Genomic DNA, 144,179 nt, shown 5'->3' with positions numbered 1-144,179 from the left:
AGTGTATGATTTCAGGCACTGCTCCAAGGCTATGGCAGCTTAGTCTGACCCTGAACTTCTGAAATACTTCCAGCTGTCTGGTGTACATATGGCATAGTCATCAGCTGGCTTGAACCTTTGGCTGTCAGGGAATATTAGGCCAGCACTCAACACCACAACCCAGACTGTCAGGTATCCAGAATATGAATCTTCAGTAGAAGAATCCCTTGATTATCTTTCATTCACATGAAAATCTGTTAGATAACAAGTGCAGGCATCTTGTTTCTCACAGACAGTGAATGAAAATGGAAAATAATACTCTTATTTGACATACTGAAAGGCACAATGGAGCTGTAAGTTCCGTATGTTCTTTAAGCAGTTCATTTGTTTAATGGCTTAGAAGGAACTGCAAAAAGAACAGATGACACAAAGGATGCTGACCTTGCACGTCTTTTTGAAAGAGGTCAGAGGCTGAACAAAGTTGTGCTTTTCTTGCCTACTTTCACTCAGAACAAATGTGAATGCAACAAGCAGCTGCAGCCATATTCAGATTACACATCAGTGCTACAAGTGCCAGCCAAAATTATGTACAGCAGCAAAACAAGTGTCTTCCAGATTCACAGGAAACTGCTGGCCAGGCGAATACAAATTTCCCAGCGCAGTCTGAAACTAAATGAACTGTCATTAGGGAAGATAATATCGATATAGCAAGTAGTCATGCACAAAAATTTCCCTCATGATCCCATTTATTCGTATCCCTTTAAATTGTTATAATATTTGGAGATTTTAAGTTTTAATATTAACATTGACACATAAACAAGTAACATGTAGCTCAAGCATTCAGAAATGGGGAAATTAAGGACAGATACAAAGGACTATTCAAATATCTATCATCCTTTCTAACCAGAATTTCAAGAATGATGCAAAAAAGGATGAATGTTGGGTAGGTACTGGACCCACTTTTATCCTGAGCTAAAAGTCTTTGCTGTATTGTGCTTATGTTGTTTTACACATTTACTGCTTAAATGGACTTATTTTCCCTACATGACCATGAAATGAAGAGAGAAAATCAGTCCTGTGCTGAGATACTTTTCTCACAACTGAAAACAACATAAAAATCTGCATTTTACTGGCACTGAGAGATTGGAGTTAACAGTTCAGTTGTTTCCTAGTTGTTTCTCTTTTCAGCTTCAAATATCATTTATCTTCAATATGCAAGTTTATTTGTGAACGACATCTTTTGTTTCCTCTCCTGTAAAAACAATTTTACACTTAAGTGCACTTTAAGAAAATATTTAGACAACTAATAGAGTTGATAATGTTGATAACTTAAAAAAAGCTGCAGTCCTTGATCAAACTGCTGAAAACAGTTTCACTGGGGTGGGATCAAACTAGTGTGGATTCAAGCAAACTGATTCCCCATTGGCCTGTTTCTCCTACAACACTGCCAAGTCCCTTGTTGCCAGAACAGAGCTGCAACTCCTTTGTAACTTTCTGACCCCAACATAGCAGATACAAGGAACCAGACCATCAGTTACAACTTGTAGCAGCTCAAATCAGACATGGAAATAATAATTAGTGTGATAAACATTTAATACTAACATGTCTGGAATTCCAACTATAGGAAAGATCTAGGGATCAGAGAATTTTTCCTTCTTTGCTGAAATGCCTCTTGGAGATATTAAAAAAGGAAGTGTAAAAGGACACAAAACTTCAGGAGAGAGGTGGACATGATACACCTTGACTTCAGGTATTTTCTCACACAGTGTCCTCATTTGAAAATTGAGAATGAGTGTAATGGACAAGACGACTGTTAAACAGGCTTAAAATTGTCTGGACTAACATGCTCAGAAGGTCATGATCAACATCTAGTTGGAACATGGCAATAACTGAATTGAAGATTCTTACTGGTGCCCATGTGGTTCATTTTCTTCAGTGGCCTGGATGGTGACAGAGCCCACCTTCAGCAAATCTATAGAGGAAAGTGACCTAGGGGTGTGGTTATGACTATCAGGTTTTGCCAAATCCAGTAGCCCAGGAAAGAAATGCTGCTGCAGCTCCACGCCTCCAGGACTAACCAGTAGAAATGATGAGTGTGTATTGGCCACAGGCACAGGTAAATAACACATATATACATACACACACATCCAGTCGCACAGATCAACACAGACAGATGCACTAAGCGCACACACAAACACAGAGAGCAGCAATGGCCTTGTTCTGTTCCCCTCTCTGGCTGAGGAGGATTTGGCAAAGAGACTGGGGGGACACTGTGATCACTGACTACACTGCTTGAAGAGGGAATGACAAAGTCAAGGGAAAAAAAAACATTTCACCATAGTGCCAGGCAATATAACAAATCCCAATAGCTGCATTTGGCAGCTTGGGGGCTTCACCAGGAGGGCAATGCAGCACCAGAACAGGTTGCCCAGGGAGAGGTGGAGTATGCACGGTCAGAGGTTTTCAGGCTGTGGCTTGGCAAAACCCAGGTTGAGACAAGCTAATGTTGTCCCACTTGAGAGGACAAGGTTGAGGAGCAATGAGCCAAGCACTGCTCTGCAGCCTTCAGGACACGGGCTCACCAGCCCACTTGCTCCCAGTCCCACAGTGTCCCAGTGGGGTGAGTGGGGCAGGCTGTGGGAGACAGCCAGGTTCAGCCAAGAGTCCAGGCAGATCTGTAGTGGTGAGGCAGAAATAAGGTCAAGCCAGGAAGGCAGTTTGTACATCAGATTCCAGATAAGCAGGGGCATGTCTGGAGACCAGCACTCCTACAGCACAACTCAGGCAGGGGATGAAGGCCCCAGGCTCAGCTTGACATGGGGCTCGAGGCAGGGTAAGGGAAGGCCCCAGGTGGAGCTGGTCAGGGCCAAGAGGCTAGGCAGTACCCTCAGAGGTCTGGTGTGATGCTGAACTGGAACCCTCCAGAGGTCTCCTCCAAACAGTATTTCTATGGTCTTCAGAGGGTACGCAGTTTATTAGGGGTAACAGCTGCATAACCTCAGTCACCTTTCTCCTAATCTGTATTACTGGAGTCATGGAGCAAGCCAAAGAACCAGATTTCTCTTACCTTTTTTTCCCTCCCCAAGGGTAAGCTGGGAAGAACAGAGAACCTGTCTAATCTGATTCTCATAAAGTAAATCTGATTATGAAAATGGACACTGCTTGCTAACGCAATCAGCATTTCAAAATATGTATGATTTTAATGAACAAACCTGACAAAACGTTCCTAACTACCCTTTTAAGCATATATTCATCTTCAACTTTTTATATTCCCACAGAGTCTGCAATGTATTTTCTGTGCTGAAATATGTATTTTCTGTTGTATACCCTCTTGGCTTTTTCTGTGAAACGAAAACACTTGGTCATCCAGTAGGGAGAAAAGAAAGACATATCCATTTAAATTTTTTTACATACACAAGTAGCAACTAGAAAAAAGAAGGACCAGGTAAACCATGTGAGGAAGCACACTTTGGTTTCAGCATTAATACGGTATACTCAAAGGAAAAATAAATACCTCTGAGTGATCAGCTACTCAAAATTATTCTGAAAGAGAAGGGAATCAAAACAAATTTGAGATGTGAAAGCCAGATCTGTAGTGGCATGTGAAAAAACTTGCATAATGAGGGGCAGAAAGGGAGACATGATGAGAGGCAGGCAAGTTCAGCAGAATGTGAAAAGGGAGGTGTATACAAGCTGTGCCAACAAAACCTACCGTACTGTAGAAAGGAACACATTCCGTGAAAAACAAAAAACCAATAAGATGCAAAAGAGACAAAAATATTTCCTAAGGAGATACAGTATGAAAGGTGATATGTAAAAACAAACGTGTGTAAAAGTGAAAAGTAAAACCTTTGAAAGTCATAGGTGAGTAGAAAAAGGCATGATGAAATGGATGACGATATGAGCAAGGATCACATCTGGTGCATATGAAGCTGCTCAAAAAGACAAGTACTCGGAAGTGGAAAAATGCAACATAGGCAATGCATACAGACTTGTAAAATGGAAATGTGTAATGGCATTTTAAAAACAAATGGGGAACAAGATGTGAATAATGGAGCTGCATAATGAAATGCAGAGCAGATATAAACATTAAAAGAGGAGACGCAAAAATCTAAAATGGGCAATGTTATACACCAAAAGAAGCAGTGTATAAGTTAAAAAATCAAACCAGATGATTTATTCAGGAAAACTTCTAAGAAAAAATTAAGCTTGGTGAGAGACAAAAAGGAAAATTCATTCCGAAAGGGGAAATTCATAAGGAAATGCAAAACCAAAAATGCATAAAATAGATAAAGAAGAAAAGCATGAGAGTATTCATAATCGGAAATGTGTCATAAGCTAAAAAATCTGAAACATGTCATTAGAAATAAATCAAGCTGCCTAATCACATGCATTAGGGAAAGTGCAGAAATAGCTCTGAAAAAGAAAACCCAGAAAAAGATACACAATCTGAAAAGGAAATGTGTGAGGATTTGCAGGTATGAAAAAGCATGCTAAGAGGCACCACCACCCCCAAGTTTCAAAAAATACAAAACCACAAGGTCATTATGCATTCTGTAAATGAAAACCTAGTATGAGATATAAAAATTAAATTTGCAATACAATACTATTCAAATGAGTAATGAGATATCAAAAGAACACGTTTATTGAGGTGCAAAAGAAAGACAGTTTACTTGGGTGTATTAAAAATTTCAGACTTGAAAAATCAGTATGAATCTAGTAGGAATATCTGAAATTTATCATAAGATGTAAGAAGTTAACTGAAAAATGTGAGAAAAGGAAAACACATGGAGATATCTGAGAGCTCATGCTCAGAATGCTATGCATAGACCATAATGGACAACAAAAAGGAAATTGACTAATAAGCAATGATACATGAAATTCCTAATTAGATCTAAAAGTACATAATGAGACACTGAAGCAAAACCAAGCAGTGAAATAAAAATGAAGATGCACAGCAAAAACTGAATCTGGAAACTGGAAATGAGATGTAAAAAAGCATTCATATTGAGATACAGAGTCAAAAAAGTGGGTAATGAGATGTGAAAAAGAAAACTCATAACAGGATTGACATCAGAAATGCACAGTAAGTTGAAAAATTATAATAAGCCATGTAATAAAAAATCTGAAAGAGTAATGATAGGCAAAACCAGAAATGCACTTTTATATGAGAAAGGAAAAATCAAATATGGTGCAAAATTCAGTAGTGAATCATGTGATGCAATAGGGAAAATGCAGAATGAATTTGGGAAGATTAAATGCATGATGAAATGCAGAAAGAAAAATTCATAACAAGTTGTGAAAAATCAGTGTTTGACGGGAAGAAAACTCCCCGGTGAACAGTGTAATGTGAACACTGAAATCCACAGTGAGGGTCTGGAAAATGACTAGTGAGATGTGATATCAGAAATAAAATGATTTGTGATAACGATCATTCATAATGACAAGCAAAAACAAGAATTTAAATGCTAATGTAGCATGGTGTGAGAAATGCCAAAGGAGATACAATAGCGGAGATGCATAATGGAATATGGAAACAGAAACATATAATGAAGTGTGAAAAAGAAAACATGTACCAAGACAAGAAATGTTCATAATAGAACAGGCATAGCAAACCATTTTGACTTAGAAGGACTGAAGCACATAATGCAGTGTGAAAATGGAACACTACAGATGTTGAACTGTCAAAACTGAAACATGCATGTAGGGGAATAGACAGGGATCGGCAACCGGAAGATCACGGGATGTGACGGAAAGACAGACTCCTCCCCATAGGAGTGGCAGGAACAGGAAGCGCAAGAGCTATATAAGCGTGTGACGCAGCTAAATAAATGGACATTTTGTATCCATCATATTGATGTCTGTGCATCACTGTCCCCAGGGTGGGTAGAGCCCTGTGTCCCGGAGATATGCGGCCCAAGTTCTCCCATAGAAGCGTACACCTACACATGCAAGAGGTTTAGAGCAGGAATTTTACTCAAATATTTGAACAACGGGGTTGATTACCGAGTCACTGGCTGCTGTGGGCTTATTTTACCTTTTTTTTTCTTTTAGGTTTGCCCCACTTGCCTCAAGTCAGATGCAGGAAGGATCTGACCCTCCATTCACACATGAGTTCATGACATCCAGTGATACGGTATCTTAATGTGCCAGTTTCGTTTTGTGTGGCATCATCTCTCATCACGTCATAGCAATAGGCTCTGCTGGCAGATTATATAGGAGAAACTGCCTTTGGGAATTCTCCCTCAGGCATGTCAGGGCCATCAAGCAGCTTATTAATTGCTGAACAGTTTCAGCCTTAAGGCGTTTGTGCCCAGGCCCACCAGCAGAAATGTGGATGACTGCATTAGGTAGAGGTCTATAAAGAATCAGACCACGCAGTGATTTTGAGCATCTTAATAGTGTATATAAACAATGGGGTTAAGTGCTTAAAGAGGAAGGCAAATAATTGCACTACACTTTTACTGCCTCATGCATTAGTCATGCCAGGCAATGTATATATGGCTAAATTCCCCAAGCAGCAGCAGCATATTTGGCCTTGAAGTACACTTGCAAGCCTTGTGAGGGTGTTCTGTTGAAATGCTGGGTCTGCTGGCCCTGACTGTGTCTTCTGGGGTGTCTCCAGACATTGGGTTGTGACACTGAATTTCACCTGTGAGTATTTAATGCTAAAGCAGGCCTGTTCTCCATTACATACCCCAAAGGCAATATGACATTGGTATCAACTCATGCCCCCAGTATATTTCCATCCCACAGGTAGCTCATTTTTGCAAAGACTGTAGCACAGGTAGGTTGCAGGTACTGCTCGTACAGGAGGCTCGTCACCCCTACAGAGGGTGCCAACAAAGAGGGGAACCTCTGAATCACAGAGGGGAACAAGATTTGGCTCATGCAAGATGCATGCAGGGAGGCTACACAGCCATAGGCAGGTTGGGAGCATGCTTCGCCTCAACAATGATGAGCAGAAGGCTCTCTGGGATAAACGTGGGGATGTAGAAGCAGTAGCCCCAGCTGTCCCATACAAGGCCATCCTACACCTAAGCCAGGTACTTCAAAGGGTGGTCTGGGAACACATGCCAGCAATGCTGTGTAGCACAGGTTAAGTCACCCCTGTCTGGGTGGCCTCCTCAGGAGGGGTCACTACTCTGAACATGTGCTGCCTTTCTTCTGTTGCCTGTCGTCCCTGCCATGTGCCATGAAAAAGCCACTGCTCAGAAAAGACCTAGTATTGAGGCTGCCAAAGTCCTTGCCATTTGGAGTAGCTTTCTGGAGCAAGGGTCTCAAACTCTCCCAGAGAGCTGCCTAAAGTAGAAGAGGGCAGTGCTGGCACTGACCTCTCTTTGCGACATCTCCCTGTCTGTTGAAAAAAATATCATGACATGCTGGGTCATCAGTTCTGACTGTACAAGGGATCAGCTTCATGTGCTGGTGGTGCTAGAGCACAGTCCCAGCTGCTGGGCAGAGAAAACTGCAAAGCCCTTGCATGGTATCTCTAGGGTATTTCCTTATTTTAGTATCTGGCACTAACAAGTGCTCCATCATCTTTGTAACTGCCCACTAAGATGTAGGGAGCATTTAGATCTTCCACCGATCTCATCTTTTTCAGAGCCCCTCAACATAATTTTCTTCCTCAAGTCATATGTTATAGGTCTCTGATCATCTTTAAGTGCTGTCATATACAGCTAGCTTCTTTATCTTATGCTAAATGCTATGCCTAGGGTTACTGAAAGTGTTGCAAATTAATGACATGTCTTTCTTCCTTGCAGTCACCTGAGGTAAGAGGAGTAGAGTACAACTGAGGTAGTTGTTTATTGTAACCATGACAATCACACATCAGAGAAAAGCCTTTGCAGTCCTGCCTTGGACCATCTTCCAAAGGCAGCTTTGCCGCTGCCCCAGCCTGAAAACTGGAAAAGAGGTTTCTTGAGTTCTACAAGTGGTGGCTGAGGAAACACAGCTGCTGGGGACAAGCGTGTCTGAGCACCATGATCATACACAGCGTTTCCCACTAGAGAAGCTTTGTGCTGTAAGGTCAGGACAACATTCAGCCTTGGCTTGGAGGCTAACATGGCAGAGGAATGCAAAGTAGCCTTCTCAGTGGAGCTTTGCAATGGTTAACATCAAATGTTTTGGCACAAGTATTTCAGAAGTTTCTTTGGAGGCGAATGGCTAAAGAGGGGATTTTAATAGGTAGAGGCTCGTATCTCCTCACTCCTGATTCTTCTCCTTTTTTTAGTGCCCCCACAAGTTCAATCCAGCCCCCGATTTCTTGAAAGGATCGACACCAGGTTTGAAATGTCCAAGCCCTTTTATGTTAGACCAATCCCCCCAAAAATGAGAAACTTCTCATAGAAATCTGACTGTCATCTAAGCTTCAGGGAAAACTCCAGCTGACTGCAAGAAAACCCGTATTTCACCAATAACCCTGGATCTGGCAAGAGGCAAAACCCTCAATGGCATAAAGCTTATTATTATTAGACTGATTCAAAAGTAAAAGTAATACTGTGATTAGTGTATATTGCGTGCATTAAGGCTGTAATGAATAAGAATACAATCAGTTGCCAGAAGCAGCTGGTAACTTGTCTGATGCTGTGGAGACAATTCAGATTACTCACTGAACAGCAAAACACTTTAAAAAATGGGTAATGTTTTGGATGAGAAATAACACAAAAATACAGACTGTGATAGTAAAGATAATAAAGCTAACAGCTGAATAGCATAGAGATACTGAATACACATATAGACTCCATTATCTTTCCACAGCAGTCTTCCCTTCTATATATCCTGCAGCCTCCATTTATACTGTCTAGTAAAAGACTATTAAAACCATGCTCAGTCAGCTACAGAAAATACTCACAGATTATTTTAAATAAATAAGCACTCAGCAGAACTCAACTTTAATGGTCCAAGCAGATTTTTGTCAGAGCTAAAAAGCAACACGAGACTGTATATCTTTGACACAGGATTTACCATACAGTTGGTTAGTGAGTGTTCCACTTCATGAAAATGTTGAATAACTTCTCTTTTTTGAGAAAATCAACATGTCATTACAAAATAATCTCCTTGTTTTAGTTAAATGTAAGGATCTTTATGCATTCTCTGGGCACATATTCTTTCTCCTACCAATAAAACAGGCCCAAATCTTGGAAAAATCATGTGCACCCCTCACCTAAATCTTCAAAATTTTAAGCGGCTGTTATCATAAACTGTGTTCGTAACTCCTCTCTAGCTTACCATTTTGCTCTCCTTCTTTATGATGCTTTTGTGGTTCTGCTCTAGGACATTGCTTGAGTGATTGCAGCACTACCGACAATTGAGCCTGAACAGAAAGTTGCACCAAGGTTAGAAAATGCTTCAAAGAAAACCGGAGTCTTTGGCTGGGCATTCCTGACTAAAACACATGGAATAAGCTCTTGCCTTCTTCTGTATTTTGAGTTGTCACGTTACCATGAATCAAGGAGGTGGATGAGAGGAGGCAGGTATTAAACATCTCATCCTCTGATACATAACCTAACAGTGCTCCAAGTGAGTTTACACTGGCTGGCAAAGACCACTTTGACTCTGATTTAAAATGAGTACAAGGGGTTCTCTAGAGGCCATACTGAAGAGCGCAAGTAAAACTTAGAGTTCCTGTAGAAGTCATGACTCCCACATTGCACACGGAATGCTTCCACTAACACTTCATTGGAAGTGGGGGGCAGGCTGAATTTTAAATTTTTCATGCTCATAAATAAGTAACAAATTGGGTATTTAGCATATAGTTAAGGTTGACATTTTTTTGATATAAATCTTGTCTTCCGTTAACTACAATTTTGTGAATATTAAGCTGTTCGGGCTTGAATTCTCTCACTTATGTGCTTGCTGCCATTGACAGTTGTCTTTTTAATTTTTAGCTTCTGTAGTACAGCCATTTCCGAGACAGATGTGCCAAAACACAATTTCCCCCAGTCTGAAAATAATAATAATTTTAAAAAAAGCCAGAAGAAAAATCCCTTCTTATAAATGTTTCTTTTGAAAGCTTTAGCACTTCTGCAGATGAAGGAGTTGCTACATACGTAACAAGAAGGCTGTTTTGGTCTCGAGGCTGCCCAATTACATTCAAATCACAATCCTTTGGAAATGAGAAATCGGAAGTTCACATACATTCAAGGGCTACAAAACTGTCTAAAGATGTGGCCTTCGCTGAGTGTGGTCTACCCCTTCGTTATTTTACATATCAAGCAAACAGCTACTGCTCAATGAGGCACAGAGCAGAGCCATATGTATCTCACTTCAGTGCTGGGCTGAAAGGACTCTGCCTGCTGATCCTCCTCCCGACTGACAAAAGAGAAAGTCCCTCTTTGAGTTTCCCAGAGCGTCCTCTGATGGCAACGAGCAGGAGAAGAGGCAGACTTTTCCTCTGCTGGACCTTCTTGCAATGGGAATGGGAGTCCTAGAAACAGAGGCAGGAACAGCTTCTCAGCACCTCTCCGCAAGCATATGGGAATACCACCAGCAAAACATATGTCTCCTTTTTTGTAACGGCAAGTTCATATACAAGCATCATTTTAACAAAGGGATAGAGGACTGTGCTGTGGCCCCCAGCCAGCTGATGACTCATGCTTTAAGGAGGACTGAATTCTTTTTAAACATTTCCCACTAAATTCTAAGGCAAGAAGTCTAATTACACTTTATGCTTTAGTGCATTTAGAAGAACAGCATGATTTGGAAATGGCTCTTTTCATAAAATGGCTTTGTAGAACACATTTGAAAGTGACTGCTTTCCTGAATGCAAATGTATGAATTCCTCTAATTATATAACTGGGGGAAAAGAGGCTTTTTTTAGACTGCAAATGTCTGAAGAAACTATGAAAGGACAGGACAGCTTCTTCCAGTACTCCTTTTTAGTGTGTTTTCTAGTCTAGTTCTAAATAAAAAGTAACCAGTAAGATTGCCAGCCCTCACTTTCTGTTATTTAGTAATTAGATGTGCTTTTTGAAAAAAAAGGAATCACAATTTTAAGTTTTAGCTTGTCAATCCTAACCATGCAACATCATCACACTGAAGTTGGGAGCCCCTAAACACCATTACATGGGGTTCAGAGAATTAGAAGGAATGTCTCCAGGACTTCCTATTACAAACCTTAACTTGCCTTTATCCTGACAGGTAAATAACATCCCTGTAGTAAGTACAGCATCTGATTGCATGAAAAAGCAGTAATAGAATGTGTATTTTTCATTTCTTTTAATGTAATTTCACAGCAGGAAACTGGAAAAACAAGCATCATGGCTGCATCTGAGCTCCTTTAAAATACTGTTTAGAGAATAAACAACTTCTACCCTCAGTGCTTATAGGTGAGAGCATCATCAGGACTGCATCTAGAGACTCTGCTTGGTTTTTTGGGGTGGGTATGGGTGAGGGGTCCACTGCAACTTCTATTTAAAACTCTCAAAGGAACAATCTGTTGCAGTCAGCCCCCACCCATCTCACTGATCCTTCTGTTGACAGTATCAGGCAGAAAAAGATGGTCTGCATGACTTTCCTAACTACAGGAGAAGGTACAGTCTATAGGTGTTAAGAACTTGGTCTAAATGTTTATCATACGGGTACCTGCGTATCAGAAAGAGGTATCTATTCTCATGATTTACACTAGTGAGGAAGCCCTGATCTCTGGGCCAGTTCCAGGGATGGCTGTGGTGGGAAGTTTGGGTACAGATGGGATCTGAACAGCCAATAAAGAAGCTGTCAGTCCTGCTCCTGCATCCTTATCTTCCAGCTGCCTCTTTTCCTGCTATCACACTGTTTGCTGTCATCTGTGCACTTGAACTCCCATTTAAACTGCCAGTCATCAAGATTTTCACAGCTGGAGAACTGGTCTCTTCAGGTTCCCAGGTTAACCCTCTCCAATCTTGCCACCTGATTATTTTGTAGCCAATAGGACAGAAGGCAGAATAGTGAGAGGTTTGCTCTGCAACTCAGTGGAGCTGTGCTTTCATGGTAGATGTGCTGGGCTTTGTTGCAAGGGCTTCTCAGCATATAAGAAGTCTTCCCGTAGAGCAATTGGCTTGGATAAAGGCAAGTCATGTCTACACCACTGTGTATAGATTCAGGTAAATTATTTTTTGCTCCATACTTGGTTTTCTTCCCCCAGCCTCTGTTTAGTTTACTCTGGATTGGATGCAGAGGATGACCTTTTATGCAGACAGTGAGGATAAAGAGGGGACCAGCTCTCCAGGCCATGCCGAGCAGCTGGACTGACAGCCAGTGGTACTGGGAGCACCCAGAGGAGCTGTGGCACAGGCTGTGGGCACTGGCAGGAGCTGCTGGATCCAGCAGCCCAACAGAGACAAGGCAGCCACAGCTCCAGGCCCCCACATCCAACAGCAGCGGGGATGAGCATGTGACGTGGTTCAGCCCCAGTCAGCCAACTAAACACCACGCAGCCGCTCGCTTGCTCACTCCCCCCTTGTGGGATGGGGGAGAGAATCGGAAGAACAAAACTTGTGGGTTGAGATAAGAACAGTTTAATAATTAAAATAAAATAATAATGATGATAATAATGATTATGATAATAATAACAATAATGATAATATAATAAAAAGGAAAAGGGAAAAAGGGAAGAAAACCAGAAACACAAGCGATATAGCCGCTCACCACCCACTGACCGACGCTGCCTGTCCCCAAGCCACGATTGCTGCCTCTCTGCCCTGGCCAGCAACTTCCAGTTAACATACTGGGCATGACGTTACATGATATGGAATATCCCTTTGGCCAGTTTGAATCCGCTCTCTCAGCTGCGCCCCCTCCCCTCCCGGCTTCTTGTGCACCCGGCAGAGCATGGGATGCTGGAAAAGTCCCTGACTGGTACAAACACTATCCAGCATCAACTGAAACATCGGTGTGCTATCAACATTATTTTCATACTAAGTCCAAAGCACAGCACCATGCCAGCTGCAGTGAAGAAAATTAACACTATCGCAGCTAAAACCATGACAGCACGTGTCCCCAGAAGGCACATGCACAGCCCTGTGCTGACCAGCACTGGAGTCACAGTCAGGTTCAGAGCAAAGCCAGGGTCAGATCCAGCCTGGAGACATGCCCAGCAGCAGGACTTACACTGGGACAGACCCCTCTGCACCCCAGGGATGCACTGCTGCTGCTCACCCAAGGCAGACTCTAGCATGTGGCTGGAGGGTCCCAGCTCCTTCACAGTGTCTCCTGGACTGAGGGACAGTCCCCACCACCCCTGGGAGCATGGCCAGATTCCCGCGGGGGGGATGGGGGGGGGGCGGGATGAGGGGGGGATTGCAGAGGCATGCTGTGGGCACTAGTAGCAGTATTGACATGTGCACTGCCTGCATCATTTAAAGGGTTCAGTTCAGTCCAGGAGCAGATACAGAGACACGAAAGTTAGGAGAAGGCTGAAAGCATCAAATCCTTCATAGAATGGTGAGGCTGAAATTTGTACATTTTGTCCCTGCCAAAGGCCCCTAGTTTTTCCTATACCAATCAAAACCCTGCTACCTGACTCCACAAAGGCTGAAGTTCTTTCCATAAGTTGAGCAAATTGATTTGCGGATGTTTACTTCCCATTGTAACTGGATTTCTCAAATTCTACAGGACCATTCGCAGAGAACCCAGCAGTCTTTGTTTCCCTCAGGTCTCTATCTGCTTCATGGCTGTCACAGTTTAGGTCCCATTTGTGGTGGGTCACCTGCTTTAAAGAGACCCTGAATATGTGTTTTTAAGTGTACATTTTATTCAAATGAAACAATTCCACCCACAAGAGCCAATTTACCTCTCATTTTTGACAACAAGCTAGATTGTTCTCTATTCACTTACTTGAGTTGTACTGGGATTTTCCCTTACAGTCGTCTAAAGGTTTGGTGAATAATTCTAGCACATAAGACACATTTGCAAAAGTGTCAGTCCCTTCTACATACAGGAAGTATGCCTCATGGTGATGGGGGTCACCCCCAGACTGGAAAGCAGAGTGGACTCCTGTGACAGCCCTGAGAGGAACTGGGGCAGGGGATCTCTTTCTTTGATTGCTATTGGTCTGTATATCGGGTGTAGGTGTCAAGATTTTGGCAGCAGTGAGGCTGCAGGGGCATATTCTGTGAGATGATCATCGTTCCCCCCTGTGCTGCTCAGGGTGGGGGTAGAGGAGTTGGGAGTCAAGGAGTGACATTGAGCCTGGGAAAGGGGAGAGGACAAGTGGTTTAATGTTATTTCCCCACCCTGCTGAGTGAGGGAAGTGAGTGAGCAGCTGGGTGGCAGTTTGGCTCTTGGCTTGGTCAGCCCACCACAGGTTGTCAATCAGTTGTCTGACATGTTGCATCTGTGTTCCTTTGTGTTCATGGAGAGGGACCTTTTACGGGCTGATTACTCTCCTGTGATAAGCCTGGGAGTGGTCTGGCAGGGTATTATTTGGGTTCCCACCACCAACATTGTTCCCCTGTGTAGCTTTGTGTATGTGAAGACAAACTTTTTACAACAAAACCTTGCACTACCTATCTTGATATTCCCTAAAAGGCAAGTCTTCTACATGCTGTGCTTCCGTTCCTACAAGAACAAAACTCTTAAACTCAGGTTCCATAAGATATTCTCTGGTATTTTTCTGTGTCTGTTCTTAACATTCACTTCTCTGCAGATAGAACCAGCAACAGACTTCTCTTCTGTTGATTCACTACCCATTCTTGGACTCCAGTTAATCCCTTAGCAGACACCACAGAATGGTAGTCAATTTCAAATATTCCTAATCTTATTTTCCTAAGGTATAACCAAGATATTCTCCTTCCCAGCCAAACCTTTAGCACTGGATATTTCACTAAGATATTAGCACTATCTTCCTATCTTTTTTAGAAATTTTTATCATTGCAGACCAAATCTTTCTGGTCAAATAGTAATATATACATCTGTTCAGCTTCTTCATGCTTTCAAGATGCATAGCGGCAGGAATCTTATATAGTGATCTGCCTCTTGGACATGGAGATGAGGGCACAGGCATGCAAATTTTGTATGTTAACTGTTTCCTGTAGTTTCCGGTGTCTGGGAATTCATAAGGGCAAAGGAGGGCTGAAAAGCAAGAAACCATTATGGATACATGTGTATCACATTGCAGCAGACAAACTATGCTACACTAACCCCCGTGACTGGTTCTGCACAGACCAATAATCCTTACTGCTCAAAAGTCCCTCCAAGAATGCCATACAATTCCGCAGTAGGTGGAAAACTGTTCCCTGTTCTTGATCCCACATTCTGAAACAGGTGTGTATGCATATCTGTTATGTTTTATGTATATATAGATATTAATTTTTATATATGAATGGTGTATTGTGTAATCTTACATGACAATAGAAGTGCTCCAACTCTACGTAAACATTTTTAATATTAGCAGTTGTTGGCACAAAATATTTAGGACCCTATCCTGTCTTTCTTATTTGTCTATAATGGTTATTCTTGTCATCTGAAAGTTGGTGGCATATTAGACTAGAAAAGTAAGAAGGTACCAGCTAGCCACTTCCTCTGTTGTTACCACAAAATCTGGATTTTCTCACCCTTCTCATCTACCCTATGAGGGAGGTAAAACCTCCCTCTTTCCTGCGCACCAGATTTTTTCTGTTCCCATTAAAATATGAAATATTGTTGGCTAAGATGTATAAAATACACACACGTATACAGATACATGTTGCTTCATCTCACAATAATAATGTTAATAAACTTATGATTCAAATCTCATCTTAAAGGTTAAGAAATACCACTACTAGATTTCAACTGCCAATTAGAAAGTCTCCCATTCTTCTTCTCATGCTTAAGTATAATTACCTCACTTTCAGCAAAACTAAGAGATCCAGTTCTTCAAAGCAGAAAATAGAGGCCAATGGGGTGGTCTGTCAGTATAATAATTTCACATGAAATCAGTGATCAAAATTAGTGATAATCATAAAAAGATGTTTTCTGGTTTTCACAAGATAGAGGTTTGGTGCTCAGAAGTGATACAATAAAAACACCTGAAGGAGTGTTATCTATGGTTCAGTGAAAGACATTTATATGCCTGTACAAGTGGAGAAAGCACTGGCCTTGGTATAAAACAATACGCATAAGCATGCATTTTTCAATATATCTGCTGCTGTCTGTTCCTAAAACACATCTGAAAACTGAAAATGGAAAGGAATATTTTTTCCCTGTCTCACTTTTTGTTTCTTCAATAACACTGTTGAAGATGTGAATTATTTCTAGAACAGTATAATGTAGTTATGACATTACCTTTGGGTCCTCAGCATCTCTAAGGAAAAATTATTGCGATTTTGTCCTTGAGTATAATATCAAAGCTCCCTTCCAGTATGTGACTCAAATATGAATAAGATATAACTGATGTTGAAAAGTGGAGTTTTCTTAACCTCACATTACACTATGAAAAAAACCTGGAAACAAGAGAACTTAACTATAATACCTTCCATAATGGACTTTATTTTCAAGTTAACACTGACGTTTTTAACATTACATGCTAGAAAAGAAAATACAAACATATTTTAAAGCACACAGGCGAAGAGTACTTTTTGGAGTGTGGACTTTTCTGGAGCTTTCTTTTCCATTTCTGCCTAGTGGACTGTAAATTGTTTAACCAAGAACATTTTTTTTTAGGATAGCAAGGGAGTCAGAAGTATATTAAATTCACCCAGAGACTGCTGTGACTCTATCAACTTCTACTCAGAATAAATTATGAAAAAAGACCTAGTGGCTTGGTAGGAAAATTTTATTGTTCTACATTGGGACACTTTAACAGTTAAATTCTAATCCCAGCATGCAACTGCTAGATGTGACAACACTATCAAGAAATGTACATTTGTAGTGTGGATAGGTGCACCCAAAGTTGAATCATTCCTTCCAGCCCGAGTAAGAGTAATAAGTAGTGACAGAAATTTCATTCTGGCAGAGGAGATCTTACTTGTTTAAGAGATTATTGCCCTGACTCCGCATCCTGACTTTATCTTGATTTTCCTTCTCCCTCTGAGTTAGCTGAACAGAATACGCTATACTGCAGATGTTTCAGGTCCCAGCCCTGTATCAGCTTAGACTGCTCCTGAATGTGGGTTTGCACTAGGGCATCTGAGCTATAACCTATCACGTCTTCATTACTCGCACTTCCTGCATTAGCTAGGTGAGAATTAGTGTGGATATGCCTCCTCATATTTTCATTTGCTTTATAGATTTCCCCTGCATATTGACCTCAGGAGAAAAACTGTGATAACTGAACACTATGGAAACAGAAGAACTCCATAGATTTATTTCCCATTTTTACGTGCAGCAAATTTCTGAAGCACTGGTGAAATATTTAAAAAGAAGTATTTTAAAACTTGTCATTTAAAAGAAAAATTATCCTCAAACTTCTCATTTGAGTCAGTTAGCTGTTCACTGGAAGAAAAATGTCCATGGCAACAGTCCACAAATTTTATGGTGCAGCATAACTAATAAAAGTATGTAAAAGGATTTTGTATACCTGTATCATCTTAAATAATTAAAATGTTCAGTATTGGTTCACTGCATCTCCAAAAATAAGATTTTGATTCTCTATTACCCTTCTGTCAATTACAACCACATGGAGACGGCGGGTGAGGATGGCAATTCATAAGGATTCACCTCTCAGGGAGGGAACAGCCCTTTGGTGGGAGAGTGCTAGAACAGAAAGGGCACTTAGAGAGAACGTTTCACTGTGATGGCTTCTGCCTTCACTGGTGATATCAGCGTGAGCAGGCTGTAGCTAGATAGATGGCATGCTCATAAGCCATGGAGGGGGAGGTCTGAAACCAGATGTACAGGTTCATATCTGTTTTCAGACCAACAAATAGAATGCTAATCACTAGAACAATCTTTTGGGCAATAATTGAAATAATATTACTATTTTGTGAACTCACGCTGGTTTGCTCACTTGATCTTATCTTGGTGCGCCTAATATCTATTTTAAAATTGTGTGTAGGTCACCATGTAACTCTACCAGTATGTTCCTTAGGCTGATAACAACTTAGGGAAAAACATCAAAAGACAATAAAGGGGTGTTAAAGGCTTTGCTCTCAAAATGATTGCTCCATTAACAGAAGACTTACATTAATATTTCTAAACATAAAATAGAAGTAATTCAGTTCAAAAATAAATTCACAAACAGCTGAACTCCAAATATAGACAGAGGACTGCTGAATATTTCAGAAATAATGTCATATTTATTTAAGAAAAAGCACAGTTGTCACAAAAAATTCTTATGACATACAGATCAGCCAAGCACCATCAATACACAGCTGTACACATGGGCCTGTGTAAACAAAAGAACACTGCTGCTGGGTGTATAGAGGCTAGAATATAACGGTGATGAACTCTCCTTTTCTGAGAGGAATGGAAAAGAATCTCCCAATCCATTTCCGTAAATGAACAGATTTCTTACTAACTTTGGGACAATTCCTGTCCTATATACTCTGTGACACAATGCTCCTTCATATAATTTTAGGGAGTGACCCATTCTCTTAAAAGGTTAATTTTCTCTAGAACGCTCAAAAAATTGCATGGGTTTGATACAAAATCAGCTCTTCTTGTCATAGGATCTTTAATTCTCTAGGTGGGGTCAAACAGCTATAACTGCATTCTTGGAGCAATCATCATGGCCACGAGGCAGCAGGTACTACATGAAGATCTATATGGATAGAAGATACAATAGGCAGCTCTCTTTCAGTTCTCCATGTGTTAATTTCCTATTCTTATTCATTTAAATGAATGAAGATACCACTGAGGAATGGAGAGATAGCAAAAAATTGTTATAGTAAAAAGATTGCCTTAAAGGAAAATGATAAAATCATTTTAGTCACTAAACTAACGATGATATCACAGCAAATAGAGATTCATTTGTGGCAATACTGATGAGAGGGGCAGAAACATCTGAAGGAATTAGCTAGAAAATTCACATCAAAATCTAACGAAAGCCTTGACTGTCAGATATTGGAACTTGGTAACATTAGGTTTTAAAAACATTGTTCACACGAGGATGTCCTTAGTATAGCCAGTAAAAGAAATACGTTCTATAACTGACTGGCCCGGATGCTAATCTTGGTTTCCTTACATGGATATTAAGGTGTACTAATCCATGGTTTCTACACCTCAAGCAAATATATTGTTCACTGGCCTGTCTTAGAGGACTCAGAGCAATAAAGGGAAGAGATCCAAGTGTGAATCCAGAAATAAAGCCTTCAAAGTTTTGAATGAAGGATCAAATTATCTAAAGAAATGCGGCTGCTGCAACTCCATCTTCCCAGATCCATCAGCTGCAAAGCTAGGATTAAAATTTAGCTGGTAAAGGGTACCAATGCCACTTATTCCTAGTAGAATTGCTGGGATCAAAAATTCTGGGAAGTGTTGCATATTTGCAAAGAAATTGTGCAAAGACTTTGGGTTTTACAGTTTCAAGAGACAGTACTAATAGTGGAAAATCACCCACAGCCGTTGCTCTTGATGGCTTTTATTGAAGAAAGAGGAAGCTATTAATGGAAAGAAGCACATAAAAACTGCAGACAGATAATTGATACTCTTTGTGGACTTGAAATGCTTGCTCACTTTATCTGCATACCTGAAGCCAAAATCCTAATCTAAAGTACATTTACACTTCAGTCAAAATATCTTTGACCCGTGTCTAGTCATTTTAATATTAGAAAACTGCTGTGTACACTGAATGTTCCGAGTATCTCTCATAGAGGGAACTAAAGGACCTGAATGCCTTTTGTGCTGTAGCTACTACTGCAGTTTAGGACATCCAAAAACATTTGAGACAAATAATATGCTTTTGTATGGAGTAGTCCCGATTTGCTTTGATTTACTACTGATATTTTACAGTAAGAAACATCTCCACTTCATCCAAGATGGACCTTAATCAGTCTTGTTTCTGCAGTACTACAGTCTCAGCTGGACAAGGAGAAAGCATTGAGTTGTAATTGTTGTGAACAGGAGGTGAAATGTGTCAGTAACGTGTCAACATTATGTTAGTTCACAGCGACACAAGGCCCTACACAGAACACTACCATATATCGTATAAACAAGCACACCCTACAAATCTTAATCAAACAAAAATGACTACTGAACATGTTTGAGCTGGTCCATGATTAAATTTATTCTACTGACTCACATTCTTTAGTTTTAAAAAGCTTTATTCCCTGTTAAAAATTCATTAACTGACATTCAAGTACACCACAGTTTTCTTTCATCGTGGATAAATAAGATATAGAAGAGCAGCAGATTTAGTGGGAAGGGAGAGATTTTTGCATGCTATTTTAGTCATTGAGATTTCTGCCTTTAAAAGTTTGTTTCAATTTTAATTTTACTAGAATTTGACCAGGTCACAAAAAATAAGCAACAATTGCATTCATCTGTGAAAATAAATATGTGCATTTGTCACCACAGTTTTGCTTTTCATCAGTACAAGGTTGCTCTTTTAGAAAGCACACAGACTTCTGCTGCAATAAATTTTCTATCTTCCCAGAGGAAAATATGTGCACAGTTGACGAGAAATACAGGTTTAGAGCACACTATAATCAAGTAAAAGGGAGATAACTCAGCAAAGCGTACTAACTGTTAGTAACGGCCCTTTTCCTCTTGCCCTCCCAGTGGCAAAGGTGAACCTGCTGACAAAAAGTGTGGAATACATTCCAGGGATTTGCTGAAGCAAATGCAAGTTTGGGAGAGAGATGTGGGAGAAAAAAATTAACTGGAAAACAGAAGATAAATCTGGGGAGGGAAGGGGAAATTACCTTTCTTTTTTTTTCCCCACAAAGAACTTGTGTAAATTCTCAAGAGATGTAAGGTATTGTCATTTTGAATCTTTTGATGGCAGCGTATCACATTGAAAAGGCTGGAGAGAGAGAGAAATCTCTTCTTCCCTGTGTGGTAGTTATCCCTACCCAACAAAATAATTTTGGAGAAAATTATTACAGCAGTAGCAACTATAAGACAGGCAGAATGTCTTTATATCTCCTGGTTTCCTTCATGAAGATCACTTTGTATAGAATGGAAGTCTTATAGCTACATGTTAATGCACTGCTCTGATGTTGAAGGAGCTCTATGATGGTCATGCACCTCCTGCTTGTATCTCAAACTCTGTGTGTCGATGTCCAGACGTTTGAGATACACCTTTGGATGCCCTTCCTTTTGAACAGGAAAGTGAAAAGTCCCTCTTGTAACCTTCTCCCATGTGTGCTACCTCCTCCATATGTACCACTTCCTCATTGCCTCTGTGTTGAGGTCCCCGTTCTTGAGCGTAGTTCAAGACCCTCTTATTATATTAGTAAGTCTGTTCACAGGGATATTGTCTTCATTATCAGGTGGATACTATCTTCTCCTAGTAGATCATCGAATGAAGTGCCATGATCAAAGGAACCAAAGCTTTCTGAAGGTACCAGACAGTTCACCCCTGCAACAGTACAGGCTCGGGGACAGCTATCAAGGAATCTCATTTCCAGAAAGGATCTGGTGGTCCTGGTGGACAACTTGAACCTGAATTAGCAGTGTACCCTTAAAACAAAGGCCAGTCACATCCTGGGCTATATTAGCAAGAATGTAACCAGCAGGTCCAGGGAAGTGATCCTTTCCCTCTACTCAGGATTTGTGAGATCACATCTGAAGTGCTGTGTCTAGTTTTTGGCTCCCCATTACCAGAGAGATATGGGCATGCTGGATAAGTCCAATGGAGAGACACAAAGATGGTGAAGAAGCTGGAGCATATGACATACAAAAAGAGTTGAGAGAAGTGGGCCTGTTCAGGCTTAAGAAGAGAAAGTTAAAGAGAGACCTTATTCAACTACTCAACCATAGGATAGAGAAAAGATAGAGCTAGGCCTGAAGAGTTCTACAGTGGTAAGACAAGAGTCAACAGAGCTAAGCTGGATCATGAAAAATTCAGATTAAATATAAGGATTATTTTTTTAAAACCATGAGAGTGGACAATTACAGGAACAGATTTCTCAGTGAGGTTGTGGAATCTCCGTCTTTGGAGGATTTCAAGACCTGACTAGACAAATCTCTGAGCAGCCTGATCAAATTAGGCCTGCTTTAAGCTGGGCATTGGATTAAATGACCTTTGGAGGTCCCTTCCAATCTACATTATTACATGATTCTAAGTTTTGCTGTACCAGATATGTTTTCTTTCACCAAAGCCTTTCCTCTTGATCAGAAGAATTGAGAAGTATACCACCCGAGGCCACACTTCCCTCTCCCTCATCCTTGACACACCTTCTCTGACTGTGGGATTGGTGCCCAGATGGATGAGCAGCAAGAGACCATAGGTTGAAATGACTGGAACTTTTCAAACAGAAGACTAGAAAATGACAAAAATTGAAGGAGACATAGAGATCAGCTTGCTTATACAAGAAATATCTGTACTCCTGCTTAGCTTTGGCAGACTCCACAGTATTTATGAAGGTATCTGTTAATATGCCAGTTGCTGCCTCTTTGTGAACAGTAGTAGAACACACCTGATGCTTTTACTTACAAAAATATCTTCAGCTCTGGGGCGAAACTATCTTGTGGTTTGAGTCAGGGGTATGACAGAGAAGCAAGATATCAAAGGAGGGTGTGGAATTCAGGAGCACCAGACATCATACACTATTTTCACCAAATGTTTACTAAGGTATGGAGTCAAGGATCTGAAATTATCTGCTTTGACCTTGGATACAGTTGGTGCATGACTATGTAAATTAAACTGCAGGCAGCCTAACAGAGATATACAGAGCTTAGTGCATTACCTGGCACAGAGCCAAACAGAGTGGCGCTGCTATGTGTACTACCAGAAAAGAAGCAATTATCTCTCTTTTACCTAGTAACTAAGGCACTCTCACCAGGATTTAGGCCTGTCTCAGCCGGCTCACAGTGACTTTCTAACCACTTGTCTACAGTGTTTTCTGAGATTGTCATGGGAAGACATTTTTTTTTTAAGTGCCCTCTTACATGCTCTGATAATAGATCATTCTCTGTTCCTAAAATCTACATACCCCAGCTCTTGTTCTTTTTGCAAAATAAATATTCTTAACCGTTACCACAACTTCCTGTCCATTCTTTTATTCACTTTTTTGGTACTTTCTTTTTTCATTTACCAGCTGCTTTAGGAGTACTTTGTAATGTTATTACTTTTAATCTTCTCCTTTATGGACATTTTAATTCATATTTTGAACTTAAGATAATTTAATTTATGTGAATATGAGTGAGTTTTCCAGTCTCCTCTTTGACTAATAGCAAAATTGTAACCATACATGATTTACAATTTGGATGCAATTTAGAGAATAGAAGCATAGAATAGTTTGGGTTGGAATAGACCTTTACAAATTTTCTAGTCCAACCCCTCTGCATAAGCAGGAACATCTTTCACTAGACCACATCGCTCAAAGCCCCATCCCACCTGACCTTGAACTCTTCCAATGATGGGGCATCCACAACTTCTCTGGACAACTTGTTCCAACGTATCACCAGTCTTATCATAAATAATTTCTTCCTTACATCCAGTCTAAATATCTTTCAGTTTAAAACCATTAACCCTGTCACTACAGGCCTTGGTAAAAACTCTGTCTCTCAACACCTTTCTTAAAAGCCCCCTTTATGTATTGCATACATATTGCTTACTGGTACTTCGTCTCAGTAACCAAGATTTTCTACAGAAGTTAAATAAATGGTAAGTATTTGTAATGAAATAGATTCATAATAAAATGAATGTGAAATTAAAATGAATTTGAACAAAAATCACAACATTGTCACTGTAGTTCTTCTACTAGTGTGACTGCATTATGAAATCCATGTTAACTGAATGGTCATGAAAGATCATGAAATATAAATACAAATACAAATACAAATACAAATACAAATACAAATAAATATAAATACAAATACAAATACAAATACAAATACAAATATAAATATAAATATAAATATAAATATAAATATAAATATAAATATAAATATAAATATAAATATAAATATAAATATAAATATAAATATAAATATAAATATAAATATAAATATAAATATAAATATAAATATAAATATAAATATAAATATAAACTCTCAGACCGGACCTTTGTAATTCTTCCCAGAATGGATGAAGTATGCTGCCAGGAATTAAAGCACATTTTCACTGTTCCATTACTGACTTAGACAAGCCATTTGAGGCAAGAAGATTAAGTTAAGTAACGTCCCATTTACATATACATAGAGCCTTTTGCCCATGAACTAAACTGTGAAGAGTGGTCACTAAAAAGCAGATAAAGAACAGCAGCAACATTCTCTCATTCTTGACCTTAACTGAGTTTAATATGGCAGCTGGGAGGCAAAAAAATCAGAATCCTATTCTTCATTTGAACAATCAGATTTTTCAGTCAAATGCTGTTTTCATCATTCTGCAATGACTGAGATTGTGTCAGTCAGAAAATGTAAGAAAAGGGAATTAAACCCTTTGCTTGGCTAAGAAGCTCTTTCTGAATATCACATGCCGAAATACACCTAGTGTTAGAAATGCTTTCACCTTGCTGATTGCAAAGTTTTTTAATTCTAATCACAAATGGTCTGAAAAAGTACACACATTGCCTGGATATGTGTTAATGATCTAAATTAAAATCACAGTTATTCATTAATTTACTAGTCTGTTAAATGATCACATTTAAAAGAAAGAACAATGCATATTAAAAATAGCATCAAACTGATAATGACATTAAGAAATCAAAACACAGAATTCAAACTTTTGTTTGGCTCCATTTCTTTATGTTGTCATGCTTTAAAACATTTGCTTACCCAAAAATAGGATTTAAATATTTCATTATCCAATTCATTAGGATACTATCTTGGGATAACAAATGGGATAGCATAAGCATGATTATGAATTATTGGCTAACACAGCATCAAAAGAGCAAAACAGAACATTTAAGTGCAGTATAGTATGCATTCAACTGCAGTATCAATTACAAAGCCTTCAGATTAAGTTTGACTGTGGTGGACTCTGAAAACAAAAAAGGCATTGGACTTCCAGTCATGTGTTTACCTTCCCTCCTGAGCACATCACTTAGGGATCTCATTCTCTGATGTGGTTTGTAATTTGGGAATACTTTACTTTTCCCTTTCTCCAAAACCAACAACTAGTTTTCCTGTGAATCAGCATAGCTACCACAATGCTGCATACAGATGCCACTGACCCCTGTGAAAGTATCTTGTGAGATGCAGAAGGAAGAATACTCATCCCAAACAACAAAGGGAGAGAATAAAAGTCCATCTGAGTACAGCCGCTTCTTTGTAAAGCACCTTCAAGAAATGGGATTAACTCGGATGCGTTCTACCCATACCCATTATAAACTCTAATGCAAGATCCCTAATAGGAAAAGGTGATGAGGGACGTATAGGAGAGACTTAATCGGTTCTGGAGCTGGAGAAGCCTGACCAGCAACCATTACTCCTCATACCCCAGTTAATAAAATTTATCTGTGTTTGAGTTAAACAGATCATCCAGTGTTTCATTTCTTAATGTGTGTAGTAGTGCTGTGTTGGTAGATGTGTCTATGCCACAGCTCCTCTTAGAAGACACTGTGCTGCTGGGAAAATGGGAAGCTTTGAAGGTATAAATCACCTGTTTGAAGTAGCTAAAGGGAAAATCCCCTCTCCAAAACAAAAAGCCAAGTGGCAGTGTGGCTTGCAAACCGAGGTGCTTAAAGCCTGTGTAAGGTAGCAAGAAAGCACTTTAAAATAAACAAGGTGGTTGTGGCAGAGGCAGATGCACAGTGGCAGCTTTGGTGGATGTGCAGCAGTTTTCCAAACACAAGGATGGTGTTAAGTGCATCTTCATGGTGACAGGTATATTATGCAGGCCACTGCATAATAGCCAGGGCTATTTTAGAACCATTTTTAGCAAGGGCACACCACCCCAGAAGTTACAGACTGCCTGGGAAAAGGTGTTTTAAGCCAGTATTCAAAAAAGCTTTTAAAGCTGTATAACATTCATTGCTTTGTTACTATTAATGAAGTAAAGCCTCCACCACAGAGCACTTTAACAGGGCACTCGAAACCAAGATGTGGAGGTATTTTATAGTGCGCAACACTTTTTGCTACATGGATATATTATCAGGGTTTATAAGGCGCTATAAGCATAGCTGCCGAAGAATTATCACAGCCACAGAGCCTGTGGATGTCAAATCTTTAAACTTTGTGGGGGGTTAAATTTAAAAATCTAAATTAAATTTCAGTTAAAGAATCCACACCTTTCATCGGAAGGGGAGACCTTGTAAGGGTGTCTGAAAGAAGAGAGAGATTTCAGAAGGATTGTAAGCATTCATGGATGAAATTTTCAAAGTAGCTAAAGTTGTGAAAAGGGATACCCACGTACCACTCAATAGATCACAGTCACGAAGCAATCTAAGGGACATTTTATGCAGAATAACTTCAAAAAGTGAATCCAAATAAGGGCAGACTCTATGAGATTTATACGGTCATCACTGCAAAAGGGAAAGGAAGGAAAAAGTGTCTGCTAGTGATGTGGCATGGCTCACCCCAGATATTTTAACGGTTGCATAGAAGCCTCCCAAGACCAGGACATATAGTGATTGGGTTGGACCAAGGAGAAAAGCAGGATAGTGGACAGTGATTTATACCTTTTGATTCCTAGCAACGCCAGCATCAGAATTTTCCCACAGTCCAGTCTCAGCCTTCCCCATACAGCTAGTGAGGTCCCCAGAGCTCATGCGAGTAGAAGATGGGGCTGGCAGTACAATATCTGCACAACCAGAAAAACATCAGTGAAAATGCCACCTTTGGAATATCACTGTTGGGCAGTAGGCATGGCACTCTGCCTTGCAGAAAGGTAGTCCATTTTGGTGGAATACGTGAACCATCTTATTAACCTTTTCAGCAAAGTTTCAGCCATCCAGTACCCAGCCATAGACCTGATCTGCAATCCTGTCATGTGGAAAACAAAGCTTGAACCAGCTTAAAATCTTTACACTTTTTCTGAAACTGGGATTTTAGCACATCTTTGGGGGCCTTTGCTAGGGGCTTCTGCAAAAAAGGTTCACTTTGTGCCAGGCATCACCGAAGTGTTTAGCTTGCTCTACCTCTACACACATCTTGTAGAGTTCCAGCTTGTTGGGGACTTTTTGATTGCATTATTGCACTGTGTTCCAACCAGCAGTAATAACAATGAGATCATTTCTGTGATGGGTAGTAAGCTGCACTGTCTGCCAGTATACTGCCTGCGCATTGACACAATCAGGGTTGAAATAAAGACTGACCAGAACAAGAATATCTTATTTTGCTTTAGGAAGATAATTGTAAAGTAGTATCTGCAGCCCTAGAAGTCTCTCAAATTTTTACTAAACCCCTCCACCATGGTAGAAGTAAACTGTTACTGGGACCCAGCCTTGTAAATTAATTAAATAGTCCAGGCTAGCAATGGTCTCCCTTGTTTTCCAAGCATTCCTGCTATGTATGCCACAGGTGTAGGTAGTATACTCTGTAGCCTGCCATATATTCCGTGTATATAGGAGGCATTTCCCATATACTTCAGTTGTAGAAAGGCCAGACAATGTTTGAAAAGGGGTTTGGAAATAAAGTCACATGTTGAAAGTATCACTCAAGACATTGCAAAAAGTATGTTTGAACGCATTTCCAAGGCCATGCTGGCCAAGTTGGAATCACCTGCAAATCAAGGAGGTCTTGTGGCTTCTTTACATTGAAAGAAAAACTTTAAAATAAATTCCCCCTGGCACAGGAAGAGCCTGTGCCTACCTTTTAAAAAGATGAGGACAGGAGGCACCAGAGAGCAGTCTGGCTGGGAAGAAGAAAAAGAACAACCTAGGCCAAATGGTGCAAAAGGAATTGAAAGCCCAGAATAAAAGAGGGCCTGTTCTACCACTAGAAAAGGAGGTATCTTTTAAAAGGGATGAGTTACATTTAAGGCTGCTCAGAATATCATAGCAAATCCAAGCTGGATTTGTTTGAAGTGTCCCCAGTGCAGACCGGCATTGAGAAAAGCCTGTTGGTGAAGGTGCTTCTGCTTTCCACCATGGCAGTCTCCACCTCTGGACTTTTTCATACCCAGGAATGGTCAATATTAGAGAGTTCTGAACAACACTCTGCTGTACCTTTGCTGCAAACCTATGAAAGCTGGTGGGTCCAATCTCAGTGCCAGTGAAGCTGTGAGCCTTGCCAGCCTCTGTTTTCAGTTAGTTATGTTGGAAGACTGATTTACACACCAGAACAACAACTGCTACCCCTCCTGTACACCATCACGTCGCTCCCCAATTACAGCTGTGACACCGGCCACACATTTCTCCATGGGGCTGTTCTGCAATGACATGGATGGGCAGCAGAAAGCAGAAAATGGAAAGCAGTCAAGGCAATGCTCAGCTCTGATGGCCCAGAGTGGGTAGATTGAGCACTTGGGACCATTCTGTTGCGATCTGTTCTTTCAAGAGAAGCTTTTGTAAATCTAAGTGGATGTAAAAATTAGGCTGATGCACAGCAAAGACAGCATTTGTTTGAAGAGCTCCCTGGCAACAGGGGCCTACAAGACACATTACCTACGGCTTGCTGTTTGTGAAGAGAGTGTGGGTGGCACACAGGGTGTATTTGGGACACACTGAGTCTTTACACATGGCCAACGCTAAATACCTGGTTGACTGGGTGGGCATGAAATAATTCAAGATAACAGACAGGCAGCCATGTCAGCAACCAGGAAAATTTGTTTCTGGGACAGCTGCCCGAGCTTGTTATTATTGTGTTGACAGATAACGATGTTTTTAGCAGCAATTATGCTTAGAACCATTTCAACTTTAAACACTAAGATATAGATTTTGCGGCTCTATATGTGGATGATGAACAAACCCTAGTGAAACCACTGCAGCTTGATTTTAGGAATGGCTGTTGTGTGAGAGAATACCTGCAGCTTATACAGAGGATTGGCAGCCATATGAAAGACCACATATGCTGTCAACCAACAGGGAAGAGTTCACCCTGTCTGCCTTCAACTTGTCTCCAGATCAGAAATATGCTGATCACTATTCCTTGATTAAAACAGAAAACATGAGAGCAGAAACGGACTTTGCAGGGGCTTTGACCACCACTGTTAATATGATTGTGGACAACATATTTGGCAATGTGATAGAAATAAACCAGAGGAGATATGTGCCTTTTGACTAAATGTGAAGGCAGACACCAAACAGCTCTCCTTTTTTTTTTTTTACCAAACCCCTATGCCAGGGAAACCTTTCTAGGCATGTACCCGAGTGACTGATGGCATAGCCCTGAGTACACTAACAGATCAGCTGCTCCAGAAGGTACAGGTCACTCATCAGATGGTGGGACATCATGCTCCTAAGCCTGCCCTGATAGCAAGGCAGGATGTTGGTCTGGGTCCTCCCTATTTAGCACTGAATGCTGGTAGCTGTTTTCCATATGCAAATGACGAGCTGCACTGGCAGAAAAAATTCAGTTCTTAGCCTAAAAGCCTCTGGGAGCATTTAAACTGACAACCAGGTACCCATATACTGCCCTAGTAGTTACTTCAAATGCTTCTAAAAAGAAGTGGGCCTTGCTGGCATACATCTGCCTGGCTAAGGACACAACCCGGAACTTACCTCAAGGTTTCTTAAATAGCACCTGCTTTTTGAGTTGAGGGCAAAGGTGCATCTCTGTTCATGTATTTCAATATAAGTCCATTGTTCCTTGTTCATCCATGGGATAACACCAAGAAGATTCTGGCCCCATCTTCTTTACGCCCTTGTATCAGGTATTTATACACACTGATAAGATACCCCTAAGACTACTCCTTTCCTGACTGAACAATCCCAGCTCTCTCAACCTCTTCTCATAGGGATGGTCACTAAGACCTTCAGCAAACTCCATGGATTTGATTTTAAAAATATTTGCAGAGTAGTTCTGCTTTTTTTTTTTTTCCAGATTTGCAGTTCTGATGCAACAGTTGCCAACAACTGTAACTGAACATGACACTCTCAGGCATAGAAAAAAGCAAGCGATTGGTATTCTCCAAGACTTTTTACAAAGTAATTTTTCCCACAGTTGCTGGGCCTTGTCAGAATAGCAGAAACAACCGACCAGTGATCCCAAGCTATAGGGAAGACCATTAAAATTTTTAGTGAGTACTCTCTTGTTGTAGAGCATCTCTGCATCTTCTGAAGGGGCTGTGTTTGTATCACACAAGTCTTGTTCCTGACAACAGAGCACTACACTATCATGATCTTTTGGGGTGCATCATTGTCTGAATTTCTGCCATAGTCCAACATGGGGTCCCTCAGCAACTCAAAATTGATGTTTTATGTTTGTTTCTTTTAGAGTAATGCCTTTAACTTTCATACACACTGCAGGTAACCATAGGATTTGAGTCCTGATGATGCAAACTCAGTAATGGGCTCATCTAGCAGCAGCTCACTTGTCAGGTCACCTAAACAGTCAGGAAGCTGGGAGGTCTTCTGGTCCCTGAACAATTCATGAAAATTTCAGAATCTGTGTTCTGATAAAGACAGTGACATTGGAGGGCACCTAAGAGGTCATAAAGCTCTAGGCACATGTATGCAGGGGTGAAAAACAAGCTATAGAAGTGTTAGCACTGTGTACTAGGGTCATATCTCTTTTGACATGCTTCCATGAAATGGGGACCACATCCTTATTGATAAAACCACAGGAGGACACAGCATAAGTCAGATAAAAGAGGCAGCCATACAACTCATCTGGTTCTTTCCCACCGGTAGCGGTAGTGTTTGCTTTTACCAGCCTGAAGTATGTCGTCAGGGTGTCAGAGCTCTTGGAAATATCTTTGGGGTGTCCAAGATGGTATTGTTTTGTTGATGAAGTGATGATGATTAGTAAAATCAAAGTAATGTCTCTTCTCACCAGGGGCTGCTGTATCATACGGACAGAAGGCATATGTCCCACCTCCCAGAAGCACACCTCCAGGGATCAGCAGCATTTGCTCCTGGCTGAGAACTGCGCAAGCTCCCACCGACCCAGCAGCCCACTCCTGTGCCTGCACAGAGCCAGTGTTAATGTCTGCTGTCTTCAGGTGGTCCATCCTTTGTTGTGTTATGTAACACAAGTGCCCAAAGGTCGCCTCCTCCTGCCAGGGGTGTTCAGTCATGTCCACGGTAGCATCTGACACAGCTGTGGGAAAAGTACCCATTAAATTCAAAAGCTGTCAGAACCCTGTTTTTGACTATGGAGTCATCCAAGAAGTTAGCTCCCAATCTATATCTCCTGCTTTGTAATGCATGATGGATTTGAATATTTTCCTTTTTGGCTATGTACATAAACCACTGCATAGAGTGGAACATCCCTTTTTTCTCTGATATCCATCTGGATGGAAAAGCGTCACTGTATTAGGTTTAAGAAACATAAACCCGTAAGTGGATATGAACTACAGACCAGCGTATGTTACTGAAAGTTTTATCACTATATAGTGACACAATGATAAACCTTCCCCTTTTCATCACTCTTTGTCAGAGAACATGTGACAGGCCAGCACCACGATCTCCTTCTTCTGTGATCTGCAAGTGCACCCTCAATATTTTTACATCTTGTTAGCAACAGCAATTCAGTCTTTTTGCAGGTCAAACATCTCCTCCTGACTAGCTCTATGTCATGCCAAGAATTTTTCAGGGACCTGAGAGCACTAATAGTCCATAATTAATAGTCCATAATTACCCTGACCTGCCTCAGTCATGCCCGTGGACCAGGGGCTCAATTTAAGCTCAGTCCTGGCCTTTAGTCCTTGCCTGACTTATGTATTAGGTGTGTCTGTCCTAGCCCTGTTCCTGGTGTTCTTTGGCTTTCCTGGCTTGACCTTGTGCTTGTCTTTTGTTAACCTTGCCTATGCCTGTTGGTCACAATACAGACTTGTGCCTGGCTTTGTCAGCCATTCTGTGGATCACTACCTTCTTGATGGAGAATAGTATTCTGGTTAGGTCCACTATAATTACCCTAAACCATGTAAAGTCATGGAAGAAAAAAAATGTTAAGGCTAATTAAAAACCAAACGAAGCTCGGTTCTTATGGTATCTACATATGATGGTTGCTGTTTGAAGCTGGAGTTGTTTGGAGACAGCAAGCACAAAGCGCAGGACAGAGTACCAGTATTCTAGCCACTCTGCAACAAATGGCCTGTGGAGCAAGTCTTAGACTTGAGGAACACAAACAAGAACATGAACATGCAGAGGCCTGTGTCACATTCCATACTCCAGTCCACTCACACATTTTCATCACCATCTTTTTCATAGCATGGGACATGATCATCACCACAGCCTCACTCCTTCAGCCTCTCAAAAGTTTCATGTCTTGTTGGCAATAAGTTAGTTCTGGCAGGTCAAAGATTTTCTGCTTCATTGCGTCGTGCCATTCCAAGATCTCTTTCTTCCCTTCAGACAACAATCACTGGGCTCTGTCTGATCTTGATTACTGCCCCCAAACCTGACACTGACCTGCATATTGGCTTCCTGGCTTGACCCTGGACCTTACTCATTTGACTTGAATCCTGGACCAGACTTGCCTTTTGATCTGGACTCTCAGTTCAACCTGGCTACCATCTCCAGGGCTGCCCTGCTTGTCTTGCTCCAGTAGTGCAGGGCTGTGATCTGGACACCGAGGCATTAGCCCTGGTGACTCTGTTATCTCGCTCAGCTTATCTTCCCTGAGGAAGCAGCCAGCCAGCCCAGAACAGCAGTCAGCTGTTCCCTGACACATGTAATATTCATGCTGAGGAAAGGGTTATATGATTTTGATTTTTCAACAGTGTTAAAAAAAAGGAGGGGAGGGGAATAACACTTGTAGGCCTAGGGTTGCAGTGCTTGGGAAAGGCTGCTTAGTTTCATGAGTTAAAAATATCTAAAGATTCTAGGAAATGGATGCTGAGGCTCAGAATTTCCAGGCACATGAGTTAGGGCACCTTGTGCATTCTTGTGCCCATGGTGCATGGCAGATAGAGCTAGCAGTAGTACTGACAGCCCTAAACATGTACAATGAATGACAAACCTCACAAAAATTTCTTGACCCAAACACCTTCTTGACACCCTAACTCTTATGCTGATTGTGTAAAAGGAGGAAATGGGCCCTGGGATATTAGAGACTCTCATCTGATGATGATAAGAGCCCACTACCATTTTTACTCTCACAGAAAATGATGACATATTAACATGTAGCAGATCCTCAAACAGTGAAATATTACTTAGCGTGCCTTTCCAATTCATGGACCATCCCTGCTGGTCTGTCCGATCTGTTACTGCTGTAAGACTACCATTGAAACTGATATTACTGTCCTTACTGTTTAGATTACATAGCACTGCTTCTTGCCAATAATCTTAGAACTGAGGACAGACTGTGTACAGCATCCTCAACTGCTCTTACAACAGTGGCACTCAAACAACAAGTGGATAAAAAAAACACCTCCCTTTGAATATGCAGATTACTGAACGTTTTTTTAAAAATCCCTGCATTCATGTTGCTTAGATTTATGGGGGGAAGGGGGGGATATAAAAAAAGCAGGCATGCTGATGACTTCAGGAGAGAGCTGATCATTGACTCCACGCTCAAAGAATTATTGTAAGCAGTCAAGGATTTGGTGTATTCCCCCAGCAATCACTTCATGAGCAGGGAAAAAATACCTGACCAAAGTTACCAAACCTGTATTCCTCTAAATGTTCCTTAGCCCTAAATTTCTGAACTGCTCATTCCCACAGCTGCACATGTTCCATACTGACCATGAGTTGCACTCCCTTCCTCTTCCCTGCTGCATTTGGTGTGAGGAATAAAGCTGGAGTGTATCTGATGGGTCCTCTCGGGGATCAGCCTCATTGTGACCCAGCAGAATCATGGGCTCCAGCTCTCCTGGGGGAAAAATGCCCTGCAAGTAACGACCATATTGCAACAGGATCATAGGAAAAATCAAATCAAAAGAAAATTGTGATGGGATGAGAGGACGCATTAATCACTACCCTCTGGCCCCAAACTTCCAACCTGTTTATCCCTCACATCATGAATCTATCCAGACAGTATCATACTGACTTGAATACTGTGGGACACAGTCTTGAGAGTTTTCCTGAAGTTGAGATACATGACATTTATTGGTCTTCCCCCATCCACAAATGCAGTCATTCCATCACAGAAGGTAAACAGGTGGATCAAGCATATCTTACTCTTGGTAACTCCTTGCTGACCATTCCCAGTTACTTTCTGTGTGTGCAGAGAAGTGTCCACTAAGGTGACTCACTTAATGAATTTTTCCAGGCACCGAAGTGAGACTCAATTTCCCTGAATGACATTTGGGGCTTTTTTGAAGCTGGGTATAACTTTCTTCAGATATATCAGGAATCCCCCATGATCTCCTTGAGCCTTCAAAATGATGGAGAGTGGCCATGCAAAGACATTGGCCAGTTGTTCTGGCACCCTCAGATACAGCCCATAGGGTCCTGTGGACTTGTGGCTGTTGAGTTCTCGCATATAATCCTTGACTCAATCCTCACATACTACTAGTAGTTCCTCTCCTCCTTGAACCCTTTCATTAATCACAGAGGTCTGGGAGATGTTGGTGAAGACTGAGGCTTTCAGTACCTCAGCTTGTGTCTACTTCATTAAATCCACGGACCTACTAAGAAGTTGGACAATGTTTTATTGCTAAAGTAGCAGTCAACATTATTGGTACCTTTGATGTCCTTCACCAGTTTGACTTTTCTAAACCCAGCCCACATGCCTGGGCAGTATTCTATCCTTTGTACCCTGTATTTGCTTACTCCTCCTATAAGCTGCCTTTCTGCACTGAAGCCCCAAAGTGGACCCGGTCCTCCTGCTGGTGCGTAATGAGTGTCAAGTAGATGGGAAGAATGGCTTTCCCGACCCTACAAGCTGCAGTCTGGCCCAGAGACCATAGTCTGCTGGTAGTCACCTTTGCCACAGCAGCATACCACTGACTACTGTTGGACTTGGGTCACCTAGCCAGGTCCTATCTTGCAAAGCTGATGCCTAGCCTGTTTGAACCCAGACTTCTTGCTGCATGGAACTGGCCTTTGCCTGTACAGTTGATGAGGCTCCTGTTGACCCATTCCCTTAACATCAGGGCAGCCCTCTGTCCTGGTTTCAGCTGGGATAGAGTTAAACTTCTTCATAGTAGCTAGTATGGGGCTATGTTTTGGATTTTTGCTGGAAACGGTGAAAATGCGGAGGTGTTTTGGTTGTTGCTAAGTAGCACTTACACTGGTCAAGGACTTTTTCAGCTCCCCAGGCTCTGCCGGGTGCACAAGAAACAGGGAGGGTACACAGCCGGGACAGCTGACCCCAACTGACCAATGGGCTATTCCATACCATATGACATCATGCTCAGTATATAAAGCTGGGGGAAGAAGAAGGAAGGGGGGGACATTTGGAGTAATGGCATTTGTCTTCCCAAGTAACCATTACGCATGATGGAGCCCTGCTTTCCTGGAGATGGCTGAACACCTGCCTGCCCATGGGAAGGAGCGAATGAATTCCTTGTTTTGCTTTGCTTCCGCACGCAGCTTTTGCTTTACCTATTACCTATTACCATGTCTTTATCTCAAACCATGAGTTGCCTCACTTTTACTCTTCCGATTCTCTCCCTGTCCCACCAGGGGGGAGTGAGTGAGCAGCTGTGTGGTGCTGGGTTGCTGACTGGGGCTAAACCACGACCCCGCAGCATAGCACCTGAGCTCTAGCTGGGCATCATCCAGCAGCAGCCTGTGAGTACCATCTGTCTCATCATCAGAGGGCAATCCAGGTTCAAAGGGAGGACAGAGGTTCCTACAGTCCAACCACCTGCTCGAAGTGGGGACAGCTATAGATCAGACTGCATTGCCTAGGGCTTGGTCTCATCTCCAGCATGGTCAAAAACCTCAAAGGACAGAGACTGCACAGCCTCTCTAGGCTACATGCTTCACTGCTTTTTTGTCCTCATGGTGAAAAAACCCTTCCTCCTTACCCAGTCCTACCCCTTCAAGGGTACTATTATTAATGATTTCCTGTATTCATTTCAAGCACAATCATTACTGTAGTTGCAAACAATATTGTAACTGAACTAATAATAATCATTATGTGGTATTTTGATTAGATTTTTAATGAGGGTAACAAATAAAGGTGAGTTCCTTTTGGTCTCTAACAAAACCTCAAGAGGAACAGCAAGGGGTGGGAAGAAGCCAGACAACCTGCGCCGTGAGAGGGTCACTGTGAGAAGGGTGCTTCTCTGCTTCATCTGTGGGGAGGGGTCCAGATCAAGCATCTGATGAGGCTGCTGTACCTCCTTGTTTCGTTAGACACAGATCCTGAGCCCTACCCTGTGTGAGGAACTGAGAAGCATCCGGCTCACACTATTGATGCAAACCTCCACACACAGCATGCAGGAATCATACACAGACACCTCTGAGCCCAGAAATGGCTGGCTGAAAAGTAGAACAAGGGTGCTGGAGGGCAGCAGGGATTTGAGGGACATGCACATGGAAAGAACAGGTGAAAGCAGCTGAGGCTGCTGCCCAAGGCTGCCTTGGGACTACGCTGAAAGTGTGAGCCGGGTCTCCTCTGCGTCTGAGAAGAGAGAGAAGGAGGTTATTTGCCTGGTAGTTCCTCCATTGCGTTGGAGTACTTCTACAGATCAGCCACAAATGTTGCTTCCAGGAGTGTGGTGATGAACCTTTGTTGTATGGCCAAGATACAAACCACCAGTTTTGGTATTTTAGCAGTGTTTTAGCGCTCTAGCAAGGAAGGAGCTGGTTGGAGCATGCAGGCATGGGCAGCCATGCCAGGCTAGTTAGGAAGATGAGAACCTGAGTATCTTTACAGCTGTTGCGTTATCATTTCTCAGGAGGCAGCACTCTGGTGCTGGTAGTAGTAGCTGGTTCCTATTCAGCCATAAACCTTGGCTTCTGCTGCTTTGTCTGCTATGGTTGCCATGCGCGACTGTCATTTGAGGAGATGGTAGCTCTCCACCACCCCCAAAGGCATGTGCCATGTTTCTGCGTAGGTTGCCCAATATCTTCAAGGATCTGATGTTAGAAAGGGTGCGTGTTTCATCTCAAAAGCATGTATAGAAGCCCTACTAACACTCAATGGAGTGCTATTCTGGCCGGTAACACACTGATGGTTGGGGCAGCAACAGCAGTGGATCTCTCCAGCATTATCTTCCCTAAGACTTTTGTCATCTGGGATACTGTATCTGGAAGATGCTTCTAAGGAGGGGGACTGCTTAAATTGCAGACTGGAATGCCTAAACAGCATATACCAAAGACAGATCCACTTAATTCTGCTATCAAATCATCTGAAGCGCCATGTAGTGCCATACCATGGCGTCAGCTGTGGCCTAGACCTGCTAGTGTGCTAAGTTTTTAGTTTTCCCCAGCACCAGGTGGAAAATCACTGATGGTCTGCCATCCAGTCTTCATACTGCCCCTGAGCACTGTGATCCAGTCCCCCATTAACTTGCTTATATTAACTGGTTCCCCACTAGCTGGGAAGAGTCAGGGGCAGTGACGCTCTAGAGAAATGGTAGCCATCTTTGGCAGCAAAGGGGCTACTGAGGGTAGTCTGACGGAACAGGGTAGCAGATCCAGTTCCATGCAGAAAGCCTTGAAGGGGGTACTTTACATCCAAAAGCTCCATACTTACTGGTGTTCATCCGAAGCTCACACTACTGTCCTGTGCCACGGTAGGGACTGGACTCCTGGGACCAAGATTCCTCCTCGCAAGGCCAGTGTTACCAGAGGCAATCACAGACTGATGCAGTTGATGGAACTCCATGTCTCCTAGAAGGGGGTAGGGTTGTCCATGTGCCCTTTCCCCCTCCCTATTCCCCATAAAAATGGTGTGAATAGCCATTCACTCCAGGTTATGAAGTTGTTCTGGAGTTCCAGAACATCTGGCTGCCACCTGAAAATCCTTTGAATACCCAAATGTATCATTTGCAAGCTTGGAAATTTCACTGTGTACTGCCATTTCTAAGTCAGTGATGAAAATGCTAGATAAACCTCAGTCTAGTACTGATCCCTGGGATGCCACTGATGATACTTCTCTATCCTGGAAAATGACCATCAACCCTACTCTTTGTTTCCTATTCTTTAACCAGCTTTCAAGCCTTAAGAGTAAGTACCTTCCCTCCAAACCTGTGGCAACTTCATTTCCATCTGTATGGGTATCTCATACTCCATTTATTCCCTACAGAGACATAAAGAAATTATTCTGAAAGCAAACCAGCAGGGTAGTGTTAGGTTTTAGGTAACATTCAGAGAGGCAGTGAGGATGGAGTTCTGTATCCTTTCTTTACCCACCAGAGCCAGAGCAGCCGCTCCCACTGACAGAGCACCCTGTTTTAAGTGTTTGCCTTGCCAAAAGGCCAACTAACCAGCATGCTGCAGGGTGTTCTGGGGTGGCGAGTGCTGCACTGCTGCTCCTGGCTCTGTTCCTGCTCTGCAGGGCAAAGAAGGGGTAAGAAGGCCTCTGTAACCTCGTGAATACAGTACATACAAAGGGAAGTATTCTGCTCTGTTCCAAACTGCATTTAAATGTGGTGGGTTGCCTCTACTGAGGGACAGAGAACACAGTTCCACTGAACATATGAACTGCCAATTAAAGAATCACTTAATGAGGTATGGGGGGAATGCCTGCTCTTTCCATCTGTAACCATAACAGGATGGGCACAGTGGAACATGTTTTAGAGAAAATGGTCAAAACACTGCATCCCAGAGCATCATGTATGGTCATCCTCTTGACACTGTGCCATGAGCCTATAAGACAGGAACTCGTCCTGGAAAATGGGAGCACGTTATGAGGGTCCATCTCTGAACAGACAAAGAACGATTTGTATTTCGATTAGACCAAAGCAGTGGCAGGGAGCAGCAAGAGTGGGGCTGCTCAGTGAGAGGGGAAATACCAGGAGCTAAAGGCAACCGCAGCCCGGGCGGTATCCTCACCAATGGGACACAGTCCTGCAGGGTCGGGACACAATCCCACAGGATCTGCCCACAGTGGGCAGGGCAGGGTGCTGGTAGCAGACTCTATCAAAAGCCCCAAACAAAGCAAAGCAATCAGTTGGGTTTGGAGGTCCACTTAGGACTGACAGGAGACAGAGCCAGAGGCAGGAGTGCAAATAATGTTACCTACTGCCTATGTCCAAGGTCTGTCCCAGGGAGGCACTGGAGACCATTATGCCCACAACAAAGCTCATGCAAGGACTAAAGACCCAAGCTTAAGCCTAAATGAGGCACTGGGCCCATCAGCAGAAGGGGCAAGTGGGGTACCCAGGTGAGGCTGGTGAGAGCCATTAAAGCTTACTGATGCTCTCAGGACCTTGAACATCCAAGAGGTCAGATCTTCAGTAAGAAAAGCTCCATCTCCTCCTCAGTTTTAGGTAACATTTTCAGACTAAACCAGTATAGGCATATTTTTGGTTATGTTTAGGTCTCTCAAAAGTGCATGTTTTAGCTATTTAAAATAATCTTCAAAACTACTCAGTTCTATCCTAAACACAGACAGGACCATTTGATGATGCTAAAGTTACCACAAAATTACCTTGGTTTAATTCAATGAATTTTGACCACCACTCTTCAGAAGCTGAAAGCTTATAGCGAGTGGTTCTGCTTCCCTTGTACTTCAAGCTCGTCTCTTTTTAGAAGAGATTATATGTACTTGCTTGTGAAACCTTTTCAATGAGTCTCCAGGTTAGAGGTCATTTTTTGCAGCTCAGTCCCACCTGCTTGAAAAGTGGAGTATTAATTTTCTATTCTCTAGAGCTGCACAGACAGTAACCGGATCATGGGAAAAACAACTATTGCTTCTGACTTAATTTTCCAGGCATACATATCACCCACAAGGAAGCCTGGGGCTAAGTGCAGTAAGGCTAAGTTATTTGTCTTACTTCAGGGACATGTATATCAAGCCCAGTGTGATTTATTACTACTGACAAACTAAATGAAATAGATAGGGAATATCCATTCATGAGGTACTAACAAGTGCAGGAGCAATGCACCAATGTGTGAATAATAAAAATGATCTATCAAGATAGACTGCATAATGTAAAGACAATTTGTTATTCAGTACAGTTTAAAAGAATCCAAATATTTTCTTTCTTCTTTTTACACTACTTTTGCAGAGAAAAACATACAAAAATCGAAATTAGTCTTTGTCTTGATTATTATCACCTACATTTTTGATTGGATTCTGTTCTGTTGAGCAATCCCCTTCTTAGCCAAAAAAAAATTTACTGTTTTCTAAACAGTTTGCTAACAAGGTTGCATTGAACAATTTCTCTCCTAGTTCATCACTGTCAATATACTGTGAGTACTTCCTTCAGGTATTTCACGTCTGTTCATTTTATTCCTCTCTATTATCCCCTTCTTTTTCCTCTGTAGATGTATGCTTTGAAAAATCTGCAAGCCCTGGATGATGCTTTCAATCTAGGCATCTGTGAGTTCATACCATTAATTTAAATTGAAAAAAATAGTTTTATGGTTTATTTGTTTCTTCACTTTTCCTACTTGCCTATATCCAAAATCATCACAATGTGCAACTGGCTTTCGAATACGCTCTAACTCTTTACCACTTAGATTTGGTGACTTTTATTCTTTTAAAGATCTATTTTTTCTTTTCTAGCACACTCTAGCTGACATGCTGATTATATAAAGTCTCTTCCTAATCTTTTCCATGAGAAGGTAGTGACAGAGAAGCAAAGGCACCCAAGAATCTGTAGCTATCAATCAACTTAATTCTTGTTCCAAAGGCTGCTTCCAGTCAACCCAGCCATGAACAGAAGAGGTAAGGCTACATGTAATGTTACATAGGCTTTGACTACAGAAACTGGAGATGTTTTGCCATGCTGGTGCAAAGAGCCATCTGGGCTTGGGCATATCACTGATTTATTTTTCTTTAATCCCTTTTATTTCTTCTTCCACCTATATTACCTCTGCCCTCTGATACCAGAGTCCACCCTCCCAAATTCTCTGAGCCTGTCTGTGATGCTTAAGTCTTAGACTGGCTGCACTCTTGTTACAAATGACAAGAGAGAAGATTTCCGGGTGATATAACTCAGATATCCAGACTAGGAACAAGGAATTGCAGAATAAAACTTGAAAACCAAGACGCTCATGAAAAATCCAGGCACCAAATAATAAAATGCATAATGAATTTTTCATCTATTTTAAACCTTCCTGCACCTGAAGTGATGATTTTTTGCCATGCAAAACTCTGAATACTATTAAGGTGACCAGAAACTTGAGACTCAAAGTCCTAAATCTCTGAATTCACAATTGTTTGGCTGGATTTTGTGGACTGTAGCAATTCCCTTAGTCACCTCAGTTAAAGAAGAAGAGAGTTGTCCCTCCTTTCTGGCTGGGGTAAATTATCACTCCTACTCACCTCCTCCCCACTCACAGGTTACAGTACTAGTGAATCCACTTTTAATGTCTACCTATTGTAAACCAGAGCAGATACAATCCTGACACAAATACAGGTGCATGCATGCACCTGTGTTTTGCACATTGCAGCACTGCAAAAACGCACAGCACTCATGCAACTGTACCGCATACCATGGGAGCCTGCACCATCCAAAGACTAGCAAGAGTTTAAATCCTATCACAACAGGGGCTAAATATGAGTCTCAGCCTATATCCTGTCTTCATAAAAACAGGAGCAGGGCTCAAGACAATTTCACAATTGTTTTTAGCTTACAGATGGGAGCAATGATAGCACGTGTGCATTTGTGAATGTCTTGTACTCAAATAACTGAATCTTTGTATTGCTATAAGTTATTGTTCCTTGTGTTACAGGGTACTTTAGTTGCATGAGTGTGCAACTGCTGTCACTTTAAACTTCTTGTATTTTAATAAGATGTTCAGAAAGGGGTACCTTTCTGTCATTCTGACAGATATCCAGTCAAACTACTGCTTGTAGGTGTACCTGTCAGACAGAAATTTCAGGCTGTTAGGTTGGCTGTGCTCAAATTAGTAAAAATGGCGTTCAATCTGCTCTAACAGAATGACAATATTGTCTTCGTACAGACAGCATGGCTCAGTTTCTAGCCTAGCAAATCAAGTTGAAGACCACGTGAGCATTCAGCACTCACCCTGACCCACCACTCTAGAAGGCAGTGCAGCCCCCTTGGCGGGGTGGACCGGGCAGCTGTTAGCACAGCACACAACAGTAAACACCCTGCTAGTTGAAGATGTTACTAGAACAAAATACCTTGTTCCATCATAATTCCCTGCTTATAAAGCGTTACCTCCACTAATATCCATCCGCAGCTGGGGCTCAAACAGTGAGGAGCTCACTGCAGACACTGTTACTGGTGAAAGAGAGGAGTGGCTCAGGGCTTCCTGAGGACTCTGGGTAAACAGGCATCTGATGAGTGAGAGAGGACTTCTGGTCTGCAAGGGAAGTGGGTGGGTCAAGCCTTACTTAAATTTAAGTTAAACAACAGTTCAGGGCTTTTTTATTAAAATATGAGATTTGACTATTAGTGCAACTTGCTACAAAACCTTTTGGGCAGTGAGCAGATAAAAGACCTGCCTAAAGCAAAAGGCCTTCTTTTCTCTCATTCTCCCAGCTAGGTCCAGAGGACCTCGACAAAGCTACCCAAGTTTTTCTGTTCCGGGACAAGAGTTTATTCAATGGTTCCCATATATCTCAGATTACCCTCTGGAGGCAAAAACAGCGGAGTGACAGCCACAATGTAGAAAGCCAAGGTGGTTTAGCAGCAGTGCTGTGGTAGCAGGCCAAGGTGGAATTAGTCAGAGTCAAGTTCAGACAGTTGCCTAATACTAGGACTACTTGGGCTGCTGTTGTACAGACCTCTGGATTAGCTGTGGGACTTCAGTAGGGTTTCTTTAGTCTGTGTCAAACAGGCAACAAAGAGATGCACACGCACTGTATTTTGGATCAACAACGAGCAGAGAGGAAGTTCTGAGTGTGTAATGAGGCAAGGCAAGGAGGCCATAATGGTTCCTTTGATATTGCCCATTTAGTCACTGCTGGCTTCCCCAGATGCATTATCCTCTTCCAGTGAAGATGCATTGCCTTCTTGATGAAGTTCCCTTGGTTTTGCCAGGGGTGTTAGTCATGACGGGAGCCTAGATGATGGAATTCAGTTCTCCTGGTTTGCAGCTTTTCTCAGTATTTAATTTCAAGGATGATACCTCCTCAATAATTGAACTCAACCTTTCTTGTTACTTGTGCCAGCTGGAAGGACCACTAGAATTTTACCCCTTAGTTCGTTATAGTTCATTGCCAGATCTTCTTTTTCCCCCAGTAAGGAGGAGGATGTGATCACTGGAGTTGTTTCTTGAAGGCATGGTTCTTTTATAGGAAATGACTGTAATGTTAAGAATTTGTCATGTTCGGTTCTGGCACCACTTGAATTTTCTGTGTGCAATAAATCTGGAATTCAGCAGAACACTTAAACAAACATGAAAAAATGCTTCATACTACTGAGTTCTGGCTTGTTAGAAGTCCTTCAGGCTGCATAATTAGAAATCCTTGGATAAACTGCTAAATCCCAAAGTTTTATACCATACCAGGTCTGTAGATTTTCAGTTTGTACAAAGCTTTACATCAGAGTGTATAAAGGAACAAGGAAGTACAGTATAAAATTAGACAAATCTCTTGTTCATTTAGTAATAAATAGTTACATAAATGTAAGCTTAATTCTGGTTAATATTAGTCTCCAGCTTGTCATAACAAATGAAATTTTTGGGTCATCTGTAGCCATGAAAATTAGTTGTGGGCACATACATGCCTGGCATGTACACTGGGGAGTGACTGAAGTAAATGCATGGTTCCTTTTTATGTTGTCCATAGTCATCTTTCCTCACTGAAGAGTGAAAAGAAAAGGTTGCTGTTGTCCTTAAGAAGTGGAACATTTTATTTTAAAATTGAATAGTACAATTTCTCATTTCCCCACAATTTTACATGTTTATTACTGCACAGTTTTTCATCTCCATCTGAATTAAAGAGTACAATCTCTCAGCTGACCATTAAAGTCTTACTTTGCTGCCAGCTTATTATATATAATCTCTTCCATCTATGTCATCTTCATAACTAATAGCATATATTTGGAATCCCTCAGGAAATTTAGGGATAGAGTGTCAGAGTAGACACTGTTAAACATTGTCCTCAAAATGAACCATAGCTTTTTCATTAGATGTAAAGAATAATTTGTCCCTTGTGGATAGATAATAAAGATATGCCAAGTCAATTTCTGAGCATTTTCTCTTTGCAAGAGGAACAGTTAGACCACTTCAACCCAATAAAGTCATAGTTTAATAAAGTCATACCAGCTGTAATAAATTATTTTGAAAGATACACAGAACAGCAAGTGGAACAGTAATGGAAACATTCTAAATTTAAACTTCTCCACTTTGATTTCTCCTGAACTGTGATAAATGAGCAACGAGTTCATTTCTATTTTACACGCACATAAAACTTCAAGTTTAGTCTGGGGTCTGGTTGCAGTTCACTACAGGTATTTTTACCAGTTTTGCAGTCTTTCGACAAACAGTCCATAGAGAAATAGTAATTATGTAACTTCCCTTCTTATTTCTTTAAATATAACAACAAATTCTCTCTATATATCGAATTTTAGGAGGGGAAAAAAAAGGTGATTGCTATTTCACTTCCCAATAGTTAACCTTCACAATGGCAAGTATGATTTGTGTCTGTTTTAATGTGTCTTCAGTCTTGATAGTTACTAAAGCTACCTGCTATTTGGGCTGCCTAAGGTCAGTAATTTAAGAGCCTTCATTTTAATACTATAATTTGTCAAGCTGATCACTCCTAAAGAGATAAATAAAACTTATCCCAGAAATAAATTACTGTTTGTTACTCCCAGTGCATCACCTAGAGGTCCAATTTGATACCAGGGGTTTGTTATGCAGGACACTGCACACACATGGGAAGATAGTGTGCCTGCCTCGAAGTCCACTCTAAGGTCTGCTCTGCCCAGGCAGTGCAGAGGATGGTAGGGACTGTCCTTTTATGTATATATATACAGGCTGGAAAAACACAGCAGAGAACCACCACTCTGCCCGCTCTGTCCTGCAGCGTGCTTGCTACAGGTAATCACTGCGGCACTACTCTCCTCCTCCAAGTTGGAGACCACTCGTACCAGCCTTTTCTAGGCCATCCTGCCCAGAGTTCTCCTCCAAGCAGCCTTATTTGGACATGGTCTGTAAAATAGCAATACAAAATAGGAAATAAATAGTTATTGCTAAGTGCGCCAGGAGTAGCTGTCATCTGAAGGCAATGGTTTCTGACTCAAGGTTACAAAAGCTACAGCCTGACAAAAGGGCAGCAGATTGGTTTAGAAATCTGCTGTAAACTGTGAAGTCATCACAGATTGTTGTGCAGGCTACAGCTGCAATAGTTAAGAATGAGATAGATCTCTCTCATGATTTTGAGGCAAAAAAATGTATGTTTAAGCATCTCCTTTTTGCAGTACTGCAGACCCTTCAATTAGGAGCTGAACTAACAAGAAACAGAAAAACTGCAGTATCAGCTAGAGCAGTGAGCAGAGCAAGAAGAAGGTGTGGCTAGAAGAGCAAGCAATGAAGGAAAACAGCAGCAAAAATGGAGAGCAGACACTGCTCAAGGCACAAGATCTACAACAAATCTTCAAGGCTTGACCATAAACCTGTAAATATGATTGCTGCAAAAAGAACAACCTTCTTTTTGTTTCTTCTGAACTGGATCCCTGGTAGCTTTAGCAGTTTAGGCCTCTAGGTTTTGTATGGCAGAGCACTGAACAGATTAGTAGACGCCTATTATATCCTCCCTGTCTTTGCTAGGCTGTAAAGTTATGTGGTAGGTGAATGGATTTATACAATGGAACAATGGCTTTTTCTTTTTTTCCTAAAAATTCTCATTTGGTCTGCTAATTGGGCCATTTCTGGGCACTGTGCCTATGTCTTCATGGAATCATTCAGCATAATCCCACCATCTTGCCCCTGAGTTGTATAGATCGGCTCTGAGCCCATCATTTTACAATTGAAGCTATGCATATCTTCGCCCAAAGTGCATCACTTTACACTTACCTCTGTTGAATTTCATCTGGGTAAGTTTATTACAAGACTGAGTGACTTGGTAATGTTCTTCAGTTCTTCATAGCCTGCTCTAAACCGTACTGCTATTAATACCTTTGCACTATCAGCAATTTTCTTAACCCATTCCTCATCTTTTCTGGTGAGCAGCACAAGTCCTTGTAGATACGTTGGTGATCTCTCTTTAGCCAGACTTAACTGTTTACTCTCTATTACTTAACTTTTTAACCAATTATATATTGATGCATAAGCCTTCTGCGATATGTCATACCTAATTAGTTTCCTTTAAAGGTTTGGTGAGGGACTTTGTCCAAAGATACTGATCCATTCTGCTTATTTGTCCATACTCTGGAAGCTGTGATAGACCACGTACCCCAGGACACGCATCCGTGTGCTGATGAGGCTGGCCCATTAGCAGGCCTCGTAGTGAAAACACTACTCAAACACAAGCAAAACCACAGTGTTTAAGAAGCAGCAACAGCTGGTGCAACACAGTAAGGAACTGCAGGCTGTTGCACAGTGAGGCAGGCAAACGCTGAGGATAACACGTATCGTGTGCTAGTGTGGCCTGCAGATAGGCATGTGCCAAATCTGTAGGGCACATATAGAGGCAAGGGTCTCTCTCCAGGCGCTACACTATATGAACAAGGCCAGGCATTCATAGTGGGGAGCACTGGGGATAGATCCAAATCATTTTGGCATAAGCCAGCCTCTGGCAAACGGTCACTATGGTGTGATACAACTACTATAACTATGCATATGTGTGTGTGTATGAATGCATGCATACATGTATATAAAATTATAAAAATTTGTAGATAAACCCAATATGCTTTGTAAGTTTAATATTCAAGTATTGAATAATATTAAATCATTACTTTTTAATTGAACCAGTAGTTATTGATTAATAAGTAACAACTATTAAGTGATTATTTACATATTTCTTTTTAAATTAGTAATTTCTTAAAACAATTTTAAAATTTCTCTGTCAGGGACTTCCGTACACTTTAATATCTAACTTTTATCCCTTCAACAACTGTCAAGAATCCCAGTACCATATGATTATTACAGCCGCCAATGCAGGAAGAAAATCTACAACCAGACAGCTGCTTTTCAGATATGACTGAATCTAGAAAACCCAAGAGGTTAATTTCTGTTGCTACCCTTCTAAATTCAGGTGCCCCAAATTTCCCAGATTTTGGAATTCAGGGCAGCCACAGGTACTGCTGTGATGGATGTGATGAAAGAATCAGAAAAGAGAAATATTGTTGAGGAGTATTACCCAACCCCTCACATTTTATAATAAGATCATATTTGTTGAAAGAAAAGCAATGCCTTGAAGAAACAGTTTTAACAGTGCAGTTCAAGTTACATGTGTTTTCTAAGTAAGAACTTGAAGGCCATTTTTCCTCCAACTAGCATTTTGCAAACTGCATTTCAGATCTACTTTCCTAGAGTATGGCAGTACACTGTATGTAATGGCATAAGACTGACAGAAGCTGTACAGAAACTTAGCAAACAAGATATAAAATAGATCCCTGAGAATATGTGAAGAGGGAAATATAGTCATAAACATTGAACCAAGAATCTCCTCTGACACAGAAATGTAAAATAATGAGAACTTCAGAAATTTGGTCTTTGTTCTCAACATATTATTGCAAGAGAAGATCTTTTGCTAGCAAAATAACTTCTGTAAGACTTTTCATTTCTCTTTCTCTCTTTTATGAAAGAGGCACAAGGAGATTTTGGAAGAACTTTGTTGTTGTTACCAACACTGTGATGAAACAATAGGCAAAGCTTTGCTTTCAATATAATCAGTGCACATCACAGTACACTAAGTCACACACAGCTGTCCTGATTTTATAACCAGAGAGCCAATGTTGCGTTAGCTTTTCTTTCTATAGGCAGTGCTAGGACACTTTCCTCCGGTATGCCTGAATAAATTGCTGGTATGATAGAGTACTAAAAAAATACAATAATAAAATAATAAAATTTGTCAGCAGAGATATTCCCAGTAAATGGAAAATTGCTCTTATGAGCCATCATCTCAGTAGTGGATCCAAGTTTGATGACCTATACTCAAGAAAGATGAATCTTAGAAGGCCTGTGGAGAAGGCTTACCTGAGAGATGAAAGGTGTTGAGGGGCCTGATTTAACAGAAACTGTGAGAAAGTATCTGCTGTTTGGCTCTAAACAATCCTCCTCTAAAAGGCAAAAATTACTCTAGTATGTATACCTATACACAGATATTTGAGTTAACAGCAGGGAAGAAAATGAACTATTATGCATGAGAACAAATTACTCTTAATGAGTCATGAATAAATATCCATTTGAAATGAGAAGAGGATATCTAGACCATTGATGCAATCATGTTCTGACAAGGGATTTTGAGAAGAGTAGGATTAAAAACCTCCAAGAGTTCAAAAATGGGTCTTAGTGAGTTCGTGCTTGCAATACGTCTGGACTGATCTGGCCACCTAGGAGCTGTTTACATGTTCCACTGAACAGTGGCAATCACAGTTTGGGTAGGACCATTAGCATATTGCATGGTTGTTCCCCTATCTGAAAATTACTGTGAAGTTGATAATGAAATAATTTAAACCCATGAGAATGCACTTTGTGAAGCAGGAAATGAAAGAGCTGTACTAAAGAAAACTCTCAGAAGATGGAGTCTTCTATTTGCATTTAAAAAACTGTCTAACTACCTTTATATTCAAAGTTTTATTCTATTTATAGGGATCTGCATCTAAATTCATATTAAAACTGCATCTTAAACAACAGACAGTGATAATTTTCTATTCCTAGCGAGCCTCATCCTTGCTCTTAACTGACAGATTTTTATTCAAGTCCACAACTAGGTGTAGCAGGCAGTCTCAGACCCAGCAGAGTATCCTGAAGGTTAGGTCTTTAATGAAAATTAATTGACTGGCATGCCATTGAAACATTTAAAGCCTATTGAAGAATACCCATGGGAATAGGTCTTCCTATAGACAAAATTAAGAGTAAATATGCAGTGGCTATTTGAAAGGCAATGAAAATGCAAACACTAGATAGCTCACCTGTATTGACCTTAACCTGGTGTATAACAAGTGCAAAAAGACACGAGAGAGAGAACACAGGCAATTTGAACACTAAGAGCACTATGAACCCATGATCTCAAAAGCAGTAAGGCAAGAAGCTTCCCTCAATATATATAGGTGAGATATTCAGCCTATAGTGAAGAACAGGCTGAACTAAAAGCACTTCAGGGTGTTTATACAGTCTAAGTACAGAAAGCACTGCTACAGCCCAAGAACTGTATGATTTGTTTTTTAAAGAGCTTGTGCTATATACGGTGTTTCCTGGAGCCTGACATCAGGGCCATTAAACTGAACAGGTTCATTCTGATAGAAATAGTGCAGCATCGAATATGTGATGATGTTAGAAGCCAACAAGTTACTGTACTTAGGAACTCAAGTTTTTTATGCATAAATCACATGCAAGAAACAACAGATCTGAAGACAATTAACCAAACCCCAACGTACTGATAAAAATCTAGAAAATGTGGAATCAAATTATAACTAGTTTGACCAAGTAGCCCTGTAATAATAAGCTTTGTACTTAATTTACAAGGCACCAAGACCTGAAGTTTCTCAGACCTCTTCTGTCTCGACTTTTCTTGACCTTCCTGCAAGTTTGTTTTACTTGCTCTAAATCAGTTTACTTGGTTACCACATGTCTATGGCTAATTTGTTTTACTTGCATTTATCTTTGTATTGTACAACTATAGCTTTATATAGATAGAAGTAGTAGTAAATTAGACTATGAAGAATGAGATATTTATGCCTCTAACCTGATGATAAAGTATAGAGAAATATAGGCCCAGTAAGATAGCAGAACAATAATACATTTATTAAGAGTAATACCTGAAAGACACCATATATAGTAAATTTTTATGAAACCCAGAGCCGAAGGCAAATGAAGAAAGAACAAAGGTGTAGAAGTGTGCTAGAAAACATACAGAAATGACCCCAAGTGGATTCTAGAGGGGGGAAGACAAAGTTATCAATGTAATCATCATATCCCTCCTGGCAAAGGACACCAGGTGTTGACAACTCACTATAACACCCACTGCCACCACCAGAATGAAACCACAGACAATAAGATCCAGAGGAGCAGAGAAAAGGTGAGCATAACATCAGGAAACAGAGTAATTAATGATCTAGATGATGGGGCAGAGTGCTCCCTCAGCAAGTTTGCAGATGACCCAAAGCAGGGAGAAGTGGCTGATATGCCAGAGTGTCATGCTGCCATCCAGACGAATGCTCACAGGCTGGAGAAACAGGCTGACAGAAAACCTGTCATGAAGTTCAAGAGGAAACGTAGGATCCATCCAGTCCTCCCTCCAGCCCTTGTCCATCATTGGGTGGACTGAGGAGAAAACCACCTGGGTCTCCAGGTACTTGACCCTGAACACAAGACACGCAGTCACTATTGACACATTTGAGGTCTCCCCAGCAGCATCACACACGCCCACACGGAAAGCAGCGGGGGGAATAGTGTCCTTGGCAGTCTTTCCACAACGTCCTGGACCCAGGCCCGCAGCAAGCAGCAAGCCTCCCTAGACAGCAAGTCAGGTCGCAAGTGGGGGCTTCTGTTTCCTGTGGGAGGGAGTCTCCTGCTGTAACCATGGGTTGCTTCCTCTTGGTGCTGTCACATGGTTCAGGTTTGGCCAGCTCTGATACCTGGTATCTAGCCCCTCCCCTGCTACAAGAGCACCAAACCTACCCTGTAGGTACAGATCTGCAGCTGGAGCTGCCACCTGAAGTCACAGCCTCCTCTGAAGCTGCATCTGAGCAGAGGGCTCTCATGTTCCCGGGGTAATTGCTCCAGCCCATGCTGGAAAGAACAGTGGCCTGTGGCATCAATTTGCTGACACATATGCAGTCTCATTCTGGGATTAGTGAAAACCATGTCCTATACGAAAAATATATGCTTACTATGATTTAAGTTCTAGGGCTGAGGTATGAGTAGTAACAACTTATCACACAGTAAACTAACAACTAATAGGCAAAATGTGGAAAAATAAAAATAAAAACCTACTTGCTGATATTACCTGAAATAACTAGCATAGTCTTTTTGTTTTTTCTCTCTCCTTTTGTATTAGCCTTTAAAGCCATCTCTGAATGGTACTGACAATATGTAATTAACTGCTTGTTTATCAATTATTATTACTTTCAGAAAAAAGGTGTATTTTTCAACCATTCAATTACTTCTATAAATATTCTGGTTATTTAAATATATTATGAGCCATTGAAGCTGATCTTGCCGTATATTCTCTCAGCTAAGTCAAACTTAAAACTATCATTTTCCACTTGTAACAAGAAAACCTTTTGTCTAGCCTAAACCTCAAAAATATAATGGGCTGGTTCCCTCCCCCACCTCTTTTCCCTGAAACTCTTTTGATGCCCACATAATGTCCAAACTAATAATCTTCCTTGTTTAGTTGTTTTCCTCTCAGTCTTACCTAACATTGCAGTACAGGTTTTTATCAATAGTAGAGCACTAGTTGTTTTCTGAACCTCTTCAAGCTCTTGACTTCATAACGTGGCTCAAGGGAAACGAATTCCACTGGTTAATGATGCAAAAGAAATATTTCAATCAAATCGGTTTTAACAAGCTGCCTTCAGAAAGAGACCTGATTTTTAAAAATAAAGTCCCATCAACTATTCTGCATCCAGAATAACCATATCAGGATATAAAGTTACACTGGCGCATAGAAAGGGGATGCAGCAGTCACCACAGCTCAGAATGCTTAAGACAGATGTAGCAAATTCATATAAAAAAATTTAATCTCAAGGAGAAAGCCAAGGTCAGCCTCCTAGGTTTTTTCCACATTTAAAGGAAGCAAATTGGCAAGAAATACAGGGTGTACTCCTGATTACCTAAGCTGATTCCTTTTCATGATTTGGGAAGCAATTTCAAGAATGGCTGTAGAAGAAAAAAGGCTCTGTAAGATGTCAGTCTACGAGACACTAAACATTCCTACTAAGAGAATTAATTATTATAAGAGAATTAAACTTTAAACCAATACCTATTTTATAAATAGTAGGATTAAGAAACTAAAGACAAATTATATTAATAAATACTAAAACTTTTAAATAGGTGGGAACAGAGGTGCTTAAGTCCCTTGAAACCCCTTGCAAGAGAAACTGAAATACCAGAGCATAAACAGCTTTCTTCAGTTCATGTTGCACAGTGGTCCTGTTTTAACAGGATGATTTTCCTCACTTCCCTTGATCTGCTATGGGTGTAGGATGTGGTGTAGGAAAGGCTTTCCCCCACCCAACCCCTCCCCTCCCCGAGTATTACCAGCTTGCTGTGATGGAGAGAAACAAAATTTTTACCTATTTTTATAATAAGCAAAATGAAGCTTTTTTTTTTTTTTAAGCAAACAGGAGGAGCAAAAATGTAAAAGCAATCTCCTGTTTATGCAATTCCCTGTATATTTCATGCAGCTGTCTCATAAGGTCAACCAAATTGGACAGAAAAATGGGATCATAGAATAGCTCAGATTGGAAGGCAGTTCAGCCTTGGGTCATCTAATGCAACCTCCTGCTCAAAGCTCAAATCAACAAAACATTACTGAAGGTTTTATCCACCGTGGTCTTGAGAACTTCTAACAACAGAGACTGCACAACCTCTCTGGGCACCCTGATCCACTGTTTGACTGTCATCATGGTTACAAAGTCTCTCCTTACAACCAGTTAGAACCTCTCATGTTTCAATTTATACCTGTTGGCTCTTATAGTCCCACCAGGCACCACTGCAAAGAGTTCGGCTCCACCGTCTTGATAACCTCCCTGTGGATCCTGGCAGCCCATCAGGTCCCCCTGAGCCCTTCTCTCCTCCATGCTGAGCCCACCACAGTCCCTCAGCTGCTCCTTGCAGAGCACTTACTGTACCGTTCCTGAGGTAAGTCACTTTCTGCAGCTTCCCCAAAAATCCACATGTAGGTGAAGTGGAATCCCAATTACATGAGGATCCTGACAAACTGCAGTCGTAACTCAGTGGGTGTGCTGCCCATATGGCAATGGTCAGCAGGAAAACCACAGCTCCAGGTTAGCTACAGGCTTCTGCCCAGCGGCAAAATCACAGGAGACACGTGAGGCACTGGGATTGAGGGTAGGAGACAGAAACAATAAAGCCAGAACAGACTGAAATTCATTTATTCTGCTGCTCATAAACCAGCCTGCTTCTATCAGGTTTTGTTTTCTTCAGTTACAAAATTCAGTCAAACTCATTATGTAAGATTGGTATTTGCCGTAGCTCTTTGAGCATGTTGCTTTTCCATAGATATAATGATTATATCTATTCATTGTTCTGCTCTTTGTAGTTAAAAAGGAGCATAAAGCAAACAGGGATCAGCTTGAACAATTTTATTCTGCATTGTTCAACTCCATCCAAATCATCAATATGTGACTTTTTCAGAACAACTGCTTTCCAGTTTTTGAGAATAAAAGTAACTTTTTCAAACAGAAAAGGATTTATAAAAAATGAAAATAGCTTCAATTGTTTCCACTGAATGGATATACAGTAGTTATTCCTGGTAAATTACAATCCTGTGCGTGGACATTTTACTTTCTGGGACTCCCTGAAGTGAGCTATGTTTTTTTAAGGCTATCATCTCAAATAGTGAACAACTTAATTAGCAGCAGGATTTACATTCTAAGAATACACAGAATGTACCTGCGGCAACAAAGGAGACAAATTTAATCAAAATGTTCTCTGCTTCCAAATCTTGATATCTGTCACACATGAAAAACTGTAGTTCAGTGGGATGCAAGACTGATGAATAGGTCTAGAAGACCATATTTTTAGGTAGGTTTCCTAAGAAAATGAAGCTTATGCAATACCATTTCCTAGCTGTCCCATCTACATGTCTTCTATTAGAAGATTTGATTCTGTTGGCCACCTGCAATCAGGCTTGAAAGGGGTGAATATCAGGAAGATGACAGTTACTCTGAGTCACATGAATGTTAGCAGCTTGGTAAAGGACACCGAATCACAGCAGCGGACTTGAGGAGGGAAAGTTGCCGAACTCAACTTCTACATGCTCCATTTATCAACCACTGAAGATGCTGACATTTGAATCTTAATATCACCCTCTCAGATTTTTATAAGCACTTATTAATTATTTTAGTATTTTACACTTCTCAGACATTTTAAAACATTAAATCCTGCATTATTAAAACTCTTGAGAGCACTTTCTTAGCTGCTGTAAATCAGTTAATTCTATAGCAGTATTCTGACTTGCACCAACAGAGGAAGCATCCCCACAGAAAATAAATACTGGATGGTAGCTAAGGAGAAAAGAATTGCCCTGATGGATTAGATAGTCTGCCTGATCTATTTTTTCTTTCCATATGGGGGCATACCAAATGTTTTTATAATGAAGTAATAAAAGTCATCTAGACTTCATCTCCCAAAGTCCCTGTATAAACAGAGTAATTCTAGAGTTAAATTGGAGTAATTCCCTGCGTGTGAAATCATTGGATTTTCAGGAAGGAAAGTGTTTTAGTGTTAGACATTAAGTACAGGGATTAAAAATATCCCTGCATACCTGTGTAGTATGAATTAAATACACAGAGAGAGAGAAGATAGGTCTTTAAAAGCATGACCAAGGGGTTGCCACATATGCTACAGCAGCCCTCAGGCTGCCCTTACCTGTACCCAACTAGAACTGCCAAAAGTCCAATCCAGAGTGCAGACCCAATAGACAAAACAAAAATCTGGTGTGATTAAAATAATCAGTGGAACACTGAGATAACAACATACACATTACATACAAAAGAGGCTTCTACACAAAAGAGAAAGGTTGATTTCATATATAAGTACATTACCCTTACTAATATTTACACCAGACTCCGCTGGCCTGAAGCCCGCGTGTGGGTAGGAGCAGAGCTGTACCTGAAACAGTATCAGCCATACACCAGAGTGGTGGCAGCGACAGGCTGAGATAAATGAGAACTGGCAGATAGCAGAAAAGACAACAATAACTGGAGGCTCTAGTACCACATGGTATTACATGGTAGGTGGGTAAGTGGTGGGTGGGGCACAATGGACAGAGAAAGTATTAAGGCCCTGTAAATGGCTGCAAACTTTCTCTCTTGTCTTATTCTTCTTTTTCCTCACCTGTCACAGGTCCCACTGATCTCCCCCTCCACTCCCCATCTCAGTACCTGTGTGCAATTAGCTTATTCTTCATTTTCTCCTCACTCTAAAGCCTTTACCACTCTCCACTCTCCTGTGTAGTTGGAGAAGCCAGTAGCACCAGCCCCTTTTAATGCAATTTTCTTTAATTTCATCTTATTATGCCTTTTTCCAGATCCTTTTCATTGCAGAAACTACTTTTCTTTCTCTCTGTCCCTTTCCTCCTCCTTACAAATGACTCTCAGCTTATGTGGAGATGGCTTGTCTCACCCCGAAGCCAGCCAAAGCTCTGGAAACTGCTGCCTGCCTTTGAGGGAGAAGAAAAGAGATGTAGCAGGAGAGAGATGCCTTCATCTGGAGCACACAGCTCCCCTTTCCAAACCAACCCCTTTGCAGCTCTGGCTGTTGCATCCAGAGGTGTTATCTCACATTTAATAACCAAAATGGGTCTCATTTCTTGGGATTTGTCCAACAGATTTTCAAACTCAAATAAGATTTCACGTAGAAAACCTTTCAGGAAGAAATTCTGCAGCTCAACAGGAGTTATGAAAATAGTTTCCCTTGCTTGCTTTCAACCTGCACCTACATGATTTGTTTGATGCTGTTCAACTGTTATTAGAAGAGATTATTTTCTAGCCTATTTTAGACCTTTGTCATACCCATCTTCACTTACCTTTTGTCAAAGGTGAAAAGTCCTAATCTGTGTATTCTACATAATCTTATACAGAAACTACACAGGACATTGCTCTCAACATCTCCAAATCTGCCCACACTTGGAATAGATGGCTTAGATTCTTAAATTAATCTGAATTGAGGCATGCATGTAATGACTGACAGCTATGTGGAGGCAACTTGTGTAGGAAAAAAGACATATGGGCTAGGCTGCATTGCTGAAAACTTTTTTTTTAAAATATATGTTGAATTAATGATAAGAATACAATACCAAACCAGAAACCTAAAATATTTTATGAACTTCCAACAGACAAAGGTTTGGCAAAACACAAAATGTTTGATACACGGTAGTGATAAACCATGTGGGGTTTTTTTTGAAGGACTACAATACAGCCTAGGAAGTAGCTGTAGAGAGAAACAGGCTCTAGGAAAGATCTCCTTTTGGAAGAAAATTCAAGACCCTTCTGCTACAGTAGAGCAAATGCCTACTTCTGACAGTGAAAGCCAAGAGGCTCTGTAAAACCACACATTTCTCACAGTGCCAGTGTAAACACAAGACAATAAGTCTTAGATGCTTTTACTGAAAAGGCAGCAAAAAGGTAGAAGATGAGAAACAGATGTTAATACCTTTATGTCCAGTAACTTCCAAGAATAATTGGGAGAAAGATAGGAAAGACGACCTTGTGGGGGGAGGAAGAGGTGTAGAATCTAAACATAAAACCAACACCCAAACCCAGAGTGAAATAACTGTAATTCTGGGGCAGGAAATGATAACCTTGTGAACAAATATACTTGTGGTTAGAAGTTAATTAAACATAAGAGCCTATTTAAATATAAGGTCTAATGATTCAGCCTGTTTCACTTGCAATTCCAACTTCTTTTTAAAAGCACAAAAGTAACTCTTAAACTGATGGTAACAGAGTCCCTGCATACAGCCTGGGCTGCACAGAACAACTGAATTAAGTTCTGGTTGCACACCCCTTTGCTCTGTGTTAGAAGTCCTATTCCTATTTATTCTTCCCCATGCACATTTAGTGAACACAAACTCATTTGCCATGGTGATTGCTGATATTATGACTAAAGATTTCACTCCATCAACTCTTTAATCTTTAGAAAATAGTGGTCAATTTACCATTAACACTGAACTAAAGATGGATAACACTAGGAACATTAGTACGTGTACACACAGAATCACAGAATGGCAGGGTTTGGAAGGGACCTCTGGAGATCATCTTGTCCAACCCCCCTGCTTGAGCAGGCACACCCAGAGCAGGGGGCACAGGAACGCATCCAGGGGGGTTTTGAATGTCTCCAGGGAAGGAGACTCCACAGCCTCCCTGGGCAGCCTGTGCCACTGCTCTGGCACCCTCACAGGAAAGAAGTTTTTTCTCATGTTTAGATGGAACTTCCTGTGTTCCAACTTATGTCCATTGCCCCTGGTCCTGCTGTTGGGCACCACTGAAAAGAGTCTGGCCCCATTCTCTTGACACCCACCCTTCAGGCATTTATAAGTATTGACAAGATCCCCCCTCAGTAGTCTCTTCTCCAGGCTGAACAAACCCAAGTCTCTCAGCCTTTCCTCATAAGGGAGATGCTTCTGTCACCTGATCATCTTGGTAGCTCTCTGCTGGACTTGCTCAAGCAGTTCCCTGTCCTTCTTAAACTGGGGGGCCCAGAACTGGGCACAGTACTTCAGATGTGGTCTTACTAGTGTGGATTAGAGGGCGACGATAACCTCCCTCGACCTTCTGGCCACACCTTTTTATGCAACCCACATTCCTTTTTATGCATAAAACAAAGAATTCCCAATCTGGATGATGCTTGGAGCTGTTTTCAAACTTTTTTTTTTTTACATCCATGCTGAGTATACTCTATTTTCAGCTGAAATCTTAAGCTTGGAGGGAGAAAAAAAATGGCCATTTTGGCTAGGTAAAGAAAACCTGTCAGCATCCCAGTTCCACTCCCAAGAGTGCTTAGGAATAAAAAAAAAAACCCTCTTCTGCATGCTAAAACAATTAGGAACTCATGCACCTGAGCTGGATTTACGTAGTTAAGGGACTGAGAGATCCCTAAGAAGGAAACAACAATTTAACATCTGGAAGTATGAAACATTATGCTAGCGGTATAGCAGCAGAGCACAAATCAAATGTAGGTTTTTGCAGGTACAATTTTGATAGAAAACCAACTATCTTGGTCAGTGATCCATTACTTAATACAAATAAAGTGTTCTGAGTATTATCCATACGAAACAAAATGAAATTTCGCTTAAAGCTACCCTGTGCCTCAGGAAAGATTTTTCAATCAAGGTAGCACCGCTCCAAACCAGAAGCAGGTGAGCTCTTTATTTCGAGATGGTACACAAGAGCAGTGCAAGAGCGCACCCTCTCTGCAGTCAGGGCAAATTGAATTTGGCAAATTTCATTTATCTTATTAACAGCAGAAAATCTTGTAATACCCTACAAGGAGGTAAGTAAAAAAAAAAACTACACTTGATTCAATTTAAAGTCTTATTGCTAGATGAGCAATGTTCAGTTCCAGGACTCCACTGGGACTTTCACTTAAAGTAAAATAAATAATAAAAAACCTTGCAAAATGCACAGGAAAGCAGCTTTTTTTCACCCCAGATTCAATGTTTACCTAGAAAGAAATAAGGACAAGCTAATTGTGAAGTAACTACTGACAGCAATCTGCTTAAACTATGCTGAAACAAATTAATTCATTTCCACCACAATCTTTTTCATAAAACATCTTTAGAAAGATCCTGCTGAGCTCTTTCTACCTCATGTGCATCAGAAGGGTCTCTGATATTTAAATGCATAATGAATAGCGCATTCTGACTTGGTAATTTTTAAATAGCAGTCATGCCTAGAGGAGTACAGTCCTCACAATCTCAGATGCCTCCCCAGCCTTACTCCCCTACTGTCCCCTCTCCTCTCAGGAGCTCATGAGAGCCAGAAAGCACAGGTTTTCAGTTCCTACAAAAGAGAAAGGGCTATGGGGGAAAGAGAAGATACCTGTGAGATGAATGAATAGGTGGATCATTTTGAGAAGCTTGTATTAGCCTTTTCTTTCTTTGAGTCTTGGTTGACATGACTGTTCATATCCTTGGATACTCCAGGCAGCATCCCACATCTCAGAGTCTGTCCGGGCATTTCTGAGTCTTCTGAGCAAATAACAATCTTAGCACTGCTCTGCAAAATGCCATTATACACTTGGATGTCCAGTTCCGTAATGTTTGATGAAGGTACACATGGAGATCCCATCTAGCTGTTCTGAACACATTGGAGATGGAGACATTTCTGAGCAAAGCTCCGTGCATGGCTTATGCCATGGTGGAATGTGCTGTGATCACTAAGGGCCATCCTGTGATTACCACATGATCGTGTAGCAGACTCTTAACATGATCTAATGTGCCCCATCACCTTGAATGACAACTGCATAGTCAGATTTGGTCCCAACATCCTCTCTGCTGTAAATACTGTGTTGGGACTAAGGCTTAGAGCCATGAGCATCTCCCTGATGTCAGAAGGACTTCAGAAATTCCTCTGGCCTAGAAGCATCTGCTCCAAGCAAATAAACCAATAAATTAATTTCCCAATCCAAAATATACTTTAGAGAAAGCTACATCAGACACTTGAAAGGAAACTAGTGAGGTCAATAAGGTCAGATCTGTCATTAAGTTGTGAACCTTGACTCTTTCCAGGAGATGGGTAACAACCACCAAAAGTTCTGTTTTATAAAGCTACAAGACCATGCTATAATCAAAGGGCAAGTTCATGATAGCTTTTTTTTTAGACATCAAATTTAGAGCTGCAGAAATTGTAGAGAGTAAAAAAACCCAACTATATCCTGCATAAATCTGAGAACATTGGTGTTAAGGATATTATGAGCAAGTAACAGGTAAAAACAGCTTAATGGAGATATTCCTCTCCTTTGGGAAAGTCTAGACAGTCCATACCAAGTTAAAGTGAACACACTAAAACAGTGCAGAAAATTCTTTCAGATCGTTAAGAGCCGACTGTACAAGTAGACAGGAGAGGTTCTTGGGGAAGGGACAGAGACATTTATTCCATTTAGACACAGCAATCCTGTGGTAGATCGCTCCTCCCCCATGGGAAGACTCTTCTCATTGATGAACTAACCTTTTTTCAAGCCATTGCAGACATCCAGGAGCCATGCAATGAGAATTTAAATAACTTCCATGCCTACAGAATTACATTTTTCACTATCTCAGATGCCTCCCCACCTCTCAACTCCCACACATTTGGGTTTGGACCTATCTGTATCAGAGGGTCACTGAACAGGACTGGGAAGCAAGAGACATCAGGGACTGAGCTAAGTCTTGGATGCCAGACTAGGACTAGGTCAAAGGGTGTCATGAAATTCCCATCCCATTTTACCCACTGAAGTGCTCACTGTTATTGGTGGGATCTGAGATGTTGCATGCCTTTTTCTTCCAGATACCACAAAAGCATCTGACAGGAAACCCAGAGTAAAACCACATGCATTTCTCCACCAAAATTGAGGAAAGAGGTCTGGCTACCTCAGTCAAACCACATTCCCTTGACTGATTAAATCCAGTCAGATCTTCTACTTGTCATCTGTAGGTCTGAAACGACAGTCAGCCAGTATGTCCAGCATCCCCAGGAGGCAAGTCACTCCCACAAAGCCAAAGATCAAGAGTTTGTCAATGCAAGAACAGTGCAAACTGATGCAAAAAGATGGTATCTGTCATCCCTAGTACATCACATCATTTTGACATGACATCATAAAAGCTAACTCGAGCTTTTACGAATCTCCTGATGAAGTACATACTCAGATGTCAGAAGATTCTTTAAACCTGTGTCTGTACCTCCTGCCATGACTGAATAAAGAAAAAAAAGAGGATTACACTTTTATTCTTGTCCTTTCCCCCCCACCCCCAAAATAAGGAAAGCCACAGGTAATTTAACCAGTAAAACTCTGGACTTGTAATAAAAGAGTCATTAACACCATTGGAAATATTTCTTCTGATATGTCTTAGGTTCACATATCATCTTTGAGACAGGCTGGTGAATTCCATCATTCTGTCAACAAATATGCCCAGGTCTCTCTCCTCTTTATCATTTCTAACCCATAAGCTTTCGCTGTTTGGAAGTAGCTATAAATTCTTAATTTCCAGCCTTGTGCTTTGTATTTCATCCCATCTCTAATATTCAGTTCTGCAAAACTAATACTGTGTATTGGCCACACTTCCCACATTTGTCACATCAGCAAATCCAGCCGGTGCATAGCAGTTCTTGTGTCACAATCATTAGCAAACACAGTCAAAATAATCTGCTTTCCAAATTAATCTTCAACTAACTGCACAACCCTGGCCCAAAAATTTGCACTCAGCGCCACCTATTGATTCCATTCTGGTTAAGTAGAAGGTAACACCCTGGTTCGTTCACCATGTGCCACTGGACCATACCATATGCTTTACTGATCAATTTAAAAAATATATATTTTTAATTGCCGCAACACTGGGTTAGGCATTACAAAACGTTCAATAAATTAGTGTTAAATTTTGCCTCAGTTTCTAATTAGCCCTATCCTGCTTTCCCACAGAAACCAAGATGAAATACTGATATGAGTTGTCCAGATAATTACTTTTGTCAACTTCTTAGCGATACTAGTATCTTAGAGATCCTCAAGCTCTTTTCCATACATCGTGCTAGCACTAGGCAGGGTTTTGCTGGTGATTTTAAGTCCTTATTAGTAGATCTGCAGCTTGGCATGTCACAATTCCCATTCTGCTGGGATGGTTATTCTATATTTCAAGTTAAGAAAATTCACCTCTCAGATTTTGCTTCCTTTTTCTTTGTGGAAATCTCTTTTTTCCATATACCCACTCCTGATGAACATTCTTCCTCTCTGCTTTCTAAGATGCAAAGTAAGGGACAGCTCTTATCCAGACAGATATGATCTAGAGTTATTTAGGTAAAACTTGGGCTAACAGCAGCTTCCAAATCTTACCTCTAAAAAAGCCTTTTCATGATGCTTTCAGCTCCATCAGTACTGTTTTACTATGTTTCAGGCAGTACTAGTGTAAGTAACCTACCTACTCGTGTACTGCAGAATAGGTCCAAACAAGCAGATTTTAATTATCAAAAGTTTCCATGATGAATCTATGCAACTTTCATCAGGAAGAAAAGGTGAAGGACTTAGGATTTTGGAGTATTTTGCTCATGTCTTACACAAACCACTACTGCCACACATCTGCATTGTGTTACCGTTGCAAATGCAAGTTGACTGAAACCAGAAAAGACAAAATATATATTTATCAATAATAATGCAGAGAAGATACAGCAAAAATACAGGAAGATTTATTGACTTCTTGATCAGTGACATATGTTTGGGGACTAAGCATTTTCAGGGATTATTAACTTCAGAAGTCAGTGTGTTCTTACCTGTTTCAACCTTTTGGTCCTAGAATTTACAGGTGTATTTTATCCAGTGCAGAACAAAGCAAAAATATGAACAATTCCACTCAACTTCTGCCCCCATTAAAACACTTCATAAACTCAACATAGATAATGATAAATCAAGAAATAGTTATCCTTTTTTGTGATATCATAGAAAAATTCAGATTAGGAGGAACCCTCCAGGGGTCTCGTGGCCCAACCTCCTGGTCCAGCAGGACTGACTCTGAAATTAGACTGAGTTGCCTGAAGCCTTATCCAGGCAGGGTTTGAAAATTTCAGAAGATGGAAATTCCACCACCACTCTAGAGCATTTGTATTCAGCGCTTAACCACTCATGATTTCTAACATTCACATCCACAGGGTGCGTGTAATTTGCATAACCTTACATTCCTTGACCACTCCTTTCTAACAGAGTGGGAGAAAACAGCAAGTCATTTCGTTCAACTGTTGTATCAGAAAACTTGTTGCACAGTCCTGCTCTTGAGCAGACGTGGCAGCATTTCCTCTTAACCTGAGGGGCAAATATCTGCTGGACTGACTTTGCTCCTCCCAAGGTCCTCGTAAGGACAGAACAAACCTTGCACTTGCAGCTATGAAGTGCAACTCTGCTCTGTTCATCCACATAAGCCTGCACACACATATATGAATGACTAATAGATTAACCTTGCTCCACTCCTCAGTCTCCTAAGAAATTTCCTTGAGAGAACAGAGATGATTTGATGACCTTACCCATGGTTACACAGTAACAAGTACTCGAGTTGTCTGTTGTCACCTGGACAGCCAACTCTTGATGAGGGTGAGATTTCACCTACTTGTCTTGGCTCCTCAACTTAGCCAGATGCATCCAACAGTAATCCTGAAGGCGTGGATGTAGCCCATGAGAAGATTCAGCTTTTCCTCTCTGGAACGAAGCAAGGAATCTTCTTGCAAAGACTTTCTCAACAGAACAACCCGAAAGGGAACAGTGCCAAAGTTTTCACGCACATAAAGTGGTAATTTTAGTACAGAGGTTATGGACTTCCAGTTTAAACACCGCTTTCATCCTCTCACCCAGAAAATCCTTTGATAGGAGCTCCTAAATCCTGCTTGTTTTATGTTTAAAAATGAGTCAGTGAAGCATTTATTTGGAACCCATGTTTTTAGTAAGACAGTAAATCAACCTATGTTCAACTCTCCTAAGTTACTCAAGCAGGAAACAGCTTGCTGCACAGCTAAGAATTCACAGCAGAAAAAACATGTCACATCAGTGGGTAAGAGGAAAGCAGCTGGGGTTGGACAGATGCCCTTTGCACCCACAGTCCTAGCATGAGAGGCAATGGCGCAAAGGCCATTAGCAATACCAGAGCAGAAAATTTTCCTGATCTCAAGCACAAACACATGCACATCAATGGTATGAGCACACATACGGGCTACTCCCTGAAGGGAAAAAGTCCCTCCATTCATAACTTCTTTGTATGTTTGCGCAGCAATCCCTCAATGAAAAAGCTTACTGAAAAAGCAAACAGTTGGAGAATCCCTAATTGTTGCCTATGGGAGAGCAATCTCAAACCATTCTGACACAAAACTTTTGCAGTAACACTGAGAAGAAATGTGACCAGAACTTTAGGCAGCAATTTTGCATGTTTCAGATACAGAGATGTTCAACAAGATATACCCCTATCGTTCTTTCACTGAAACACAACTGTAGTCTGTGACTTGACTTTAACAAATAATAACAGAAATATATGGCTGATCCAGTAATAATCCTTGGTTAAAAAGTTAAAAGTCTTTTGCCCAATTGATCTCTTGCAGACACAAACTGTCTATAGGTTTCCGTAAGTGATCTCCTGCTTACCAATAACAAATGAATGACTTCTGTCATCCAAAATAGGCAAGGCACCTCCAGGACTGAACCTTATGCAGTCTGTTGGAAGTAAAAATCCAAACCAAATTTAATACAGTAGGTTAATATGCCGGTTGAAAATAAAGTCTAAAGCCATCTGAGGATGATTTTGGGAAAGGTCTGCTGCAACAGTCTTCTGACTGTGAACCTGGCATTCAGCAAATGGTCAGTGTTGTCATTCTGACACCTTTTTTTGTTACATGTGAATTAACAACCACCTGTACTGGGTCTGCATACTGGGGTTTACTTACAAACCAACAAGATCAGAGCTTTTATTCGAGTTGATTATTTCACACACGCATCCACTCACACTCCCTCAAAGCATTACATTTGCTAGGGTCTCAGCTCCCTTCCCAGCAGGAATGTTTGCTGCTGGTGTGAGAAGGTCAGGCAGAAAACCACGTCCCTTCGTGCTGTACAGCTACTCACAGTTACCAGTCCAAGGAAGTATCAGCCAAGGTCCCTGGGCATCCCGTGGTGTTTTTTCTCTAAACATCTTGTGGATCTCCAGGATCTTTCCTCCAGGCAGGATCTTAACTTTCTTTTCAGGCTTCCCATCTTTTTAAGGCCACTTCCAAAATCCACTTTGGCACCACATCTACTTTCCAGAACACTCCAAGCCCCAGTCAAAGTAGTCTATGAGCATAAGTATAAGGCATGACAAGCCACCTAATCAGTGCCTGTCTCATGTTTCTTAATTGAAAAATTCAGGACATAACTTTCATTCAGTCCAGGTGTTACTAAATTTCCAACCAGATTATATTGGCAGCAGGCAGCAAGTAGGTGGCTTGCTGTCCTTGAGAGCTCAGAAGGCGACACATTAACCCCCCCCCACATATACACCCAGTTGTATATGTTGCCTGTTAGCATTCACATTGTAAGCTTTTCTTTTTGCCCACAAATGATAAGAAGCTCACATTGCTTGAAGTTATACTTTATACTCTATTTCACCGTCTTTGACAGGCTGTTACTATTATGCCCATTCTCAAGATGCTGTCCCACAGCCATTCCCGTGCAAAGAAACACTGCTGAACCAGCAACACTGTACCAGCAGTCACACCTGTCTTCTTACCCTGCCTCAGTACACAGGGGGACAGAGTTATAGGAGACCAACACCAGCATTGACATCTCTTGGAAATGGCAACAGACAGCAAGCGAGATCTTCCTACAGCATGCTCTGTGGGTCCAGCTCATCCATTCAGTTTGCAGTCTCTTCCTTGTGCACATCTGAAGTCCATGGCTAATTTTGCCCATCAATAGGGTGCAAAATAGTCAGTAGGGCTGGGAAACTGATCAGGTGGATATCTGAGACTACTGTCAGAGAATGAGGGTTCAAAGGAACACAGTGAGACCTCCAGTGCATTAACAGGAGACTACTAACAAGGATAAATAGCTGGGCAGAATCTGTGGGAAGAATAAAGCGAAATCATCATCTAGACAGGAAAAGGTGGAGCCCAGGAAAACTGAAGCTCTAAGACCAATGCTGCTGCACTAAATATTTGTGTCTGCAGAGATTATATATCCCTCTTTCAGCCATGGCCCACTGGCTGACTGACCTTGACAGGAAAAAAGTTATTTTTATATCTAAATATAAATGCATTTGTATTTATATAACACACCTATCACCATATTGATAAACATAACTGAGTGCTTATCCTCCTCTCTTCCCACTTTTTCTCCAGTGGGTACTCATGAAGAATGACCAAGTACCTCAGACCTCTCTGGTTCTGAATCCCTAGCCCTGCATTGCTGTCTATTAAAAACACTTCAGTTCCATTTCCTTGGAGTTCACAGATTTACACAAGTTCTTTCCAAAGACTCAATTTTGGAATTCAAGTCAGTTATTGACATTTTGGAGTCCTCTCTGAGTGATAACAGAGACCAACAGAAAAGACAAGTTATGTCCAATCTTCGAGGAGGCTGAAACCTGGACAAAGATTTTGAGTGTCATGGTTTTAGCTGGGATAGAGGAAGGTAGAAACTACAGGGAGGGACTAAAAATTATATTGAAAGTTAAGGTATCCCAAGGAATCAGTCATCTCATCCTTTAAGAATATTGTTGGGAATTACCTCGAACTCCTTTGCTCCCTCTTACTTTCAAGGGATCAAATCGACAACTACAGAACCAACAGCAGTGTTCATTACTCCATTTATAAATGCTTCACATATGTTTGCAGAGGGCATCCATCCACCTTCCAAGCTCATTCTGAAGGTGCCTGGCATGAACAATTTAAAGCAGATGTTCAAAGCGTACGTCAAACAATGGGATAATTTCAAGCACTACTTCATGCACTAAATTTCCCATAAAAAGGTACAGAAGAGTGACTGGTCTCCAAAGTTTATTAAAAATCAAAGAATAGAAAACTTTACATAAAAATATGTCAATTTTAGCTTCCACATAGTTGTCCACACAAAAAATTTAAACATGATTTTTTGAAACCTGTAGCACATAACCACAGTGATAGCCAGGCCAATTTATTTGGTTCACCATGACCGAAGTGTTACATGATACCACTTTTCAAATGAGTTTTGCTTTAAAATGGACACTAGTATAAGACACCAACTAAAGCCTTTGAAGGCTCTTTAATGTAGTTATGCTCAATATTGCTAGTGTGTGAAGACTAAGCAGTACAGGCTCATGTAACAGCCCTTAGATATTATTTATGAATCAGCTCACAATTTTTAAAAGTTTTTCCTTTTTTTTTAAATTGTGATGAGTCTGGAGCATTAAGACAAACTTTTTGCAAACAGATATGCACTACTCTACTTTGGAATGTTGCCCTCTCTCCCCCAAGGACCTGTTTGTGTTTGACAGATTCAGTAATAACATGAACTACTTCTGCTTCGAAGGCATACAGCATATTAAAAAGCTTCATGCTTGACACCTCATTTAATATTCAGATACCAGTTTTAAAACCTTCTATATCTGTACACAGTATAGATGTCCTGTTAACAGGATTCTTCAGCTTTCTCTGCTAGTGGATTTAGAGAACTGATCTGTAGTTTTCCATATAGCTTAAGAACTCTCGTTAAAAAAAACACGGGAAGTCAGAGGGCATGAGATGTGACCTACTCCCAGGACAACTGTGGTGCTTTAAAAACTCAGGGTTAGGCAGGATGTACATTTTTCAAAAAGTTAAAGACAGTGTTTGTCATGGCAATACACACTTGCATAGTATACCTGTATGCATCTGTAAATTAAGTGCCAGCCACTCATACTGTGTACAACACTGGGCTGTGCTCTCCTGCAATACATTAAAAGATACTTCTTGTAATGCTTAGAGCAGCTGAAGTACTTTTTATATATTTGCTCTTAACAGAACTAATGCATACTGCTATACAGATTCCTTAATGGAATCAACATATTTCCTTTCTCCACATTCCTTAAGCCGGGTACCTCTGTTTAATAATGTTGTTTGAACCCAAACATTAACAGGTTACGTTACTAAAATGCATCAAAGCCTGTAGTTCACAGCTTTTTAATTTCACATCAGGACTTGAACCAACCTTTTTCCCCCTCCCCTTCTAAAGTTTTACTTCTGATACTACAATGCTGGATTTGTTGTCTAATTAAAGGAATAAAATTAAAATTCATTGGTCAGAGCAAGACGACTGATAGAGGCCAGACAATGAGCTAAAAAACACAGGGTCAAAATGCTTTGGAGCTTAATACCTTCTTAAAACGGTAAGCCAAATCGCACTTTCATTGTGAATCAAGAAGCCTCAAATATTACCAAATGTCATGTTTGTAACACTGCTCAGACAACCTGCCAAAACTATGAACCCAACTTAGATAATGCAACCTGGGAAAGGATCTGTAAATTAAAAAACCTCTTCCCCTTAAATATAATTTATGTGACAATATGAAATTAAATTAAAAATTCCAAGTTATTGCACAAATTATACCTCCAATATTTACAGAGCAAGAAATTCTGAACTTTGAAACAAAAACAGGAAGAGCAGCAAATTTACTTTTATGAATTCCCAGCTTGATCTGCTGCAAAGAAAAAAATTCCAAGGGGCTGAAGTTTCCTTCACTTCTAAAATAAAAGAAAACAGAACCCACAAAGGAACAGATGTAGCCACAGCAAAAAAAGCCACAGCGTTTGTGAATGTCCTTGCAGTTCTATTGTCAGAGCTGCTTCGGCACTGTATGAACCATTGTGGGAAGGCAGAAAACAAACTTCCACATTTAATAAGGCTTCACAGATAAGCACAACTACTTCTTGAAGATGGACTGAACCACCACACAAAGAAACATGCAAAGAAGTCAGCTGCAGATATTTGGCAACACCAATAAAACGATGTGCTGGACGCTGGTCTCCATCCCTCAAGTCGAGTGGCACTCACTCAGTTTGTCTGAACAGGGAAGGTCATTTTGGCATCTGCCATTATCTGCTCAGACTAATAGGCAAACTGTCTCTGTGTTTTTTTCTTCTCCATATATTACGATTGTACTGGTGGTGTCCTCGGTTACCAACTGGTTGCCTCATGCCTCCACTGCTGACAGGGCTGTAGCTGTTGCCTTGGTTATGAGTTCCTTTCATGGAAAACTTCATTCCACTGTGCTGCTAAAAAACACAACATAAGCACTCAGTTTAGGCATACAAGCAACTGAAACAAAGCACATATTACCAGTGGCATTTCCTCAACATACAAGTCATTCCCTCAGAACACTGCTTGAAGCATCCCATCTTTTCATGCTTGTCTAATTTTAGCCATGCAAGTCCAAAGGCACTAACAGCTTAAGTGTTTTGTGAAGTAAATGTCCTGCCAATGAAATGGCACAGATTTCAAAGCATCCTTAAAACCCTTGGACCACAGTATGAAGTACACTCATGTACTACCCTTATAAAAACAGAGACCTTCCACATTAAATTCTAATTGTAACAGTCATGTCTCTTTTAGAGGATCTTAGGAAGAGCATGACCAAGTGAGATACTCAACAAGACTTTCAGAAACATCATGGAGAAATGTAAGGGTGTGATCATATGGGCTGACACATACAAAGCACAAGTCTACTCCGCCCATAATCTCTCAGCTACATGTAAGCTCGCTATGGCTTGTAAAGAGTTTATAAATCCTACTGGTCTGATCACAGGGCGACACAGCTCCCAGACCATACCTCACATCCAGACCAAGGCAAAACAATTAATTGATCAGGAACATAGCGTAACACTTTCTTTGGGGGGAATTCCCAATACCTTGGTACAGAAACTGCTAAGAAGGTTTAGTGGCAGCCACACCATAAGCTAGTACAGCCATCCCTATCACTTAACAGCATACAGTAAGGTGGTCTAATGTGTGTGTACCTAAGACAGGTACAACAGTTTCAAAAGGTGACATTGAAACAGACTTCCCAAATACTGATAACTTCAATGCGAGAAACCTTTTCTGATGTCTGACAGCAATAATTTTCACACAGACACCTGTCTTTAACAAAAGCTAATACATCATTTTGTCTACCATAAGTAGTTCAACATAAACACCACAAAGCTAACATTTAAGGCAACTGCTTAGAATATGAAATATCCAGAGCTACTTTACTAACCTGTATTTCCAAACAAGTTTGAGTAGAAATATGAGAACATCAAGCCATCATTACAATTGTGTGCACAAAACCAAAATAGTTATTTGAAGGCATAATTCTATAAGCAATATTTTACTGTCAAATTATAATTCAAAGAGCATACAGAAAAACAAACTAGAGGACTAGTATTGACAAATGATTCAAGTTAACTGCAGGGTGGTAAAAAACCCCTTAACAGTTTTTTAATTTGTAAAGAATGTCCTACAGCAACCTAATCAACTTTCAACATACAACTTCTAGACTCCCAAGACATATTAAGCAATATCCTCAGAGTACCAATGGTAAAATCACAGAATCACAGGTTGGAAGGGACCTCAGGGATCAACTAGTCCAACCTTTCTGGGAAGAGCACAGTCTAAACGAGATGGCCCAGCACCCTGTCCAGAGGACTCTTGAAGGTGTCCAACGTGGCCGAGTCAACCACTTCCCTGGGGAGATTATTCCAGTGGGTGACTGTCCTCACTGTGAAAAATTTCCCTCTCGTGTCCAATCGGAATCTCCCCAAAAGCAACTCGTGTCCATTCCCCCTTGTCCTCTCCATGGGACTCCTTGTAAAAAGGGAGTCTCCATCTTCTTTGTAGCTGCCCCTTAAGTACTGGTACACGGTGATGAGATCCCCTCTGAGCCTGCTTTTCTCAAGGCTGAACAAACCCAGTTCTCCTAGCCTATCCTCGTATGGCAGGCTTCCCAGTCCTTTGATCATCTTGGTGGCCCTTCTCTGGACCCCTTCCGGCCTGTCCACATCCTTTTTGTGTAGTGGGGACCAGAACTGTACACAGTACTCCAGGTGTGGCCTGACAAGCACTGAGTAAAGCGGGATGACGACTTCATCTCTGCTGGTGATGCCCTTTTTGATGCAACCCAGCATCCTGTTGGCCTTCTTGGCCACAGCAGCACACTGTTCACTCATGTTGAGCTCCCTGTCCACCAGGACCCCCAGGTCCCTTTCCACAGAGCTGCTCTCCAGCCAGGTGGATCCCAGCCTGTGCTGCACTCCCGGATTATGTTTTACTAGGTGCAAGACCTTACACTTGTCCTTGCTGACCTTCATAAGGTTCTTGTTGGCCCACTCTTCCAGCCTATCCAGATCTTCCTGCAGAGAAAACACTCTAGGACTAACAGAAAATGGGAATGCAAGCTGAGGATCCCTCATTCTTATGAGGCACAACTGCCCAAATGTTACTGACGTACATTGCTAAAACATCTACCAGAAGTTAATTATGAAAGTCAACAGCATGAAACTAAAAACAAATTTAGAGTATGTTTATATTTTTGGCAAGTGGTCCTTCAGGCAAACACACCACCTCATCCCATTCTTGTGCAGTAAAATTTTTTAGTTCAGTAAGTGTACATCTGACACTCAATTACATAAGCAGACAATTAAGCATCTATATTAAATGATGTCAAAATCCTAAAAATTATCCTTCAGTAGTCAAAGCACTAAAACCAGCCAGTCATTACAGTTACCCTCAACTATAGGGTATACTCTCCATATATTACGTCTGGAAAAAAAGGTAGAGGAACACTTTAGTTTTGCTACTGTAGAACCGGAACAAAACTCCGACCAAGGAGCATACAAAGTCTCAGCAAGCCTATCCTCTTCAGCTGGATGTGTGAAAAATCTGGCAACTCCATCCTCAGTTTAAGGATTCAGCAAAAAAATTACTGGGGGCAGGAAGACAGGTCACCACAAGATCAGACAAGCACCACAGCAAGTATGACGATCAAGCCTATCTAACTGCATCCTGAGATAAGTCATATCCCTGGTTTGTTCAAAAGGTAATCAACCTTCCAAAGATTTTTAAGCCAGCCAGAAAGTGATCTCTAGCTTGTCATGAAGCATTTTGCACTGTTTTTTAGGCCATCAGGATAAAAACTGTTGAACTATCAGAGCAGAATCTGAATCCATCTGTCTTATCAGCTGACAGCGGGTGCTTAAGAAGGTTGACTCAGGGACCTCTTAAGCCAGAGATGATGCCTTTATATTTACTAGTTCTCAACTAGATATTGTTCACTAGTTTGTTCAGATTTTTGAAACCACAAGCTTTTAGCATCCTGTGTCCTATGCTATGGCATTTCACAGCTTAAATGAGCATTGTGTTTAATCTGAACCTACTACCTGATGATTTTTCAGTTCTTGGAATAATTCATTTCTTGCCATTCTGCTCTGACTTTTCCACATACTACTGATTACTACACAGACCTAGATCATATACCATCATTCTTCACGCACAAGTAATTCCATGTTCGACCACTCTTACCATCCTTCCCTAATCCTCTCTCATTTGTACTATAACTTACTTCTGATGCAGGAGGCAAAATTGTACTCATTGTTCATGATAGGGGAAGTACATGGATTTTTACACAATATTTTAATTTCTGCTCTTTGTTCCTAATAGTCTCAAGTTTGGTTCTCAGTAGGAAATCAAGAAAGCATTATCAAAGCAGTTTTCTGCAAAAATGTCAAGATCTCATTTTTGCAAGAAACTGTCAGCCCAGGGCCTACCACTCTATGAAGTTTAAAATATTTATCTCCCTCCTGATGAACCGCCTTGAAAGGTCCTTCTGCACCCCTTCTCAGTTGGCCTTAAAGAGCTTAATAACAGGAGCCAACTTCACCACACCTCATCCATTGCCTTTCAGATGTTAAGCAGCACAAGGCCCAGCACAAACTTGTGCAGGGCCTTCCTGGTGAACTCCATTTACTACAAAAATTGAATTTGTTTCTCATCTTCTAACTAGCTAATTGTTTACAAAAGGACACACGTCTTTCACTTAGTTTCTTTCAGGATCTTCTGTTAAAGAAATTTACTTCATGTCTTTTGGAAATCCCCAGAGGTTGTATCAGCTTTCTCTTGACCACACACTTCTGGATATTCACATGCTCAGGAACCCCGTAATTACTGAGAAATGGCATGTCTGTAAGCAGATGGATGGCTGGAGAGAGGACTGGAGAAAGCCCTTTGCCTGTGATACAACAGGCAAATCTTTGGTTTAGATGTTTTGACTTCTTTGGATCTATTTCTCTTGATAGAATCATAAAATCATCAGAGGGCTATTGATTCAACAACTGAGTGACCGAACTGGTTGCTTGGGGTTTTTGCTTTTTGGGGTGTTTGTTTTCTCCTCCTCTCCTCTGACAAGCCTGTTCAATTTGATCCTCTGCAAATAAAAATGGCTAGACTTGGAGGGAAAACTAAAAAACTGCATTTAAGACAAGCTGGGGGGAAAGGTGAGGGGAGTGGAAATCTCTATCACATACCAGGTTAAAAAAAAGTTTCCAGGTATTTTAAAAGAAATTTAAGAAAAGGATGTTCCTGGACTTTACCCCAAACAGAAATCTGGTGAAAAATGAAATACCAGGTAATTGTTTGCCAAGAAAACCAAACTTTTATTCTTAAATACTGGCAAATTTACTATACAAAACTGCTGACATTCAAAGACTCTTATTATTCAAAAAGAAAATTTATAGCCAAAAATAGATCACCTACACTTTGAAATAACACAAGTAACAACAGAGCTGAAGTTAAACACAAACAGGGTTTCTGAACTGCTTTGGTGTTTGGTTATTTTGCCTGTTAGCATCTCTGAAATAAGGAGAAGAAAGCAGAGAAGAGTTAGCAACAAAAATTAAGTATCAGTACTCTTAACTTTAAAAGAAAAGAGATTATACATACTCAAAAATAATTGGTAAGGGCCTACAAAGCTAAAGAAAAAGTTTAGAAAATGCATTAAAAAGTTTAGAAAGAAAACATAATTACTGTTTTGTTGTTAGGACTACAGGATTAATGGCCATGACTGAATCTAGTCTGCAGTTGATCGGAACTGTAATCAAACTCATAGAAAATGATTTCATTTGAAATATTGTAGTATTCAGAAAAACTTTAATGCACCATTAACGTTTTAAGTATCCCCTTACATAACTTAATATACATCCTCAAAATATTTCACAAAGTTCTTTTCAATTTATCATAATTTCCAAATTCTCTATTTTAGGCTAGTAGAAAAAACCCATGAAGAACCATTTTTTTAAAAGGATTTATGTTCACTTTCCAACTTCCTGAGCATAATACCTGGAAATTTACTAGCAAATGCATCTTGTATGTAAAAAAATTTAACTTGTTGTTTATGAAATAAATTCACTATTTTGCAGAGATACAATGGCAATGGCCTAACCAACAGTTTAGTTATGACTGCACAAACAATAAATCAAGTATTAGGCAATGGTTCAACCCAGCCTCATTACTTTAAATTAGCTAACAGGATTCTACAAGATTTGCACCAACTACCTGAGCGTACTCTTAACCTGGTAAGATTTATAAGTGGCTTAGATTTCTAAGCTGAAGTATAGCAAAACCAAAATAAAGTTGCTTAGAACTGGCCATCTGGGGAAATAAGGCCCAAAGCACTGCAAATATCCAAGACACTTTCCCTCCTTTTAGGCCCCTTGTCTGGGCCCACTGGCTACTTCCAGCTACAGCTGACACACAGTCCTGAACACATTTTATAAAATGGGCCAAAACCCGTTTCGGCTCCCATTAAAAGGGGAAAACAGCACTTATGCAACCAGCTGTGAGAGCAGCAAAGAAAAACAAATATCAACTTGGAGGCAAGAAAGAGCTCAAAAGCAAGAGACGTTTTAAACATTTCTTATCTTTTAATACTAGAAAACTGAAAGACTGAAAGCCACAAAGGAGCAGGTTATACTTGTCCTTCACATTCTATCTTTTGTGCAGTATCTCTGCCAATAGCCTGTAACAAAGGGAAGCTTTTGTCATCACCATTAGTATGACCAGTTCAAAGACAAACTGGTATTTGAGAGTTCGGGGGGCCTACTCCCCAGAATGAGTGACTAACAGTAAAGACTACCACCATAATCTCAGCATATTTTGAACTACCTTATGGTAAAGAAAGTAGAATGACACATGAAAAAAATACCCTTTTGATCTTGTCACCAGTCAAGTTTCAAAAATGAGGGGCGAGAGTCAAAACAGCAGTACCAGAAGACAGAACTCATACTGCAACTTTGCTGCTGTTGTGACACAGGCCGTGAAGTGTTATCTGCATATTTGTTACTAAGGAAGACGACAGATAATAGCTTCTCTAGCATAAAGCTGACTGTTTTAGACCTTAAAAATAAATCTTACCTCACTGAGATTTTTCACCTTTTTATTTGGAACAGAAAAGTATTATTACAGTGAGCAGACCCAAAACACTTTCCAAATGTTGAGCTGGTAACAATACAGTATATGTGATGAAGTCAGTAGTGGGTATGCGTATGTGACTATTCAAATCGGTCTCAGTTTGGGAGCAACAATCTGATCAGTGACATTGGAAGATAAAGGTGTATTAAACAAAAATCAGGTATTATTTCTCCATTTCCATGCCTATCTCTTATTTATGGTGCATTTATTTATGTTCCTAGACACTGCTATTTAGACTGTCATTCCTGCAACTCAAAAACCACTCAGGAACCAACCACTAAGGTGGCCAGAAGCTTTCATACAGTCATATAAACATTTAGGCTGGGTGTTTATGTGGAGACCTCTGGAGATCATTTAATCCAACCGTCTATTGTAAGCAGAGTCAGATTATAGGTCATCTATGGTCTAGTCAAGCTGAGTCAGCTTCCACACAGGGAAGGATATCACACCATAAAGACTGTCCATATAAATATATGACAATCTAAGATGAACACATATCTTGAGGCTGTTTAGCTGAAAACAGTACTCAAACTCAGATGCAGCTTTTTCTTTCCATTCTTTAGGAAAGGAAATAAACCATCATCTTATTTTCCTAACTGTGCATGTATTAAATCCAAAACCAATGTTCTATCATACGCAGAAGATGGGAGTTTGACATTTAGAATCAAAATGTTTCCAAAGTAGACAGCAGTATTCTCCTTCCTTTGCCTAAGAAAATGCATAGACATGGAAAAAGTATGCCACCCTAAATGAGAGAGCTCTAAATAAAAGAAAAATGCTATCTGGTTGACTGAAGAAGCCTTCAGTACCTAAACAGCTTAATAACGCCACTGAAGCAGCAAATCAGGTCACTTCTAGATTTAAGTTAACATACTAAAAACTCTGAAGTATCACACTATACTAAGGGAATTTAGCATATTTGTACATCTGACTAGATGACACCTGCATTCTCAGAAATACTTGATAAAGTGGACTACAGTTCAGCCTTCACATGAACTAAAATGTATCTTTACAAATGCATCTGTCAAAGTGAACAACACTTAACTACTTGCACTCATTTAAAAAATACATTTTTGAATCAAGCTTCTGACCAGTGTCATTTGTTTCAAATGCTGCTAGCTTTTAAGGAATCATTCCAGAGATACAAGCAGTATCAGCATTACCAGTGAGACAATGCAACACCATTAACAATTGTTCAACTCTGCAGCAAAGTATTTTAGCCAGTGACGTGCCTGTAAAGCAATATAAACTATAAACAAGCATTTATAAGTTTAAGTGTCTGGCCTTATATGGCCAAACTATTTCCAGAAGTTCTTCTAAGACTTAGACTGTGGTATTTCAGCACTGACATTAAGGTTTCATTTCCTAATTGTCTCCTGTACTTCACAACTGAGCTGAGCCAGCGAATGCTGCTATGAAATTTTCAATGAACATATTCATGATCAGACACCACTCATCTAAAGGGTCTTCAATAGAGGTTTTCTTAGACACACTGGAAACCAGCACAGCAGAAGGACTGGTGCTTACCTGCTTTAGATACTTTTGAGTCAAAAGACCACTCTTTGGGGAAAAAAAAAACGCAACTTAAAGAGCTGTTCTGACCTAAGCAACATGAAGTTTATTCTGTCTTCATTGGTGACTAAGTGACCAGTAATCCAAGGAAGAATAAACTGAACTTATTTCACAGAATCACAGGTTGGAAGGGACCTCAGGGATCAACTAGTCCAACCTTCCTAGGAAGAGCACAGTCTTAGACAAGATGGCCCAGCACCCTGTCCAGGGGACTCTTGAAGGTGTCCAACGTGGCCGAGTCAACCACTTCCCTGGGGAGATTATTCCAGTGGGTGACTGTCCTCACTGTGAAAAATTTCCCTCTCGTGTCCAATCGGAATCTCCCCAAAAGCAACTCGTGTCCATTCCCCCTTGTCCTCTCCATGGGACTCCGTGTAAAAAGGGAGTCTCCATCTTCTTTGTAACTATTTCATCCTAAAATAACATGGAAAATCATTCTTCTCCACAGAAAGTCACCAAGCAGTTCCCACTCGCTCCATTCATTTGGCCATGCATGCCAGTATCTGTTTTTCTACTTATTCCAGTGGCAGCACTGGCTCATAAACTGTTCTGCTCTCCCAAGTGAAATTTCAAACTGCATGTCAGCAAAGTAGAACGATTACCATGGAAAAACGATGATGATCACAAAAAGCATGCAGACTTGTATCAGAAGCTTAATTAGTCCCTGAACTACCTGGAAATTCAGCAATTATGCAGTATGTAAATAGAATTGGTAATCACTCCAAAGCTCTTTCATAAAAGAATTTGCCTCGAAGGCTGCAAGTTGTTCAAAATACAGTTACTGCTCTTGACATTGGCACCTAATGCTGTTGAGGGTAGTACTGGACACCTAAGTACAGATTACAAGCTGAAATGAGGCAAGGAAGGTTGCCAAGGAAAAGGTTGAAGACACCATGCAGACAAATTAATTCCTTTTAACGACTCTTTGAATATGAAGGAACACTTGCTATTAAGAAAAAGACTTACACATGGTTCCAGTCTATCAGGACAGGAGCCCTCTGAGCTAGTTAAATGTGCCCATTAGAAGTTATAAACTAGCATGGTCTTAAGTTACATCAACTGTGAAAAAAAGCTATCAGCCTAATCTAGCTCAGCCATGCTCCAGAAAATTGCCAATGAAAAGGAGACATTTACAGTATTCTGGATAGAATTATTTCATTTCCCACTTTTGACTTGGTCATAATCCTTATCAAAAGAATATTTCTACTTCATAATACACAAGCTTTTTTGAAATTCAATGCAGAAAAACCATCATCCCATTTCTGAACTGCAGACAGCAAGAAATTCCTGATCTAACATTAGTTTCAAAGGTACATCTTTGTCAAGCAAAAACCACAGGAAAAAATCCCAACTTTAAACATTTAAGTATTGTACAAACTAAAACAACAGTTAAAAAGTATTGGAAAGGACAGCCAAGTAACAGAAAGCCAGAAGAAGTGCTACAAAGCGGTCTTCCAAGACTCACAATTCCAACAGAGAATCAAAATTCATGCAACACACTGCCTCTTCACAACTGAGGATGCCACAACTCTGCATGCCAACTTGTTTTGCACCAACAACTGCATGCATCAAAACTGGATTCTTTTTTTGTGTAATTTTGATGAAGTGAAGCTCCAGGGTACCTCTTTAGAAAAGTAGAGCTGTTAAATAAACATGTTAACTGAAAATGTTAACTACACTGAGCTTGTATTTTAGATTAAGTTTAACTGACAACAGCTCTCCAGTTTTATTTTACACAAACTTAAGTTTCAGACTGTACACTAGCATGTGAATACTCAACTGCAGATGCTAAAATAGCAAAGTATTGTTCTATTAGCTTCTCACTAATAGAAAACATTTCCTGTGCAGATAAGCTGTTTTTGCCTAGGTAAGATTCAGCAGTAGAGGAGGACAAGTAAAGAGGGGGAGGAATCTGTTTAATCACTTAATCACTTAGAAGATTAAAACAAGTGGGGCTTGGTACATGACTGAGGGTTGCAGAGGTAGCTGGGAAGAGCCTAACAGCTTTTGAAGATGGTACCCCTTGTATGTCAACCTGCCTGCAAGGAAATAGTGAAACACCTGCAGTATCCAAAGGGAAAATAGCCTGATCTAATTGAAAGAGGGTGAAAAGCATTTCAGTGAAGTGCCTAAAACAAGCACCTGTGTAGTAACTATGAAGAATCTATAACATGCCCTAACTCAATGCTGAACACTGAAAATGCTGCCCAGGTGAAATTTCTTCATCATTCATCTCTGATGAATTGATGAGTTTAAGCAGTTTCAATGCTTAAAGCACTGTTATTTTCTTTATTCTGTAGTAAGTGGCAGTTACCATCTCTAGACATATAAATCAAACACAGGCTGAATGAAAACTATTCCCTTACGTGCCAGGCTCAAAGTATGTTGATCAGTAGGCTCGAAGTCCAGCTGGGGGTCAGCAGCTAGTGGTATATCCCAAGAGCTGATACTGGAGCCAATACTAGTTAACATCTTCATTAACGACCTGGGATGATGGAAGAGTGACCCTCAGCAAGATTGCCGATCATACAAAACTGGAGGGAGAAGCAGCTGATACACAAGATGGTTGTGGTGCCATAAAGGGCCTTGTCAGGCTGCAGAAACGGACTGGCAGGAATCTCATGAGTTTGCAAAAGGGAAATGCTAAATTCTGACCTTGGGAAGGAATAGTCCCACCCACCAGCACACAATGGGCACTGACCAGCTGGACAGTAGCTTGGCATAAAATGACCAGGGATTCCAACTGGACAAGTTGAACATGAGCCAGCAATGTGCCCTTGCACCACAGAAGGCCAAAATCATCCTGGGCTACTTTAGGAAGAGTATCTCTAGCAGGTCAAGGGAGGTGATCATTTCCCCCCTTCTCAGCACTGGTGAGGCCACACACGGAATGCTGGGCCCAGGTCTGGGCTTCCCAGTAAGAGAGACATGGATGTACAGGAGTGAGTCCAATGAAGGTCCATGAAGATAAATAAGGCACTGAAACATTTGTCATATGTGAAAATTATGACAGAGCTCAGACTGGTTAATTTCACAAGAGCACTCAGGAAGGATCTTATTGATGGGTCTAATGAGAGGGTGTAAAGAATATGGAGCCAGACTTCTCATTGGTGCCCCGTAAAAGGACAAGAAGCAGTGGGCATTAGCTGAAATACAGAAAACACCATTTAAATTTAAGAAAAAACTTTTTTACTGGAACAAGTTGCCCAGAGCAGTCGGGGAGTCTCTATCCTTGGAGATACTCAAACCCTGAATGGACAAGGCCTTCAGCAACCTGCTGTAGCTGACCCTGTTCTGGGCAGAAAGGTTAGACTAGGTAACTTCCAGAGGCCCCCCACCTCAACCTCAACTATTCTGTGATTCTGCAAAATACCTGAACAATCTCAAAGCAGAAACTGAAACAAATACATCTTGTGTCATTCCCAAAGTGTCAAGTGCTGAATCAAAGACGACAAGGTAATTAAATTAAAAATATCCTGGCTCTAGGTTCCCAAAAACTGTGATAGAAGGACTGACAGAAGAAGGAAAACATTTTAAGAGCCTGACCAAAACTAGGTTTCAGAGAAACCATCGCATTATTTTGTTACTATAGACAACCCACAACTTGCTTTAAAACTCTTGTTGAGGCAGCTGTTTTGACTAATAGTTTTAATAATCAAGGTTGAGGGAGTATCTTCCTACAGATAGAGGCACTGAAGCTGTAAGAAAAACTGAGGATTTTTCTTCCCCTTGTACTATAATGGATACATTAGCTAAAATACTTCAGGCTAGTTGAGTAGCATACAGTTTCCCCTGCATGTTCACCTCCCAGCACATTTAAGCAGACATTTAGTATTTTGGTAAAAATTCTTGTTCACATGCCCATAGTTTTCTGTTCTCTACCTTTAACATGTATTACAGAAAGTTACAAGTATAGTCAGATCTGTTCTAATAATTCAAAATCAAGACAACTAAACAAGCCTAGACAGGTCAGTACTATTTCTTCAGATTCGAAAACTAGTTTATAGATACACCACCTATATGATGTTTCTATTTTACAAACAGGAAGTTGAATAGCCTAAAGTCCTGCAAATATCCCATGGCTAGGCACCAGGAGTCTCCAATAAAACTTGAGTCAGACATCTGACACTCTCCCTTCGACTTATTCCTAGGTGTCAGTGTGCTGTGAAAGGGCTCTTATATTCAGAGATGCATCTCAGCGAACCCTGTCCCACCCATTCTTTTCCCGACACTTCTGACATGGCAGGTAAATACTTTTATGATTACATAAAGTTTAGCACATGCTATATGAAGGTTATCTTCAGAGGTTTTTAGACTGACAGCACAGCACAAATGATCTACACTTCCGATTTGATCGCTTTCTCATTAAAAAGTTGCTCCATTTAGTTGGCTCATACCTGATTACTGGCGGCCATTATCAAGGTTCTCGTAGGCGTGGATTGGGGTTTACCACTTGGCATAGGCAATGCGGGTGGTAAACTGGCCATAAGCTGAGTCGGTGCTTGCAGATTGAACTGGTAAACATTAGGAGCTGTGCAAGGTGGTGTATCAGAATCCTTTTGGCAGAGAAAAAGGGGAAAAGAAAAGCAACTTTACAGAAAGTACAGTATATACATAGGCTATGCATGTGAAAATGCACCCAAATATCAATTCTTGTGAATACTGTAAAATGTAATGATTTTTTTTCAATGGTAAAAAATAAAATACAAGCCAGTACTATGTTTATTTTACACATCTAGCAAAAGTTTAATTGAACCTGCATCAAGGAGACAATGTCAACAGGTCTATGGCAATCACAGGTCAGTTCCAGTCAGCACAACCTAAAGCCAAACTTGTATCTCTATCAAATTCAAATTAAAAGATGGGAACTAAGGTTGGGAAAAAAGGAACAAGAACAGTGACACTGCTAGTGATACATGGGCTAGAATTTTAGGCATCATGTCAGAATCAGTCCTTTGAACAGTGTTCTGGATTGTACTTATTTGGACAGCACAGTTACTCACTGTAATTGTTATAGTCTTCTCCCATTCTACCCAGCAACAGCAAAGTTAGGGCTCCACCTACCAAGAAACAAGGAGACGGTCTGCCAGTCAAGACTAGTATATGTGCACCAGTCACCCACTTCACTGATAGATAGGGGTTCTGTTGCCCTCACTCTCCACTGGAAATCTGAGTGATAATTCTTCAGGGGAAGCAAGACAGATGTGGGATTACAGAAAAAATACTATAATGGAATATTACCGATTACCATTCCCCCTCCTTCCAGCCTGACCAACAGCAATTACAGATGCATCAGCAGTCACACTGGTGATTTTAAAACACCATGTGCCTGGAGCACTTAACAGAAGCTGTAAGGAGGCAAGCACAGATGCAGGGGTTTATAGGAATTGCTGAAGTCTGAAAACACCCAACTATCTGCCTCAATTCTTAAATGACCAATTATTTTTTAAGTTGAGAAAGTTGAAAAGCAAGCTACAGCCTTTTGAAACAACTTGGAACAGAGATCTTGTAAAACTTATTTTTCAGCCATAACACAATGGCAACACATAAGTAACTTTCCCTACCTTTTACTGCTGCTTTTTACCTCACCCTTAACTCTGACGTATTCTGAACTTGAAAATAATGGAAAAACCTATTCTTTAACCCAAACCACTAGTGCTTTTTTCCATTCCCAGCCATGTGACTCAAAGAATAGCAAGAGATGGGGCGTGGCCAATTAGCAGTTCAGGAGTTACCATATTAAAAGACATTACTGGCTCAGATCAAGGATCTTTACTGTTAAAGTAATTACTGAAATATTCTATTGTTCTTTCTCTAAGGATTAATTGCTTGGAAGCAAAAACTCCTCACTTAAACCAAGGAAATTTTAAATAGACTTCTAGCACTACTACTTGCCCTCACATGGCCTTGCTTTCCATAGCCTATTCTCTGACTGAAGAATCTAATATCTAGGAAAATATTTTCAAGAACAGTTATGAACAGTGAGCAGCCTAAGCAATGAACTACTAAAAAGGAAAGCTTGCATCCCAGCTGAAGTGAATACCTACAGTAGAAACAGTCAATAAAACTGTCAGCTATTAGAACAATCACTCCTTTATTGGTCCATATAAAGTTGTGCTTACTAAAAAATAAGTTCTAGAAAGAAAGGAGCTGCTCTCCTACTAGGTCAACTAGTAGTAAAAGTTACACTATGCCTCTGTGAAGCAGTTTCAGACATTTGCATCATGAATTCACTAGAGACGATCATACTGGTGACAAGAACCTGTGCAGAAACGTAAGTTTGAGATCCGATGTTTACCATTTAACATATATGTTCACAGTGGGGAACTACGTGATGTAGCACTGATCAAACAAATTAAGCTTAGTTGTATGCACCTGCAAAACTGACTGCCTGGATTAAATGGCATTTTTCTCCTTTGCCCAATCTTCAATATTAGCCACAGGAACAGGCTGAGGTCTTTACAAAGATGAAGCCAATACATTCTTAACCAAGTAGGTGGTAGAGTCAGGTACAGGGGCAAGAACTTTGATTTCTAAGCTGAGGTTTCTTTTAATGCCACTGGTCATGGAATTATTAAAAAGCTTACAAAGAGAGGGGAAAAATAAAGAGGGGTTAGTCATGTTTGAAAAGACAACTTCTGAGCATGCTTGCAACTAACCATGAGCAGGTAGAGGGGAGGGAAAAGAGCATCTTACTGTCTATCCAAATCAATGCGTCATCTTCTGTAATGCAACCTTCACAAACTTGACCAAGGAATAGTTTTAGTCTCTCCACTCAAAAAATCTCCCCTTTCTCTTTTGCTTAGATACAATTAGACTCCCTGAAGACTCACACACCTAAGACAGATGAGACACTTCCCATTTATAAGATTTCTAAGGGGTTTTGTGCAACAAAAAGTTAACTCCAGTATGGAAGCAGCAGCAGATGGAAGAGAAAAGGGAGTCATATGGTTTAACTGAGATCAGATACATTTCAGCACAAGGAAGCTTGTGTTGCTTTATTTTTTGTAATAGGTACATTCTTCTGCCTCAATGTTACAGATACACATCTCATCCAAGTAGATTGTATCCCTATTCTGAGGCAATCCTGGATTGCTAACAGGATTATTGTATGGAGTTGATATGCTGACTTCTCATTCAGCATCACAATCCTTTTGTGAAGGAGAGCATTACCTTTCTTCAAACTGAAAGGTTAACCTCAGTGATCAGAAAACTGAGCCTAATGTGAACAAAACTGATTTTCCACAAGCACTGCCTGCACTGAGTGATTTTGGTCTTCTGGACGTGATTCTTAAGTGTAATGTGCAAACTTGAAGCATTACAGAAGCTCAGAAGCCCTACAAGTAGGTTGAGTTCACACAGGTAATACCCTGACACTTTAGATCCATGTCTGAAAGGACACAAGCTCTGACCCTTACTAGGGTAAGGGCTACAGAGGTCACATCGTGAAAAGATGAATGTAAAATAAAGGGGTAAGATACCTCAATTGATTTTAGCAAATAATCTAGGGATAAAGCTCAGTGACTGCACTAAGAGCCAAGGTAAATTCCCAATCTCTTGAATACCACTGCTATGAATGCTAATCATACAGAGTCCCTCACCATACAAGGAAAATATCTTCTGAAGAGATGCTTTTGGAGGCAAAAAGACTGCCAGATACAGGTTTATCCTACTGGGAAGTTTCCATTTTAAAACATACTCTTTAAATCAGTTTCAATTTCTTAAGAGCTTAGTAGCTGGAAGGCAGATTTCTACTATTCATAGCCTTGGTTACTGATGACACTTTAATTTACCCTCATGTTGGAAAGAAAAAGCATGGAAGAGGTCTATAAGCTCAAGTGTTACTGAGGAACTCTCATCTAACTGCAAATTTTGCTTCAGAGATGGGATCCCCTAGCCTTCTGTGTAGAAAACAGTGAAATGCTGCAGCCATATGAAAGATGACGAGCTGAAGCAATCTCACAATCCAAACTTCTCTTCCTGACATCAGAGGATTTTTTTGTTCTCTTTTACTGCTCTGCAAAATCTATCTCCCATTATAAAAACTCACAGAACCTCATCAGCAGGAGAGTATTTACTTGCGAGAAGTTCCCTACTAACTAGGTCTGGACATAAGAGCTTATTTCAATTCCATTAATAACTGAAGGCTTAAGATACAAGGTAAATTGTACTGGTACATTGATCCATCAAGACAACTGTGCAGTTTCCATGAATGTCATGGGCACTCAGTTATACTCACAGGCTTCCTTTCCATGATTCTAAATAATGCATCAAAAAGGGCTGCTTTCTGCTTTGTTTCGTGATGTAGTCAGTTAAGAAGTTTTAACTGACTAACAATAGCTACAATTTTGGAGCTTTCAATTTCCAAGACAATTTTTTAAAAAGCTGGAGTGAGCACAATTTCATGAGAGCACAAAGTGTGGTTCTGTCAGGGGTTTGCCTATGTAAAAATGGTAGACTTGGGGTCAAAGCACGGTAAGTACTTTCCTTTGTAGAAATGTGCTTCAACTGATAGCTTAAGTATCTCTTCACCTTGCTCTTTTGGGCTATTTTTTGCTATGTTACAGAATCACAGGTTGGAAGGGACCTCAGGGATCATCTAGTCCAACCTTTCTAGGAAGAGCAGAGTCTAAACAAGATGGCCCAGCAAAGTGGCCTAAGATTAATTCACCATCCCAGTCTGTTTAAGTTTTGGCACACTGGTAAAAGAGTCTATCCTAGAAATCAGTATTCAGAAATCAAAACTTAAAAAATAGAAGGCAAGTTTCTTGCTTATGTGACAGATTTGGGTTCTTACACCCCACCACCCACCCCCCAAGAATGAACTACAGAGGCCTTGGCAAAAAGGTTATTGTTTCTGTTCTCCAAACTTCTCCCACTAATTAAACAATTTTTTTCTCTTTCCCACAATATTCAGGAGCTGGACGCTGTGAAAGAATGACCACTTCAGTAAAATTTGTGTTCCACCTTTGAAAGCACAGAACTGAAAATAGTGAGAAAATTGGTGTTTATAGTTAACACTACAGATTTTCTTCATCTGTTCCTTTCTTATAAAGTGATTTAAGAGATAACTGCTGCCAGTCATACTCCTTTTACTTCTTTTCCCATTCTTGCCTTCTCAATTATACCTGCATTAGCATTTGACATTATGAGCCAATTCACAGAGGTGAACCACAGAAACAGTAACCCCCTTTTTACTAGCTTCACCTTCTGAATCAGCTCACCACAGGATTAGGTGAACACCAGTGCAGAAAAGCAGGAGCAGTTAGTGAACAGAAACATCCCAAGCAAGAACATCTAATTACTGGATTGGCTTAATAATAAGTGTAAAACCACACTCCTTGGAACATAAAGCAACACCAGAAAACTTCAGACTTTTCATCGTTTGGGGGCCACGTGCAGAAGCCAAACTTCAATGCATGCTCTCACTTGAATGGTTTTAGGCCCGGGGTACTTAACTCTGATAAAGCAACAAGGTGATCTCATGGATTACACCCTTCCATTTAATTTCTTCCACTTCAGCTTGTGCCATTGCCCTTTTTGGTAGGTGGAGCCATAACTTCAGCTCTAGTGTAAATAAAGTAGAATCGAGATGAACAAAATTTCTACTTCTACAGGAGATTACAGGGTACAGAGTTTTCATCAATACAGTTGCACTGTTTCCATTTGCCAGCCTATAAACAGTACAAAACAGTCTCGAGTAAGATGCAATTGGTTGACTTTTCTGCCTTTAAACTGCATTACAGGAGGAAAATATCTTGATTGTGCTTAGAGGAAGGGAAAAGTGGAAGTAGGATACACAAGCAAACTGAGAGACGTGCATCCTCCAAAAGCATTACTGTTCATTTTACAGAAAGACAATTAACAATGTAATCTAATTAGTATCTACCAAGATTAAATATAAGCACAGCACCCCTTTAACCTCACCTCATTATATCCTGCCAGGCCTGACTCTGGCCTTATTCTATGTTTTATCAATACTAATTGTACTTCAGATAAGCCATCTTAAAAAGAGGTCCCAGAAGTGTGTAATTTCAAATTTCCTTTGTTAACCTCCCTAATACTTTGATTTCACAGGCTTTCAATTGGTCTGTGTTAAGATTACAGTAATAGTTCATGTTAGTGTTTTTCAAGGTAAGCACTAAATTACAGGACTCACTATGCAAGCTGAACATATACCATACCAGAATATAAATATCAAATTTCAGTTTTCTTCCCTCCTAAAATGGCTTAGGTACCTCTGGTTTTTTTTTCCAGGGGAGGGAATGTTAAGGTATGGCAAGAATACGAGTAGCCTTTGGCATCAGAAACTAGTCTGAGATTGAATTCTACAAAATTGTGTGCTTCTCTCCTTACTTCACTGACATCACTGCAGTAAAATCCAATTTTCTTGGAGTTACACATTCCCTCTGTACCCTTTGCTGCTTAGAATAACTTCTTATTTAATAAAATTACTTTATAATTTTGTGTTCAAAATTGTGCCTCCTGCAGCTTTGTGGAAATTTACTCTTACTTCAAGGGGATATAGATAAAAGACTGCTCAAGCAACTGAGACAGAAGAACTGAATGAGAGCACGAGACAGTATAAAACAGCACATGGTCAGAAATATAGGTTAAAAAAAACAGACAAATGTGGGACTATATGGTGAAAGAGAAAAATAGGCAAAAGCAGCACTGGAAAAACTTGTTCCCCTCTGGTCCACAGAAACCGTCAGTAATTTGCACAGCAAGAGTAGGAGAAAAGAGTAGTTTTAAACTATTTGGGGTTTAACTCTTAAATGCCCCAAATCAAGTGTTAATAAATGCTTTTCCCTGGTAACATCAGGTTGTCTGTGTCTGCATGCTCAGGGTTGCCCACAGGTTTTTGGAGACAAGATGCAAGTCAGCACTTTTATCTTTCTTTCAAGACTAACGATTAAAAGGAGTACTTTTTAGAGCACTTGCCTCAATTTGTTCAGGAAGGGGAAAGAGTAAGATAGAATCTGCATTCTTCTACAAAAAGGTGATCAGATATCTATACATATATTTGAACTGTTACTTTGGTTAGGACATGAGAACATTCATGCACGTAGAAAGAAAAATCTGTATAGCTCTTGCTCTCAGACTGGGATTCTGTTGGGCCACCCCCTTCTGCCCCCTCTCCCTACACAATTTCAACTGAAACTCTACAAATTAATCATAGTCATTAAGACAGATTTAATAAGACTACAAGAAGAGTTGTTAAAGTAAATATACTGAAGTATGTGTCCCTCTACTGCAGATAAGCACATGCCTTACACCTGCAAATTTCATTGCTTTTAAAAAAGCGATCGTGACAAGATGTCATATACGCTATCACCTCTATCTATGAATAGGGAAGTACAACAGTTCCTTCTAATAAGCTGAAATTCGCAGCCTTTGACCAATAGGAAGGAAGGGGAGATGGTGATAATTTCATTAAGCATGTTCAGTTCGAGTACTAAGCCACAATTCCTGTAGAGCAAGTAACAGTTCCAAAGACAGTGTGGATCTTGTTTGCATTCAGCAGAATTATAGGAATAATGAGTACTAGTCTTAACAGTCATAATTATATAATACTCTCACAATATAAGCATCCGATCAAAGTACTGAAAACATGACACTTGAAGACAGTGAAAAGACACATTCCACGAAACACTCAAGGTACTGCTCAGCGTATCCCCTAGTTGATGGGGCAGAACAATGGGCAGATCAAGCACTGACATTCCAGTGAAAGGTTGTTATAAAGCCTGAACAGCAATGAATAAAGCTAAAATTAAGAACAGTCTGAAAGAATATATTGTAAATGCTAAAAGGTGAAACAGAGGCAAGGATCGTGGTCTCCCCCAAACTAGACTACACATGTACCTTGTTCACTGAAACATCAACTACCTTGACATGACTGCATGGTCTTGAGAAGTCAGAACTCTTCACAAAATAATCTTGCCATAGAAGCCCAAAGAACATTAATCACCAGAAACACTGAGATAAGGTCTATGAAATTTCTTAGATCCAAACTTGTAACAGACAACTTCGACATTCTGTGCAGGACTGGATATGAGATTATATATCCATTAGGTTACAGAAAAGAGCTTTAAACTTTCCAATGAGCCATTACATCTGTTACTGATATGCAGGTATCACTGTCACATAAAATGCTATGCTTTATTTGGCATAACAGCATCAAAACTGTGGAGCATACTTAGCACCAGGAATTATACCAGACCAAAATGAGACTGCAAAAACATACCTAGGATTACTTTTTATTTGGCAGAGACTGTCGATCAGGCAGCAGATATTCTCCAGCACTACTCTAGGACTTCCTGAGCTAATCAAAATCAGCTTTCCACAATACTTAAGCAACAACAAATCCAGGTCACCAGTTACAGATTCTAGGTCCAGAACAAAAAAAGACCCAGAAAAAACCAGCATTTTCAAGAGGAACTTGGTCACTGTTTAGATTCTCAGACTGACACCTGCAACTAGCCAGAACAAGCAGAGAGCTGTGAGCCAACATTGTTCATTTCATCTGGTTTCAGATTCTCATAACAAGCACTTAACTCGGTACAAAAGTTAAAGTGAGATTTCCTAATACCAGAGGCTTATTTTTCTGTTGTGGAACAGTTTAACTCTTGCTCCCATAGAGTAAGAACTCACACGCTTTGCACTATCCTTGATGAAAGATGCTTTATAAATACCTTTGCCATTGCTCACAACATCTGTTGGATCACATGGGAACATGTAGTATTTTGCAACTTACCTGCTTTGCATGAGGAAGTGAAGAACACATACTGCCTCTTTGTCAGGGCAGCATATGGTATTTTATATACCTGCACAGCAGAATACTTCATTGAGAAAAGGCTTACTATGTACATCAGCGTGATAACTAACAGAATCCAGAAAAATGTATGCACAGTCCAATACATTCTGATGGGCAGATTGTTGTATCCATAGATTTCCATGTGTTCCTCAGTTTGCTCCTGATCACTAATATTTATATTCCTCATAGAGGTGAGGTAGCAGGGCAGGAACTTTAGTACTCAGTACTTTGCAAGGAACTACTTCAGAAGTGCCAGTGAGAGTCAGCTCTGTATTGACATGTACAGTAAGACAAACCCACAAACTGGACAGCTATCTCACTAATAGTGATACCAGAAGACAGATTTCTTTTCTACACAGTCTTTGATACAAAATTTACTGGTACTTACAAAAGCTATGTTCTGTGAGTAAGATTTTGCAGTTTGCTAGGACACTTACGAAAGACAGCACAACTAGAATTTCATCAGCCAGATAGTGCTAGCATAAGTCATTGTGTAAATAGCTTTGCTGCCTTGGAAAAGCCATAAAAGGATACTTTGTACAAATTATGATTTAATCTCATTAAATACAGTTCTTGGTTTTGGGCTGTGTAGACAGTGGCCCAGAAGTGTGTTCCCCTGCAAGCTAGTCCTGGACCTGCAGAGATGAAAGCATCCTCCGGATTTTGAGGCGGTGTACTGGGGGAAAGTATATACATCTAAAATACATGGCGAAAGAAAAGCCTATCCTTGAAGGGGACAGTTTTCTTCCTCAGTGGTAGACAAGTTTTCATCTTCAAAAGTTTACCATCAGTATGGTCCCCCAAGGAAGGAAAGCAGTAGCAGGAACAGAAAGAACTCAGGGTAGTAACTTTAAGCTTTTCTATCCCTACACTTCCATTTTTCTGAAGATGTACAAAAGTTCAGAGGCTGACTTCTAAATATTAGCCCTGGTTTACACCAATCCGGCCTCCAGAAAAACCTGTTCCTTTTTATTGTTCTATTCTGGCACCTGTTCTCCCGCTGCTGGAACAAAGCTATCTCTGAAGTGCCTGTAAGTCCAAGATACCAGAAGCCTTGTCTATTCAGCTGCTGAGCCATATTTACAGAATATAAGGCAAAATCTGTAATGCTGCTTCAAGGACTTCAAGGAAGCAAATCTTCAAAAACCATACAGCATGCTGTACTATAATCAACTACTGTTACAACCAACTATTAAAATACAGGGTTTAATAAAGTCTAGGATTCGTAGGAGCAATTCTGCATTGCTTTGATAATGCTTGCATACTTAACATATACTGCCAATACTGCTTCCAGGACATATTGACAAATATATGCAAGGCCTCCAGACTAACGGCTGGCGTACAGTGAGGTGATGACTTCAGAATACAGCTACCTCTGTGCTAAAGTGGACGACTAGAATATTTGACCTTCAGTAGAAGCCAACGTTCAGAGAGGGGCAATATGACCAGATTAAGTCACAAGTTGCTAAGCCTATTTCCTCTTCCTCAACATATATAAGTTGACTTCTGTTATATAGGTAGGCAGACTTCAGAAAGGTCAAGGCGCAGCTGATCACTATTACCTGTGAAACTGTGGCAGTAAGTTGAAAAGCAAATACACTATCAAGTTCCTCAAATTTGACAGCTAGGATCTTGTAAGTTGATACACAGCAAAATATATTCTGCAGTCATACAAAATACATCTCCCAAAACAGTCTTGACAGAGACCTTGTGCTTAAGGTTAACAGTGACATCATAGAGATGAATAATTTGCTATTAAAATAAAACCTTAATTATTGGGAAGATATCAGCGAACTGTCAATCTAGGATCTCCCTGTATCCTGTATTTTCTTTATAATCTATATCTTGCTTTCAGTCCTCAGTATTAGAGGAATTCAGAAAACTTTAAATGAGTACAGAATCATTCCTGAAGAATGATCCTTCCACAAGATCAGAGCTAACACTACATATAACTACAGTGATGAAATGCACCATATTCATATTCCCTTGTCCTGAAGCTGGTACAAGTTCACTGCATCATACCTATTTGCAGCACACCATAAGTTCTGGCACAAATGCCAGTTGTCACACATGCTAGATGTTCCTTTGCTAGAACCTGCGCATAGCATCACACCAGATCATGCCACAGATAGCTTCTTCGACGCCAGCAGAATAGGCTTCTCTTCCTGAATCAAGTACAGCTCAGGACTGCTCAACCAGAACTTACTCATCCCCACATATCGAAGTGTGAGTAGAATGAACTCATCAGTTATTTGTCAGAAACCTGCTATTCCACTTCAAATTAAGGTAACATGCTGGCAGTCTGCTAAGGACATAATATCAATAAATGACCAGGGCTTAAACTAGGGTCTGTCACAAGCACAAGGGTAGAGGGCTTTTCATTTTGTTAAAAAGGGCAATGTTCCCATTTACTTTGTGGATACCCAAACTGATTGCAGGTCAGCCTTGTTGAGAGCTTCCTTTTCACTTCTCATTAATTTCTCTGGAATCAGGCAAGGAAGTTTCATTTTCAGTGTCAGGCAAAAAGGGACTACAGGGAGGTCATAACCACTCACCACCCATTATGCTGAGTGTAAAATATTAAGCAAATATTTGCATTTTCTCATAAATCTTATTACAGCAATATCTTTCTCACTGACATACTCAAACCAGGAGCATGGCTGGTAGTATCACTGGCAAACATCATGCTGTTCTTTTTCCATTAGCCAGCTGGTACAACTGAAGCATTTACCATATTCACTGAGGGTAGAGTGGAAAGACAATTCAACACAGTAAATTCAGTAGTGTAAAGGAATTACAGAAAGTAACCAGAACATGAAGAATGCATTTGTCCCTCAAGTTAAATTTTTATTTAATACAATTCCCAACTTTTAATTCCATATTTAACTAGTTTTTGAAAGAAGTCAAGAAATAGGTGCTTGGACCTCTCTTGGCATCATCCAGTTATTCACTATTGTAGTTAACTGGATTTTACATCTTACTCCAGTCAATACCTCTACCTAGCACAAAATGCTTCAGTGGATTTATAATGAGCACCTCATACCATGCAATGCAGTTGTGTTTTATAATCCACACTGCCCAATTCCATGTAGATTCAACTCCATACCGAAACAAAAACGTCTTATAGCATCTTATGAGTCTGGGAACACACCTAAAAAGACTACAGCTTCCTCTTCCAGGAAGTTTGAATAAAGCTCAGCAATTACTTTCAAATTGCACTTTCAAACAAGGAAGCTGACAGTAATACTTTACATGAGGGCCCCATTACCATTAAAACATTAACTGACTGCTTGGCTGAAAATAGTAATGAACATTATTCACCCTTCACAGCACAATATGATGTTCGTGTTCAATTTGGGATGTGGGGAAGAAAGAATAGAATTTAACAGTGGGACATATTGCTTGATGGGAAGATTTATGAAGATCTATTTCTACTCTTCTACTTAATTAGCTACTGTTAACTTGGCATTTTATATTTTATTACATCTAACTACTATCACAAAGAGTACTGAAGATTTAGGATGGAATTAAGACCCATTTAAATAAAGAAATATTTGACAGTAATTTTTCTGAGCAGAGGAAGCTATTAATTTGCTGTAGCAGCTTAGGAATAGTATCACATTAACTGCTGTTGATTCAGTTGAGGCTTTGAAGAGTATGATAAACTCTGCTTCTTATTAGCTTAACCCATTAAAAGAAAAAGCTTACAATGTCACTGCCGGAGAGTGATGATACAGAAGAGGCAGATGAGCCAGAGGATAACTGTTGTGTACTAGCCAATGACAAAGCCAAGCGTTGGTTGTAAGATGGTTCAGAGTCTCTGTTCTGTTGCTGTTCTCCATTGCACGGAGCTATCTGGTCTCTTATTTTCAACCTATTATCTGTTAACAGAAAACATAGGTATCATTTAAGAGCACAGTATACAAAGCACACGGGCCTTGAAGTTTAAGAAGAGCTGCAGTTAAACTAATTGAAAAACAGGCTCAGAGAAAACTGGTCTTGGGTTAGAAAGTTACAAATTCTTTTTTTCCCCCTACATATCTGAAAGTGATTAATTTCAAGGTATGAGTATTTTGAATTACATCAAACTCAAGAAATAAAGTTTAAGTTGGTTTCAAAGATTCCTGCTATACCTACCAAGTTCAGGTGATAAATTAATTTTGCTCCCCCACTTCTTTTTAATCCAGGCCCTGTAGTCAATCACTTCTTGGGTCACTTTGATGATTCTACCTAACGTGCTAAAAAAGATTTTCAATTAAGTATTAAAAACAAAGACTGTTGGTTACTTATTTGCAAACATTTCAACAAGCAAATTATGCTAAAAGTCAGTTTAAGATACCCCTAACCAAAGAATCCTTTTGAACCTTCATTTACTTAGCACACCATTTAATCCACTGAAGTGTCACAGTTTTTAAATTAGTGTATTACTTCTACCATACTAACGTGCAAGCACTGACATGCAGGTAGGATTTTCACTCTATTTCTAAATGGAGCGCATCTTAATTATCAAGAACATGCACGCAGACACCATTGTACTTGATAACAGCAATTTAGAGGTTCTTGTATTTCTCTGTACAGAAAATATTCTTTCCACAGAAGCTGGATTAGAAAAGTTATGGGAAGCACTGAAGACATTAATGTTCCAGCCACACAGGTGACCTTCATGCTGAAGACAGAGACCTTCACTAGCCCTTGCTTACAGATTTACAATCAAACTTAAAAGGTGTAAGATCCTGACAATATAAAGGAAGTACCATGGATCATGAGGTAGGGGAAACAAACTGGCTCCAAAACCAGAACAAGTTAGAATTTAAGAAAATTCGTAACAGTAACTGGTTGAGAAAAAGCCTGCCTGGTCCTGCTGAACACTGACCAGTTATCAAGATGTACAAAGTAATATTTTTCCAACATACTTTCCCAACGTTCAGCTATTTGTATTGTACTTCTTGAGCAGGAGTTGTCTCCTTGTTTGAGAGCTAAACTTTAAGCTTTCCTTACATCAGGGAATAGTGGCTGAACACTACCTATAAACTCCATGCTCAAGATACGTGAGGGACTATTGTACAAAAACGGGCTGTGAAAAGTTACCACCTTGGAGAAGGTAATTTATTTTAGTTTTTAAAAATCTTCAATGGTTACAATAAAGCTGACTTTGTATTTCACGTCATAAAGGCACACTGTACCTGGTACTGGAATTTTCTTTTGGCTTGGGTATATAATGGGAAAAGAGGACATGTATAGCCTAAATGTATTTAGGCTACCTTTACTAGGTCATTTCATAACAACAATTTTAAAAGAAGCAATAATTCTCCTACTGGCTTAGGGATTACTATTTCATGCAAGACCAAATACCACATGTTCCATGTGTAGTCTTCCAACTTTAAATACGTCAGTCCATTAGTACCAAAAGAGGCAGCCCATCGTTTCAAGCAAACATTGAACAAAAAAAGGTCATCTAAGTTACAAGTCCATTAGCTGCAGAAGGGCCTCATGGACAGGATGAATATCACCCTCCATTCTATTTATGTAATGAGATGAAGTGATGCATGTTGGAAAATAAAATCTTGAGTTTTACATGCAGAATTAAAGGCATGATTGTCACCACTCGGCAACTGAAGATCGGGGTTATAATAGGTAATTCTTTGGATACCACAGTTCAGTAGCTAAATAGAGCATATTAAGAAAGGAACAAATAAAACAGAGGGTAGTATTTTGTCAATGTACATTCCCATGACATAACAGCATTTTAAATACCCGATGAAGTTCTAGTTTCTCAGTCTCAAAAGGGAAGTTAAACCAGGAGACAGAATGAAGACAGGGATGACCAACACTGCAGAGAATCAGCTGTAGCCCTGAAGTTGCAGTTCAAGGCAGCAATGCCAGTATGGGACTCGAACATACACATGCTGGGTCACTCCAGCACTGGGACAGAGAAGGAAGTCTTGCAGCTAAAAAGTTTCATCTGAGAATGCCTACAGAAAGATTTAAGCTTTTCCTCCCGATGACACATAAATTTCACAACCACTACCAGCAGTGGTCTTAGAACCAGAAAATGAACATGGACTGAATAACGTACATTCTTATGGAAGTTTGCCAAGTCTGAAACTTCTTGGCGTACTTTCCCCAGAAATAAATCAGTAGTCATGCCTTCATATACCAGAAGGGAAATGAATGATACAGGATGTATTTTTATCAGCCTGGGAGACTGATATACTAAAAATGTGTACTATCAAATAGGTGTAAAGGGTGAAACTATTGCCATACCAACAATTATGGCAGAGTTACACATACAGAACCTGGAAATCTCTTCTCTCACTAGCTCCTTTCACAGAGAAGAGAGATCAAAGCCCCAAACTCATTTTTGACAGAAAGGTTAAAAAAGATAACTTAGTGAATGTATCAGGTCAGGAGTTCAAAGGCAGATCCATGTTACATTGCTTGTACACCAGAATAAAAAACATTCAGAAATCAGAAAGCAAAAGGTGATTACAGCTATACTGCCACATACTTAATATAGTGGCAAAGAAAGAGGAAGCAAGTGTGACCAAACTAGATACTGCTCTCAAAGAACAGATCATATGTATGGGACTCAAGTACATCCCTGGGGTCAGAAAACAATTTTTTAAAATAAGCATTTTAAAATTGTTCCTAAGCATTTTCAGTGTTGAAAACAGATATAAGCACAACATACCTATTAATCTGCCCAGCCTTTAGTATGAGGAAATTCCATGCTTTTGGTTTTCTTTTTGGCTGACGCCAGAATTTCTACAGACCTGAGACACTCCCACAATTCTACAAAGATGCTTGTTTCGAAGACATGGAAAAAAAATTTTTCAGGAGGACAGCTCTCCTAAGAAATATGTCCTTTTAAGGTTTTTTCCCTTAATATTATTATACAGTAAAACTAGGAATAAGCTATTAACATACCTAGTTTATTTTATAAGAGCTTAGACGCTCCTCTTTTTACACACTGCAAGCCTTCAGTTCACAGGGACACTTTCTAGCTGCCATTACAGCACAGCTACAGTGCAAATAAATCTTAAGATCAGTCTTAAAAGGCTCAGATCACTAACATAAGATTCAGTAAAATCAAGTATCTAAACCTCCACCAAGGCTCCACGTGAGTGAGTACCAGAGCAGGAAAAAAGTCTTCGAAGGAACAGTCAAAATAACTTCAGTAGGCCTTAACTGAACTTACAAAATATCACCAATATTAAAAGGGCAATAGAATCTAAAAGCAGACTAAGGAGCACCTCAGAAGTATCTGCCTGAGCACAGGGATAAAGAAAAAAAATTTTAAAACCTCTACCCAAACAAATACCCTGTGTAGGAAAAGCTGATATTGCCAACACCTCTTAAGAGACACCATGCATTCTAGTGACAGCCACCCACCATTCAAGATGCAAACCAAAGGAAGGACTGTTTCAGACAGCACACTTCTGCTTTGTGTCAATAGATCTAGCAGGCAAATTCAACATTCCATTTGGCAGCTCCCTGAGCTCCAAGAACTATCTTTGCCAACCAGGGCAACCCAAACCTAAGATACAGAGCTCCCAACAGTTAGATCAGTTGAACTGTACGCTAGGAAGAGACCTCTGCTTCCAAGCAGAGAGACAGAAAAAATCACTTTACATATGGCCCAGACTATTGCTGTTTTGAAGATTATAATCTGTAAAGGACAACCCCTGACATGCATTAACAAAACCGTGCCAACACTTCCTCAGCCTCTGAACTCTGGCCTGTTGGCATGACAGTCACTTTCCCTCATCCACCTGCGCCACATATCTGGCACCAACAAGGGGGAACATGTTACCAATCTGCAACCCTAGGAACTGAAGAAAGGTTTCAAAAGTCTTAGTTATACTGAGATGGCACACCACAGCAGAACCAGTCTTCCATTCCTCATTTCATATGACCTCATCTGCCTCCCAAATGTGGCTACACTGCTGTTTAGAGATGCAGTCTGAGCACACGTTTGTATCTGAACCATGAGACAGGCCAACATGTAAGCCAACACCCTGATCGACAGATATACATATTAACCTAAGGATGCATCTTTGTCACTTCCAGATCAGCAAAACTTATGGCTGTCAAACAGTACAATACTGCTCTCCATCTTCCCCCAGACATGAACTCCTGCTGTTTCTCTTGCTTCTGAACTGCCCATCACACAGCCACAAGCTGGATCAACTTCTTGACATGGCAGAACTGTTGGATGTATTTGTTTTCAGTCAGACCATAGAGTTCATCTAACTCACGTTCTGACTGCAGGATTACTAGATCTGATCTAAGGCAAGAGTCAGGAATATACAGACTGAGAAGGAAAAAGGGCAGCTGACAGGAGATATCCCACAGATAGGCTGGACAAGGTATAATGTGAAATTGCACCTTAATATAGAGAGAGCATGGACAGGGTAGTAACAGATAGTCCACTGTTTCAAAGAACATGAATCAATGAGCAAGCAGATACTTGGCAACAAGCTCTATGGTTTCCTGTGGTTTATCAATAAACAGAACAAAGCTGAGAAAATGGTCACTAACTGGAAAATATCACTCCTTACAGACTTCTTGAGTTAGCTCACTTAAGATGACATACCTTCTCTAGAGACAGGCTATGGCCAAAGACCACACTAAAGCTGTTCAAAGCACATACTGACACTGACCTTTAAAAGCAGGAGCTATCCTGTCTATAACTGCATTTTACAGCTAGACTTATGTCCCCAAATATTAAGAAATCAATTGTGATTTTCAATCACTTTGGCTTAAGTCACAACACCAAACTTGACCTTGTGTACAAGTTGTATAGATTCAAAATGGATCAGTCTCCCCATTTTCCTACTAGGTAAACTCCTCCTTCCAAGATGATGGGAATTTGTTTGCTCTAACCAAATCTACTGAACTGTCTATCAACCTCTCCTGAGCTGTTCTTTAAAGAGGATGGGTGAGACACTAAGACAAAACAGTGTTAAGGTAATTTCTGTAGCTCTAAGAATTACCTTCAGGACCCAGCTGATTACTGTATACACTCAGAAGAGAGCTTTCAACTCCCACTATGCTCTAGATGTTATATGTGGAAGCTTGAGAGAAGATTCAAGAGAGTAAGAGTGATCTGAATCTACCCCTTATCATTCTGTGGGCCTTACTACAAGAACATGGGCAAGCAAAAGGCCTATGCTAAAGGACCAAAATCTGACTTTTTCACATTGGGGATATCACAAGCAGCAGCTAGCTAGAAAGCCTTAAATGAACTTAGGCTTGTGCTCCTTCGAGTTGGACTGACCCTGAGAAAGAGTAGTAACTATGATCACCAAGAAAGATTTGAAACCTACTGAGATTGTCACCTACAAAACAGGACACTCTACACAGAAATTTTCCCTGGAAAAAGCTGATATGAACTGAAACCTACCAGGTAGTACAAGAACAAGCCATTCCACTTAGGGGAAAGCTAGCCCCAATTATGCCAAAACTGAATAAACTCAAGTCACCCAGAGATGTTCAGCTTCCTACAAGTTACTACCGTTTCGCTTGCTCTTCATTTAGTCTCTGTTGACCCTTCTAGCAGGATGTCATATAGCTAGTCACTGGTCTTAAAGGGAGTCCATTGCTTAAAGTTCAATCTATCATTAACAAGCCTAGAAATATAAAAAAAAAATGCATCAGGACAAAGGGCTCCTGGGTGGCTAAGGCTTTTGGTCAGGCCACCAGAAAAGTCTTTATACAGAGCCTGGACCCACTGTGCCTAACAGGTGGAAGAAGGATCTGAAATACACCTAGATTCATGGAAAAGCTTAGGGAGTGTGGGTTAGATGAAAGGACAGTGAGGTGAACTGAAAACTGGCTGAATGCAGAGCTCAAAGGCTTATGATCAACAGGACAGAGTCTGGATGGAGGCCTGTAACTAGCAGTGTTCCCCAAGGCTCTGTGCTGGGTCTAGTCCTGATCAATATATTCATCAATGACATGGATGAAGGGACAGAGTGTGCTGATGATACCAAGCTGGGAGGAGGGGCTGATACACCAGAAGGCTGTGCTGCCATCCAGCAAGACCTGGACAGGCTGGAGAGCTGGGCTAAGGGGAACCTCATGAAATTCAACAAGGGCAAGTGCAAGGTCCTGCACCTGGGGGGGAAAAACCCCTATGCACCAGTACAGGTTAGGAGCTGACCTACTGGAAAGCAGCTCTGCTGAGGACCTGGGAGTGCCAGTGGACAGCAGGCTGATCATGAGCCAGCACTGTGCCCATGTGGCCAAGGCCAACAGTATCCTGGGTGCATTAAAAGGAATGTGGCTAGCATGTCAAGGGAGGTTATCCTCCCCTCTCCTCCTTCCTAGTAAGCCCATCCCTGTAGTACTGTGTCCAGTTCTGCCCCCCCCCCCCAGCTCAAGAAGGACAGGGAACTGCTTGAGCAAGTCCAGCAGAGAGCTACCAAGATGATCGGGTGACAGAAGCATCTCCCTTATGGGGAAACGCTGAGAGACTTGGGTTTGTTCAGCCTGGAGAAGAGAAGACTGAAGGGGGATTTCATCAATACCTATAAATATCTGAAGGCAGGGTGTCAGGATGATGGGACTAGGCTCTTTTCAGTAGTGCCCCATGACAGGACAAGGGGCACTGGGCACAAGTTGGAACACAGGAAGTTCCACCTGAATATGAGGAAAAACGTCTTCACTGTGAGGGTGCCAGAGCAGTGGCACAGGCTGCCCAGGGAGGCTGTGGAGTCTCCTTCTTTGGAACATTCAAAACCCCCCTGGATGCATTCCTGTGCCCCCTGCTCCAGGTGTGCCTGCTCAAGCAGGGGCATTGGACAAGGCGATCTCCAGAGTTTCCTTCCAACACCTACCATTCTGTGATTGCCCAAGCACATCAGGTTTAACTAAAAACAGACTGAACATGGACTTCTTTCGAGGTTCCACAACAAGCTTGTTACCCAACAGCTCATCATCCACCTACAGGTCCTTTGGCATTGACAAGACAGATGCTGGCAGAATGATTTGCATACAGGTCTTTGTTGAATGCTGTTCCTCTTGCAACACCACTCCCTTTGACAGAATGGCAAGCCACTGGCATGACAAGTTCCAGGACTCAGACATGACTGGCACAGATAGCCCAGAACTAGCAGAAAAAACAGGTTAGATGTACAACACCTGAACACTGCTGTTGAGACTTTTCCCCAAGTTTGAAGTTGTGACCAAATTCAAACATCTTCCCAAATACAGTAAGTATACACATGAAATACACAAATTGATGGCATCTGAGGCTTCCATTAAATGCATTTCCAAATACACTTTTTGATTTCTGTAATAAATACAGGTACCTCATAAGAGAACTACTATATCCTTTGGAGAACCACAGAGAAGTTCATGAAGACCAGGACCTGAGACACAAGCAAAACTTTAGGAATCCCTAATTTGTTCTATCTGTACTTACATAAAAATGAAGTTTCATTCAGCAACAAGAGTTGTCAGCCAGTACACATTTAACAGATACACCTTTAATCTACCTTAAAACAGCAGTCTCAAATGTCAGTGTGTAAGACTATGTACCACTCTATATCTCCACCACAGGCACAAGTGCAGTCTCAACCTTTGTGAATTTAATACCACAGAAAACCCGGAGATACCAGGCACTATTAAAATACTGTCAGTTTCACATCCACAAGTGGAAGACTGCATCCACTTTGTTGTAAACTTACTACAGGAGAACTATTTCACCTTCCAATGACATTAATACTGGAAGTTAACAGCTTGACTAGAGTTGTGTCTAGATGGTTTGTGACTTGTTAGAGCCATCCCTCCCTGCAATTAGCTGAGGAGCTCAAAGCCACTGGGATTCTAGGGAAGTCTCAGGGAAGAGATCCTCTGATCTAGCCCCACTTGTACTGAGGGTTAGAATAAGAGATGCTAGAGGAGATATATGACTGAAAATAAAACATGGCTGACATGACTTAATTTTCTTTCTCCCCCCCTCCTCCCCCTTCAAAAACCAGAAAACTTGCAAAGGTGAGAGCTGAGAAAATACTAGCTGTACAGTGTTTCTATTAGAAGACATTAAGAAATGCATTTAAAATGGAACAAGAATTATGCTACTTTTAATGGCAGTTCTGACATTACGGCCAAACTGAACTGATTCTTTTAACAGCTTAATTACATATCAAACCTTTTACAACAGCTTATGGGAGCATGTATTAGAGAACTAGGGAAATTTCTATGCCTTGTTGTCTAGTTTTGTGCCTAAAGTAGCAATTTGATCACACACATTTTCTGCCATAGTACAGACATACATCATACTAAACATTAAACCAGACAACCTTCCTTTGAAATACTTCAAGCAGAATGTTTGAGGAAAGACCAGTTATCTTCGGGCTCCCTTCCACACTAAGAGAACCTCACATTGGACTCACCCTGGGTATTGTCATGTTGTCTTCATTTCAGTGCTGCACATTGAGCTATTACACACTCATACCACCGGGCAGCCTAAATTTCTGGGCAGATTTCAATACAGCCTCAGTTAAACAATAAATAATATTTTTATTTAGACCCAAACATTCCTAATTTATTACACAGACAAATGGATATTCAAAAAGTGAACTAATTACCTCTCAGAATCTCTATTTGGGTATGATCTTGCAAGTGGTGATACTGCATGGCTAAGAACAATGTAGGCATAATCAAAAACTTGTTTCACTTGCATGGCACCGTAAGAACTTCTGCCAACGTCGTTTCCTGAAATAATGTGACAGTCATCAGATCATCTTTTTTAAATATCACTTAGCAGAAAATTAGTAATACTTAGAGGTCAGAAGCTTTAACAATACAGCTTAACTCTGTTTAAACTGGTTAGCTCATCCTACTCATATCAGGAACAACTAAGTGTGCCTATCAATAAATAAGCTAACCTTAGGAATAACACTTAACATTATGCATTCAATTTACCACTTTTAAAATACCAATGTACCAGTGCCTGAAAGAAACAGAACAGATCAGCTTAAAGCTCCTATCGCTGCCTTTTAAGAGGGAGCCTACCAAGCTTAATGCATTATGTCTCACTTACCAGCAGAGCTTCTGAAGGCCAAATTCAGCTTAGAATTCTACTTGTGCAACCACATTATCTTCATAAGGCCAGGTATACTTACATCAACCCCTACTTAACCTTGTCAAAACTACAGATTAATAAACCAGCTCATACAGATCATTTATCCCCATAGGATAAACCAGTTTGTCAAAATCTGTCACAGCGGATTCCAGAAGTTTGTACAGCATTGTTTTTTGATCAAGTTAGTGGCACTTCTTGACTGTCCTGCTTTAAGCATGAGTGACATTTACAGCAGAACCTCTTCCAAAATCCAGTGTCATGTGTGAGGAACTGCAGAAGTTAAGAACATCCTAAAGCTTCTGTATCAGTGACAGTGTACAAGTATTGTTCTCCCATTTGACACCTAGAAAGATCTTGCTATTACTAGCCAGAGAAACATTTAGGGGGATTTTGTAGATATATTTGGCACCAAACACCACAGGTTCACTGTCACCACCCAATTTAAGAAACACAAAGAAAAATTCCTTCAAATTGCATGTCTAAAATACAGACAGATCCTGAGTGGGTAGAAAGCTGCTCACATTAAATGGTTCCCTCCTTCAGAATGATGCTTGAAATGCTGTGAGAACACTGCAAGAGGATGATCTACCGAACATGTTTCTTTTGAGCTTGAAAATCAGATCAGTGCCCATGAACAGGTTTTAATCAAAAATCTGCTTTGAAAATTGACGGGTAAAGGATAGAATCTATCCTTTGGAGGACTGAATCCAATGAGGCTGAATTTGACTTCAGAAGAATCCTTGACTCATTGAAGTATTTTGTCCAGCAAGCCATTACAGACAAACACGCTGAGGTCTGCCATCAAGGTGGGGGGGAACCCACAAAAACCAGCCTTGGCTTTGCTACTTGACAATGAATTTTAGTCCTTCAAGATTCTCCAACCATAATGCCACTTTAACAGAAAAGCATAATCAATGAAAACAGACTAGGAACATAAAAGCCAGAATTTCTTCAGTAATTTACATGGTCAAGTAAAAAAAACGATCAAGAAATACTTCTTTACTGAAGTAACTGAGTATCTTGTTCTGAAAGCACCACTGCAATATCCAGCAGCTACTAGGCTCAAAATTACAGAAGCCTCTCTAAATGGCGCATTTGCAATTGGACTCTATCTTGAAGTAAAAGCAGGGACCAACCCTAGGACAGTGAATCTAGGAAGAAACACATTGTAGTTAATGTCAGAGCTGCAGTACAAGTAGCAGAGGACTTCACAAAGGACTTAGCCCAAAGGCAGCTGAACAGAGACCAAGGTATTTCAGTGGCCAAGAAATCAGAAAACAAAAATGTTAACTCTACTAGAAAAAACATTATTAATTAGTACAGGTTTTCCAGGGGCAGGATACATTGTTGTGTCATGCAACAGTGCCACCTTCCATATAATGACATGCTAAAAATATATACAAAAAAGAATTAAGTTGAGAAGCAATACAGAAATGGAATGTATACAAGTGGCTAAACACAACTGCACCTACCACTAAATGAGAGTCCATCTACAGTTGGACTCGATCTTAAGGCTCTTTTCCAACCTAAATGATTCTATAAATTCACATAACAGGAATTAAGAACACACTCAAACAAATTGCATTAGTTTTGTCTAATCTGGTGCTAAGGTAGCATGCATCTGCATGGAGTTACACCAAAATAAGACACTGCTGCTACAAACTCCTTTTGTCAGTTATCTCCACTGTTGTGCCGGCAAAAGAAATCATAAGCCTACCCTAATCCACTTACGGCAAACTCAGGTAGTTTAGTTTAAACCACCAACGAAGTTGTGTATGTCTTGATTGAAGCAGATTTGAGAACAGAGGCAGGATAGCTCATGCCATAGCATGCCTAGGTTCCTGGATTGCCTCATTCTGCACCTGTAATTAGTTCATAAAAATGTCTGAATAAACACATCTTATTCAATTATACAGTCTGCAGAGCTTCTGACTTGCACTGCAGCTGAAAAGCAGGTATGGAAGCCAAAACTACTACACGAGCTACTGTAAACTGTACGAGTCAAGTCTGCATAGAGGTGGTCCTGCCCAATGCCGAAAGCAATATACTAAAGAAGCCAGAACATCACATATTTGCATTTGCTGTCCTGAAGTGATTTTTCTTCTGAGAGATCGTTCTTATTAGCAGATCACATCTTACATACCTGAGCATTCTTTTGTCACAATCTACAGACTAATCTGTTAAAGCATGTAACCTAAATGCTCTCACTCTTTAAAAAACCATACAGACTTCTACTAATGTACATCTGAGGATTGATAACAATGGTGTATGATTTCATGTATAATTCAATCCTCGTTCTCTCTTACAAAGCCTTCACCCCTAAAGGAGCATATCTAAGATTTCCACTTGCTATCGGTATTACCACTCCATCAGCTAGCCTTCCATTACCTGAAGCAGTTTTAAGAACATGGCCTGGAAAGGTAAAGGCAAGACCATGAGCTAGGACTGAAGCAGATCCCTTTATGTTAAGGTATTATCTAATAAGTACCTTTTTGCAACATTCAGCATTAAAGGGGTTCTTTCAGATGCCAACTTCAACATTTGTGTATTTTTATAAATGCATATAATTTTTTGTATACATACACATATATTTGCAGGTTGTAATGGCAATAGCAGATATTGAAAAGCTGCAATGAATAGCTTTGGGCAGCCACTAAGGCTAGAACATATAATCCCAACAGTTGTTGCCAATCTCAAATCTAATTACTTCCTGTATTTGTGACCTATCAAGATGCAGAAGCAAGCAACACAAAGCATAATTAGTCCTGCAAGTTAGAGTCTCTTTTCAAAAATGCATTGAATTTAAGGTTTAGAACTTTTGTTAGTGCCCGTAGCAACTCAGAACAGCAACTTTTCTCATGAAGGGAGCAATGCAGGTGGAACTCCAAGCCTTAAACTGCAATTTAGCTACTCTTGCAACTGCCAGTCTGAATCAAGATCAAAATCATTCCTGTTGAGCATCAGAAATGACTGAAGAACCTTGATAATCACCTGATTCACAAAGGCATAAGATAAGCTTCCCTAACAATCCGCTGAATAATCAATCTCTGGTTGTAAAGCAAACTCAGCAAAGATTTGTCACCTGCAATGAGAGTCAGGTCTTTCAAGACAGGATACTGCTAGACCAACTCCAATACAACCTCTTCTAGGATGGTATCATCTACCCTGCTCCCAACACGCTCCTGTGAACAGACTTAGTGCCTGGCTTTGCAGTCCTCCTAAATGAATGCTTTCACTTTTTACGTATCAAAGAAAGGACAACTGCTTTGAGAAACCAAAACAGTGGCAGCTACAAGATGTTTATAGAAATTCCCTTCTTTGGATGATGCTAAGAGAAATATTTTCACCTTATTACCCTCTCCTAGGATACTAACTCAAGATGAAGAATCTTAGGCTACTTATGAAGATCAAGTATAAACTACCACTTTAAAAAAGCATCACTGGCTAGATTAGTCTGACATCTCAAATTGAGATTTCAACACTTCTCACTCCAAGTGTAGATTCCTCACATCTTTGTTGGGATCTTGGTTCTCAAATCACAGAAATAATAATCCTCTGGCACCCAATAATCAGTCTGAGAATCTCAGAGGAAACCCTATAGCACCCAGGAGAATTCGAGCAAAACTCACCTCAACCAAAACAGCAACAGAACAGACTGACACCTGATCCTTCCAAATCCGGGAACTAACAAAACATACTGCGCATGTAGAACTATAGTATCGTATCTTTCTGATGACATCATTTATCTGTCAGCCAGACATCACCATTTCACACTGAAGAAAACACAATTCCTCCAACTTAAAAGAACTAATCCCACAGAACTTAAATCCTGTCCCCTACCAGATTGTCTAAAGGTATTCTTATGAGTTATAACTTTCAGCATCCTGTTGCTGAACTAGTGCATACACTCATAGGAAGGACTTTTATACTACTTGGATAATCTTGAGAAACTGAAAGGCTTTTTTCACCCCTGTATTTTTTGTCTGATTTCTGGGTTAAGAGGACATTTTTCAAAGTAGTCTTTCAAGGCTTAACCAGAACTTTACAGAAAGCTGCTATCAGGCTAAGAAAAGATTAAAAACTTGTGCATATAGTGCAAAAGCAGGTTTCAGGGAAGAACTCTATAGCAGCTTATGCTAACTTAAGTCAAGAAACATCTGTGTCCACTCTTTACCAAAATACTTGTTCCCATCTCCTCCACAGTACCGGCACTGACCCTCATGGAGTTAGACATGGAGTGGATCTGACCACAAACTGATCATGCAGAGATGACTTGTCAAGTGGGCAAGGACTTCAACCCTTGGAAAAGTTTTTTGTAGTGGGACACAATCAGTAACAGAACTAAACTAACAGAATTTTAGATATTATGTATATACACTTCACAGGGACTTGTATATTTGTAGGAATATGTGATTAAGCCTAGATCTAAGGAGGTTGTATTTGTGAGATCCAATTCAAGGAGCCATGCTATATATTCTATATAATTTTCCTCCTAGTCCCACCAGGCAAGTTCTGAAGCTCTGTGGTAGCTGCCAGAAAATATCCCTAAGGGACATAGTGGTCAGATAACTTCAAGTTATTGCCAGCTTTCATTTCCCTTGCCAAAACACTTTCTCTCCTGTAACAATTACATTATCTCAGCCCACATAACCTCATCTAAAACTTAATTCTTATCAACTTTTTGATAGCCTATAACTAGGTATCTTTCTTCTATAGTTCTTTGCTTCTGCAAGATTTACGCTAGAAGGAACAGTTCAGAGCACCTACTAGACTTGCGTTTTTCTTCTTTTCCTTCTCTGAAGAGTCACTGAAGGGAAGAAAATATTCCAAAGCACTATTAGCAGTAATTAAAACATTGTGCAGCATATGTAATTTCTTCTCTTTCAGTCCTCAGCAGATAGGGAAGAACAGAACTGGAGGACAGTTAAGGTTTTTGACTAGAGAAATGTGGCTCAAGCTACTTCTCAAATAGATCTTCAGGCAAGTACAGAGCTACTGAAGGAAATCTCAGTAACACGATGGAAGTTCTGCAAAATCACACCTATGCCTGGCCAAGTGCAAGAGTCATGATGGATACAAACACCGAGCTACAAACATACCAGAGATGTGGTTAGACAAATTATCTTAGCTTGCAACCTGTTCTAGAGAACTACTAACATTCAGCATATTGAGTATTTAGACAGGTGCCAGACTTCAGCTCCTGATCCATGGTATTTGCTTTAAAAGTGCTGTACATAAGCAGTCTACCCACAAGACGTGACAGTATGGAGTTTGAGTGCCAATTACATTCTAGAAATACGAATGCTGAAGTCCAAATTAACTGAAAATTGTCTTGGTTAAAAAGCTGGTTTGGAATTTCAGCTACTTGTGACAGTCTAAATAGATTCCAAACTGAGTACTATAAAGCTGGAAATATTTAAGTGCTCAGCCAAAATTAATCTTGATTACTTTCAAGGTTACTGAATCAAAACCAAATCTTAAAGAAAAAATATTTTAAGTTAGTTACTTTCAAAAGTACATGCAACTATAACTGGCATTCTCTAAAGGTCCCTGTGCAGCACAGAAGCCAGTTATGCAAACCACTCTTCACACCAACACCATAATACAGCTGCTCCATTGCTACACATTCATGGATATATACCCACATTTCCGTGCAGTCTCTACTGCACCATCCTGCAGGATAGGTACCTCATCTGGGTGGGGTTTTTTTCCCATATAGTATAATTTATCTGAAATATGGCACCACAGACTGGTGGGAAAAGCTACACCTTCCATTCTCGTTCTCTCCTAATGAACAATGGGGAGCTGCTCCTACTAACAAACCCTTTCCAGGATTTCCTGGACCTCTTTCTTCCACTGCCCCACAGCACTGTTAGAGAATCTTAGTATACATTCAACACTGTTCTGAATCTTCAATGCATTATGTATCTGCACTGTTTGCATGCAATTGAATTTACTCAGGCTATGACTCTTGGGAGATTTCAGGTCCTTTCCCCTTAGCCCATCTCCATAACTGTACCTTGACACCAGCAACTGTGTTCTCAATACAGCAGCTTAACTCATTTGGTAGACTTTAGGGACTCTAACAGAAGCTGTGAGAGCACAAGCTGAGCCAAAGTTCTGGAATATTGCAAGAAGTGTACAATCTTACCAGGCAGGAGAGGATCTTCAATACATAGCATGGATGGTCTGTATCCATTAGTCATGACTTTCATGATTTCTTCTTTGGCAATATAGGCACCTCCATTTTTTATTCTAATACCAGTTTTCAAGTAGTTAAAATTCCTTCCATAGAGTTCAAAAAATTCTATCAGAAGCATTCCAAGGTTTTCATCAGCTCTTCTGGCATCAATTCTTGGATGCAGCTGTGACAGAACAGTTAGTTATTAAAAATTAATTCTTTTCAGTCCATAACACAGTGCAACAAAAAGCTCTCATTTAAACAGACGAGTATAATCTCTTTACACAAGTCTGAATTGAGTCATTAATTCTTCATGTACTTAAACTACTTTCACATAACCAAGAGGGGGAAGCACTTCAACAGTATCTGGAAGCCAAAGAATTCTTCCTTTCCTCCTCTTCCAGCATTCTGAGGATTAGTAAATTCTTCTCACTAAGCCAAAAGCAATAAAGTACTGCACACTACATTATGGATTAGTTAGTAACAGTAATACCTGATTTTTCACAGGAAGTCCATCAGTTAATGTTTTCAGAAGCAGGGGAGAATCTAGTTACCCCAATTAAAATACAGTTCTTTTCTCAATCTCCCCATATTATATACGGTAAGTAAAATCTATAGTAACATTTCAATTAATCATTAATAACAGGAGAATATGTAGGTTTTTCCATTATCACAGCTGCTGATGAGATACAATGTTAGCATCTCATACTCATACAAAATACTGTCACAAAAACATACTAGAAGAACTTATAACTCATTAGCTGTTTCACCAGTTGCCTACAATATCTGCCAGTTTTAAGTATGTCAAAACCTAACATAAGTATGTCAAAACCTAACAAACACATAATTAAAAAACTAGACTGTTTTCATAATTTCAATAAAAATGGAAATCAACTACTCTGCACATTCAGTATCAGTAATCTAGAAAGCAACAAACAAACTGCATCCTGGCAGATTTACAAAACACCAGTAAGATGATTCAGGTACTGGAATAGGCTGCCCAGGAAGCACAATCCACATCAGACCCTGGTGTAGAAAGCAATGCACAGCCCTATGCCATTCACAAGGCTAGTGCTGCTGTTTCAGTTCACACAGTGAACAGTTGTTCTTAAATGTTCGAGAGTTAGTTCATAGGAGCTGCCAACAATCAAACACCTAGAGCCATAAAAGTGAAGCTGCACATTGTTAGGGGAGTCTAAAGAAACAGCACCATAACATGGCATAAGTACAGAAACCAAAATATTTTAACGAACACAAACATACAAGGCAGACTTACCTGCAGGAAACTAATTGCCATTAAAATTAGGCTGTAAGAGCTAATTCCACCAGTAAAAACTTCATTCAAGTCCCTCTGAAGGAGGAACTGTTTTAATACTAAAATCAAGTAAGGCAGCAAAGAATATTTCTGCAAAGCAAAATACATCTTATCAATGACAATGTCAACATTCCAAAACAAAAAGAACTACACAATCTCAACACAAGAAGATTCATCATCTAATACGAAAATGTTATTCAGCAGCATGCTATGAAGTGTTTCCACAGGAAGAACTGAAACATGCTTGACTTATTCCAGAAACAGATGAATAGACTTCAGCTCTCATTTGATCAAACAGCTTACATATCAAATTTATTTTCCCCCTAAACAGGAAGATTTTCATATCCTCCTTTGAATGCCAGTGTCACTCTATAGTCAAAGCTTTCCATCTAAACAGTACCGTTACTCTAGAGCATAAAAGCAAACTTGATTTTAAGTATGTAGCTACAGAATAATTGTTTTTAGACATTGGTTAGCAAGACAGTATTGATAAGCATCGCTTAAATTCATGTTATGCAGACTTACTTTAGAAACAAAGTTTAGTACCTAGAAGACCTTTCAGTGTAAAGGTTTATCTACACAAGCACCTAGCACTCAAAGGCAACACTGAATAGACGTCAGTAGAAAATAAGTTAAAATAGCCACATTTATGTGGTATTAATGAAAACAGTCTTCAGCAATAAGCTTTCAAGGATGAAGCCATACCAAAAAAGGTTAGCTAAGCATCTAGCACATCCTTGGTAAGTAGTATAACATGCATTATATAGCTGATACCTTCATGTATTCCTTGATAAATCGAGCTGCCTTCACACCAGTTTCTACATTAAAACTGATGTCAACTTTCACTTCTGTCTCCTGGTCAGTAAGTTTTATTATTGGTACCTGAAAAATTAAAACAAGGTTTTACAAATCCCCAGAAATGCACCCCTGGTGCTATTCTCCAGCTTGCTCACTTAAGACACATGGATACTATCAGTCCGTGCAACTATCAAAACAAGGAAACATGTTTTTGACGAGATAACAGTGCTAACTTCACTGACAAGGAAAAGCTTTTTAGTGAGGTGATTAAAAACACAGGCATGTATGATCACATTAACGTATGATCACTCACGTACTTTCCCATAGCTATTAGATATCTGCTTTACTGCAATACCAGTGTTTTACAAAACAATTAAATTTACTTCATTTAATGACTCACTGCTGTTAATAGGAGACATTCTACTCTCATAACCTGTGGGAACTGCATTCATGTGACCCAGAACGGCACCATTCACTTGCTAAATTGACAGAAGACTAGCCTAGCAGAAAAAAATAAAGCACTGTGTTGGTTTATCAAGCTGAACTTGTTCACTGCGGAGTCAAACAAAAGCCAGAATGGATAGAAGCAAAGCAGTAGCAGCAATACTTCCTCTTCTGGCAGCAATAAATTATTACAGAACTCCTGAATATGTAGTTCAGTCTCACACCACCACCTTGAAGTCAGTATCCTACAAAATCATAACCTAAACTTCATCTGATGACATTTATTTTAAATTGTACTTGTATTTTCAATCTGAAATGGAAAACAAAAAAGAACAGAAGTATAGCATCATTTTATACCAACAGCAGAGGGAATAAAATAAGAAAGGCTAGTAAAATTGATAAGCCAAGCCTCATGCCATTTCCCATAACTAACTGGAATCACTGATTCTGAAAATCCCACTCATTCTCAGGTAAACCAAAGATTACCAGAGCTACTGTTATGTACTGCTACTCCAACAGAAAGAAGCCATTGGAACCATCTGGACCTAAAAGGGTCACCCTATTTCAGACACCACAAAACATAACAGAAGTTCAGAGTCCTCTGCTTAGTCTCCTGGAGAATACACCACTTGAAGTATGAGAATTCTGTATTACTGAGCAAGTTTTTAGCATAATCAATTCAATCTGTTAAGCTTAGAAGACAGATGCAAGAGAACTAAAGATCAGTTTCACATATGAAATAAAGCTCTTAAGTAGCATATTTTAAAAGAAGAAAACAAATGTTGGGTTTGGAACATTTCACTGTGCCATCAGAAAAAAGACAACCTGAAAAACTGGGGTTTCAAGGTAGAAAGCTCTAGTTACTGGCCCCTGACTAAACAGGGTCCTTCTCAGGGTCAGCGGAAAAACATTATACAAATAGTTAACTTATTTTACTAGATATTTTGCAAATAACTGACTTTCAGATCTTTATTGACAACATAAGTATAAAGTATGGCCTTCCAGCAAATACAGTGCACAGAATTACCATTGTCCATGTAAAATATGGTGTGCTATTGCTAAGCACATACAAATTCTACTGAAATCTTGCACAGAGCAAAACATTGTGCTTAAGACAATATAATTTGCTTCATGAATTAAGAACACTATTTACCACCAACATCTGAAGGGGTTTGAAATCTTTTCAGTTCAGTATCCCAAAGACTATTACTTACCGTAGCTTTATCAAGTACTTTAATGGAATATGGCTCAGCCACATTGTGTTTTCTTAGTGCTTGCTCCAGCAGCTGTAAAGGGGGCCGTTCCCATTTCCCAAAAACAACTAGATCAATATCACTAGACAAAAACACAGCATGAGATCCATTAAGTCAAAGCATAATACTCCACCAAAAAAGGTAAAATTGGCATTCTACAAATTACAAGTCCTCCAGGGTGACCATTTCGTAACTTTTAATCTAGCTTCCCAATATGTTTCCTGTAGCAATGTTAAGTAATAGTTCTTTGAGCTCCTCTCCCTTTTATCTTTCTTGCTCCTTCCCCTCTGACTTCCACAGCCCAATCCACTCCTCATCTACCCATGTAGACAGGCATGTTAATAGTCCAAGCAATTTATTAGTGATTGTTATTCACAGAAATGAGATTTCCAGTGCTTTCCTACTGAAAATTTAATTGATGTGAAGACAACATAGTCTTTAAGACACAGCTACACAGGCTTTCCACATCCATCTATTGAACCATTAAGCACTATAGAACACTGAATTAAATACGACATTTTGCTCAAAAAAGGGAAAACACAGCTGTGATGACTCATCTGACATTGCACGGTAACTCTGTGATAAGTGACACTCTCAGTAATTCACATTACATAACAAAACACAATCTTTACACAGAAAATACTAAACATTTTATTTCACTCTATCTTGAAACAACAAGAGCCAAAGACTAACTCCAGACACATGGAAAAGATAACTCAAAGGGTCAAGTAAATACCTAGACCAGTACAATGATACATCAAATACTTATCTCAGATCTGGAAGTCCAAAAGCTCTTCCCTTTGTCACACAGTACATTAGGCAAAAATTTTATTGGGAGTTTGATCAGTTTACACACTGCAGTCTAAATTCCCCTTTGAAATTTACCGTTACTTATATAAAAGCTTGTCTTGTTTTACAAAGTAAATGATTACTTACCTAGTTGGAAGATAAAGCCCTGTACTAAAGCTGCCAAATATCTGGACCTGAAAAAAACCCACACCAGTAAAATATCTTGTAATTATGAATGCTCACTTCATTTTACTTTCACAAGAGTTAAGATTTTTCTGGACCTGTCAAGGATATAGCCCAGTAAAATATTTATTGAACTTAATTTACTACATACTCTGTTAAGCATGTACAAATACACTTTCTCTTATAGATGCAACTTTAGAAACTTTTTTTAATGTGAAATGACTACCAATCCTGCTAGCAGCAGAGCAGAAACTTTTGAAACAAGTCCTTTTCACTATTTCCAGTTCAACAGTATTATAAGCCCTTGTAAAATTTCCTTCCTTCCTGCTCCCTTCTTCCCTCATAGGACAGCTTTACTGAAATTTAAAGAATTTAAGGGAAACATTTTTCTAAATTTTTAGGCTTAAAAAACAGAAAGTGCATCTAAACACAATTCAGATAAACAGGAATACTTCACATTTTACTGTAAGGATGGCTTTGAAATTGTGGTATGTGTTTGTGTGTGGAGAAGAGGCACACCGAAGGGACATTCACAGTCCACATATCAAATACCTCTAGTAAGCTTCCAATCTAGAGAGCTGAGACCTTCCTCCCCCTCTGCTACAGCAGAGCACAATTTACAAGTTCACTTCTTGGAAGTGACCTGTGAAAAGGCTGGGCAACACTGGGCCATTTCAGCATTTGTATCTGTTCCCACAAGAAAAATGTTATTACTAACAAATCACAGGATGAAGTAGATGAGCTTTACTGTATCTTTAGCTCAGTACTGTGGCCACATACCTCACTCGTCATGGAAGGCTATGAAATCACAGTGGTCTGAAATGGTTTTCTGCTTAATAATTACAACACTACTATCTGGTAATCAGAAAGGTGATGCTAGAGGTACAGTTTACATTACATTCCTTTTGGATGCTTTTTGTTTGAAGGAAACTTACTCTTGGGGTAATAAAGCATTTGAAGATACAAAAACTTTGGTTTCAAGATGTCCCAGGAAGTCAAGCCCAATTTTCCCACTAAAGCAGGGCTAAAGTAAGTCCCAATTGTCAAATTTGTGACTAGTACAATTTTAAAGTATTTGTATTTACAAATATCCACAGACACAGGACTTCTTACAGAAATGGATACACAGGTAGTCTCACTTCAATATTCAAAATGAAGTTATGCAGAGACAATCAATTTAATAAGCTTTAAGAAACACACTTAAAGTGGACAGTTCTTCACATCCCCAGTTCTCAATATGAAAAAAATAAGGATCAGTAGCCGCCTTTAACCTGAAATCTAGGTTTTAAATTTTCTCTACTTTTTCAAATAAACTGCCAAGTACTGAAAAGCTATAATAAGTCAATTGCCTTAAGTTTGAAGTCTTATCTGTACATTTCTAAAACACAGAAAGATAATAGCAAGGTTAAGTGAACCAAGCTCTACAGTTTACTAGAGAAGCAAATTAACACTTAAATTTCACTCACATCAGCTGTAGGCCAAAGATCTTTGATGACCGTTTCTATTCTTTTCACTACTTCTCTTCTCATAGCTGCTTCTTCAGGACGAGGGGACATGAAGTCATAGAAGTCAATTATTTCTTCATGTAGTCTAAAGGAGAAAAATCATCATTATAACTGATGCTACACACTATTACAATAAATTTCAACAAAAACAGGCCATGGGCTTAATATCATAATTTAACCAAAAACAGCAGTACCTTCACGAAAGGTGAATGCCACTACAATTAGGCTTTCATATGGGAAATTGGAGGGTTTGGGACCTGGGAGAGGAGTTCATACTTGATTTTCATGGCAGCACCTCACAGTAATCTCAGCAATGCCTACACATCACCCCTCATCACATTACCTAAATGCTAAAGATGTCAAAAGACACAGAATGCAAACACTAGTAGACATTTACTAACCTTCTTACTGGCTCAACAGCGAAGGTCAAACTCAATTCCCAATCACCAACAATGATTTTCTTTAAAAAACAAAGCATCACCTTAAACTGCACATGATCCAAATGTGAAGCAGCACAAGAACAACTAAAATCTTCAAGTAGGTTTATTCTTCCAGGGGTTCTTAGTTCTGTGTATGTGAAAGTTTACAGACTTAGAAACAGGCCACTAGCATTAATTAGTTTTTGCAGAGGGCGATAAAAGGGACATTTGAGTATTCCTTGATGTGAAAATGTCCACTTTGACAAACAGGGATTCCTGTGACCACTCAAGCCCTTTATCAGCCATTCATTCACACAGGACCTTCCAACTGAACTGCTCAAAGGGAAAAGTGTTAAACATTCTCAAGTGTAAAGTACATTAATACCAGTGTTACATGAGGGGTTCTGACACTGGATCTTTATACACCTGTTAAGACCTTTTGTTTCCAGTCTCCCACTATATCTCACACTTGCTGCCAAATTTGAAAGATGATCAGTTTGAGTTTTCAGGTGAATGTTGTGTTTGCTTACAATGGAGAAGCATCAAGCTGTGCCAAACAAAACTAAAAAAAGAATAACTACTGCTGTCATATTTTACAAACACATCTTTTTGATGTTGGCATATTTCTAAGATTTCTCTAATTCAAGAAACACATCAATTCAGCATTGTAGTGAAATCTAAATACTGTCCTAAAAAAAGATCAGGTTCAATCCTTAGCTAACATACTTAGCCTTCCAAAAGGAAAATTTTATACATCTCTAGTAAAACTCTTAACACTTCCTGACACTTTTACAACTCTTTAGTAGAGAATTCCTGCTCTAACAGATAGTCTCCAACAGACCATATGTCCAATTTTTAAATGCCAGGATTCCTTTCCATACACAAAGAGGTTTTAACAGCAAAGCACAAAGATATTTCTAAAAAGCATACATATTTAGAATTACTTTCTTATCTTAACTAGGCCTGAATTCAACTGAACATTTATCTACACAGCAGATTTATCAACTAAACATTTCAGTTTGTTGATTAATCTACTTGATTTCAAATCTTCAGAGCAAGACAGAAAATATAAACTAACAGGCTCCTATTTTATTTTGCTTCGAGAAACTATGCCTTTTTTTCCCTTTCCAAAATGACAAGACCAATGAAGAAAATACTTGAATAGACCTATCAGCAGTGGGGCCAAACTAAAGACTTCCCCTTGTCCTGCTTATAAAAATCAGCAGTAGGCAGATACAGGGTGAAAGCAAGAACAGGCAAAGCAGTTAACCAACTCCATTCCAGCAGCCTTTCCAAGTCTCCAGCAATTTCATTTGGCATACTTTTGGGGTGGATCGCAACCATAACATGTATTAGCTCAAAGGGCTTTTTTTCCACTGATTTTTCCAGGTCTTATTAGTCCGTTTATGCTTTTGTCATTCATGGCATTCTATGAGAATTTAAGTATGCATCAGAATAAAGAAGCACTTTAAGCTGCTGCCTGTTAATGATTTTCTGATGCTTTTTTTCTTGGGGGAAAAAGTCATTACTGACAGTTCACCTCCAAACATAACTTCCACTTGCGTCTACCTACAAGGTCTTTTTCAAGCTAGCCATCATCTGTTTTTCTGTCCTTACACAGGAGCAGGTCCAAAGTTTGATGCCTGCTAACCTCCTTCAGCTTGTTTTCGGTTGCACCATGTTTTCTGACAGGTGGCCAGAAGTGCACAGAATCAATACATAATTACACCTTTCAGTCCATGACACACCTGTTTTCATTTTATTGTCCATGTCTCTACGAAGATGGCTGCTAACTGCTATTTGAGGATATCTGAACATACAGCTGCTCTTTAAAAGAAACTTATGAAGGAGCTTCAAGGTGTTTTCTGAACAATAACTACCAAAGTAAAGCCCACCCACTGGGTATATTCAGCCTGAATTATTTTTCTTCAGATTCATAATTCCATATTTACTAGAATTTAATTTTACCAGCAATTTTATAACCTCATGAACAATGAATTCCCACTGTGACTGTCTGCAGTCAGCTCTAGCTTTCTATTATCCTTTTTATCCTTTTCTCATTCATTTCTTTCCTCCAGGTATTTATGAATATATTGAGCAACAGTCTTGAGTAATTCCACTGGTAACCTTCCTTTATTATAAAGTAAATAATTTATTCTTTCTTTGGTTACTTCTAAGCAGTTAACCCATAAGCCCAGCAAACCTGTGACTGTTCAGTTTTTATTAAGTCTTTGAAAAAGGATTTCAAAAACATTCTTCTGAAAAAGTCCAACAGCTCTGTGTTGTCAGACTGACCACATGAATAAGGATTAACAATGAATGCTTCAAGGAAATGAGACCTGCGAGAGACAACTACCTTTATCAAAGCATGCACAAGCCCCTCGATGTTTACTCACACAAATAGGTTGTTTTGTTACTGTATTAACCCCATCTAACCCACTGCAGGAAGTCCAAACATTCCTTAAAAAAAATGCATTTACAGTAGCCATCCCATATTAGGGAAGGAGGAGAATAAAAGGGGTCTCGGTCCCCCTGCACACCACAGCCTCTACCATACACAGCGCAGCCTTTCAAAAGCAGTCCCTATCATGTCAGCACAGTCAGAAAAACAGCAAGCGCACTCTCGCGTCGATGCCCCACTGAGCTTCTGTTCAGATGATTAGCACTGTTGAAATTCTTAATCATATCATGAAAGACTCAAAAGAATACCACTCATCACTAATCTTCATCTCCTTCCCTGATTTACTTTAGGAAGTAAGCTTCACATTTTCTGCCCTGCAGTGGCAAGGGAACACTTTCATTTAATGCTTCAGTTTGCACGGGACAACAGCACAAGAGCTGTATTATCTATAATTAAAAGAATCATTTAAAGTTCAAACCATACACTGTGGTTTTGTGGTTAAGTTCCTCTAAAATTCCTTAGCATATACCACCAGACACAGCTGTACAACGGTTATTCTGCTGAAGGATTTAAATACTCCTTACTGAAATTTAAAAAGACAGTTGCCTGGAATAAAAGAAAGTTCTGGTGAGAAGTCTCTTAAGCCCTTCTCTGACAAAAAGCAATGCAGTTAGTTGACTTAGTTTTTACTACATGATCTGACTTCTCCTGGGTGCTCTTTCATGTCTCTATGAGCCCTAGTGACTCTGGCAAGTTTCTTGCTTTTGATGTACAAGGTTTTCAGGTTTTAGTGCACTTAGCAAGTCATTTCTCAAGCCCTCTGTCTAACAGACTTCCAGTTGTCCTTAATTCAACAGCTTCTACTTCTCAGAGAACATCTTCCTGGTCTATGTCCTTCTGGATAAGAATCAATGCTATCTTCACAGTCAGCATATGGCTACACAACCATCTTAATACAGCATTTTCAAGCACTTTACCCTTTTGGCTTCCTCCTGAAGAAGCTTCTCAAAACTGAGATGTCTTTTTTAAAATTTAACATTACTGTAGTTTACATTTTTCTAAAAATCTTTGCTCAAACAAGATTATTGGAACACAGTCACAAAAGCAGCTCTGATACACATAAAACAATATGCTCAGGACTAATATCAGAATAACTCCTCTACTAGCTGAAGGAATAGTTTGGTGTCTGAAAAAAGAGATCACAACACAATAGTCACCCAGTCAATACAGGAATAGTTTTCAGATAAATATTTTGCCCATGTAGCCTCTACAACCTTTATAAGCACTTGCTACTTCTTAAGTCAGGACTGTGACAGTATCTGAATCATTAGGAACAGAATTTCAATTTGCAGCACCTGATGAACATGCAGGCATAAGTAGCATCTCAACTCTTCAAAAAATAGAATTTCCTTCAACATATAGCACAAGTAAACAATCTCAGTCTCCTTCTGGCTTTGTAAAGAATTTGGGCTCCAACAGCATCCCAGCACCTAGCTACCTTCTATCCCATTTTAAGATGCCTGTTATACTTCTTCCTTAGCAAAGACAGGCACTTTAATTGACATTTTCACAAGGCAGCTTCACTATATTTATAGAAATACTGGGAATGAAACTTGTTGGTGAGATATAACTGTACTCGTAATGCAAGGTGGAAAAGATTAGAACACAGGGATGCAGAAGAGAGGCAACTTGTACTTGCTACACTATTCAGCTTCCTAATTTTAACAGCCAGGAGGAACCTACCATTCACTAATGCTATTACTGCTAAGGACAGTAAACATCTGCTGCTTACCAGCTGAACTATGCAACAGAATTAACACCTTTTGTTTACCAAAACTTCACCCCTTCTACTGTTTTGGCAGTAAAGTGGCAGACACTCTTCTAGTCTTCAGGTTAAAAATAATAGTCAGGAGACATTCTCAGACTTTTGCAATGGTTTTCCTTAAAGGCAGGTTTCTAAGAAAGTGTTAATTTACTTTACCTACAACTATTATTATATATAACATTGACTTGTTACTTCAAGGGCTAACTCCAATGCAGTGAAATGAAATTCTCAAACAGCATCAACAAACTAGAAGATGAATAAAAAACTAGACAGATTTTGTTTCCTGAAGTAAGCATCCTGTTTCTTTTCAACATCATGCCTACACTACTAAGCACATTTATTCTAAAGGAACAGATAGAAACATGACTGCATCATTTATGTGGAACAACTGGTTCTTTTTAAAAACATACTCATTCTAGTAAGTAAAGAATATTTTTCTAACTGAAAAGTCTAACACATCAAGCCAAGAATCCTTATAAAGGAAAGAATAGATGCCACAGTTAAAGGATGTGGGTGTAACATTAGGGGTGAGTAGACAAGGCGGGGGTAAAGAAATGGGGAGGCATAGGCAGCATTTCAACAGAAGCTTTGCTGAAATAAAGGTTACAAATAATAGGGTATGTTCTTTCAGTGAAGTGTGAACTCTGAAACATGCCTAAGGACTTCACTGTCTCAAGATTAAATGGTGAAAGGCCTGGCAGCCACCGTTCCTTTTTCAGAAATCTGTTGAACTATATCTTCACCTACAACTACTACAAAGTACAATTGCATTATCATGGAAATGGAGTTGAAATCTTACACTACAACAATTCAAATGCATTCAATGGTTGAAATCAATGCTACAGTCTAAAACTCAGGAACACGGTTTAGCAAAATAAAGGAGAATATATATGATTAAAAGCAACAATGTATTCCAAGATACAGACTTTTTCCAATACGATCTAAGATTAAGACATCTGCAAAAGAAGTAAAAATAGAACCATGACTGAGAAGAGGAGATGAACCTACAGTTCTTTTCTTCCCACTCCACTCAGCAACCATCAGGTGCCTTTGCTTTTTTTCTACCTGTCCTCCTCACTACCAGTAACACTCAGGTTAACAGTACTCTATGCCCCATGCAATGTTCTAGGCTAACAAATGAGAAACTATGAAAACATAGTGCTATGTTCAGACTGTACTGCCACATTAAATCAGTCTCCTTACTAATTCAGACAGCATCTGTGTCACTGTAACTGTATGGAAGGCAGCAAACTCAGAGTGGCAGATCTCAGCTATACAGAACTTAAGAGTCAGAGCTGTGAAATATTTTACAGGTAGGTACCCTAAATACTAAACTCGGACAAGAATCAAGCTTACTTTGCAAATTAGCTACTAAGGATAGAATGGAAGAAAAAAGTACTTTTGTTCTCATCCACGAAACAAAGATAGTAGCTTATAAAATATATTGTACCTTTTCCACAAGAGATTGTGTTTTTCTTATTTCCTCTCCAAGCTTTCGCTCTGCCCCACATCCTTGAAAGTCAGAGCCACTCCTAATTTTAAATTGAATTTCTTGCCAATTAAATTTTACCTCTTAGGAGCACTTTGACAGTTCACATACTCAAGACACTAAGCTTGTTGGACTGATTTACACTGCAAATTTCCAGACTTCAGTAACAAAATTTGTTTGCATTTTGGAAGAGAAAAAGAATCAAAAACTATTTTTGCAAAGTATATCAATCCAATAAAACTCAACCAATTACCTTACTAATGGCTGGATGTACTCTGAAAAAGCTGCATTATAAAAATCTAGAAAAGAACCTAATATAGATGTATCTCCAAGTTACTACATGGCAAAATGGATCCACTATATAAGCTTCTGAACAACAGTACATTACTGACTTAAGCTGCTGGACTTCACCACAACACCAAGAAAACATCACAATTATTTTGTTGCATCAGTGAAGAAGCATACCATATGTTAAACCTTGGAACTGAATCAGCAAGCTCGCTATGCCAATAAATAGAACCGCTAAACACTGAAAATCCTGTCTTAACACTATTCTTTTCCAAATGCCCAAAGATAGGAAGCAATTAACATCCCAGACAAGTCAGAAAGGTTGCAACAGCAGAAACATGTTAGTGATGAGAGACTAATTATGCCCATGCAGATCAGGTATGCATTACACCACATTAGCCACTGAAGCACTCAAGAGTAGAAGCAACTCCTGACATAACCTCGAGCAGCAGAGTAATTCAAAATGCATCCATCAAAGCACCACAAGCAGCAAACCCTGCACAAAGTCAGTATCCCTGCAAAGCAACAAAAGCTAGAAAAGCCTTTTCTGGATTTCAGTACTGCTGCAGTTCACCATATAAAAGAGGAAGCTTCTTAATTTAAGAATCTCAACCAAATGAAAAAAGGTGTTTCAGAGACTATTAAAGATACCACACTGGTTGTTTAGCAAAAGCATGCATCACTAATCAGATTTTAGGGAGAAAAAAGAGCTTCTACTACCCTGTCACAGGATTCCACCAGAAGATGCCTTTAGAAACCCTGAAGTCATGTACAAAGCAGGAAAAGAGGATTGGAAGATTAAGAATATAGAAAAGGATTATGAGGAACAACTTAACAAGATGCAAACCTATGCTTGAGAAAGGATAAACTAGCTCAGGAGCCCCAAAAAATTGATTGTTAAGTCAATTAAGTGATCAGAACAGAGAAAGTTAAGTGATCACAATGCATGACAAGTAGAGTCGCTCTTATTATTTTTTTATCCCTCAGAAGTTTCCCTGATCCCTAACTATACAGGGAGAACTTTCCCAGACCAACTTTCTAGTAAAAAAATATTTCACAGCAAAATCTATTCCTGATGATTTGGTATTCACCAAAAGCAGCAGCACTCACTTGATACTGCATTTGTATAAAAAAAACATTAAGCAGCAATCTTTCTTTTTTCTAAATTAAAAGGATTAGTTTTGACATTCATAATAGTCAAACTAGTCAAAAGTAGAACCAATGCAACACATGAATAGTTATGACTATATCTAGATGTCAGCATAGCTTTCATAAATGTAAGTAGTGTCTTAAAGAAAACCATTGGGAATTATTTGCAAGAATCGCTGAACCACAAAGGAAATCCTGTTATCTACTTGGATTTCCACACAGCATTTGATAATGGTCCCACATGTCCTTCTGAAGATTTAGGAAGAAACTAAGCTGACATGGGATGAGAGGAAAGACCTTTGTGTAGATAAAGAACTGTAGATAAAGCAGCTGGAACTCTCAGCTTCCATATTAAAGGAAGGTCACTAGAAGCCCAAAGCACCCCTATGCTAGTCAACCAACTCGTAAGTTATCTGGCAAGGGTACAAATAGTAAAGCAGAAAAGTCTGAGGCTGCAAGGTTATCTAGAATAAGCCAGCTCAAGAACTGCAGATGGACACTAAAATACAGACTGTACAAGGAAGTAGCAGGCATAATTTGAGATAGGATAAATACAAGCACAGCAGAGGCATATGAGAAAATTCTGTCTTTACAAAGGTGGAATAAGGGGCTCTGCACTGGCTCTAAACACTGAGAATCAAGTTCTTGAAATAAGAATTCTGTTAAAAGGTCTGTTCAATACTCAGTAGCCAAAAAGAACAGGTATGCCCCATGCTAGTGGTCAGGAAGCAAAGTACAAGATAGAACAAGCTAGCCCAAGATGTAGGAATACTGCAACACTATCACACCCACGTCTGGTTCATCCAAGTCCCAAAGATAGGACAGATGTGTAAAGCATACAGAGGTGACAGACATCTAGAGGCAGAAAACAGCTTCAATAGAAGGAATGATTAAATAGGCTAGGAAACAGACAACTGTCAGGTGATTCAGCTTTTCCCTTCCCTCTTTCAAGACAGCTCATGGACTGTCTCATTAACGCACAGACCTGTGGCTGGCAGCAACTACAACCCTAGTGACAGCTTCAGGACAAAAAAAACTGGATCTTTACACACTGCATAGCCTGAAGAACACCTTGCTACAGGACACTGGTGATCTCAGAAGCTCATACCAGCTCAAGATAAGACAAGAAAATTCATACATAAAATCCACAATAAGCTTAAAAATGCACTGCCTGTAGCCCAGGTAGTCCAAGAACAATAGATCACTGAAATCCAAGACATTGTTGCAGGAAATACTGCCACAGGCTCATGTTGATATATTCTTCTCCCAACATTTGGCATGGGCCTCTAATGGTCTCACCCAGTACAGCTGTTTATGTTCTTAGTGCCAATTATCTCTACTGCCAAAGACTAACAACTGTGAAAAGCTTCGCAAAGCTGATGCCATTATTAAGCTGCTCCAGAGATGTCCCATTCTCCTTTACACACAGATGTGAGCACCTGTCATGCAAAGTTTTCCCATGCTTTACTACATGCTCAGCTTTTCTGACCTCTAGTACCATGTTCTCCCTCAAGCCTACTGCTGCCAAAATATTCCTTTCATTCTATTACCAAAAGCATCAGTCTCAACTCCACGCTAGGCATCCACTTCGCAAGAAAACTTTGAGCTGTACCTACTCTAATCAACTTAGTCAACAGCAAAAAAGATGTTCTGTTCTTTTGACAATTCATCCAGCAGCTACCCTTGAACTCTGCTGCGTACCTTTAGACATGAGAACAATCCACTCAACCACATCCCAATGCTCTCTCAAGCCTCTCTCCAGACATTTACTATGACTAACAGGCAACTACGCCTGCCCTCCACCTTGCATACTACAGTATGTACTGCCTAGTTCTGCCCTGATCCTAAACCCACATGAAACAAGAGTCAACTGTACACTGCCAGCACTGCCTGCCTCTTACATTAAGACTTTCACTACAGGTATCCACCTAACATTGCAGATAACAGACACTAATGATTTAACAGTAGTGTGGATAAAGCATAACCCACTGTGTTGATTCTTATTAGAAGGCATTTGAGCAAGACAGCACCGGTAATGACAGGGAGAAGTTAGAGTACCACCCTTGGGAATCCCTTATAGCCCTTACAAGTGCTGGACACCCCAGTGCAGACAGTAAAGGCACCACAGAGTTTTCAAAGTCTGCTCTTTTTCAGCTCAAAGTACAAGAAAATAAGATTTGCAAAAGTGGCTGACAGTGTGGCATCCCTACACATTAATTTGCACTGTCCAGCTCTAACTGCAGTATAATAAGTAAGGGTTGACAAACATGGGACTAGAGCTATGGAAGGTCCTGAATGCAATGCATTTTTAATAGTGCACTGCAAAAAACCTAGTAATTAAATTTATCTTGGTCACCAAAGTTCAGCAATATATCATAAAAGCAAAAAACCCAGTAAGACTGGAATTAGAAACACTTCAGCATACAGGTGAAGAAATAAACAAAACCTAATATAGACTTAGTATATAGTAACACCACCACATCTAGGTAGCTACAGAAATGAATCTCAGGACATCACTTTCGGTACACAGTATCCTTCAGCTGAAAACTGGTAAACACTGAAGCAAGTCTTCTGTGGAAGCACTGTCATAAATTTAGCTTGCTCACGAGAACTGTCCCCAGGTATCTGCTATAGTCACCAGATAATGCTGGCCTGAAACTTCCTTCAGCCTAACTAAATGGGGAGGTGTTTGCACTTTTGTGACTACAACAGAACTTGTGTCATTATCAAGAGATGGTTAAAAACAGCAGGTATGGAGGGGGAAAAATGAATGTAGTAAGTCATCAGATGCTATGCAACACTAATTAATCCAGGCAGAGTACCATTCCAATGTATCATAACACTTCTGGTATCCACACTAATCCTCAACAAGCCAGTTCTGTTAGTTCTGCACAGCACTGTAATGTACCAAGCAGCTTTGCCAATTATTTCGGCACTATTCTCATTCAACATCTACAAATAAACTGAATACTTAGTTGAAAATATTAAGCAGAACAGGCTCATATTGTTAAAAATGCCTTAATTCTTTACCTTGTTAAATTCATATTAAGAAGCAGAATAATTAAATCATTTTATACTATTCATAAGCTATTAGTTACCTCTTAAGAGCAAGCACCCTATTAGCTATGTACCCAAGCAATGGAAACCTAGCAGCACAGTCCTTAGTAAAAAGTTTAGAATAGCTTGATTCCATATTTTGAAATAAAACTCCAGCACTTTTAAACTCTCTGGATGCTTAAATTAGTCAGATATATTTAAAATACTGACTTTACAGAAACAGAAGGTATTACTTTGATGTACTAAGGCAGATCCTAAGATGCCAGATGTAGTTTAAAACCACTCGAGAGGATACTTTACAGTAGCAAGAAACCACATGTAGTTCTGAACATCAGTCACAACAGTTCAGCTAACCTCATAATACTAAAGGACACTTATCTGCATATCATCTGAAACCAATCATTTTGTCATCTGTACCCCTAACCTAAACCCAGGCATTTAAGAATTTACACTGTTACTATACTAATCACTCTGTTGAAGCACTGGAATAAATATGGCTTCATTGTCCACACTCCTTACCTTCCAAAAATCTGGAAAAAAATGACACAGGTCAATCTAGAGCAATCTAATCAAGCATGGCTATTCACACTTGTGTTTTATGAGAAGGAAGAATATCCTTTACAACAGATTGGCATGCTGCCGTCAGAAGGTCATAAAAGCAATAGGTACGAGTCTACCAGAAGAAAGGACTGCTGTACATAAAAACAGAACAAAAACAACCTTTATAACAAAGCATTCCTAAACACCACAACATCTACCATCATAAAGCCACTGAATATGATCCATTTGAAGACAGTGACAGCTTGCACTGCTACAGACCATCTCTAGCTCTGAACGAAAAAGTGGAGAGAACTGTACTATTTCAGAGAGTGCAGGCATTTCATCAAAAGTACTACCTGTAGCCTGGGAGAGGGCGAACAGATTCCCCTTTTTAGTCTGTTAATACGTATTACTTAGAAATTTTAGCATGTTGTAGAAAAACATTTTGCAGAGAACAATATTCATAGCAGAATAACCTCTAACATTCATGCATAACATCAGCATAAGGGCATCTATGATTGAGCCCTTCTTCCTATAACCTACATTCAAAGCAGACTGCAACTGAGAATTGCAAGGATCACATTTTTTGGCAGTTGTATACACCATTTTGACACCACTGAAGATGCTCTGTCAATCGACTATCACAGCTTTGAAAGTCATGCTTCAGGAACGGGCTGACAGTTCCAAGTAACACCAGGCAACAAATCAGAAACGTAAAGGATCCAGAAGAAACTTCTGTAGGGATCTGTTCCCAACCCAGTCTTTTCAGTGCATTTTTATTTGAACAGCCAAATAACAAATCAGCCTGGCTTCAGGAAAATTAAGTTAAACTCACCAGTAGTCAGGACCTACCACAGAAGACATACCTAAATCCACTCCAATGACAACATCTTTTGGTTTTTTCAGTCATGGAAGTACTTCATAAAAAATTTAAACACCAAACAAAACTGTTTTAGAATACACACTTGTCCAAGATTCACCTTGGATAACAGAACTCAAAGTTTAAGGCAGAAACTGCTTCTCCTATTTAAGCGTATCATTTCAACTTCCATGCTCTTCTTCAGCACTAGCTCCCTGATACTCTAAGGAAAGTTGGAACTACAGGATCACACTTGCTGTACCTGGTGTCCCACTCCAACATTAGGTCTTGCTGTAGTAATACAGATCCCTGACAGAAGATCAGGAAACACAGCTTCCACTTTCAGAGACATTTAGACAAGAACTTGTCATTATCAGCAAAAGAACTGTATTATGGAACTGAATTGTGCAACTGAAGCTTGGCTACACAATTTTCTTGTGTGTGGATTCTCTATAAACTTATACTTGAAAAGTACCATAACCTTTATTAAAGGAAAGGCAACAGAAGGGTAGAAGATGAAAGATACGGCTATGTGATTGGCATAGCTATTTAACAACTAGAGGACAGAACCTTTAGTGCCTGGATTCGATTCCCAAGTTTGCCATAGACCTGCTGTGTGACCTCAGGCAACTGCCTCATCCACCTGCCTGGAGATCTACCTCAGTGATGCTGACTTGTCTTACACAGGTAAATTAAAATGTTAACTCGGTGTTCTACTGCATCCCTATGGAAATAAAACAAAGAAATTAAAACTATTTCTAAGACACTAGTGGAATTTTAGAAATATATCTTATTAGTACAGGACCTAAAGCTCCTAGCATATGACACCTTTTAAAATCCAAATCTTAGTTTCTTGTAAGTGATTTTAATTTTTGGTGTCAGATTGGTATTAAAAAGCAGTAGTCACATGTCTTGTCCTCCCCAGAAGAGGCTATGGTTTGCAAAAACAGAACTTTAAAAACATCTTTTAATACTTCTGGATAACTTTAATGTACTCAACACCTGACAGTACCACCCAAAAGAGAACAGGAAGGCACTGGCCTTAAGTTAAATCTCTCACCTGAATTTCTCCAGCCCTGAAAACATACCCTGTTATCTTCATCTATTTGCCTCTACAAATATGCAGCACCTTCACACCATGGGCATGCAACGGTCTTGGATTTTAGGAGTTCCAAGAAACTATTTTTGAAATGACATCAGAAATCTGCTATGGTCAATCAATAGAGCTGGCACTTTTTCCGTGAAAAAAAAAACCTTAACATTAGAAAGCAACATTTCCCCTTGACTGAGTAAAATTTCACAGCTGAAATACAGAAATCTCATGGATGACCCCAGAGGCACTTTGTTGAAGTTTAGCCCCTTCCACGTGCCAATCGGACAAACTTACTAAACTACCCATTTATATGAGAAAGTTGTAGCCACAGAATAGGATAAGCTTCACAAAAGCATTCTCTTTACAAAGCCAAGATTTCAATTCAGATATTGGCTGGCTCAATCTATTCTAGAGCTAGAACATTTCCTTCAAAACGTTCTAAGACCACATTGACTTTCATGCTTATTGCAGCCAGAACAGGGCGCTTCCCTTTCAGCTGATTTTCCTAACGCTCCCCAAAGTAACCAGTCTGCTACAGCCTAAGCAGAGCCGTTTAAAAATTAGCGCAAGGGTCTTCTTTGAACTCCTCTGAACTGAAGCCTTCCACTTGCCCCTCACAGTCTGAATTGACCCCTAGGAGCTTTGACAAGCACGCCCCACCCATCTTCGCTTTAATTATTGTTGGTGCCATTTGATAGCGGAGCTGACACCTTCACCTCTCGACCTACTCCAAGGCGAGGCCTAACCCCCTGTACCCATGGGTTCCCAGGCTCTGCCTGCACCACTGCTTGGGCCAGGAGCCACCCAGCTGGCACAGACCAAGGTGGTTTATGAAAGAACACGCTTTTGTGCCCTGCTATCCCCCGTCATCAACCTCGCTGCCGCAGCCGGCTCCAGGGGAGTTTGTGCGACCCCAGCCCACCCGCCCCCGTGACCGGAGGGGCCGCAGGAGAGGCTGCCAAGGTCCCCCTTTCCTCTCGGGCTGCAGCAGCCCCAGGGGCCCCGGCTGCTCACCCCTGCACGCCCGGGCTGTATTTCCTGGTCTTCCAGGGTGTGCCAGGGCTCTGCAGTGCTGGCTGAGGCGGCTGCCGCTGCTGGTGGGGGGAGTTGTTGACGGCGACACCTCGGCTGCCGGAGAGCAGGTAATTCATCCCATAGGTGCTGGCTTTATTCTCTCGTTTCCTGCGGCCCGGATGGTACTGGTGCTGCTGGGGAGACGCCGGCGGCGGCGGGTGGGGGCTGCGCGCCAGGTGGGGGGGCTGATGGTGCCCGTTCACACCGTTCACTTTGTTCTCGTGGAAGTTAAAAAACTCCCCGGGTCCGGCCCCGCTGCCCAGCAGCCCGGGAGGAGCCACCGCCGCCGCCCGGGGGCCGCAGGAGGAAGAGGAGGAGCCGCCGCCTCCGCCGCCGCTGCACGATCCCGAGGAGGAGAAGCCGGGGCTCTCGGTGCCGGACTCCACCGACGAGCAGGAGGACGAGGAAGACACAGAGGGCGACTTCTGCAGCCGCCGCCCTCCCTCGCCGCCGCCGCTGCCGTTCACCGCTGCGGGGCCGGCGGCAGCGGGAACCAGTCCGGTCAGCAGTGCCGGAGGGGAAGGCGAAGGCGAAGGCGGCGAGGAGGAGGAGCAGCAGGCGCCGCCGCCGGGCGCCCCGAGCCGCAGGCAGTTGTGGCCGCGGGGCGGGGAGGCGGCGGCGGCGGAGTCCAGCGCCGGGGAGTTAAGGCAGAGGTAGTGCGGGAAGCTGGCGCCGCCCCGGCCCCCCACGCCCTGCGAGGTCTCCCAGATCTGCATCCACAGCGCATTCGCGGGGCCTTTCTGCTCGGGCTGGATCCAGGCCACGCGGGGATCCATCCACGCCCGCCCGCCTCCGACCCTCACGGCCCGGCCAGAGCGCCGCGCCGCGCCGCCGCCCGCTCACCGCCCGCTCGCCGCCCGCCCCCTCGTCTCAGCGCGCCGGGCCCGGCAGCGGCGCTAGACGCGGGCCGGGAGCAGCGGCATGTGTGGCGGGGAGGAGGGAGGGAGGGAGGACGGCCAGCCGGAGGCGGGGGGCAGAGCCGGGCGAGGCGAGGCGAGCGCGGCTCAGGAGGAGCGGAGGCGGCGCACACTGTACCCGGCCCGGCGCTGCCCGGAGCGCTCCCCTCGCCGTTCCAATGTGGCGTCCCCCTCGCCAGGGCCAGAACCGGTACTGCGCATGCCCCGCGGATTTTAAACCTGCACTGGAGACGGCCGCCCTGGCAACCGCGCATGCGCGCTGGGCGCCCGGGGGGAGGGGCCCGGCCCGCCGGGACTGGCGGGAAGGGGGAGGGAGAAGGACGTTGTGAAGGCTTTCCTGTGTGCATGCGCGCCCGCGGCTCGTCAGAAGGGTTCGGGAGGGAGGGGGCGCGGCGCCCAGCGCGCCTGCGCCGAGCGGCCAGCCTTCACCCGCGCCGGGACTGGGACTGGGGCTGGATCGGGACATGGGGAGGGGAGGGGAGGGGAGGGGAGGGGAGGGGAGGGGAGGGGAGGGGAGGGGAGGGGAGGGGAGGGGAGGGGAGGGGAGGGGAGGGGAGGGGAGGGAGCGCTGGGAGCGTGGCCCCTCCCGGCGGGAGGCCGCGGCCCAGCGGTGGTTTGCCACAAACACGGCGTTGTCCTCTCCCTTCGGCGCCGGGGCTTGTCGCTGTGGAGAGGTGTAGCCCTGTTCCCACAGAAATAAAAGGGTGGCTTTTCAGGGGTAATTGAGATGAGACGCCAGTACCGGCACACCCACCTCTGGAAGGGCGGAATGGCCGTGAGCGCGGGGCCGGGCCGGGCCCCCGGTGCGCACCGACAGAAGCGCTCAGTTCGTGAGCAAGGGCAGGCTCTCCTCTTTCTAGCACCCAGGAGCAGCCTGAAGGACTACATTTCCACTGGATACTTAGGTTTTTATTGGGCTTGGGTGTCGGGGCGTCGGTGCCTCTTCCAGGGGGTGTCTCTAATGGATAGATGTGGTGTGCGGTCAGTCACTGGGTAAAATACATAGGGCTGCTGGAGCGGGATCAAACGCAGATACACTGTGTTTCTTCCGGAATGAGTTCATAACTGTTCTCTTTCTAATCCAGTGATTTGGCGTTTTCCTTGAGCAGCTTCAGCATGCATATGGATGAAGTATCCTCTCCCCGGAGTACCCCCAGAGCCTCCAGTGGTCCAGGCATCACCAGTCAGTTGGATACAGCCCTTACCTGACTGCAGAACAGCAGAGAGAAAGGTTGTAGATGCATAATGACAAATACTATCAGGGAATCCCAGTTACAATAGCCCTCCAATCCAGTTGTGTGGTGATCTGACAACTTACTGCCACAGAAGAGGAGAAAAGGAGAGGTCCCACTCTCCATAATCCTGCTACTCCCAGCTCCCTTGTGCAAGCCCTGATATTGATCAGCGAGCCAATTTAACTTGTTAATTCAGCAGAAGACTGCACTAGGAAGAAAAGTAATAGTTTTCAGCAGCTCGTTTTCAATGAGCTTACTTTGTGAGCAGAGATGTCATTAAGGAGGGCATGGAGAGAGGATGACAGAACAGGATTGTCATTTGTTAGCAGAGGGCAGTTGTATTTCATGCAGCTCTGTTCTCTAACTGTACCCTTGCACTTCAGAGCAAGAGAAACTAATTTGAGGGTGACAGCCTGATATTTATTGTTGGAAGTCGTTTAGAAAGAGCAAGTCATTTGTTTTTGTTAAGAAACAGATCTGTTTTCAGGAAGAAGAGCTAAACTACATGTAAATGTACACAATAAACTAAGCAAAACCAAACCACATGAAAGCCGTTAAGCTTGTCTCATATAAAAGCATGTTCACCAGAATTTCCATCTGATGAAACCAAAGAGCCCTTCTAATTTGTATGGTCAACTAGGTGTACAGATCTTCAGCACAGATTTCAGCTGCTTGAATTACTGATAGCAGTCCTTGGTTTTACAGTTCATCTTCCCAAAGGACTTTGGATAGTTTTATTTTGGTTTGTTTTGTTTTTAATTGAACTTGAATGGAGACAAATAGATAGGTCCCTCAACTCTGTTCTTTTTACATAAATGCCATAAGAAATAAATGACAGAATTATACTGTCTCTTTCTTCTTTTAGCCCTGAATACTTTGCATTCTTGCCTCTGTGATGGCCCAGGTTCAGCAAGGAGAGGCAAGGATCGACAGTATTTCTGCAAGCCTAGCCAGTGTGGTAATGCTGGTGGTTAGAATGGTTACTTTGTAGATCCACTTTGAAGTACTAAGAAGGCTGAGGAGGCCATAGAGCCCAGATCTCAACCATTTTAGTTCTGTGTTCTGACTTTTCACGGAACAGGTGAAGATCACATCTTCAAGCTGCTGAGCTAAAAATCTTAATAAAGAATTACTGATCAGTGTTTTGGGGGAAAAAAAATGACACAAGAACTGATCGGTCTTGTGGAGGCAATTCCAAGCTCTGCAGTTTCGTGAACTGTTTTCTTTATTTTCTTCCCTGCCCTGCTGCCATCTTTTAAAAGTCAGCACTTTCAAGAGGGCCTGATTTCCCACTTTGCTCAAATTATCTCCAACTTCACTTTGAGGTCTAGCTGGTAGAGACTGCTGCCTTGTAAGAGGCAATAACTCAAAAGCAGCTTTTAGTTGAAGAGAAACACAGTATTCCCAAGACTGTCACCAATCCCAATGCTGTCTTGGAAAGGGCCAGGCTATCTTCTAAGTAGCTACCGTCTCCTCAGAAGGGGTTGCCTCTCACTAACTTAAACTGTTCTGTAGACAGAATTTCTGAAGATACAATGGTGCTTTGTAAGTTCCTTTTAAGGGGTCAAGGCAGCAAATACCATATGAGTGTAATATAGGGCATGGGATGGAAGTTTTGGGCACAACCTACTCAGGGGTCCAGGTTTTAAGAACACAGACAAGAAGGAAGTCTCCTCTGAGGAATTTATAAGTAATGGTTTGTTAATCACAGAACCATAGAATCATGGAATGGTTTAGGTTGGAAGGGACCTTTAGAGGTCATCTAGTCCAACCCCCCTGCAGTGAGCAGGGCCATCTTCAGCCAGATCAGGTTGCTCAGAGCCCCGTCCAACCTGACCTTGAATGTATCCAGTGATGGGGTATCTGCCACCTCTCTGGGCAACCTGTTCCGGTGTTTCACCACCCTCATAGTAAAACACTTTTTCCTTATATTCAGTCTAAATCTACCCTCCTTTAGTTTAAAACCATTCCCCCTTGTCCTGTCACAACAGGCCTCACTAAAGAGATTGCCCCATCCTTCCTATAGTCCCCCTTTAAGTACTGAAAGGCCACAATAAGGTCTCCCCGCAGCCTTCTCTTCTCCAGGCTGAACAACCCCAGCTCTCTCAGCCTGTCATCATAGGAGAGGTGAACACCAGTTCACTCAAATATCCCATGATGATTCATCAAAGCTTGCAGCAAGCCACTGAAATAACTCTGCAGCGAAGGAGGCATTACAGGTTTCCTTCGTAAGCGTGTATAATATGAAATAACACCCAATGGCCTGTTGTGGGACAAGGACAAGAAAAATTATCGTCTTCTAATATAACCTAACATCTACCCTCCTCTGTTTCTAGCATCTCCATTAAGAGATCTAAATAAAGGATGTTTCTAATCTTGTCTCCTTAAAGTGAGAATTTCCCTCTAAATGTAGTAAGTGAGAATTTCCTTTGCAAGGATTGATTATTTTTCAAAGACTTGTTGATTCTAATACAGTTGTCCTTTACTGAATGAAGCTACCTATTGAAGGTAAGACTCTTAGAAAGTTTGAAAGCCAAATATAGTTTTGGTCATCAGAAAAATGTGCTTTCTTTTCCAAAGAGCTTCCTTCCCACTGGTGAACTTGTGAGGATGCAGATAATAAAAGATCCTAACCTCAGGAGACACGATGCCTTGTTTGCCATGGGGAAGTTCAAATGCTTGATTCAGATTATTAATGGTGTGTTAAAACACCTCCTACTAACATTGCCTCTCTTATGCCAGTAACACAATGTCCTTGTATCTACTCTTTTTTGTGACTTCAGTTTCTTTAAGGTAGTGTTAGCCAGTATTTAACTTTGCAGTTCTAGAACTGCAGTTCTAGAACTAATGACTAACAATGTAGTCTCATTACTTATGAGGTCATTTATTAATCTGTTATAAAATGTTTTAATCTGGCTGCTGGACACAGAGAACACAACGACAGCTCCCTCTTGGATGAAGATTACATCTCAGTTTCAGCTTCAGCCAAATACATCTTTGATTTGGCAACAGCAGCAGTGCTGGAGTCTTTGGTAACCTTGTAGTTGTTGACTTTGGCATCCTGATGACTGAAATTCCAATTCTGTGAATAGTTCATATGTTTTGGTAAATAATGGCAATTGAGTTGAATACCTAAGTGCGTTATATACAGGGCAGTGTTGCCCAACACTTGCTATTAATCTGTTTTTTTTAACGAATGCTCTGAACTCATTAATGCTGACATAGGCAGATAGTGTCTCATACCTTTAATACGGCTCAGTTTACATCCCTGGAAATGACGAGATGCAAATACAGCATACCCATGTAATGCAAACTTCATTCTGTTTTGTGAAGCTGGGAATTGACAGAGGTGTGATTCCACCAGGGCAGCACAGCAGCTGAGAGGTGACCAACAAGTTCTCCGACAGTTCACACTCTCCAGGACGTCTCCGGGATTTTGTCCCATATGGCCTTCATTCTGGTCACCCACAATCTCGCACAAGCCTCTGATGCATCACCTCCTTCATGCTCACCAGCTCTGATCTCTATCTTCATAGGCTTTGTGGCCCATAGGATGGATGGAGAAGGCACAGAGAGTACGGTTCAGCAGTATATCTGACGAGACTTGTATCTGCTGAAGGCAGGAAGAGGAAAGAACTGAACAAACCATGGTCTCAAGCTGGATGGGGGTGTGAGAGAAAGGCTGTCCAGCCAAGGAGGTGCATCTCTAACAAGTGACCTTCAGAGTGTGCTTGTCACCAGGAGACAGTGTTGGGGAGGAGGTAAAGGGGAGACAGTTTCCTTAGCTGCACTCCTGTCACATTTTTTTTCAGTAAATACATTCCTGGACAAGAAATCAGAAATTCAGTTTTCATCTCTCAAATGGAGCTGCTCACAATGGGGAGAGGAGTAGAAATCCAGAACAGGAGTTTCTGTTTCTTACAAGGCATGATTTGGGGCATTCTTGCAATCTATCATCTGGAAACATGGGCTTTACCTTCTTCAGAATGGCTTCTGTGTCCCATTGAAGAAGGCCTGCCATGAGTAACCCTGAACAGGCTAAAATCATGTTACCTTTTCCTCCTTAAATCTTCCACTATGTTCAGTCCTTCCTCTCTTTGTGGCTCTATGTCCTCTTCTGATGAACCCTAAGCGTCAGCCAAATTTAGGGTGTTGAGGCATGTTCAGAGCCAATGAAAATGCAGAGGCTGAAACAGCTGTCAACCACGAGCTGTCTCCTCTTCCCACTCTGTCTTCCCCCACCCTTACAAGGGTTGCCAGCCCTGTGTCAGAGAAGCTGAACAGATGATAAATCAACAGCTGAACAGCTGCAGCTTCCAGCCAGGCATGTTCATACACATGAAAATCCTTTTCTAGCTGCCTGTGTAGAATAGCTGGGTGGTAAATGGAAAAGTGTGGGAGGCAGTTCACAAGCTATTCGATTAAGCTTGCAGTCAGGGTGGCAGCTTGCGTGGGAGAGGCTGCATGGACAGCCAGGTGTGATTCTTGCCTCACACTGATGGGTGAATGTCAGTGCTTCCAGCGGGAACTCTTGTCTTGGGGGCATTTCGTCACTGTGTACGTTGCATAGATGTTCAGTACTACAACAGGATCAAGATAAACCTGTCACCTCGATATTCCCACGTTCTATGTCCATTGAAATATTTGGGGCTCTGATGGGGATTACTTTCAAAATGCTGCTTTATTATGAATATTTATCTTGGCTTATTACACAGCAATTAAATAGTTAACAGAGCATTTTATAAAAGTTTTCCATAACATAAAACAAGTAATTATTTAATTGTTCTGTTTCAAGGATGGTCTGTGCAATTTTTTAAATTGTTCTTGTACCCTATTTTTTTTCTCTTCCTTATCCAGAGAAAGTTTGGAAGGATACAGATTTTGGAAGGCTTCTTTTTTAACTCAGAGATTAGGAATTTCTACCTTTAAGACTTGTGAGATTTCTTAAGAGAGAATATGCTGCCAGCACTAACACCTAATTGAAGAGAATTAAATCTTACAGGCTTTCTTTCTTCAAAGGCTTATTTAGACATGGAAATTAAATTGTGAACAAGAACAGAGAGGATTTTAAGAATCATTTTCGGTGGAGAAAACAATCTGTGAGAGAGACCGTAAACAAGTGAAGTTTATGTTAAATATCTATAAAGCTCTTGAAAGTATTTTTCTGAGTGGGATCTGAAGAATTGTATGAAATTGCGTGCTCTGTCTTCCTGTCCTGGTTAATGCAGAACTGTGCAAAAATTTGCTTTTATAAGAAGGATCACTTGCCTTTGAATGACAGGTTGAGGGAATGCATTAAGGAGACTTTTGTGAAAATTCATGGGAGCAAATTCCTGGAACAGATCAAGATTCCTCCCTTAGTCATGTTTGCAGCCTAGGACGTCCCAGGATCATCTTTAAGTTGTCATTCTCCAGGCTATTTTGTAGAGGACAGCTGAGGGCATACAGAACCTGCTGTGTGCATCGTGGCAAGTGGAAGGGATCCCAATTCACAGCATGGTTGCACATGCTCTAAAATGGAGGGGGGAAGTAGATCTGGCTACACCTTCTGCAAGGAAAAGAATCTGTAAATGCATTCTTCTAGGAAAAATATTACAGTAAAAATGTTTTCCTTCATATCTGTTGAATGTAAGCTTTCTGCTGAGGAGAGCAATATACTATTAAAAATAAACAGGATAAAAAAGTGCTAAGACATATGGGACCAACTGTGAGAGAGATGATGCAAAATTTGCTTAGAGAAGATGTGTCCTGGAGCCCTCATCTGCCCTGTTAACAAGGTATCAGATAGGGTGCCAGACGATGCTATAATAAACCTCAAAGAATTATTTATGGAGAGCAGAATGACTGTGGAAAGAACTAAAGCTACGTCGGGTGTCAGCCAAGACTATCATGGTGAAAGATGTAGCCCACTTTTATTAGCCCCCAAGCTAGATCAAAGCCATATTTGATCTTTTACAGATTCCTAGAAACTAATTTATCTTGCGCGGTCAGCTGCCTATGTATTTTTCATTGGTTCATCCTGCCCACTGGTCCTCACCTATAGTCAGCACATGCATATACCTACACGCATTCATTCTTTAAATAGAAACTGCACTCTGTTACAATGCACCTCCCTGCCCCTAAGTCTGTCTATGTTCTGCAACTCCACCTTCAAAGCGATTATTTTTAGCTGTTCTTGGGCCACAGCTAAATCACTTGGACATCTCAGGAAGGAGATTTCCAGAAGAGAAACAGCTTGATGCCAATATGAAAGTATAAAAGTATTCACATGGGCCCATAGATAAGTGAGCGAAGTACAGAAGATCAAAGCAGTGCAAGATTTTTTTGCAGGGTTTTTAGGTAACTATAATGTGCAGCAGCTGTAGGATAAATTAGATAGGAACTGATAGGAAAGAATAATACAGTTTAACAGGTCCTGTAGAATGAGGATAGGAACAAGGATGGGAAAAGTGTGAGTCATTAAAAGGGCATGCCTGAACATTTAATCCGATGCAGAGAAAGACCTGGATTAGGAATAAGGAGAACAGAGGAGGTGGAGTGGACGGATGTGGGTGCAGGAAGAAAACTGGCAGAGCATTGACTCATCCGTCAGCACAGGCGTTTGCCATTTGCTCTTTGAAGGAGCTAAAGTCAAAACCAGAGACCAGCAAAAGAGTATTCAGACACCTCTCCGCCAGACTTTGTATCAGCACTCCAACTTTCTTGCACCAAATCCTCCTGAGCTCAATACTGGAACCATATGGCACTTTACAACTTCCTCTGCCTCCCTTGAGCCATGATAAAGAGCCTCACCATCAGTTCTTTCCAGTGCACGGACAGATTGTGGACAGAGATCAGCTGGGACTTCTCCAGGACTTTTTCATTTTGTCAGTGCCGTTTCATCTTGGGACCTTACGTGCATGCAGTGGAACAGACATGCCTTTGGGATCCTGAAGACTGCAGATGAACAGGACACACCTGAATATCCCAAAGCGCCCTTGTGATGGCAGTGCCTGTATCTGTGGGTATCAGCAGTGAACATGATAGTTATCTGCAATGGCAGTCTATTCCGGAAATAAGGAGTCTGTTCATGATACCACCATCTAATCTCAGCAAGCATCAGCTCCACGGTAAGTCTATGCCTCTGAGCTCCTGGCCTGATGAACACTCTATGGACATGTAGGTAATATTGAAGAAACAACATTCATTTACTATGGTGAGAGAAGAAAAAGCATGAAGAAGGAGGAGTGAAATGTCAGGGCTGAAATACATCAGGATTTCTTGTTGCCTGTGGTGACTATGCTTAGGCTGAGCTAGAACTGCTGTTGCCCCTTCAGGCAGGTCATGGGCCGGAGCAAGGAGGGGCTGCCATTCCTGCTGCCATGTGCCAAGAAGAAGAACCATGTAACTTCATGAAGGGGCAGCTTCATTTTTTTTCCCATGCCTCAAAACACTATTGCCTGAAAGCATCCAGAAGGCTAGAAACAGCTACAGATTCCTTCAGTGAGGCCACAAGGAGGCCTCACAGGCTGGTAGTCCTCTCTGCTGAGTCCTGGTGTCCAAACAGTTCACTGGTGATTCTTGTGCTTCCCAGCTGAGTGAGAGGTCTGACTGCCCTGCAGCCAGGAGCCTGCCTTTGAGCAGTCTGGCCTCCAGTACTGTAGTTCTAACTAGAAGCTGTTTGTTTGTTTGTCATAGTTGCTGCCAGATGAAGCTCGCAATAGGATACTGTTTTCTTGCAGAGCCTCTGGCAGAGCTAATGGTGTGGTATTGACTGATGGCATGGAGCAGGTAGATGGAGCACTTGTTCTGCTGACAGAAACACAAAACTTGGTCGGTTGTTTTTTTATTTTTGTGTGCTGGCAAGGATGCATGAACCTCCTTCTCATTGGAATCAAGTTGATTTGGACACAAGACAGATGTGCTTGTGGCTCTAGGACTGCCTAGTGGAACCTGGAGAGCCTCTTTTCATCATCAGGCTGTAGCTGTTTCTCATTCAGAGTTGCCTGGTGATACCTATGAAGTTTATCTCAGGTGGTTCCTCATGAGGTGGTAACAGACATGGTTCATGAGGCCTATTTTTGTTGGATGGAAATAATCTCTTGAGCATGTATTCAGAAGGTGACGTGACAGATGTCAACACAACATAAACCTCAAGCTTTTTTGGATTGTGCAAAATTCTCAGATCCCAGCTAAGCCATGTGGCTACCAGTGCATAGAGTTAAGATCCATGCTGCCAAAGAGTCTTGCATGGTGGGAGAAAACTAGAACAAAATGCATAGAACGAACAACTCTTCTGCAGTCTCTGCCTCTTATTTGCTCAGTTCATCTACCATGAGTTAGGAGGAATTCAATCAGACTGGCCATACAGACAACTCCACAGAAGTGATTCTGAGTGTAAAGCCATGCTACTGCTCTTTCCAACTGCACACTCATATCACTTACCGGTTGAAAAGTGCTGTTTTGACCACTCTCTTGCCATGTTTTTTAAATGCTTCTGTTGATCTCTTCCTTTGTTGATAGTCTAGGTCATGCTGTCCAGAGGCGGTCCTTTCTGACAGTAGTGTTCTCATGGGGTGCTGTGTCAGGGACTTGGCCAATTCCAGCCATGATACAGTCATCTTCCTCTAGCTCCTTGTTTGTATAGATTAACCGGTCCCTCTGCCCCTCTTGCTCTCTTCCTTAGCTTACCTATGAGAACAATATGTAGTACCAGTCTATACCCCATACTACCCAGTGGGATGCTTCAAGAGTGCCATTGCATAAATCTATGGCTCACTCTTGGCTGTGAAGTGCAGGCCACTTCAGAGTCTTCCCTTGGACTGTATCTGTTAGGAGTGGAGAGCAAAAACTATGAGGGTCTGTCTACAACTGCTGTCCTGAGAATGTGGAGACTGCCTCTTTCACCTTTTGCTCTGTGTTTCTTCCTGCTGTTTTTTACTTTCTGCATTCTTGTGATAGGGAAAACCCTTCCCCTGACCTGAGCTTAGTAAGTTTCTTGTTGACCACAGGTTACCGTGCATAATGCGCTACTTAGCCTGGCTGTAAGGATCCTATTGCCTGGGGCTGGCTTGGAAACAATCTGTCGTTACTAGCAATGGCTCTGGCATGGGGCTAGGAGACAGGGTGGAAGGGGTTTGATCTTGATTGTGCAATTTATGGGATAGACAGCTCTGCCTCAGCTTTCTGCACAGCTGCTAAAAACAGTTTCTTGACATTTGTTCTGCATGGCGTAATTCTTTGCTGGGCCTGATTCACACTCGCATTCATTTTGAACTCTCTCATTTGGGCCACATTGAACCCAGCAAGAATTATGGACAAAATGCTTTGGTCTCACAGAAATTACATCTCCAGTTACCCACAAGGAAGAAGAAATGGTCTGTGATGTCTCAGGGCAGATCTCATCAATCACCCAGGAAGGTTTCAAATCAGATGTGCAAAACCAAAATATTTACAATATACAATAGGAAAGATAAGACCTTTTCTAGGTCAAGTAGAGCTCTGGCTGAGTGCCCAGCCTTGTTGCCAAACAGCTGGGCTTGCTGTTGGAGCAGAAAGTAGAAAAGGGAAATATGTTTCTCTGGAAGAATCTATACAGAAGTTAACAGACGTAAGAGACCTTGTTCCCACAGACCAAAATTACCTGGAGACTTCACTAATATCCATCCCAAATGCTTGCTGGAGAACCTTTAAGAAAGCTGATCTACTTAAAATGGAATCTCATTCAAAGGCTGCCATTCAAAATGCCCCTGGAGGCATACTTCCCTAGGCTGAAATATATGGTCTCATGGAAAACAATCTCTATAGACAATAGAGCGGTGCTTTGTATTTTGTATTTCCCCCCTACATCTCATGCTACACCCATGTACTTTAGCACATATTTAAGTCGCAAATCACTAATAAATGTAGGACTAAACACTGCTTCTGGTCAGTACCAGCATCTCCTTTTCTGCTCCTCCTGTGAACAGTGCTTTGCCTAAAATTCACCAGCACAAACGCAAACAATTCTATGTTTAAGAGTCTTGATATTGTCTAAAAAAACCCACAATGAAGTAAAAACCAACAAAGGAAAACTTTGCTTCAGTAATCAATCTTTTCTCTGTAGTTATTTTCCAGATAGGAACTAATACTGTCATACTAATGAAAATAGTAATGACATACTAATACGAAGTCATGAGAGTGACTTACAGAAACTTGCTTCTCCCAGCTGGCCACAGTCTCACTTGCTTTCCTTTCTACTGATGCCTGGAAGGCCCCTCTGCTCAGCCTGCATGTATATGGGCCAGTCTGCATCATAGTTAATTCTACATATGAGTACTTCACTTCTAGGAAGTAGATAGAGAAGTTAAATTCCTTGTGTGAACGTTAGACAGTAATTCTGTTTGCGCAAATGGTTGTAGATTTTGTATTTATGTCACCATTTCAGATCGCTAAGGGAAATATATTTTGCTAAAAGGAAATTAATTAAGGGCATAAAATATGTTATAAAAGTCAGATCTTGTTAGACATGAAACAGAAGGAGCATTAAAGATGACTAAGCACAATGAATGATTTTCAAGTATCTGGTACCCAGTGACTCCTCTTTTCGTCAGTTCATGAGATAGTCCATAAATTCACTCTGTGCAAAATGTTACATGAATAAAACACTGAATAGTTTGTTGGGGTTTTGTTTTGGTGGTTTTGTTTTGTTTGGGTTTTGTTTTGTTTTGAAATTGAAGGTGTTTAGAGAAAATCTGAGCAGAGAATAGACTAAATTTACCAGCAGCTGGGGCAGAGCTGCAGGTCTCAGAGTTTGGTATGCCCAGGTGCTGTCAGCTGTGGAGAGTGAGGATTCAGGGCCGCTTGCTGGATGCCCTCCATGTCTAAGCACTGTTAATGGTGGATCCATACGCTACCTCTGTGTGTATGCGTGGCTGTGAGCCAGGGCAGTGTCTGTACCAGCAACTGCGGTGGGGCTGCAGACTCAGGGGCTTGTACATCCAGGTGCCAGTGACTGGGGAGACTGGGATCCTGCAGCAGCTACTGGGCAGACTGGGTGCCTGAGCCCAGCTGCTGGGGGGACCCACCTTGTACATTTGTACTGACACATTTCCCACTAACATATCTTCATCCTGATCAGCCAGAGAGGAGAACAGGATGAGGCTGCTGGTGCTGTTTGTGTTTGTGTGTGTGCTCAGTGTGTCTGTCTGTGCTGATCTGCGTGGCCAGCCATGTATGTATGTATGTATGTATGTATGTGTTGTAGATGGGTGTTTGCATATGTGTGCCTACTGGGAACACAAGCCCAGCCTTGCTGCTGGTCGGACCTGGGGGCACGGAACTGCGGCAGCCTCGCCTCTCTCAGGCTGCTGGATTTGGCAACCTGTAACACCTAGAAGTTACAACTCCGTTATGCCTATACTTTATCTGTGGACATTTATGAAGGAACTGACTCCCTTATATTTGTAACATTTATGTTACAACAGCTACAGCAGCTTGTCTGAAGCTTAACCCTTGGGGTAGTTGCTAGAATTACAACTATTGGGTAAAATAATGTTGCAGATGCTTTATTCTTGTTAGTTTCTTGTTCTTTGCTCCATCTAATATGCTGTTGTTATTTTTGTCTGCTGCAGAAGGCAAGTGTCTCTTTCCCTCCAAATCCTGACCAGGAAAACTCAGTCTTCTCTACTCTGCTAAGTCTTCAACACTGAAAAGTAACCCCTGATCAGCAAGCCATGTCAAACCCTGTTGCCTCAAAACTAAGGGCTTTTAGAGGCTCCAACTGTGTGTATACCATGCAACATTTGGAGACATCCCTGGTTTCCTACCTGTCTTATGGGCCTTCACGCCTGTTTGCCTGGATGTCTCTCTAATGCCAGTGTTCTGCTCCCAGCACCTCTGTCCCATGCACAGTATGGCAAAAAATGAAGTCCCCTCTGGGTAGGACAGTTCATTCCCCCTACCAAAAAAAACCCAAAACCAAACCAAAACCAAACTAAAAGCAAAATAACAACACAAAAACTTTCAGAACCAAACAAAAATTTTAAGCTTCTGAAAGGCTAAATTTAAAAATTCTCTACATGGGTTTCCATCTTTCCTGGTCTGCTTGGCTGAGCACTGTGATACCAGGTGAGGCTCTATTCCCTAGGTGCTGGCAAGGAACTGGTCTAGTTACCAGTAAGTTTGTAGAGGCTGGCACACCCTACTGAGGGCTACTATACTGGGAGCTGGAGGACAAAGAGGATCATGAGCAGGAAGTTAGCATCCCTTGCTATTCTATGCATTTTGCAACATAGACACTGGAGAAGACCTCTGCTGACGACATTTGGATGCTTGTTTGGGGGTGTATTCTTGTCCGCTGCTGTGGTCCACATCTGGGAGAAGCATAACTCTGAACTAGAGAAGGGGATTGTCTTTGAAATTGCTACTATAACTAGTGATTTCTGCTGTAGGCAGTGCTTACTGGGGACTGGAAGCTATGATGCAATAGGTACCCAGTAAACCCACATCTATGCAGTGCCTTAATAAGACAATTGAGAAGAGTGTTTGCTTGGATTTTAGATGTAACACAGTAGGTTAGATAATCAGTTCATGTTCCTAGTTAGCCTAATGTTAGTGCATATACCAAGTGCTAGAAGATGACATTATTACTTAATGAGAAACAAGGCATGGTTTTTTATCTGCAGTGTTACTTGCAATTTATCTTTTCTGATCTGTATCAGAAATGGGAATATTCAATAAAATCTCTGAGATTTAGCACAGTAGCGGGCAGGGTTACACTTGCAAAGGAGTTGCCTGTTTTGTCTACTTTGAATTAAATGAAAAGCTGTTGCAATGGCAATTCATCCAGTATGAAGAATTAGGAAACAAAGTACAATTACTTCACTTTTATGGACTTCTGC

At 40.8% G+C, this 144,179-nt stretch overlaps 1 protein-coding gene across 5 annotated transcripts; it reads right to left on the bottom strand.

Moving 5' to 3' along the window:
- Positions 1-66,551: 66,551 nt before the first annotated feature.
- On the bottom strand, positions 66,552-130,290 carry TENT4A (terminal nucleotidyltransferase 4A). 5 transcript variants are annotated; one of them, XM_064443342.1, is made up of 12 exons: positions 129,108-130,290; positions 114,935-115,058; positions 113,433-113,479; positions 112,458-112,578; positions 110,776-110,883; positions 109,963-110,091; positions 108,657-108,870; positions 102,009-102,135; positions 93,550-93,650; positions 93,121-93,293; positions 80,993-81,151; positions 66,552-68,800 (listed from the first exon to the last, which is right to left on the bottom strand). In XM_064443342.1, exons 1-12 carry the CDS (start codon positions 129,941-129,943, stop codon positions 68,621-68,623), a joined length of 2,319 nt encoding a protein of 772 aa, XP_064299412.1. In that variant the 5' UTR covers positions 129,944-130,290; the 3' UTR covers positions 66,552-68,620. The 5 variants fall into 5 exon arrangements, with proteins under 5 accessions (XP_064299412.1, XP_064299413.1, XP_064299414.1 ...); XM_064443343.1 differs by having other exon boundaries at positions 66,552-68,797; XM_064443347.1 differs by lacking the exon at positions 66,552-68,800 and adding an exon at positions 81,599-81,655 and having other exon boundaries at positions 81,043-81,151.
- Positions 130,291-144,179: the final 13,889 nt, after the last annotated feature.

Source organism: Phalacrocorax carbo, chromosome 2, assembly GCF_963921805.1.
Source record: "Phalacrocorax carbo chromosome 2, bPhaCar2.1, whole genome shotgun sequence".
In the NCBI taxonomy this organism is placed as follows: Eukaryota; Metazoa; Chordata; class Aves; order Suliformes; family Phalacrocoracidae; genus Phalacrocorax; species Phalacrocorax carbo.
Note: the sequence above shows the minus strand (reverse complement) of the source record. Positions and strands in the feature narration are given on the sequence as shown.

Coding starts and splice junctions, on each gene's coding strand:
- TENT4A (XM_064443342.1), bottom strand. CDS start 129,943: ATGGATCCCCGCGTGGCCTGGATCCAGCCCGAGCAGAAAGGCCCCGCG. Junction 112,579..113,432: donor GGGCTTTATCTTCCAACTAG/GTAAGTAATCAT, acceptor GTTTTTGTCTAG/TGATATTGATCTAGTTGTTT. Junction 81,152..93,120: donor CACTCTCCGGCAGTGACATT/GTAAGCTTTTTC, acceptor CTCTGCCAAAAG/GATTCTGATACACCACCTTG.